General features: G+C 36.3%; 8 protein-coding genes and 5 pseudogenes across 9 annotated transcripts; 1 reads left to right on the forward strand and 12 right to left on the reverse strand.

Moving 5' to 3' along the window:
* Positions 1-12,260: 12,260 nt before the first annotated feature.
* LOC143542685 (glutamate dehydrogenase A-like) lies at positions 12,261-19,527 on the reverse strand (annotated as a pseudogene).
* Positions 14,201-17,680, reverse strand: LOC143542714 (receptor-like protein EIX2). The gene has a single exon (XM_077035244.1). It carries the CDS (start codon positions 17,483-17,485, stop codon positions 14,201-14,203), a length of 3,285 nt encoding a protein of 1,094 aa, XP_076891359.1. The 5' UTR covers positions 17,486-17,680.
* Positions 19,528-23,608: 4,081 nt separating the features above from the next.
* Positions 23,609-33,941, reverse strand: LOC143542686 (glutamate dehydrogenase 2-like; annotated as a pseudogene).
* A 4,001-nt stretch (positions 33,942-37,942) lies between these two features.
* LOC143542724 (receptor-like protein EIX2) lies at positions 37,943-42,913 on the reverse strand. Its single transcript, XM_077035250.1, has 2 exons — positions 39,380-42,913; positions 37,943-38,740 (listed from the first exon to the last, which is right to left on the reverse strand). The coding sequence occupies exons 1-2, from the start codon at positions 42,504-42,506 to the stop codon at positions 38,712-38,714; spliced, it is 3,156 nt and encodes a 1,051-aa protein (XP_076891365.1). The 5' UTR covers positions 42,507-42,913; the 3' UTR covers positions 37,943-38,711.
* A 534-nt stretch (positions 42,914-43,447) lies between these two features.
* On the reverse strand, positions 43,448-45,769 carry LOC143542687 (glutamate dehydrogenase A-like; annotated as a pseudogene).
* Positions 45,770-48,662: 2,893 nt separating this feature from the next.
* LOC143542723 (receptor-like protein EIX2) lies at positions 48,663-61,467 on the reverse strand (annotated as a pseudogene). Its single transcript, XR_013136943.1, has 3 exons — positions 60,797-61,467; positions 49,787-52,670; positions 48,663-48,702 (listed from the first exon to the last, which is right to left on the reverse strand). The product of XR_013136943.1 is annotated as a receptor-like protein EIX2 (transcript).
* Positions 61,468-63,410: 1,943 nt separating this feature from the next.
* Positions 63,411-68,314, reverse strand: LOC143542722 (receptor-like protein EIX2). The gene is made up of 2 exons (XM_077035249.1): positions 65,028-68,314; positions 63,411-63,991 (listed from the first exon to the last, which is right to left on the reverse strand). Exons 1-2 carry the CDS (start codon positions 68,260-68,262, stop codon positions 63,969-63,971), a joined length of 3,258 nt encoding a protein of 1,085 aa, XP_076891364.1. The 5' UTR covers positions 68,263-68,314; the 3' UTR covers positions 63,411-63,968.
* A 413-nt stretch (positions 68,315-68,727) lies between these two features.
* Positions 68,728-72,776, reverse strand: LOC143542726 (glutamate dehydrogenase A). The gene is made up of 9 exons (XM_077035252.1): positions 72,047-72,776; positions 71,837-71,950; positions 70,725-70,946; positions 70,569-70,643; positions 70,369-70,485; positions 70,015-70,265; positions 69,662-69,737; positions 69,503-69,589; positions 68,728-69,411 (listed from the first exon to the last, which is right to left on the reverse strand). Exons 1-9 carry the CDS (start codon positions 72,152-72,154, stop codon positions 69,226-69,228), a joined length of 1,236 nt encoding a protein of 411 aa, XP_076891367.1. The 5' UTR covers positions 72,155-72,776; the 3' UTR covers positions 68,728-69,225.
* Positions 72,777-78,095: 5,319 nt separating this feature from the next.
* Positions 78,096-81,826, forward strand: LOC143542704 (polyadenylate-binding protein 2-like). The gene is made up of 6 exons (XM_077035235.1): positions 78,096-78,381; positions 78,513-78,615; positions 80,138-80,211; positions 80,419-80,610; positions 80,694-80,824; positions 81,476-81,826. Exons 1-6 carry the CDS (start codon positions 78,250-78,252, stop codon positions 81,519-81,521), a joined length of 678 nt encoding a protein of 225 aa, XP_076891350.1. The 5' UTR covers positions 78,096-78,249; the 3' UTR covers positions 81,522-81,826.
* Positions 81,827-82,526: 700 nt separating this feature from the next.
* LOC143542688 (pectinesterase 2 pseudogene) lies at positions 82,527-84,247 on the reverse strand (annotated as a pseudogene).
* Positions 84,248-85,920: 1,673 nt separating this feature from the next.
* LOC143542705 (uncharacterized protein At1g28695-like) lies at positions 85,921-88,921 on the reverse strand. Its single transcript, XM_077035237.1, has 3 exons — positions 88,763-88,921; positions 88,282-88,653; positions 85,921-86,446 (listed from the first exon to the last, which is right to left on the reverse strand). Exons 1-3 carry the CDS (start codon positions 88,919-88,921, stop codon positions 85,943-85,945), a joined length of 1,035 nt encoding a protein of 344 aa, XP_076891352.1. The 3' UTR covers positions 85,921-85,942.
* Positions 88,922-103,592: 14,671 nt separating this feature from the next.
* Positions 103,593-108,109, reverse strand: LOC143542728 (translocase of chloroplast 34-like). Its single transcript, XM_077035254.1, has 8 exons — positions 108,013-108,109; positions 106,864-106,955; positions 106,670-106,777; positions 106,452-106,576; positions 105,727-105,991; positions 104,920-104,988; positions 104,681-104,842; positions 103,593-104,327 (listed from the first exon to the last, which is right to left on the reverse strand). Exons 2-8 carry the CDS (start codon positions 106,948-106,950, stop codon positions 104,253-104,255), a joined length of 891 nt encoding a protein of 296 aa, XP_076891369.1. The 5' UTR covers positions 106,951-106,955; positions 108,013-108,109; the 3' UTR covers positions 103,593-104,252.
* Positions 108,110-112,493: 4,384 nt separating this feature from the next.
* Positions 112,494-116,617, reverse strand: LOC143542727 (uncharacterized). The gene is made up of 8 exons (XM_077035253.1): positions 116,239-116,617; positions 114,885-115,032; positions 114,653-114,803; positions 114,436-114,561; positions 114,267-114,347; positions 113,961-114,153; positions 113,613-113,883; positions 112,494-112,956 (listed from the first exon to the last, which is right to left on the reverse strand). The coding sequence occupies exons 1-8, from the start codon at positions 116,434-116,436 to the stop codon at positions 112,679-112,681; spliced, it is 1,446 nt and encodes a 481-aa protein (XP_076891368.1). The 5' UTR covers positions 116,437-116,617; the 3' UTR covers positions 112,494-112,678.
* Between the last annotated feature and the right edge of the window lie 10,811 nt (positions 116,618-127,428).

The raw sequence follows: 127,428 nt of genomic DNA on the forward strand, positions 1-127,428 counted from the left end.
GTGTTGTTGTCACAAATGTAATAATCTTCATGCTTAATTGCCTTCTTGTTTTGTTTTATTATTGGATATATAAAAATTGTTTATATGTGTGGTTATAAAGGAAATTGTTTGTTCTCACTATGTTGGTGAAAGAAAAGATAAGGTTCCAGGATGCAGGCCAACTGCTTGATGAAATGCTTCGGCTGAAATTAATTCTATGTCTAGACAAGAGCCTCTAGGTATTCGCGCACCGGCAATTTTGATTTGGCCAACCTTTTTCCTATCAGTCATCACCTGTTAGTGTAGATGTTGGAAATTTTCATTTGGGTTTCCTAATTGACAAAAGTTTCAAATAATATATGGCCAAATGGGTAAAGGTAAGGGCAAGTTTTCTTATGAATATAACTGAAGTTTTCATCATTTTACACATTGGTGCAATTGTATTTTCAGCATATACATATTTTGAAGTGAAGAAAGTTATTATATCTTACATCCCTAAAGAAAAGGATAATTGATCATTACAAACAACAATAGAGAGTACTTGCTTTTACACTTTCAGTTAAACTTGACCCGCGAAGTTTATTTCCAATATTATCGGTTGGAGTAGCCATAGTGATGTTTCCTCTTAAATGGACCTAAACCTCCTTGTGAGACCTGCTAGCCAATGTGTAATTGTAGAGCAAACGTTAACACAGATAACTGCGATAAAATATATAGTTTATGTACACTAAGAAATATAGAGTTCATATTGTTGCAAATTTTATATTTTAGATACTTGGTATATCTTTTAATATTCCCCTACATTCATAAATGTGACATACAATACATGTTTTTGCGTCAACGAGTTGATAAAAGTATGCACATTTCATGAATTGTTTAGGAAAAAGTGTGTAAGATACATTTCTTTTGCTTCACATCTTAGAGAAAGATTATGTGAGTGGCAAGGGATCCTATGTGAAAGACAATAGTTAGAAGTAACTTCCGACAATGTAAGCCAAATGTTTTGGTTGGACATTCGTGCCTGCACATCACGGGCATGCACTGTCGTGCATCCTTGTGGCTGTTTGATTATAATACAAGTAGGAATTTATCATATAGATTGCCTCGTTATCTATAAACAATCTCAAGGTTTGTTCACCCGCCTATTTAGAACAAATTACAACCCAATTTCATAAATTATATTTATTTCAAACACATAAAGGAAACATATCTTATTCACCTTTGTTCTATTTTAGGCACTTCTTACCTCATTGCAAACTCTCTTTAAGCACAACCAAACCCAATAACAGGATATTAAGTAAAGAATAATTAAATAGCTACTTGTATAAAAAAGTGTTAAAATTATGTTTTCCACCTAAATAAATTCAACACGTAAAGACACCCTAATTTTTCAAATTAACTTATAATTAAATCGCACACACAAGCATATATACAAACACAAAGTTCAATTTAAAACACAAAACTAAAACTTCGATACAAAGTTTGTGTATGGTCAGATGTGTGTATGTGTATGTCTTTGTGAGCTCATATCAAAACATGCAAATTTAGGTGTGAAAAATTTATGCATATCTGACGGGGTAATAAATTTGGTGTAGCGGACATCATGGTGCGTGCGTGATCAGACATGTGTTTGGCGAGCGGAGAAATGTGTTGCGAAGTCTGCGAAAGATTATTTGAGTGTGGTTTGCTAACTTTCTTGGAAATATCATATATTGGTTAAAAAACGAGATTGAATAAAGTTACCTAAATGGCAGGCCATCGAAATGAAGCTAGGGCTTTATGCCTAAGGCCTCCAATTTCCATATATATATATATATATATATATATATATATATATATATATATATATACATTTGTAATTTAGGATTTGGATTAATGTGTGTGATTTGAGCGGCGTTTAAATTTAGTTAGGTATAAAAAGGTATTAGGAATTGCATTACTTACGTATTTATAAAATTGAGGACAACATTTTAATTTATTTGGAGTGAAAGCAAGTTAATTTTTTGCAACAAAACCTCGTTTTAGGCCAAAAGTGGTTGAGCTAGCCCTGCTAAATGAGAGATATCTATTTTACCTAAGTATATATAAATTTACCTCCAAATAAATCACGTATGTTAGATCTTTTTTTGCAAATAGATTGCCAGAACTCCATTATTAAAATTAAACAGTGGCCGCCTTAAAATTTTCATGTGCGTGGGAGTAGTTTTGATTGTCCAATATCTAACTCTCGATTTAATATTTTTTTTGTCCGGTTTGAGAACATGCAATTGAAGATACAAACAAGTACAAGGTAAATTACAAATCTGGAAATAAATAAAGTGACAAATAATAAAAAGCATAAAATAACTAAGATGTTTTTTCTCATATTAATAAAAATCAAATATTAGATTAAAATTTAGGTTGGCTAGTGGACTAGAAATGGTTAAGAATGGACATAAAGGTAATGCTGTCTTTTTAAACAAAACACAAAGAAATAGATGAAAATTTGGGCATGTATGTGTCGATAAAAAATGATTGGGTATAGCTCGAGTTTCTGTTCTATATAACATGGATCCGCCCTTATATAATTAAACATTTTTGAAAAGTTTTTTATAAATATTTAAATATGAAAAGTTGCTCGGGTTCTACTTAAAATCTTTAATTATGAACAAAAAGACATTTAAACCGTATATTTAATAGAAAAGGAATTTAATGGAAATGTAAAATTTAGGTCAAGACTTACGGATGAATAGGAGAAAGATGAAATTTTGAAGCTTCGACCATATTTCTTCAAGAAAATGATAATATGCAATTCTCCATCGTCTACTTATAAACAACGGGGCAAGGATGATCCAGAAACCAACAACCAATCCAGCGAGTGTAAGTATGACTTGGACCCAATCAATGCCAATAGCTTCAACATGTCCATCGGTAGTCCCTTCGGTATTGCCATTATTTTGTGATCACGCTGGAAAAGGATCCCCACAAAGTGCATTTCCAGTGTAACTTAACTCGCTGAATGTTTGAAGCTGAGGGCCTGTTGGAATTCTTCCTACAAGATTGTTGTAGGATAAGTTCAAGCAACCCAACAAAGTTAATAGTGACAGGCTCAAGGGAATATTTCCTTCAAGATGGTTCATAGACAGATCTAACGATTCAAGCGTTCCATTCTGACTAAATAGGTTGGGAATTCTTCCTGTTAGATCATTGTGTGACAGATTCAGGAATCGTAAACCCAAAAGTGTGACAAGTTCATTACGAAGATATGAAGAGAGCTGAGATGACATATTTCATCTGGGATTTTACCTTCAAGTTCGTTAGAGCGAAGACTTAAAACTCTCAGACTTGTGTTATTTCTGATGAACTTGTCACACTTAAAACGAATATCATAGACGATATATTTCAGGGAGTCAAATTGGAATTTTCTCTAATAATAATAATAATAATAATAATAATAATAATAATAATAATAATAATAATAATAATAATAAAAGCCTTTTGACAAGAATTAAAAGTTTTACTCAATGACCATATGTACACTTGTCGAATAACTTAAAACGAATTTATATTTACATAAAATGTTGAAACAGTAAAATAATATATAATACAACAATTTATATTTAAATAACTGCAACCACATATACTATTAATTTTCTTGACTTTATATGAGAAATTAGATGACACAATAATGCAATATGTAATTTGTACACCTATGAGATGTGTCAATATTAACCAATCATGACCCAATATGTAATTTTAGATGGACACGTATGAGATGTGTCAATATTAACCAATCATGATCATCAAAATTGAACATTAAATTTAGCACAGGTTCGTAATCTGTTTTTTAATATATATAATAATCTTTTGGTGTATCCCTTTAATCATTTGGACTAGAGATGATTGGGAAAAAAAATGATATTCATATACCAAAAAGGAATTAATAATCATTTTGGCTCGAGTACACTGACAAAATTCATAAGGACTATGAGTCTGCAGTGTTGTTATCACAAATGTAATAATCTTCAAGCTTAATTGCCTTCTTGTTTTGTTTTATTATTGGATATATAAAAATTGTTTATATGTGTGGTTATAAAGGAAATTGTTTGTTATAATTAGTATGTTGGTGAAAGAAAAGATAAGGTTTCAAGATGCACGCCAAATGCTCGATGTAATGCTTCAACCAAAAATGACTTGTATTTCACTCTGCCTTTTTATTTACTAGATAAGTGGATCTTTGGTAATTTATTTATAATGAAATTACTTCTATTTCACTATGCTTTTTTATTTACTAGATATATAAGTGGATCTTTGGTAATTTATTCATAATGAAACTTGTGGTTTGTAGATTCCTTTTGTGCAAAGCTTTGAAGTAAAAGCCATGAATCTTTTGTATGCGCGGTTATCTTGTGTAAATCTTTCATTTGTTTGGTGATCTATAAGCTGATTGGATTATAATCATCCAATGGGTTCGCGCGTGTCGGCACCAATGTCGTAACAGTGTTACGTGCATATCAACGCAGAGTTGCGCGTGTGCGTGCTCTAGACTGCAATGCCGCTTTTTGCGCTTACCGGCGTGGGGTTGCACGTCCCATATCAACCCATTCTGACCAGTTTGAACCCTAATACAAACCCATTCTAAGAAAAATCCAGCCATATCAACCCAAAGTTTTTTTCCCCTAAAAATGGCCTAATCAACCCAAGTTTGAGACGATGGGTAAAGATTATCATGCCTAATATTTTCAACACATCTATATTTTGGTTTGAGGGAGATGATTACGTTTCATGTTGATGTCATAATATATATGTATTGTTTCTTACATGCTAAGCAAATGGATAGAAAATCATATTACAAACATACCAATAGCATAAGTACTTTGTTTTACACTCCAATCAAACTTGATCACCAAAGTTTATTTCCGAGATTAGTTCCTCGAGGAGTCCAGGGTGCCTCTTATATAGTCCTGGAACTCTTTGTGAGACCTGTGAGCCAATGTATTAAAGCATTTACATTGGAACCTCTATGACCACATTTTAATATATATATAGAGAATAAAATAGAGAAAACAATTAAAACACCAATACATTGGATGTAGGAGGTTTCTTAAATTAAACAAAATTTAATATAAAAACGTGTTTTTTAGTTAAATTATAGAGATGGAGATGAAGTCTCCAATGTGAATGCTCTTACTTGTAGAACAAATGTTAACGCTATTAACTAGGGCAAACCAAAAAAATCATATACACTAAAAATTATAGAGTTCATTGTAGCGCTAAACTGCTTACATTTTCTTATTGCAAATTATATAATTCATATACATTTTTTATACTTCTCAATATTTATAAACTTGATTAAAATCTGCACATTTTCCAAATTTATATTTCTTTTTCTTCATATCCTAGAGAAAGATTATGTGATTTCCAAAGGATCCTCTAAGAATGACTATAGTTCAGATGTGTGTTGAAAATACATATGACATAACTGATACATGATGCAAAGTTTGTGTATGGTTGTGTGTTTGTGTGCTCTTAATTCTTAAATAAAGAATGCAACAGAAAAGTAAAATTCAGGTCAACACTTACGGATTCCTCCGAGAAAAATGAAATCTTGAAGCTTGAACCAGATTTCTTCAAGAAAACGATAATATGCAATTCTCCACCGCCTGCTTAAAAACAACGGGGCAAGAATGCTCCCACTACAAATAAAAAGCCATTTAATGGCATACAAAAAGTGTCACAAGAAACCAAAAAAGTGCCACTAAAGAACCTTGTTGGAATGAGTGGCACATAAAAAAAGTGCCACTAGAAGCGCTTTCATCATCTTCAACCTTCATGCAAGGTACCTAATAAGAAAAATTAAGACTTTTCAATATTTATAAGGACACTAACTTGTGTAACCGGCTTAATTATTAACCTAAAACCAAAAATAATACCTATTGAAATCAATCATATCAACAGTAGCCTTGTTTTGGGATGCAAACGAGCCAGCCTAGGGTTGTAAACGAGCCGAGTCACTCGCGAGCTACTCGAGATCGACTCATAAAAAAACTCGACCGGGCTGAGCTTAAACGAGCTTAGCATTTTTATAATATATAATAACTAACTAATATATATATATATATATATATATATATATAGTGAAATAGTACTAGATAATATGTTATACATATATATAAAACAAGTTTTTATACCTGCCGTTGTGCCGCCCAGGTGTGGTTATGCAATCAGGTTTACATGCAGCCGATTATCCCGACTCCAGATCTGAACGTCACTTTGCTACTTGTGTTGCATCTTCTGTTACCTCGGTAGCTAACGTGCCTTCATTATCTAAATAAAACGCACACATATATGTAAAACAATTAGATAACATTATAGAGTTGAACAAAAGTTTAAAAACACAAAACAATACATAATGTTATCTTGAGTTGTTGTGTTGTACATCCAGTGCTATTAGATTTTGGTGATAAAAAGTCAAAGTTACCCAAATTCAAGATCAACTAAATGAGGCATTTACCTTCAAACATAATGCATGGAGGTCACAGTCAATTTGAAGGCAAGTTTTGGGTCAAAAGTTTGTCGGATTATGGGTCAAAGTCTATAGTTTTGGTTACGGGTAAAAAGTTGTTTCGGTTCAATAGTAACTTTGTGAATACTGTTAAAAGTGCTTTTAAGTTTAAACTTTTGTTTAATGTCTCCGAGCTACAAAGAGCATAAAGGTCATCTATTTAACTTATAAATGACAAAAATAATGTTTGTCAAATACAATGCAAACTGCATCTTGACCTGGTTATGCTATTTTTGAAACCAAATTGTTGTATTTGATTTCTGAAAACTGCAATTAACGAAACAGACCTGACCAGCTAGTAACAATAAAATATTATAAAAAACTACAGTTATAATTACTTGAAGCCTGCATTCCGAGTATAACCGGTTTTGCATCATCAGAAGTATAGTCAGCACGCTATTCACTCTCTTGTCAAAAGAGAATTGTATCGACTCCACGGGCAATCCAAAGACACATATGTTGTTTAAAATTAGTTGATTTAAATACATTTAAAAAATTATTGAAAAAATGAGATAATATCGAGTCATTTCTCATCCTACATAGGACAAAACAATAATATTTAAATTTACTACAATCTATTAACTTGTTAGACTAAGAAACCTGAAACTAAACTACTCTTTGCATACAGAATTGGGGTTTAAGACAAAATGCTTACCCCAAGTCATAGTACACACATTGCCAGTAGCGCTAGGTTGATTAGCATGACATACTATAAGACTACAATCCACATGATCCATGATGTGAATGATACTATTGCGCTATTGTCACATGTCAAGCATGATATCTGCAAAAAAAAAGGTCAAAGCGTAGGTATTTCATCATATCAGCAGCGAAATATAAATTAACGATCAATCTACTTGATTAACTAATTCTTGTACAAAGATATAGAGGATTGAGGGTATATATGTGACTTCTCAGACTGCTACCTACAATTAGACTGCGAAATGTGCAGGATTGAGCGTTAGGGTTGTGCTTCTATTAACCGAAGTAATAATTAAATAATTGTAAAGAAAGAAATAAAACCTTGTGAACCTTCACTAGCCGTAGCATGAACTTGAATGTATCTTAAGGGTAGTGATGTAACAAAAATGTCAAAACCTATAACACAAATTCCATTTAAGTTAGCATAACCCCCAAAGACTCAACAAATTTGACTGCATATGAATAAGGGATCGATAGAAACTGAAACAATCGATAAAACCCTAACCTAAAACAACCGTCGCCTACTTCAGCCGATGAGAAGATTGAATAGCAGAGTTCTAAACATGCTACCAAAATGAAAGGAAAAATTAAGTTAAAACAAGAAAAAAAACAACAAGCACTACAAGCAACTTCTTTTTAAGTTATAGCACATTAGCAATGTAGTAAATTCGTTCACCATGGTTAGTCAACAATTTTTATCAACTTTTGCATTATTAGTGAGGTTAAAGAAAGAAATCACATTCATAAACGTGTATTGTCCTTAGAACTAACACAGATACATACACACACACATACATATATATATATATATATATTGAAAAACAAATATTCATTAACAAACAAATCATGTAATTAAGAAATCACAACCATAACCTACCAAATTACATAAGTAACTCCTGAAATTAAAGCCAAAATAACAAACAGTCAATCACTAAATACAATTATAAGTATAAAATTATAACCTAAATCCACTATTTTACACCTAAATCATCAACCATAATATTCAAAGCTAATCAGTCTAAAAGATAAAAGAATTAAAACACTTAGTAATGCAAAATAATACAGATTTAGTAAAACCTAACTGAAAATAACAGGAATCAGCAGCATCATACAGTTAATTAGCATCGAGATTGAATTAGAACTACCTAATCACACTATTTCAAGTCTCAGTTATCACTATGAATCATAATTTGCCTATAATAAACCTAAATTGGTGCTCAATTGAAAGCATAGATGGAACGAATTGACTAACCTTTCAATTTGTAGAGAGAGGCAACCATGAACGAACTAATCGGAGCTGAGGTGGACGAGGACAAGCAGAAACTAATCGGCGCTGTTGTGCACGGATTGACGAATAAACAGAAATTAGGATCCGAAATCAGCAATTGGCAGAAATTAAGACGAATTGAAGAAATCGAAAATCGCAGACCGAGCACGAACTGACGAAACTGTGGAGATGAAATCGCAAACCAGAGCACGAATTCGCGAGTAGGAATTCGTGAAATCATGGAGCTGATATTGAAATTGAAATTGCAAATTAAAACCTAATTTGTGGAGATGTTGCTAGATTAGGGTGTGTTAGGATTCCTGGGGAAAAAGTTTTTTCTTTTGTGACAAGTGATAAGGTAAAAAGGTATTACGGGTTTTTTATAAGGATTTTTTTAAAATGGTGTTTAGATTAACATAAGACAATAAGTTGTTTTTTAAAAAATGTGGTTTAACTTATTGATATAAAATGATTAAAAAGGACATTTTTAATGACTAAAAATGTCATTAAAAACGCGAGACACTAGATTTTTAGTGGCATACGCAAAGTGCTACAAAAATCATAAATTAGTGTCATTAAAACTAAATGCCACTAAAATGTGTTATAGGCAAAGATGGTATACGCAAAGTGCCACTAAAAACCTAAATTAGTGACACAAGAGCTAAATGTCATTAAAAACGTGTCACACTAGATTTTTAGTGGCATATGCAAAATGCCACTAAAATCATAAATTAGTGACATTAAAACTAGATGCCACTAAATATGTGTCATAAGCATAGATGGCATAAGCAAAGTGCCACTAAAAACCTAAATTAGTGGCACATGAGCTAAATGCCATTAAAAACGTATGACACTAGATTTTTAGTGGCATACGCAAAGACTTAGTTCTCGTAGATTACTGAGTCGTCCAATACTTTTAGGAAGACTTCCATGCAACTTGTTGTACGAAAGATGCAGAAATTCCAACGATGATAAGCCACCAATCGTATTTGGGATCGAACTTGAGAATCGATTGCTACTGAACCGTAATGCCTGCAATCGTGACAAATTTCCTATAGAATCCGGAATTGTCCTTGCTAATTGATTGAAAGAAAGATCAATCAGAAACAGATTTTTCAAAGAAATAGTTCACTGAGTTGTACAATACTTTCAGGAATGGCCCCTGTTAATTGATTAAAAGAAAGATCTATCTGGATCAGACTTTTCAGTTTTCCTAGTCTGTCAGGTAATTGACCAATCAGATCATAATTACCACTGAAATCTAATACTTCCAACTTAGGTGACTTGCATTCACAAAACCTTTCAAGAAGCTCCGACATATTTCCGAAAAGATTGTTCTCTCTCAGATCAAAGAAGTGAGGTTGCTTACTGCCGAAAACCAATCTGAAGCTTTTGTGAGGTTTATGAAACCCATATCCAGGTGTTGCAACCCTTTAAGATTCTTTAGCCATGCTAAGCTTTTAGATTTGGCATCATTTCCGTTTAGATCTAGGACATGCAATGTTGATAGATTTCCAAGTTGGTGAGGGATTTCCCCACCAAAGTACGAGCATGAGAGGTTAAGATATATAAGATTTTGGAAAGAACCGATGAATGTTGGAATCGAGCTATTAGGAAAATCGTTGCAGCTCAAGTCAAGGTATTTGAGTTGTAGCAGATTGATCAATGATGGACTTAAGGTACCTCCTAAACTATGTTTCATTGTTTCATCATAGGTGTCATAAGGTCCATACAATAAGTCAGGTCCACGAAGGTGAATCTCGTGTATGTGACCCGTGATGAGATATATGTGGTTTTAATTTTATTGTGGTGATGATGAATATTGGAAAGGGTGATGAGATATGAGATATGTGGGGGAAGGGTGATGAGATATATGTGGTTTTAATTTTATATGACTCTGTTTTGCAACCATAAAAATCTGCATATATTTGTCTATTTAAGAATTAAATGTAAACATGCCACATCAATGAAGACATTCTTCTTTCGTTACCAATTCACCACAAACAACTTTCTAACAACTAAAAAGGGGCCTTGTAGAGATACAAAAAATTCAACACTACTTATTATTCAAGCCTCCCATCCTCTTAACGCAGTAGAGCGAGCCACTCGACTGACACCCAATGTGAAGGCGCCCATCCGAAGGTTGCAATCATGTGTTCGACACATGCCTTTTATACTATTAAAAGCTTTTGTCAAGTAATTCTTCAACTCCTCATTTGTCACACCCTCAAAATCCACTAACGGAGTTTTACCGTCAGAGGGTGTGAACTAACAGGATCGGATTCATTAGTTATAATCAAACCATAAAACAAAGTTTCAAAACCATGAAAACGTTTACGAGTAATTAAATGCGGAAGCGTAAAACCATAGAAACCAATGCTGCGTCACGCAGGACGACTTAAAACCCAATGATAACAGTTTAAAATAAGTTTGCATAATTAAAAGTGTTTCAAGCAATGCATGATCCTAAACTGCGCGCCCGCCTCGGCTACCTGAGAATAACATACTAAAAGTGTCAACACAAGGTTGGTGAGTTCACAAGTTTATATAAAATAAAGCGTTTAGCGTTTGCGTTCAGCGTTTTGCGTTAAGCGTTTTGCGTTACAGCGTTTTGCGTTACCAATAGTGTTATGTCAATTATATATCTATAGGTAGCTAGCCTATAAAACAAGTATCACTAAGTGTTCGACACCGAAGCTGACTGTTTATCATTGCCTTGCCACCAAGTCATCCAGACCATGGTATGTGTTTAGCCAAGATTACACCCACTCGACCTCCAGTCGAGTTTAGCGTTGGGTGGGGTTTGTCAAACCCAGTAGTACTACTCAACAATGACTCGCTATTATCCAATATTAAACGGTTCGATGTGAATGAAGGACTTTAGTTAACGCGTTTGCCACTTAGTCTTTACAAGTGATATATAATCTATATTAACAAAATCTTAAATGCGTTTTCGGAGTATGTTATCTCCCCCAAGTGAAAAGCGTTTAAAAAGTTTAAAAGGGGAAAGTGAAACTCACTGTTTGCGAAGTATTCCCAAAATAATTCACCAAGATGCGCGTCACAGAAAAACTCTCTCTAGCGTTCTAAAACAACAAAGAGATTTTTCTAAGTGTCGGAATATTATCGAGTCTCTAGACCCGGCACATAATACCTATGCACACAACATGTTTCGTGTTTCGTTTGTGAATCGTGTGTGACTTTAACAAGTGTATTTGTGATACGTTACATGTGTAAGCAATTATTTACGTGTCATGTATTCATAATGTACATCACTAGCAATTACTCCCCGTAAGGGCAATTTGGTCAACACATAACAATTAACTAGCAATTATTCCCCACGAGGGCAATTTGGTCAAATCATGACAATCAATTAGCAATTATTCACCGCAAGGGTATTTTGGTCAAAACACGATAATAAATTAGCAATCACGTTGTTTCATGCAACTTTCACAAAACTCGGCAACTATTTTCTTAACGACAGAATTCTACTTGAAAAACTAGTCTATCCCACCGATCATAGCATCACAATTGATTTACCAAAAATCATCACAAAAGCATATATGTCTTAGGTTTCCAGAACATATTTTATTATATTTTTATTCCACATAGGTTTCTCACAATCATCAAATCATTACAGCAAACTCATAACAGTCAAATTCATGCGCAACAGAATGTTATTTGAAATTCCTGTTAAACGAAAAATCCAATAAATGCAAGACCACTTGGGTTAGGTTCCTAACTCAATAAGTCAACACTACTTATTATTTAAGCCTCCCATCCTCTTAACGCAGTAGAGCGAGCAACTCGACTGACACCCAATGTGAAGGCGCCCATCCGAAGGTTGCAATCATGTGTTCGACACATGCCTTTTATACTATTAAAAGCTTTTGTCAAGTAATTCTTCAACTCCTCATTCACCTTGTCGGTTCCACACAAACGCGGCCTCCATGTTCTAATATTCAAACACCAAAAATGAGAATTTGTATCGATACATATAAGCCAAAATGTGAAGTGTTTTTTTTATCAGATTAATACCTGAACCCACTCAAGGTAGCTAACAGTCACACCTCCAGCATTGATTATGACAGTACAAACCTGGCCACACCACACCAAACATAGCCATTCCCGTTCATTTTAGGCCGGGTCAGGTCTGTTATTCTTGTGTTTTTGGGCTGATTTGAACAAAGTTTGGCCTTTCTACAGATTACATTCTCACCAAAATCAGTAAAATCTGTCAACAATTGCAGCGAATATGAACAGAGATCAAAATGATAAAACAAGTCCAATTATACCACAGCCCAGTTAGAGTTAGTAGTTCGCTCAAACCAATCTTTCAACTTGGAATTTGTTTTTTAACACGATTGATTAACTCTATGAATATCTATGTCATTTTGAAATTATAAACTTGGTTTGGCATTTCTACATTGTTTTGAAATTATGCACGCCAACTGCTCGATAAAATGCCTGTGTGAATATATTTGGATCTTTAATCAATCCACTTGTTATGGTTCATCTTTTATATAACAAATGAAGTTTGGGAACACACACAATATTCAAAAGGTGAAAAGGAATGGTATATTATTAGGTTTGTTTGTTGATGAAAGAAGACTTAAGTTTGCAGATGCACACCAACTGCTCGATGAAATGCTTCAACTAAAATGACTTTATTTCACATGTTTATTTACAACTAAATGCTTTGTGGATTCCTTCTGTGCAAAGTTTAGAAGTATATGTCAAGAATCTTTTGTATTTGTGGCTATATTCTCTGCTTTGTGAACCGAATTGATTTTAATCACCAAATTGGTGTCAAGTCTTTGATATGTTTTGTAATCTATGAGCTGATTTGATTATAATCATCTAACGGTTACGCGTTTGATGTCTCCCTGCGTCCATGACACCGAGTTGCATGTGTAAAGGCTTCATATTGCGCTTCTGCACGCCCGATACTGCTTTACACACTTACTGGCGTGGGGTTGGGGCCCATATCAACCCATTCTAACCCGTTTGAAAAATAACACAAACTCATTATGACTCATTTGAAATATAACACCAATCGACCTATTTTATAGAAAGGGTTCTCTCATGAATCAACCCACACATCATCCATGTCAACTCAAAATGTTTTTTTAAATGACCCATATCAACCCATTTCATGTTGATGCCACAATATATATTTATTGTTTCTTACATCGTAAGCAAACGTATAGAAAATCATTACAAACATATCAATAGCATATATCCCAAGTACTTTGTTTTACACACTTTTTTCAAACTTGATCACCGAAGTTTGTTTCCAAGATTAGTTCCTGGAGGAGGGTCCCTCGATCTTATACGGACCTAGGTAGACCTCTTCGTGAGACCTGTATTTGAGCCACAGTATTAATTGTAGAACAAATGTTAACAAACACTAATAACTTGGATATTGACTCATTTTTAACAAAACTGTAATAATAATAATAATAATAATAATAATAATAATAATAGTAATAAGGTTTGTTCAATCACCCACCAATTTAGAACAAATGCTTACCCAATTTCAAATTCATGTAATTTCAAACACATCACTTTATGCAAAACATAACTCATTCAACTTTGGTCAACTTGCGGCACTTCTTACCTCGTTGGGAAACTCCCTTTATGAAAACCCAATCCCATTAACCAGTGTACTCATAAACAAAGAATGTAATAGAAAAGTAAAATTTAGGTCAACACTTACGTAGGAACAGGAGAAAGATGAAATCTTGAAGCTTGAACCAGATTTCTTCAAGAAAACAATAATATGCAATTCTCCATCTTCTGTTTATAAACAACGGGGCAAGGATGATCCAGAAGCCAGCAACCAATCCAACAAGTGTAAATATCACCAGGATCCAATCAATGCCATCAGCTTCACCAAGTCCATCAGTAATCCCTTCGGTACTGCCATTATTTTGTAAGCACGCTGGAAGAGGACCCCCACAAAGTGAGTTTCCAACGAAACTCAACGCGCCAAAAGTTTGAAACTGAGGGCCTGTTGGGATTCCACCTACAAGATTGTTGCACGATACGTTCAAGCAATTCAAAGAGGTTAACTGTGACAGGCTCGAAGGAATATTTCCTTCAAGATGGTTCATTGACAGATCTAACGATTCAAGCGTTTCATTCTGACTAAACAGGTTGGGAATTCGTCCTGTTAGATCATTGTGTGACAGATTAAAGAATCGTAAGCCCGAAAGTCTGACAAGTTCATCGGGAATTGACCCTGAAAACTTGTTATCAGAAAGGTCTAATGAAGTCACTTGATAAAGTATGGTGCTATATGTATAAGAATTTCCCTTTGTCACCAAGGATGCAGAAATTACTGTACTTTGGTACAGAACGATCGGATCGGAGGTCTCTCTTCCAGAAATGACAGAGAAGTTTGTAAAGCATGTCGGTAGGTTCCCAGAAAGATCATTATGCGCAAGATCCAAGATCTGAAGAGATCTGAGATGACATATTTCATCTGGGATTTTACCTTCAAGTTTGTTTGAACGGAGACTTAGAATCCTCAGACTTGTATTATTTCTCCCTATTGATGATGGTATTTCTCCCATCAATTCATTTTCTGCAAGCTTGATGACTACCAGGCTGGTGGAATTCAGTAACCATGGAGGTAAGTTACCATATAGCCTGTTCTCATCCATCTCCAGTGATTCTAAGTAAGAAATATTGCCTAGAGATGATGGGATTATACCTGAAAAGTGGTTTTTCTCTAGGTTCAGAATGATTAGACCACCAAAATTCTTCCAACAATCTGAGATGACACCTGACATGCTATTGTTTGCTAGATTAAGATATTCTAACCATCGCTGTTCTTGAATGCCAGAACATAAAAACTGCTCTAGAGATCCTGATAGTTTATTGTTAGAAAGATCCAGGAATCTTGCTGTACTGTAATTACCAGGTAACCTACCATGTAAACGGTTGTTACTCAGATCTACTATTGCAAAAGGTGTAAAAGAAATAGCATCTCCCAACTTTCCTTGAATGTTGTTGTGGGATATGTTCAAGTAGCCTAAAGTAGGGAATACAGTAGTCCAAAACCAATTAGGGAGGGTGTCTGAAATGTTTGCATTGGATACATCTAAATATTGTAAGTTTGTCATCAATTGAATCCATGAAGGAAATTGAGGGCCTAAACTGCAAGAACCTGCTCTCAAAGTTTGGAGTTTTAAAGGTGGAGTCCAGTTGTTAACATTTAGCTTAAATACCAATTTGTTATCCTCAACCAACAATGATGTTAAGGATGTTAGATTGATAAAGTGGTTTTTGGTCAAAATTCCTGTTAATGAATTGTTATCAAGACTTAGATATTGTAGATTACTGAGTCGTCCAATACTTTCAGGAAGACTTCCATTCAACTTGTTGTACGAAAGATCAAGTACTTTCAACGATGATAAGCCACCAATCGTGTTTGGGATCGAACCTGAGAACTGATTGTTACTGAACCATAATGCCTGCAATAGTGACAAACTTCCTATAGAATCCGGAATGGTCCCTGTTATTTGATTGAAAGAAATATCAATCTTAAACAGATTTTTCAAATTTCCCAGTCTTTCAGGTAGAATACCCGTAAACAAATTGTCATGAAGCTCTAGAGATGATAGTTCACTGAGTTGTACAATACTTTCAGGTAGAATGCCCGTTAATGAATTGCCAGAAAGATCAATCCTGATCAGACTTTTCAATTTCCCTAGTCTTTCTGGCAATTGACCAATCAGATCATAATTACCACCGAAATCTAATTCTTCCAACTTAGGTGACTCACATTCACAAAACCTTTCAAGAAGCTCCGACACATTACCAGAAAAAATATTCCCTCTCAGATAAAGGGTAGTGATGTTGCAAAGATTACTTAATGATTTCGGTATCTCCTCAACAATCCGATTATTAGATAAGTCAACATGTTCAATCAAAGACAAGTTCTGTAGGTTGCCTAGAATTGGTGAAGAAATATCACACCAACTAACATCAAGGTGACGAAGATCACTTAGGCTAGACAATCCATTTAGGAAAAATGAAGAATTCACAAAAGTGTTTGTTGAAAGAAAAAGAGCCCTTAAAGAAGGCATGCTATGGAAACCAGCATGAGTTCCGGGATTTACACCACTAATATGACACTCAGTAAGATCTAATAAAGATAAATTATGGAGGCTAAAAATCCACACAGGCAACATACTAGTGTCAAAGCTGTTTTCAGAAAGATCAAGGACAATAAGGGATGTAAAACTAACTGTTGTTGGATTACTAGGTAACTGATATAACCTACAATAAGAAAAATGAAGCTCTAGCAAAGAAGTGAGGTTGCTTACTGCCGAAAACCAATCTGAAGCTTTTGTGAGGTTTATGAAACCCATATCCAGGTGTTGCAACCCTTTAAGATTCTTTAGCCATGCTAAGCTTTTAGATTTGGCATCATTTCCGTTTAGATCTAGGACATGCAATGTTGATAGATTTCCAAGTTGGTGAGGGATTTCCCCACCAAAGTTCGAGCATGAGAGGTTAAGATATATAAGATTTTGGAAAAAACCGATGCATGCTGGTATCGAGCTGCTCCCGAAATCATTGCAGCTCAAGTCGAGGTGTCTGAGCTGTAACAGGTTGATCACTGATGGACTTATGGATCCTCCTAACATATGTTTCCTTGCTACTTCAAACTCATCATTGGTGTAATAAGGTACATTAACTAAGTCAGGTCCACGAAGGTGAATCTCGTGGACGTGACCAGTGATATTGTCGCAGACGACACCGGGCCAACTACAACAGTCTTTGCCTACCCAAGAAGATAGACGCTTTGCATGGTCAGTGAGATTGTTCTTGAGATTAATAAGAGCCAACCGTTCCGTGGGTATGCATGGAATTGTATCTGAGTTTTGATTACAAACACAGATGTTGCAAAGCGAAGAAACCAAGAGAAACCATAGGCAAGATGAGTAAAAACATACAGGAAGAAGTGTGAGAATCATCATTGTGGTGATGATGAATGGAAAGAATGATGAGATATTAAGATATGAGATATGTGGGGGGAAGGGTGATGAGATATATGAGGTTTTAATTTTTTTTTATTAGAAAACCATTTTATTAAATATAATTTTGTCCGTGGACTTGAAGACTTTTAACAAAAACATTGTTTGAAAATTACAAATTAAAATACCAAACATGAAAAGGTGAAATGCAAAATTCTTCACCTACATATGTGACTATGTCGGTGGAAGTCATGGCATTTCTCCACGTAACACATTAAATTGTTAGTTTACTTTATAATATTTCTTCATGTAACATGCTAAACCGTTGGTTTAATTGACATTCAATGAACAATGACATGTGGATTTATAGAAACTACATATTTTTTCTTCACGTAACGCGTTAAAAATATTATAATTAATATTTTATATTGTTCAATGTAAAATGCTAATTATTATATTTTTTACGTGTTATAAAGATCTTCTAAACAACTTCGAAAAAACAAACCAAGTTGAGAAGGTGAAGGAGCTCGTCGGTTAGCACATCCAGGTCCTTCCTCTAGCAGCCTCCAAAACGATGAGCTCCTTCGCCTTCTTCTCAACTATGGTTGTTTTTCAAATCTGTTTCGGATCACCTGATTTATTGGAATTTAAATTTCTTTTGAGTAAAGTCAAATTTGAATCTAACTCGATTTAGAATTAAAAAAACAACTTAATTTATATCTGGTTCGAATCTTATTGGTTTTTCAAGTCTATTTGAACATGGAATACCCTTCGACTTAACATCCGATGAGAACACACTAATGAAACTGATTTTCTTAAACATGAATAAATTAGCAACTTTTTTGAGTGCTTAAACAAATCCTTAACAACCAAATAGGGGCCTTGTAGAGATCGATTATAAAATCATCACTACTTATTATATGTAACCAGGCATGAATCTTGGAGTATAGTTTGTACACGATTAATATAAGCAAAGCAAGACTAGAAGCCTCCCATCCTCTTAAGACGGTAGAGCGCGCAACTCGATTGACACCCGATGTGAAGGCGCCCATCCGAAGGTTGCAATCATGCGCTCGACACATGTCTTTTATGCTATGAAAAGCTTTTGTCATGTATTTCTTCAACTCCTCATTCACCTTCTTGACTTTTATGTTTTGCAGTTACACCAACTGTTTTCTAGGCACATCTCTAAAATGTTTATATGTGACTTGAAATAAATCTATAAAAAAAGGTATTGAGTGGCGATTTTAAAAAAACAAAAATCAAAAAAAAAAAAAGAAAACAAAAAAACATGGCAATACCTGTTAAGAACACCACCTAGGGCGCATGATACAAGTACATCACATTCATGAACAAGTAATTCATCAGCATCCATGCCATCTCCACCATCAAAACTACTTAAGCTCCCATTTTTCTCTTTATGCCCAAGCAATGCAGGTATATCAATACCATTTGGGTTCTTTACGGCTCCTGTAACATCACTCACTGCAACGATCTTACCACCTTTTTCATGAATCAGCCTGGCCACCCAAGATCCCACATTGCCAAACCCCTAAAAAAAGTCAACACCACGACCGTCAAAGTGTCAAACCTTTAAAGCCAATTCCGGCAATTGTTTATCTGGTCAATACAATAAATCTTAGGAAATTGTCAAGCCTTTAAAGCCAATTGTCAAACCATACATGAATAGCAAAAGTCAAACAATTGATTGACTTTCCATGTTCGCCAAGTAGCACTTCTGTGGCATAAAAAACACCACGACCCGTTGCAGCCTCCCTCCCTAGTGATCCACCAAGATCCTAGCAATCAAGGGCATACTATAGTAATTCAAATAGTCCAATATAGTTATAAGAAACTCTATATTGATATCATAAATGCTTACTAACGGGCTTGCCGGTCACAATAGCCGGCGAGTAACCATGAAATTTCGAGTATTCATCCAAAATCCAAGCCATGGTCTGTCAATATAAATCAGACTTGTGTGTAACATACAAAATTCTCTAATATATTATATAAGAATCATAAATATGATCAACTTTACCCATTTTTTGTTGTGTCGAAAACCGAAAGTAAACTATTTCTAATTAAAACCCAACTAAACCGAACCATTACCAACGATTAGGTTCCGATATAGTTTATACTTTGATAAAAAAAACTTGAGTTTAAAATTTAAAATAAGAATTATAAATCTACATATACTTTCACTTCAAACTAAGCATCAACTAATACAATATTAAGAAAATCATACTATGAACAAATATAACTTTGGTCACATAAATAATAAACATTATTAAAATAAATAGAAGGCGAAATCATAATAGGAACAAAGACTATAAAAAACCATACTGGAAATTTGGCTAAATTAAAGTTGTAATACACGAGTTTGCTCGTATTTAAATAAAACTTTGGTTAACTATATTTTAACTATGTCTAATGTATATTATATCTAATACTAAATAAGTAAAGAATTAGCATTTCAATATGTATGTCCAGCTCCGGTTTCAACCGTGAAACCAAACTGGTGAACAGTCTCACAGTATCAAACAAAATAATAAACACCCAAAAATTTGTTACATGCTTATCAAAGTATGTGTTTCCAGTTTCTCGCTGTATCACGCGGACACTCTTCTGGTTTTTTATTACATATAAGACTTGCCAAAAAAATTTCTCATATTTAATGAACTATTTTTATTTATCAATTATATATTTTTCTCATATAACTTTCTTTGTATTCTTTATTTGTCGCCATGGACTAGATATGGGAGGTCTTTTTTTTTTCTTTATTTCAATAAAGCTTTCCTCAAATTTCGGGTTCCTTTTCCCGTAAACCGCTCAATCATCTATTTCCTATGCCCCACCTACCAACACTTTGAGTGAACGTGTCTTGCGTCCTACTTTAGATATTACGTACACCAACTGATACGACACGTTAAAGACTTTGACACAACATAATTTTTTATTAACTTCTACTTAAATAAATTATATAAATTGTAGTTTGTTTTGAAATTTTAATAAATAATTTATTATATAAATCCGAGTACGCATTTCCCGTTAACGCATGTTTATCTATACTAGTTAGCTGTCCGCACGATACAATGGGGTATGTATGCAAACATGGTATCGAACGCGTGACTGATGTTATTGTTTCAGTAAGTGTGTGACTTCACAACTGTACACGTGTAACCCGGCGATAATATGCTCGTAGTGTGACATTGAAAGCTTAATCGATGTTAGTAAGCACGTCACACAACGACTGTACACACGGAATTGGGCGTCGGTGCACATGTAACGCTACATTGAGCGTGTATTGACCCGCAATCTGTTCCGCGTGACACTGTTTTAACCCGAAATCCGTTATGACTTGACGCTTTCGACCTGAACCCTCCCGACCCAAACCAAGTTAACCTTTTTTGTATTGACCCATTCAACCATAACCTTTTAGACCCATGATCTGAACGGTTGAATCCGCCCTACTTGTTTGCTGGTCCGTAATGGTAATCAAGTAACGCATTAAAATTTTAAAATGAGAAAAGTATAGTAATGTCATACTCAAATTAAAGAGAATAAAATACTCATTGTTATGGTATGATGTTTTTAAAAATATATTAACGTGTGAAAAAGTAATAAACGTTTAAACGTCGTGGGGATAGTTGGTTTATAATAAGCCGTATATATGTTTTATTCTATAAATTAACAAAATGTGATTAAAGTTAAATGACTAAACTTATAATTATTTATTAATAAATTAAAATCAATCGTACATGATTTTGATAAAAGACAAAATTGCCCCTAAATTGTTATAATTTTATTCATTATAGTTTGTACTTAAAGCAACAAGATTGATACCTCTTAAAAATTAAGAGGTTTCTCAATACTACTTTATGACTAAATTAGTAGCGTAAATCTATACTATATATAATGCTCCACCCATGAGCAAATTAAGACACTTGATTTTAAGTAAATTACACTTTTTCAAACACATTGTACAACCTTAAATAGGGGTATAGTAGACATTCTAACACTAAATTATTTACAACAATGTCCCCTCAACTTTAATCAACATTTGAAAATTTAACTCAAATTCCCCCACGATTTTTAAACTGTCATAACTTATTCATACGTTAATATTTTTTTAAAAAAATTGCACCATAAAAACGAGTATTTAATTCTCTTTAATTTGAGTATGATATTGTCATAGTTTGTTTTCAGTTAAAAAAATAACATCTTACGTATAGTCGTTTGTGGTCCGGTTTTGATGGTTTTAAACTAAGCCGTGAGCCAAGCCGTTTTTTGACATCGAAAACTGAAACCAAATCGTCGAAAATTATAACCCAACAAAAACAAACGATTAACAATGGTTAGATTTCGGTTTCACTTGTACTTCGCTACTAAATTGAGTTTAAAATAAGAATTCTTAATCCACGGTTTTAAATGGAATGATGAGCACCCAAAAATCTCTTACGTGATTATTAAGGCATGTAGTTCCCGTTGCATCGCGCGGGTTCTCGTCTAGTTATGAAATATGTCCGTTAAAGAATTGTGTGGCCCGATTAGAAGCCTCTTGGTACCAAATTTCAAATCTTGGGCTTTATTGCAACCCACTACTATAGAGACTTTAACACAGATCCTGGTGGGCCCATCCAAAGGTTGATTTACCATTTTTTTAACGATCAATTCTGTTCAACTGACGGTCCACTAACCCATCCAATTATCTTTATTCCACCATCAAAAGTGAACACACCATCCGATGGAGCCGGCCTCTTCACGCCGCTAACCGTCGTCGTCCTGGTCTGCTCGGAGGTGACAGTCGTCTCAGCCTCCGGAGCAGTGGTCTTTTCACCACCTGGGTTCCCCGCCGCCTCCTCGCTCTCGGTCTCTGAATCAGACCTATGCACCGGATCGGCAGTGGAGGCAACCTTCGCCTTCCCCTTCCCGCCGGCAGCCTTCTTCTTCCGCACCTACGGAGGACCATCTGCGGATTCCTCATCGGAAGATGACAAGATTAGAGGAATTCCAGCAGAGGTTTCAGCATTGAGAGGTCGAGGGTTGAATAACGCCTTACCTGGCCGTGTGGCGCTCAGAATAGGGTGGCCTGGCGGGTAGACCTCCACAAACCGATCCCTCGTTTGCTCCAAGATGGGCAACTCGTTCTCATCGAGAGCACGAGTACCCATCCGAGCGGGACCATCACTCTCCCGCGGCTGCAGGAGAGACCGCAAGTCGTTCCCCTCTGAAATAAAAGAAAAACAGTTAGAAGACAAACCTATATAAACAAAGAAGACAGAGCATACCGTAAGAGACAGAGTTCAAACCGTATTCGAGGACGATGGGAACCTGTGACGCCTCCTTCCACACCCGGCTCATCCCAAGCATCACCATCCCAGACTCCGCAAAGCGGTACACCGGAGTCTGGATCCGAGAGATCTTGGCGAACAATTCCGCCTCCTGGTAGTTTGGGGCGTGAAGGGCGGGGAGTGCTCTCCCATTCTTAAACGTCATCACTATCGGGACGACGCGAGCGGAGATATAAAAAAACTCCCTCTTCCACGACCTAAGACTGCGCTCGGTTGCGCAGATCTTCAGACCCTTGATCCGATTGACCAAGGTATACCACCCCTGGATGCACCTCCAAGAATAGAAGGTCATCAGGCGGTCAACATGGGGCTCCACGCCCAGAATGAGGCACACCCACTCAAAGTGGCGGATCTTGGCGATCGCCATCGGGTGTACCTCCGTCAGATGCACACCGTGCCTCTCCAAGACACGGTATACAAACTTCGTCAATGGGAACCTGAGATTCCCATAAACGAAGAATGCAGCATACACCCCTATTTTGCCTTTGGGGGCATCGTACACCGTCTGGTGTGACTCCGGAAACTCAGGCTCGAACGGCTCGAGCATGAACTTCCGGACGATGTACTGAAAAAGCTCAGTGGGAAGAGCACACTGGCATTCGCCAGCAGTGCTCTTATCGTCTTTATCAGACGTAGACGTCGGGATCTCGACGTGCACGTCAGATTCCTCGGCAGCAGCTTCAAAATCGTGAGTAGAAGACATGTTTGGATGTGCAGAAAAACGATTTCAGAAGAATGCTAGACGGAATAGTGAGTATTCGCCGGAAATCGTTTAGAAGATGAAGAGAGAAGTGAAAGCAAGACTAGAAGCCTCCCATCCTCTTAAGACGGTAGAGCGCGCAACTCGATTGACACCCAATGTGAAGGCGCCCATCCGAAGGTTGCAATCATGCGCTCGACACATGTCTTTTATGCTATGAAAAGCTTTTGTCATGTATTTCTTCAACTCCTCATTCACCTTCTTGACTTTTATGTTTTGCAGTTACACCAACTGTTTTCTAGGCACATCTCTAAAATGTTTATATGTGACTTGAAATAAATCTTTAAAAAAAGGTATTGGGTGGCGATTTTAAAAAAACAAAAATCAAAAAAAAAAAAGAAAACAAAAAAACATGGCAATACCTGTTAAGAACACCACCTAGGGCGCATGATACAAGTACATCACATTCATGAACAAGTAATTCATCAGCATCCATGCCATCTCCACCATCAAAACTACTTAAGCTCCCATTTTTCTCTTTATGCCCAAGCAATGCAGGTATATCAATACCATTTGGGTTCTTTACGGCTCCTGTAACATCACTCACTACAACGATCTTACCACCTTTTTCATGAATCAGCCTGGCCATCTGAAGAAACACCAGTCGAACCCCGGGCAGATTACGGGTAACCTGGGGGTTAGGTAGATGTTTCCCACGAGGGGTTAGATCCAGCAAAGATGGTTCTTCTGATAACCTGCAAAACAGACACCGTGAGCTCGTCACTGAGAAGGGGGGGGGGGTTCCTCCTTGTGACCACCCTCCGGCGTGAGAATCAGACTAGATTACTCTTGAATATAAATGTATATTAAGAGATTGCTAGAGCAGATATCAGGTATGAGATATATGATATTAGATAAGATGAGATGATCATACCATTTGGGGTATTTATAGCCGAAGGTAGGTTTCCAAGGAGGTATGGCCGGCTGAATAGTGTTCCTGTTCTACCAACTGTGGTCTACGCACGTGCCATGCTGGTAGTTGGTGGGTAGGCAGCGGCTGACAGTGACCAGGCCTGCTGTGTACTATTCCTTTTCCACCAACTGGCTGCTATGCACGTGGTATGACAGGAGTTGGTGAGTAGGCAGCGGCTAATAGTGACACAGTACAGGAGCATGTTGCTCGCCATACTGTTATCAATGAGCTGTCGTATCTCTGGTCAGATCTTTTGCCCATACCTCGTCAGGTACAGTAAAAGATCCTCCAGTATACGGACTGGCTTATTTGGGCGGGAGTATTCCCCCTCCCGCCTCTATGCGGGATTGTTCCCGGCTTTGCTCATTCCTTCAGGTGACACTGAGTGATTGAGAGCTAAGTGCCTTGTGCGTGTAGCCTTGCTGCGCGGGTGGCCTTCCCTGATGGCTTGTATCCGCAGCTGCGGGAACAGGCAGAGTCCTTCGCCATTGGGAGGCATTTCCTGCGGGAACAGCTTGCGTACTGCGCGTAAGGATGTCACGTCTCTGAGCATGGTGGGTCCTGCGGATCCAGTTGGTTTCTGCGCAGACGTCCCTCATCAAGGTGAGTTGCGGGTCCAACTGGGCTCTGCTGGGACCTACCTCTTCAAGTCCCCCCAGTCCAATGTTCTTCTCATGAGTGTTTAATGAAGTGAGGTGAACTTTTGGACTTAAGCAAAGGGTTTTGAAAAGGATTATTTAAGGTTTTCCATGGGGATTCTTCCCGCGGAAGTCCTTGTCACTTGCAGAAAGTCCCGAGTTTCCTGCTTGATCGTTGGGTATGATGCGGGTAGGTCTGTAACCTCCTCGCAAGTCAGGAGCGTTGAGTCCCACTTGTGTGGATTCTCCATGAGGTTTTGGTAGTTTTGAACATAGTGATCAATTATGTTAAAACCACCAATTCCATCCTGGAGCTTCAAACAACGTAGTTCTCGATGTTCCCGCTATGCGGGGATGTTATTTCCGTTTCCGCAAGCATTGCCCAGAAGATCCTTCTTGGTTTCAATTCTCTGCGGAGCGCTAGGTATGTGAAGGGTTTTGCCTTAACACTGTACCCGCGCTCGTCTTACGGTTACTTTACTTCCAAGGTATTCCTGGCGTCCATTCCCTGCGGGTGCTAGGTATGTGAAGGGTTTTGCTTTGACACTGTACCCGCACCCGTCTTATAGTGACTTGGTTGCCAATGTATTCTTGGCTTCAATTCCCTGCGGGTGCTAGGTATGTGAAGGGTTTTGCCTTAACACTGTACCTGCGTTCGTCTTACGGTTACTTGGTTGCCAAGTTATTTTTGGCTTCAATTCCCTGCGGGTGCTAGGTATGTGAAGGGTTTTGCCTTAACACTGTACCCGCACCCGGCTTATAGTTACTTGGTTGCCAGGGTAAGGGGTATTTTCCCGCTTACTTTTGAATCTGAATTTTTGAAATTCGAAGGGTTGGTGAAAGGATAAGAACAGTCCAAACATCTGAAACGTCGTGCGACGGTTTCTTCTGACTGTGTCAGGACGTGCAGGAAGTTATGGTGACGTGACAGTACATGGTCATTCCAGTCGCTTTTTCGGGCGCGTGGGCGCGAGTTTTCGGGCGCGTGGCCGCGAAATTACTGGCACGCGTCCTTTCAACAGCTGTTGCCAGCTTGCTTTTTGCCACGTGTCATAGTTTCATTGCACCTTCGATTTCTCTCTCCTCCGCATTAAATTTATCGCATTAATTGCGATTAGTATATAAAGGGGAAGAGGGTCCTTTGTAATTCACACATTCACTTCTTCTCTTCATCTTTAAGGCGATTTCCGGCGAATACTCCTCTATTCAGTCGAGCATTCCCTTGAAATCGTTTTCTTCTTTCGTCTGCAGGATGTCTTCTCACGATGTTGAAGCTACAGCTGATGACAAGAGTACTGCTGGCGAGTGCCAGTGTTCTCTGCCTGTCGATCTGTACCAGTACGTCGTCAGGAAGTTCATGCTCGAGTCCCTCGAGCCTGAGTTTCCTGAACCCCACCAGACTGTGTACGATGCCCCCCGAGGCAAGATCGGGGTATATGCTGCATTCTTTGTTTATGGGAATCTTAGGTTTCCATTGACAAAGTTTGTGTACCGTGTCCTGGAGAGGCACGGTGTGCACCTGACCGAGGTGCACCCGATGGCGATTGCCAAGGTTCGGCACTTCGAGTGGGTGTGCCGGATTCTGGGCATTGAGCCCTATGTTGACCGCCTGATGACCTTCTACACTTGGAGGTGCATCCAGGGGTGGTATACGCTGACAACCCGGATTAGGGGTTTGAAGAGTTGCGCAACCGAGCGCAGTCTTCGCTCGTGGAAGCGGGAGTTCTTCTACATATCCACTCGCGCCATCCCCATTGCTATGAAGTTCAAGAATGGGCAAGCAATTCCGAGCCTTCACGCCACCAACTACCAGGAGGCGGAATGGTTCTCGAAGATATCCCAGGTCCAATCTCCGGTTTACCGGTTTTCGGAGTCCGGGATGGTGATGTTGGGGATGAGCCGGGTGTGGAAGGAGGCGGATGCGCAAAAAATCCCAATCGTCCTCGAATACGGTTCGAACTCTGTCCCCTACGGTATGCTCCGTTTCTTTTTGTTGATTTAGAATCCCTTCTAACTTCTTTACTGTTTATTTCAGAGGGGAACGACTTGCAGTCACTCCTGCACCCGCGGGAGGCTGACGGTCCCGCACGGATGGGTACTCGCGCTCTAGACGAGAACGAGTTGCCCATCCTAGAACAAACGGCGGATCGGTTTGTGGAGGTCTACCCGCTAGGTCACGAGATCTTGAGCGCCAGGCGGCCAGGTAAGGCGCTATTCAACCCTCGACCCCTCAATGTTGAAACCTCTGCCGGAATTCCTGTAATCTTGTCTTCTTCTGAGGAATCCGCAGATGGTCCTCCGTTGGTGCGGAAGAAGAAGGCTGCCGGCGGGAAGGGGAAAGAGAAGATGGCCTCCACTGCCGATCCAGTGGCTCTGTCTGACTCGGAGTCAGACAGCGAAGAAGTGGCGGGGAACCCCGGTGGTGACAAGACCACTGCTCCGGAGGCTACAACTGTTACCTCCGGAGAGCCCAAGATGACAACGGTGACCGGCGCGAAGAGGCCGGCTCCATCGGGTTCATCCCCGCCCGTTCGTACGTTTAAGCTCAAGAAAACCCGTAAGTACAAACATTCTTTTCTTTAAATTCATAGCTTTATCATTAACACTTATCTTCTTTGTGCAGGCGTGGATGTTGACGCATTCCAGGGTGGAGCGCAAAGTAGCACCGCACCGCCCATGACGGTAGGCTTGGGCAGCCTACCTGAGGCGACGACCCAGGCGGCTGAGCCTGCGCCTGCATCCGCTGGTTCAGTTGCTCACTCCGTTGAGCCGACTGTTCCAGCCGTGATGACGTCACCGCCGGCTGTGATTGCGATTTTTACAGCATCCTTTACCGAGCCGGCGGTTACTATTGCTGCGGATTCCGCGGCGGCGACCGCGGCGGGTGCTACCATGCCCCCGCCATCGGCAACGACGGCCGGTCCATCAGGTACGCATGGGGCTTCTCGCCAATCTTTGCCACCTTCCCATCTGCCTGACCTCTTGGATGGATTTCCTTTGGGTTCAGGTGATGGGTTCGGCGGCTATCGGCCTGTGATCGACCCTACAGGTGCGTAGGGTTTCTTTGGCCTTTTTTGTTATATTTTTATCTTCTTTTCCTAACTGCTTTGTGTTATTTTTTTTTTATTTTTTTTTTGCAGTGTCGGATTCCAATGAAGTGTATGTTCTACGATGGAACATTCGCCGAGGAACAACCCTTCGTACCCCTGTGGAGTGCGTGGAATGGGCTCGTCACGCTGCTCCCAGTGGTGCGTTGGGGGAAGCCATGGCTAGCTACCAGGAGGGTAGGCTAAGCAATGAGCTTCGGGTTCTCCTGGCCCGGATGCAGCCGCGCGTCGAGCTGCTTTGTCGTGAAAACGACAAGTTAAAAGCAGCTCGCGTTAAAGAAGTAGCTCAGGCGCAGGCTATCCGGGAGGAGAACCAAAAACTTACCGCAGTGGCTGCGGAGAAGGAGAAGGCCTTCAAGGCCCTCGAGGTTGAAGTTCAGGCTCGACTCGAGGCCCGTTCCAAGGCTGCCCAAGCTGTTAATGAACAGCTTCGGCTGGCTAAGGAGACTGCGAGGAACGCAACCGAGAGGGCCACCAAGGCTGAAGCTGTTGCTGAGCCTCTGCGCGTGGAGAATGAAGAGCTTAAAGCCAAATTAGAGGCTCTCCAGCAGGCTCATGATGCCTTGGTGATGGAAGACGCCAAAAAGCTCCAGGAGATCTTGGACCAGAGGGGGGTGCTTGACCATACTGAGCGGAAGCTAAAGGGCGTCGAAGAGGCTGCGGCTAAAGAAGTGTTGCTTGCCAACCTCAACAAGAGTGAAGCCGAACGCGCCCGTAACGAAGCTCAAGCTGCCCTCCAAGAAGCTCTGGTTGCCAAGGAATGGCTTCTTCGAGAAGCGTTGTCTCAGGTATGTTTTCATGTCTTTACGCTTTTCTTTGCAAATAGAAAAGGTTTTGACACTTGTATTTTTTCTTTGTAGGTTGTGCATCGGGTCTTCTCAGAGACTTCTTACGATGATGCTATGAGCGCAGCCCTCAACGCTTCTCATGAGGATGGGGAAAAGGCCGGCTTCCTGCTTGGTCTAGGGTTCGTTAAGAAAGGCATCCCGCCTTCCAACTTCCCTTTGTTTGATGTGGATACTGAAGCTGTTTATGACCAAGCAGTGAACCAGTATGCCGCCTTCCCGCATCCGGTGGTGGAGAAGGTGAACGAAGTCGCTGCTGCTGATGATGGACTTGCTATCCTTAGAGCTTTCCTTGAACCGCCACGCTCTACTGATGGAGCGGGTCCAAGTGGAAGTGGTCCTGAAGCTTGATTCTGAAGATCCCTTCCCACTGCTAGGATAGACTTAGCTTGTATAGATTTATTTTCTTGTAGGCGGGTAGTTACCCGGCCATTCTTGTAATATATCATTGTGAAATATAAATCTTTTTGCGGGTAAGACCGCTATTTTGTTCTTTGGATTCCTTGCTTTATAAACGTTATATGACTTGCATACTTTAGTTTAAATTAGCAATTTTCCAAGTGTTTAGAATAAGTTATCCTTTGAACGTGGTAGATAATAGGTTGAAGTTTTGCTTCCTCTTTCGTGATTGTGCGGGTAGGACCGTCACTTGCACTCAGTAGGATGGCTAAACTTTAACCTACATCTGACCTGCGTGTAGGTTTTCCTCATCCTTTTGTGAAATTTCTAAGTCTTTAGGATAAGTTAACCTTTGAACGTGGTAGATAATAGGTTGAAGTTTTGCTTCCTCTTTCGTGATTGTGCGGATAGGACCGTCACTTGCACTTAGTAGGATGGCTAAACTTTAACCTACATCTGACCTGCGTGTAGGTTTTCCTCATCCTTTTGTTAGAAACTAAGTTTTTTGATTAACCATTCGACGCGCGGTTGTCAATAGGTTTGGTTTCCTCTCACGATTTGTGCGGTTAGGACCGGCACTTTCATTTAGTGGGATAACCAATGTTTACCAATGACTGACCTGCGTGAAGGTTTGTCACATTTTGGGTTTGTGCGGGTAGGACCGCCTTCCCACGCAACGACTTCACGTAATGTGAATGCCGTCATCAGTGTTGAATAGTTTAACCGTTCGACGCACGGTTGTTGATAGGTTAGTGTTCAGTTTCCTCTATCATGATTCATGCGGATAGACCGGCACTTTCATTTAGTGGGATGGCTGAACTTTTCCCCTTCAACTGACCTGCGTGAAGGTTTTGTCGTTTATTGGGTTTATGCGGGTCTTGCCGCCTTCCCCACGCAACGACTTCACGTAATTATGCGGTGAAAACCGGCATATTAGTGTTCAAAGTTCATAACGTATAAATGTAAAATCATCAGCTTTGATGTTCTAAGGAGAATCATTTCCATTAGAAGTGGCTCTTGGCCTTTTCTTTACAAATTGGAATTGATTTACATGTAAACTGTGTAAATGAGCTCCCTTCCATGTTGTTGGGATGGGAGTGCCATCGAGCCGATACGCACCTGGTTCGGGATCTCGTTCTTTACACAGCATGTAGTCTCCACATTGAAGCTGGAATTTTTATTCGTTTTCCCCAGCTGGGGTTCTACACGCACCCGCCTGCTCAGCCTTCATTGCGCCACGAGGTGCGCGAGCGTCCCATCTCTGACAAATGCTTCGACCATGTCCTTTACGTCTATGCATTCTTCAGTGTTGTGGCCTTTTGTCTTGTGAAAGTCACAGTATTTGCTCCGATCAGCATCGTGACGATGTCGGATTATTGGAGGCTTTGGCCACGGGAGCTCCTCAGTGGCGAATATCTCGGTGACGCTTTTGGTGAGTGGCGTCCGTCTGGAGTTCCGGTGCGACTGTACATTATCCCTTCCGCCCAACCGATGTTGCAAGCCGGATGAGGTGTCAAAGTTTACCCTTGACTGCCAAATGCCTAGCTTCCGCTTTTTGTTTAGTCGGGCGTTGAGGACGTTGTCTTCTCTTGTTTTCTGGGTGTAGAGGTTTGTGTTCTGTGGGAGATCTCTACCCAGTTGCTTCTCCGTTTCCGCAAAGCGTTTCGCTGCTGTCATGATGGCATCCCATGTGGATGGCATGCCATCTTTACCTGTTAGGGTGCGGATGAGCTCTGGGTCGTGCGCGCCCTGGATGAAAGCAGCGCGAACAAGATCTTCGCTGATATTGCCCAGACTTAGCTTCTTTGAATTGAAGCGAGTGATGTAGTCTGGCAAAGATTCATCTTCCTCTCGGATGCATTTGAGGATTGTCCATTGCTCCTCTGTATACTTTCTTTGCTGACTAAAGTGTTGGCTAAACTTCTGCTGGAAGTCTGCCCAATCGTAGATGTGGTGGATCGGTAGACGATCAAACCACGCTCTGGCTGCTCCGACCAGTGTCATCTGGAACATGTAACACCACGTGGGTTCTGTCCAATTGCTGACGGTTGCCCCCGCTATGAACTTGTTCAAATGATCGTCTGGATCAGATATACCGTCATATGTGCCTATGTTAGACATCTGTTTGGCACTTTTTGGGGCAATTGCTTCCGCAATGTCCCTTGCAAATTTGGACGTTCCCGCATTTGCAACAGTTGGTCTAAATGTCTTGGAAAAGTCACGTGGACTTCCACCTGTGTTTTTTGGTTTGAAGGCTTCTCCAAAATGCCTTTTCGGTTGGGAAACCGTTTCTTTACGCTTCCCTTTCGCCTTATGGCGAGGGTTTGCGTCTCTATCGGATTCCTCCGAATCATCCGAGTATTCGAATTCATCAGCCTGTTGGACGGAACGCAAGCGTTCCTCCAACTCAGCTTGGAGTTCCTTCTGTCGTGCCTCCGCCCATGCCTTCACTTCATCGAGTGTTTGGCGGGGGAGTCTTGTTCGTTTCTCTAACTGGGTATCGGTGAACCCCAGTGAGCGATTGTTTACTGCACTTGCCCCAGCTTGCGTAAGTGGGGTAGTGTTCGTAAAATTTACTTCACTTGCCCCGGCTTGGGTAACCGGGGTAGTGTTTGTAAAAACTGTGTAACCGGTATTCTCCCCAGTAGCTGGGGTTGTGGTTACCGGAATTTCTTTAACCATCTTTCCAGAAGTTTGAAAAAACTGGAGAAAAATAAAGTTCTAGCTTTATGCACGGATGGCGCCAATGAAGAAACACCAGTCGAACCCCGGGCAGATTACGGGTAACCTGGGGGTTAGGTAGATGTTTCCCACGAGGGGTTAGATCCAGCAAAGATGGTTCTTCTGATAACCTGCAAAACAGACACCGTGAGCTCGTCACTGAGAAGGGGGGGGGGGGGTTCCTCCTTGTGACCACCCTCCGGCGTGAGAATCAGACTAGATTGCTCTTGAATATAAATGTATATTAAGAGATTGCTAGAGTAGATATCAGGTATGAGATATATGATATTAGATAAGATGAGATGATCATACCATTTGGGGTATTTATAGCCGAAGGTAGGTTTCCAAGGAGGTATGGCCGGCTGAATAGTGTTCCTGTTCTACCAACTGTGGTCTACGCACGTGCCATGCTGGTAGTTGGTGGGTAGGCAGCGGCTGACAGTGACCAGGCCTGCTGTGTACTATTCCTTTTCCACCAACTGGCGGCTATGCACGTGGTATGACAGGAGTTGGTGAGTAGGCAGCGGCTAATAGTGACACAGTACAGGAGCATGCTGCTCGCCATACTGTTATCAATGAGCTGTCGTATCTCTGGTCAGATCTTTTGCCCATACCTCGTCAGGTACAGTAAAAGATCCTCCAGTATACGGACTGGCTTATTTGGGCGGGAGTATTCCCCCTCCCGCCTCTGTGCGGGATTGTTCCCGGCTTTGCTCATTCCTTCAGGTGACACTGAGTGATTGAGAGCTAAGTGCCTTGTGCGTGTAGCCTTGCTGCGCGGGTGGCCTTCCCTGATGGCTTGTATCCGCAGCTGCGGGAACAGGCAGAGTCCTTCGCCATTGGGAGGCATTTCCTGCGGGAACAGCTTGCGTACTGCGCGTAAGGACGTCACGTCTCTGAGCATGGTGGGTCCTGCGGATCCAGTTGGTTTCTGCGCAGACGTCCCTCATCAAGGTGAGTCTTGCGGGTCCAACTGGGCTCTGCTGGGACCTACCTCTTCACCACCCAAGATCCCACATTGCCAAACCCCTAAAAAAAGTCAACACCACGACCGTCAAAGTGTTAAACCTTTAAAGCCAATTCCGGCAATTGTTTATCTGGTCAATACAATAGATCTTAGGCAATTGTCAAACCTTTAAAGCCAATTGTCAAACCATACCTGAATAGCAAAAGTCAAACCATCGATTGACTTCCCATGTTCTTCAAGTAACGCTTGTGGCATAAACAACACCACGGCCCGTTGCAGCCTCCCTTCCTAGTGATCCACCAAGATCCTAGCAATCAAATGACATTTTTTCGATCCCTTTCTACTTTTAACTTTGCAACATTAATATTTTCTCCCTTTCAACTTTGATAACAAAAACAAACTTTTAAAATTTCAATTTTGACCACAAAACTTTTTACTTAAAAAAAAACAATAAAATTAAATACACATCCGTAAGTTTTCATTTATCTTCAATGCGTGGGCAAAATGCTATAAATGCTAAATTTATTTGTGAGTTTAATGTATTTTTTAAATTTTAATGTAGTTTTTTTAATTTTATGTTTAATTATTTAAATGAATTATTATTTAAAAAAACAAATAAAATTAATAGTGACCGGGCGCCATTTGACGCATAATACATGGGGGTGGGGCATTATGACTACACATTATGGCTACACCATGTTTTTGTATAAAGCCATAACTCTGACTAGTGGATCACGGGCTTTATGACTACTCATGGTCTAATATTCTTGAAATGATAAACTAGACATGTCACACACATCGATTGTTATAGCGTATGTCGTTATTGTAACAAATCGAATCGACACCTACCGACTTCCGGTTGCAACCACATCCCCGCCGTAACGCACGAGAACAAATACTTAGTGGTGAATCTAGAAGTAAAATTCAAAGGTATCCCAAAATAAATTTGGCCCCTAAGAATGTCTATTTTTTGCTCAGTGGTAATTGAACACACAAAATAGAGAAAAAAAACAAACATTTTGCATCTCACAGTGAAAGTTGACGGTAACCCCAGACACCTTCTAGATCCACCCCTGCAAATACATGTTAATAATGAAAATGCACCCAGTTCTCTTCAATTCACCTTTGAGAGGAAACTCACTCTAGGTGAGAAAACTTTTGTTGAACCTAAAACCCTCTATCTTTGCTATATATAATACACCATTGATGGACAAATTAAGACGCTATCTTTATGTAATTTACAACATTTTATGCATGATGTACAACATTAACTAGGGACAAAAGTGTCATTGTAACATTAAATCTAACATGCATTTGCAATTCCCTCAAAATAATTACAAGTTTCATCCATTCAAATTACAACTTTGGTCCTTTGTCTTTTATTTATTTATTATTTTATTTTCACTTTTAACCCAATTACCCCTACGATTTTTAAACTATCATAACTTTTTCTTGCGTTATTATTTTTTAAAATAAATAGCATCATAAAAACGAGCATTTTATTATCTTTAATTTGAGTATGATATTGCTATAGTTTTTGAAGTAAAAAAAATTATGCAAAAGTGTTTGCGGTTTGCTTATGATGGCTTTAAATTAAATCATGAGCCAACTTTACCCATTTTTTGTTGTCGTCGAAAACCGAAAGTAAACTATTTCTAATTAAAACCCAACTAAACCGAACCATTACCAACGATTAGGTTCCGATATAGTTTATACTTTGATAAAAAAAACTTGAGTTTAAAATTTAAAATAAGAATTATAAATCTACATATACTTTCACTTCAAACTAAGTATCAACTAATACAATATTAAGAGAATCATACTATGAACAAATATAACTTTGGTCACATAAATAATAAATCTTATTAAAATAAATAGAAGGCGAAATCATAATAGGAACAAAGACTATAAAAAACCATACTGGAAATTTGGCTAAATTAAAGTTGTAATACACGAGTTTGCTCGTATTTAAATAAAACTTTGGTTAACTATATTTTAACTATGTCTAATATATATTATATCTAATATTAAATAAGTAAAGAATTAGCATTTCAAGATGTATGTCCAGCTCCGGTTTCAACCGTGAAACCAAACTGGTGAACAGTCTCACAGTATCAAACAAAATAATAAACACCCAAAAATTTGTTACATGCTTATCAAAGTATGTGTTTCCAGTTTCTCGCTGTATCACGCGGACACTCTTCTGGTTTTTTATTACATATAAGACTTGCCAAAAAAATTTCTCATATTTAATGAACTATTTTTATTTATCAATTATATATTTTTCTCATATAACTTTCTTTGTATTCTTTATTTGTCGCCATGGACTAGATATGGGAGGTCTTTTTTTTTTCTTTATTTCAATAAAGCTTTCCTCAAATTTCGGGTTCCTTTTCCCGTAAACCGCTCAATCATCTATTTCCTATGCCCCACCTACCAACACTTTGAGTGAACGTGTCTTGCGTCCTACTTTAGATATTACGTACACCAACTGATACGACACGTTAAAGACTTTGACACAACATAATTTTTTATTAACTTCTACTTAAATAAATTATATAAATTGTAGTTTGTTTTGAAATTTTAATAAATAATTTATTATATAAATCCGAGTACGCATTTCCCGTTAACGCATGTTTATCTATACTAGTTAGCTGTCCGCACGATACAATGGGGTATGTATGCAAACATGGTATCGAACGCGTGACTGATGTTATTGTTTCAGTAAGTGTGTGACTTCACAACTGTACACGTGTAACCCGGCGATAATATGCTCGTAGTGTGACATTGAAAGCTTAATCGATGTTAGTAAGCATGTCACACAACGACTGTACACACGGAATTGGGCGTCGGTGCACATGTAACGCTACATTGAGCGTGTCTTGACCCGCAATCTGTTCCGCGTGACACTGTTCTAACCCGAAATCCGTTATGACTTGACGCTTTCGACCTGAACCCTCCCGACCCAAACCAAGTTAACATTTTTTGTATTGACCCATTCAACCATAACCTTTTAGACCCATGATCTGAACGGTTGAATCCGCCCTACTTGTTTGCTGGTCCGTAATGGTAATCAAGTAACACATTAAAATTTTAAAATGAGAAAAGTATAGTAATGTCATACTCAAATTAAAGAGAATAAAATACTCATTGTTATGGTATGATGTTTTTAAAAATATATTAACGTGTGAAAAAGTAATAAACGTTTAAACGTCGTGGGGATAGTTGGTTTATAATAAGCCGTATATATGTTTTATTCTATAAATTAACAAAATGTGATTAAAGTTAAATGACTAAACTTATAATTATTTATTAATAAATTAAAATCAATCGTACATGATTTTGATAAAAGACAAAATTGCCCCTAAATTGTTATAATTTTATTCATTATAGTTTGTACTTAAAGCAACAAGTTTGATGCCTCTTAAAAATTAAGAGGTTTCTCAATACTACTTTATGACTAAATTAGTAGCGTAAATCTATACTATATATAATGCACCACCCATGAGCAAATTAAGACACTTGATTTTAAGTAAATTACATTTTTTCAAACACATTGTACAACCTTAAATAGGGGCATAGTAGACATTCTAACACTAAATTATTTACAACAATGTCCCCTCAACTTTAATCAACATTTGGAAATTTAACTCAAATTCCCCCACGATTTTTAAACGGTCATAACTTATTCATACGTTAATATTTTTTTAAAAAAATTGCACCATAAAAACGAGTATTTAATTCTCTTTAATTTGAGTATGATATTGTCATAGTTTGTTTTCAGTTAAAAAAATAACATCTTATGTATAGTCGTTTGTGGTCCGGTTTTGATGGTTTTAAACTAAGCCGTGAGCCAAACCGTTTTTTGACATCGAAAACTGAAACCAAATCGTCGAAAATTATAACCCAACAAAAACAAACGATTAACAATGGTTAGATTTCGGTTTTATTTGTACTTCGCTACTAAATTGAGTTTAAAATAAGAATTCTTAATCCACGGTTTTAAATGGAATGATGAGCACCCAAAAATCTCTTACGTGATTATTAAGGCATGTAGTTCCCGTTGCATCGCGCGGGCTCTCGTCTAGTTATGAAATATGTCCGTTAAAGAATTGTGTGGCCCAATTAGAAGCCTCTTGGTACCAAATTTCAAATCTTGGGCTTTATTGCAACCCACTACTATAGACTTTAACACAGATCCTGGTGGGCCATCCAAAGGTTGATTTACCATTTTTTTTAACGGTCAATTCAGTTCAACTGACGGTCCACTAACCCATCCAATTATCTTTATTCCACCATCAAGAGTGAACACACCAATAGATGAGAATTTAAGACCCGTGCATTGCGACAGAACCGTTAAAGAATAAAAAACACATACGTGAAAATGTTAACTGTGCACACATGTTGAGCCATGCGTTGCGCTGGAACCGTAAAAAAAATAAATAATAATAATAATAATAATAATAATAATAATAATAATAATAATAATAATAATAATCCTTTTGACAAGAATTCAAAGTTTATTTGAATCTAAAGGACAAAATTATTTTGATAATAATTGTAATCAGCAGCTTGGCTCGACTACGCAGACAAAATTCTAAAGGACTATGAATCTGCAGTGTGGTTGTCACAAATGTAATAATCTTTCATGCTTAATTGTCTTCTTGTTTTGTTTTATTATTGGATATATAAAATTGTTTATATGTGTGATGATAAAAGAAATGGTTTGTTATCAGTGTGCTGGTGAAAGAAAAATAAGGTTTCAAGATGCACGTCAGCTGCTTGATGTAAAACTTTAACCAAAATGACTTCTATTTCACTATGATTTTTTATTTACTAGATAAATGGATCTTTGGAAATTTATTTATAATGAAACTTGTGGTTTTTAGATTCCTTTTGTGCAAAGCTTTGAAGTAAAAGCCATGAATATTTTGTATGTGTGGTTATCTTGTGTAAACTTAATAGATTTTAATCACCTAGTTGGTGTTAAATCTTACATTTGTTTTGTGATCTATAAGCTGATTTGATTATAATCATCCAATGGGTTCGCATGTATCGCCACCGATGTCGTGTTACGTGTATATCGACACAGAGTTGCACGTGCACATGCTCTAGACTGCGATGCCGCTTTACGCACTTACCGGAGTGGGTTGCACTTCCCATATCTACCCATTCTGATCAGTTTGAAAATAATACAAACCCATTCTATAAGAAACATCCAGCCATATCAACCCAAAAGTTTTTTTTCCCAAAAAATGGCCTTATCAACCCAATTTAGAGATGATGGGTCAAGATTACCATGCCTAATATTTTCAACGCATCTATATTTTAGTTTGAGGGAGACCATTACATTTCATGTTGATGTCATAATATATATTTATTGTTTCTTACATACTAAGCAAATGGATAGAAAATCACATTACAAACATACCAATAGCATAAGTTCTTTGTTTTACACTTCCAATCAAACTTGATCACCAAAGTTTATTTCCAAGATTAGTTCCTCGAGGAGTCCAGGGTCCCTCTTATATAGTCCTGAAACTCTTTGTGAGACCTGTGAGCCAATGTATTAAAGCATTTACATTGGAACCTCTGTGACCACATTTTCTATATAATACAGAGAATAAAATAGAGAAAACAATTAAAACACCAATACATTGGATGTATGAGGTTTTATAAATTAAACAAAATGAAAAGAAAAACGTTTTTTTTAGTTAAGTTATAGATATGGAGATGAAGTCTCCAATATGAATGCTCTTACTTGTAGAAAAAATTTTAACACTGTTAACTAGGATCGACAAACCAAAAAATTTATATACACTAAAAATTATAGAGTTCATTGTAGCGCTAAACTGCTTACATTTTCTTATTGCAAATTATAGAATTCATATACATTTTTTATACTTCTCCATATTTATAAATGTAAATATTCTACACGTTATGTGTGAGCAACTTGATTAAATCTGCACATTTTCTAAATTTATATTTCTTTTTCTTCATATACTAGAAAAAGAATGACTATAGTTCAGATGTGTGTTGAAAACACATATGACATAACTGATATATGATGCAAAACACATATGACATAACTGATATATGATGCAAAGTTTCTGTATGGTCAGATGTGTGTTTGTGTGCTCTTAATTCTTAAATAAAGAATGCAATAGAAAGTAAAATTCAGGTCAACACTTACGGATTCCTCCGAGAAAGATGAAATCTTGAAGCTTGAACCAGATTTCTTCAAGAAAACGATAATATGCAATTCTCCACCGCCTGCTTAAAAACAACGGGGCAAGAATGCTCCAGAAACCAACAACCATTCCAACAAGTGCAGCTATCGCTAGGATCCAATCAATGCCATCAGATTCATCATGTCCGTCGGTAGTCCCTTTGCTATCACCCTTATTTTGTGAACATGCTGGAAGAGGATCCCCACAAAGTGCATTTCCAGTGTAACTCATCTCGCTGAATGTTTGAAGCTGAGGGCCTGTTGGGATTCCACCTACAAGATTGTTGTACGATACGTTCAAGTAATCCAAAGCAGTTAACTGTGACAAGCTCAAAGGGATACTTCCTTCAAGATGGTTCACCGACAGATCTAAAGCTTCAAGCTTTCCAGTGTGATTAAACAAGTTGGGAATTGTTCCTGTTAGATCATTGTGTGACAGATTCAGGTATCGTAAGCCCAAGAGTCTGACAAGTTCATCAGGAATTGACCCTGAAAACTGGTTATCAGAAAGGTCCAATGAAGTGACTAGATAAAGTGTGGTGCTATATGTATAAGAATTTCCCTTTGTCACCAACGATTCTGTAATTACTGTATATCGAAAAATCGGACTTGGGGTGTCACTTCCAGACATGACAGAAAAGTTTATAAAGCAAGTCGGTAGGTTCCCAGAAAGAACATTATGAGCAAGATCCAAGATCTGAAGAGAACTGAGATGGCGTATTTCATCTGGGATTTTACCTTCCAATTTGTTAGAACGAAGACTTAGAAGTCTCAGACTTGTATTATTTCTCCCTATTGATGATGGTATTTTGCCCACCAGATCATTTTCTCCAAGCTCGATGATTGACAGGCTGGTGGAATCCAGTAACCATCGAGGTAAGTTTCCAGATAGCCTGTTATCTTCCATTTCCAACGAACGTAGGGAAGAAATATTTCCAAGAGATGATGGGATTATACCTGAAAATTGATTTTTCTCTAGGTTCAAAATACCTAGATCACCAAAATTCATCCAACAATCTGAGATAACACCTGACATGTTATTGTTTGCTAGATTAAGAACTTGTAACAGCCGTGGTTCTTGGATGCCAGAACACAAGAACTGTTCTAGAGATCCTGAGAGATTATTGTTATAAACATACAGGCGGGACACTGTACTGAAACTACTAGGTAAGGTACCATGTAAATGGTTATTACTTAGATCTACTATTGCATCAGGTGAAAAAGAAATACCATCTCCCAACTTTCCTTGAATGTTGTTGTGGGATATATTCAAGTAATATACAGTAGAGAATATTGTCCAAAACCAATAGGGGATGGTGTCTGTTATGTTTGAATTGGATACATCTAAATATGTTAAGTCTGTTAGCAACTGAATCCATGAAGGAAACTGAGGGCCTAAACTGCAAGAGCCTGCTCTCAACAGTTCAAGTTTGAAAGGTGGAATCCAATTGTTAACATCTAGCTTAAACACCAACTTGGTATCCCCAACCGACAAAGATTTCAAGGCCGTTAGATGCACAAAGTGGTTTTCGGTCAAAATACCTGTTAATGAATTGTGATCAAGATATAGTTCTTGTAGATTATTGAGTTGTCCAATACTTTCAGGAAGACTTCCATTCAACTTGTTGTACGAAAGATCAAGTACTTTCAACGATGATAAGCCACCAATCGTGTTTGGGATCGAACCTGAGAACTGATTGTTACTGAACCATAATGCCTGCAATAGTGACAAACTTCCTATAGAATCCGGAATGGTCCCTGTTAATTGATTGTAAGCAAGATCAATCAGAGAAAGATTTTTCAAATTTCCTAATCTTTCAGGTAGAATACCCGTTAATGAATTGTTCTTAAGCTCTAGATATGATAGTTTTCTGAGTTGTCCAATACTTTTAGGAATGGCCCCTGTTAAATGATTAAAAGAAAGATCGATCCAGATCAGATTTTTCAAATTTCCTAGTCTTACTGGTAGTTGGCCAATCAGAAAATTATCTTGGAATTGTAATTCTTCCAACTTAGGTGACTCACATTCACAAAACCCTTCAAGAAGCTCCGACACATTGCCAGAAAAATTGTTAGATGACAGATCAAGGGTAATGATGTTGCAAGGATTACTTAATGATTTAGGTATCTCCTCAACAATCTGATTCTCAGATAAGTCAACATATTCAATCAAAGACAAGTTATGTAGGTTGCCTAGAATCGGTGAAGAAATATCACATGCACGAACATCAAGCATACGAAGATTAGTTAGACTAGACAATCCGTTCAGTAAGTATGAAGAATTCACAAAAGTGTTTCCTGAAAGATGAAGAGTCCTTAAAGAAGGAATGCTATGGAAACCACCATGAGTTCCCAGATTTACACCACTAATATGACACTCAGTAAGATCTAATAAAGCTAAATTATGGAGGCTAAAAATCCACACAGGCAACATACTAGTGTAAAAGCTGTTTTCAGAAAGATCAAGGACAATAAGGGATGTAAAACTAACTGTTGTTGGATTACTAGGTAACTGATATAAATGACACCAAGAAAAATGAAGCTCTTGCAAAGAAGTGAGGTTGCTGACTACTAGAAACCAATCTGAAGCTTTTGTGAGGTTTATGCCACCCATATCCAGGTGTTGCAACCCTTTAAGATTTTTTAGCCATGCTAAGCTTTTAGATTTTGCTTCAACATTTTCTTGAAGATCAAGGACATGCAACGTTAATAGATTTCCAAGTTGGTGAGGAACTTCCCCACTGAAGTTAGAGTATGAGAGGTTAAGATATATAAGATTTTGGAAAGAACCGATGAATGTTGGTATCGAGCTGCGCCTGAAATCATTCCAGCTCAAGTCGGGGTATCTGAGCTGTAACAGGTTGATCACTGATGGACTTATGGTTCCTCCTAACATTTGTTTCCTTGCTTCTTGAAACTCATAATTGTTGTGATAAAGTACTCTATCAAATAAGTCAGGTCCACGAAGGTGAATCTCATGGACGTGACCCGTGATATTGTCGCAGACCACACCTGACCAACTGCAACAGTCTTTGCCTACCCATGAAGATAGCCGGTTTGCATGGTCAGTGATATTTCTCCTGAGATCCATAAGAGCCAATCATTCGGTGGGTATGCATAGAGCAGGATCTGAGTTTTGATTACAAAAACAGATGTTGCAAAGTGACGAAACCAAGAGAAACCATAGGCAAGATGAGAGAAAACATGCAGGAAGAAGTGTAAGAGACTTCATTGTGGTGATGATGAATAATGGAAAGAGTGATAAGATATTATATGTGTGGGGGGAAGGATGAATATGAGATATGAGATATGTGGGGGGAAGGGTAATAAGATATATGTGGTTTTAAATTTCTTTTATTTGAAAACCATTTTATTAAAAATAATTTTGTCCATGGACTTGGAAGACTTTTAACAAAAACACTGTTTTAAAATTACAAGTTAAAATAACAAACATGAAAGGGTGCTTACACAATCCAAAAATCTAAGAAAAGGTGAAATGCAAAATGCTTCACCTAGATATATATAGCATAATCGATGTCAGCAAGAAATGAACTTAACAGAGAAACAATGATCATCACTATGTGACTTATATGTCGGTGGAAGTCGTGACCTTTCTCCATGTAACACGTTAAATTGTTAGTTTACTTTAAATTATTTCTTCATGTAACCTGGCTTATATTGGAATTGCAATTTCTTTGGAGTAAACTCAAACTCGAATCTAACACAAATTAGAATTAAAAAGCAACTTAATTCGTATGTGGTTCAAATCTTGGTTTTTCAAGTCTATTCGAAAATTGAATACCCTTCATATTAACATCCAATGAGCACATGATGATGAAATCGATTTTTTTAAACAATCAGCGTAAGAAATAACATGAACAAATTTGCAACTTTTTCGAGTGTTTAAAGAAATCCTTAACAAAAAAAGGAGCCTTGTAGAGATTATAAAATCATCACTACTTATTATATGTAACCAGAAATGAGTCTTGGAGTATAGTTTGTACACGATTAATATAAGCAAAGCAAGACTAGTTAAGCCTCCCATCCTCTTAAGACGATAGAGCGCGCAACTCGACTGACACCCAATGTGAAGGCGCCCATCCGAAGGTTGCAATCATGTGTTCGACACATGTCTTTTATGCTATGAAAAGCTTTTGTCATGTATTTCTTCAACTCCTCATTCACCTTCTCTTTGTTCCACATAAATGCTTTTGTCATGTCTTTTATATGTAAACGGTACCTCGTCTGCTTCAGGATCAGTAGGATGATTTGATGCTTCTATGATGAACTTGGCTTTAACATCTCTTGCATTTTCTCTTCAGTCGATGATTTAAAGAAAAATAAAACCAAATCTGAAAATGAAAATCATAGAACAGGCAAATCAAATATTAAAGAATTCGTATCCAATTTGAAGTCTGAAATCACCGGCATTAACGGTTAACCTTAAAAGTCAACTTATCCACTTTTAGAAAATGGAAATGTATCTGTTATTTTGACTTCAAATGTCAACATTAGAAGTTTTCATTTGACATCAGCCGTTTATCATAATAAATGTTTCCAAGATAAGACTTTTATGTTTTGCAGTTACACCAACTGTTACTAGGCACATTTCTAAAATGTTAATTTGTAACTTGAAATAAATCCATAAAAACAGGTATTGGATGGTAATTTAAAAAAAAAAATGGCAATACCAGTTGAGAACACCTCCTAAGCCACAAGGTATAAGTACATCACACTCATGAACAAGCAATTCATCAGCATCCATGCTATCTCCACCATCAAAACTACTTAAGCTCCCACTTTTCTCTTTATGCCCAAGCAATGCAGGTATATCAATACCATTTGGGTTCTTTACGGCTCCGGTAACATCACTCACTGCAATGATCTTACCACCTTTTTCATGAATCAGCCTAGCCACCCAAGATCCCACATTGCCAAACCCCTAAAAAGTCAGCTCGGTCAATACAATAAATGTTGGGAAATATAAAGCCAATTGCCAGATACCTGAATAGCAAAAGTCAAACCATTGATTGACTTCCCGAGATCACCAAGTAACGCTTCTGTGGCATAAACAACACCACGACCCGTTGCAGGCTTGCAGCCTCTCTTCCCAGTGATCCACCAAGATCCTATAATCAAGGAGATGGTATAATAATCGAGAGAGTCCAATATAGTTATTACATGCTCTATATCTATATCATAAATGCTTACTAATGGCTTTCCGGTCACAATAGCCGGCGAGTAACCATGGAATTTCGAGTACTCGTCCAAAATCCAAGCCATGTTCTGTCAATATAAATCAGACTTGTGTGTAACGTACAAAATTCTTTAATATATTACATAAGAAGAATCATAAATATGATCAACAGTACATACCTGGCCATTGGTACCCATATCAGGCGCCGGAATGTCGGTGTTTACTCCAATAAGATCATGAATCTTTTGGGTGAAGACACGGGTAAGTCGTTCAAGCTCACTCGTTGACAATTCCTTTGGTGAGCACCCGCTTCCACCCTTGGCTCCACCGCAAGGAACATTGACCACCGCAGTCTTCCATGTCATTAGTTGAGCCAAAGCATTCACCTCTCCATGTTCAACCTTGTAAAAACCAAAATACCAAACATATCGTGCAACTTTCAAGGCGTTTCGTTAATGTATCGATATAATTTCCCTATTGTGCACTCTAAAATAGGAAATCACAAACCAAAACTGCATTTCAATTGAAGACATTATTTACATGTATGCATTCGACTGGAACCGGTCGAATAAAACTTAAAACTCCAAAATTAACGATTTCTGTTTTGGTTTGAAATTTGGTTCAGTTCCGTGAGCACGGTTTAAATACTACTAAACAATAGTTCAATTCCAGTTTCGTTAACAAACTGCAACAAACCGAGATTTTAGAGCTTTTATAAAAATGACCAGCTTTCAAAAAAACCGATAAACATAACCGAACCAAAAAAAAAAAACATGACCATTTCCAGTCATTTTGGCCCGGTCTGGTTTGTTCTGTTCGTCAGTGCAGACTACAGACCCTAATAACACAACAATGTTGGACCAAAATCACTCAATCAACAAATTACATTCCAAATACACAAACTCTCACCAAAATCGATCAAAATCAGTAAAATCTGTCACCAATTACAGGTAATATAATCTCTAAACCCTAAATCTCCATAAATCAATTAATAATCAAACACATTCACACTCCACACACAAACACAACTCAAAACAATCACCAAAATCAGTCGAATCACCTCAGGATGATATCATCGGACCACGAGAGTTATCATGCTGCACTCTAAATCCAACAAACGACGTCAACGTCCTGTCATCCTTCGGAATCGGCGGTATGATTCAATCGAGATGTGTCACTGCTCGAGTACAACAACATCGAAGGTATGATTCAATCTCGTTCATTGGAGTCAAATTGTTGGTGGCGGTGGTGGTGAAGGTAGAAAGAAGATGGATTTTATTTTATGACAGTGAAAGTACGGGCCCATTCTCTCCCAAATCCCGTCATCCAATTAACAAAATTGCAGGTTGGGTGTTAACTGTTGTGGTGGTGGGATTTTATTTGGGAAAATTTTATAGAGAAAATGTGTTACCCTTAAATATTTTAATATTTCAAAAATAACCCACAAAATATGGAATGAGGCGACACATTAGGCTAAGTTCCGACTATATTTCTAAACCAGTTGTATTTTGATAAGTGTAAAATCTGAACAAATTTTTGAAAATTTTGAGGGACTCATCCATATTTTCTCACTAAATAATTATCATAAAAGCAGTCTTCGCGGACACTTTTTTAATGTTTCCTAACTTATCCGTCCAAATTCTAAAAACCTTGAAAAATGTTCTTCTAAAGTCCGTTTTCCAAGACGCATTTGTAACGAATTTGTACCAAGGAGATGATATTTTGGTTTTGTTCTTATAAGTTGAAATCTCGTCCACACTGACAAAATTTATTTATAAACCGTTCACACCGACAAAATTTAAGTTTAATCCGTACACACCGACATGTAATATAAGATGAATTAATTTTCCTTATTTTTCATGTTTGTATATAATATTCTTCATCTTCTTCCTCCTTTCTCCATTCATCCATTGTTAAGGTGGTATTATATATGGCCGATTGTGCCCGATACAATAGTTTCTCATGCAATCATGAACCAACTATACAGTCTATACATATAATAATATAACCTCTTTTTTTTGTAATTTACTAAGGTACTATGTACAGTATGGATGTGCCTCTAAAAGTATAACTTGAATTCCATCACACAATCATGTCACTAATTCATCTTCTAAATGTTTAATATCTAAATACCAAGTTATTGTCTTCAGTTGTAGACAATTAATAAGAATCTTTATATATATAAACTGCATTTGGCCATGCTCATAACCAAAAGTGTAAACGACATGGATCACAAAATACGGCTTCCAATAAAATGTCTAATTAAAATCTTAGCTCTAATAGACTAAACGTTGGTATTTATTGTAGTATTGTTGCTATTACTGTAATTTTATTGAAATCTGCGAGTTATTACCGTTCATTATTAATAGATGACCATGTTGGTTATCCATTTTACAACTTATTATATGTTGCCGGATTTTAGTAAAATATGTAATGTACATTTGTTGTATTGTTTATTGCATGAAAGGATTCAGTGAGAGGCTAGGATAATTGAAAGCAAGTCCGGTGATTCAATTGTTATGCATCCGGATTTTGGTAAAATATGGTTTGAACACATATTTTAAAACTGGCCTAACATGTCTCTGGTCCCGAACAGCTTACGAACACCCCTAGTGACAACCGAATTAAGAATTCACCACACCACCTGCGGGCGTATAGCTGTCAAATCAGCAGACCAACCAAAATGTGAATCTCTGGAACCAACATCAAAACTCAGAAGTGGTAGGATGTGAAATAAATAGATTGCAGCCTGATGGACTTAAAAAGCAATAGCCCAGTAAAGCCAAAGTAGCTTGTGGCCCAAATGAATTAGAATTACGTGGGTGGCTGATCCACATGAGTTTGCAAAATGACTCAAAAGAAGAAGTGAACGGGTTAATCAAAATGTCTTGCGGATCATAAGACGACCCGAACCTGGGTTTACATGGATCATAACTGTTTAACTGAGTTTTCCGATTAGAAACCCAATACGCCTCAAAAGTTGTAAGCGGTAATGAATATTCAGACAGCCGGCGATCACTGCTGCTACACACACCATCCATGCCATTGCTAGTCATCTGATCATCATGATCACGACAAGTCAATTGAGTAAAACAAAATATGTGATGAGCGCTATCTGACAGCGAGCATGTTTGGGATTGAGTTTGAAAACTACGTATTGGCTAATTGTTTTTTTTTTTCAAAATGTAGTAAGTTAAAAAGGTGTTTGTCAGTCACAAAAATCTTTCTTACTTTTTTGCTTTTGAAACGGTTAAAAAGTTGTTTCCTAAAAACCACAAATCATGACTTTTTAAAATGACTTTTTGAAAAAGTTAATAAGTCAATAAGCTTTTTTGAAACTCAATCCCAAACATGCTTAGCGTTTAGAAAAACGGTCTAGTAACGCTTTCCAAATGAAATAGTTACTTTCAAAGGAATCCAGTTATTCCAATAGCCGGTCAACGATAGTGGAAAACAAGGTACTTTTACAATAGTATCTCCTCAAATGCGAGAACATGTCCTTAATATGACAAAATCTCTTAGTTGCATTATAGTCATGTATGGGTAATAGCTTATGGAATAAACCGTTGGGTTTTGGGTTGGTAAATGTATTCAATTTAAAAAACAAGGCATCTTTTGAGTAAACACGGCTAACTCGCTTAATAAAAATGTCTTGTTCAATTTGACTAAAATAAACTAATTAACCCAAATAATGTGTTTAAAATTACAATTGCGAAAAAGTTAAAATATTTAATTTGTGTGGTCCACTCGACAATAGCCTATATCCCGCATACATAGCATCAGAAGCATACCAATATCATATATCCTGAGTACATAGCATTACAAACATACCAATAACATATATCTTGATCGAGTACATAGCATTACAAACATACCAATAACATATGTCTTGATCGAGTACATAGCATTACAAACATACCAACAACATATATCCTGAGGACTTAGCATTACAAACATATATATATATATATATATATATATATATCCCGAGTACATACTTATTTTTACACTTTCAATCACCAAAGTTTATTTCCAAGATTAGTTCCTGCAGAGGGTCCCTCTTATATGGGCCTAGGCCTCTTTGTCAGACCTGCGATAAGCCAATGTATCAATTGTTGCAAATTTTAATTTGTGCATACTTGTCGGTCAATATCTTTCTTGATACTTCTCTATATTCATAAACGTAACCTATTCTACACATTTGTGTGTAAACAACTTGATATAAATCTACACATTTTCTGAAATTGTTTAGGAAGAAATGTGTAAATTACATGTCTTTTGCTACACATCCTAGAGAAAGATTATGTGATTGCCCGGGTCTTACGAGTAAAACCCGGTTGTGTAAGACAAGAGTTTTGGTTGGACATTCATGTCCACACACGTGCGCATGCATATTATTGTGCATGCTCGTAGGTACCGTTTAATTATACTAGTGGGAGTTAATCATTTATATTGACTTTTTTATACAAAATTCAAGGTTTGTTCGATATCCCACCAATTTAAAACAAATTCTTACCCAATTTAAAAAATTATTATCATTTTAAACTCATCACTTTATGCAAAAATATCTCAAAAATGTTTGGTCTATGAGCACTTCTTACCTCGTTTCGAAAATCCATTTAAAAAGACCCAAACACGTGACGGGTAATTTTATATACAAATTATAAAATACAGTTATTTGTATAAAAGGTTTGAAAACTATGTTTTTACCAAATTAAAATCAACACATGAATCACATCATAATTTTCGAATAAATTCATTACTAAATCACACAAACAAACACATATTCGAATACGGTGATCAGTTTAGAACACAACTGAAACCTGGATGCAAAGTTTGTGTATGGTTAGATGTGTGTTTGTGCATGAACGTATCTGTTTGTGCTCGATCTTATGAAAAAAAAGGCAAACTGATGACGTGTGAGCTGTGATCAGTTTATACATCTCTCATGGGGAAATGAATTTGATGTGACAGAGAACATTGTTGTGAGAGAATTTGGGTCGTGTGTATACATAATCAGATATGTGTTTTGGCGAGCAGAGGAGTGTGTTGTGGTGTGAGGTGCACAAAAATAAATCATGTGTCCTTAATATTTTTGCAAAAAGATTAACTGGTACACGTAAATAACAAAAAAATCATATATAATAGAAATGTAAAATTAGGTCAAGACTTACGAAGGAATAGAAGAAAGATGAAATCTTGAAGCTTGAACCAGATTTCTTCAACAAAACGATAATATGCAATTCTCCATCGTCTGTTTATGAACAACAGGGCAAGGATGATCCAGAAACCAACAACCAATCCAATAAGTGTAACAATCACCAGGATCCAATCAATGCCGTCAGCTTCACCATGTCCATCAGTAATCCCTTCGGTACTGCCATTGTTTTGTAAGCACACTGGAAGAGGACCCCCACAAAGCGCGTTTCCAATGAAACTCAACTCGCCAAATGTTTGAAACTGAGGGCCTGTTGGGATTCCACCTACAAGATTGTTGTACGATACGTTCAAGCAATTCAAAGAGGTTAACTGTGACAGGCTCGAAGGAATATTTCCTTCAAGATAGTTCATTGACAGATCTAACGATTCAAGCGTCTCATTCTGACTAAACAGGTTGGGAATTCGTCCGGTTAGATTTTGTGTGACAGATTCAAGAATCGTAAGCCCGAAAGTCTGAGAAGTTCATCAGGAATTGACCCTGAAAACTTGTTATCAGAAAGGTCTAATGATGTCACCTGATAAAGTATGGTGCCATATGTATAAGTATTTCCCTTTGTCACCAACGATGCAGTAATTATTGTAGCTTGGTACAGATAGATCGGGCCGGAGGTCTCCCTTCCAGAAATGACAGAAAAGTTTGTAAAGCATGTCGGTAGGTTCCCAGAAAGATCATTATGCGCAAGATCCAAGATCTGAAGAGATCTGAGATGACATATTTCATCTGGGATTTTACCTTCAAGTTTGTTTGAATGGGGACTTAGAATCCTCAGACTTGTATTAGTTCTCCCTATTGATGATGGTATTTCTCCCATCAATTCATTTTCTGCAAGCTTGATGACTACCAGGCTGGTGGAATTCAGTAACCATGGAGGTAAGTTACCATATAGCCTGTTCTCATCCATCTCCAGTGATTCTAAGTAAGAAATATTGCCTAGAGATGATGGGATTATACCTGAAAAGCGGTTTTTCTCTAGGTTCAGAATGTTTAGACGACCAAAATTCTTCCAACAATCTGAGATGACACCTGACATTCTATTGTTTGCTAGATTAAGAAATTCTAACGGTTGCGGTTCTTGAATACCGGAGCACAAGAACTGTTCTAGAGATCCTGAGATTCTATTGTTAGAAAGATCCAGGAAATTTGTTGTACTGTAATTACAAGGTAGCCTACCATGTAAACGGTTGTTACTTAGATCTACTGTTGCAACATCAGGTGTAAAAGAAATAAAATCTCCCAACTTTCCTTGAATGTTGTTGTGGGAAATGTTCAAGTAATATACAGTAGAGAATATTGTCCAAAACCAATTGGGCATGGTGTCTGATATGTTTGCATTGGATACATCTAACTCTTGTAAATCTGTTTGCGATTGAATCCATGTAGGAAATTGAGGGCCTAAACTGCAAGAACCTACTATCAACGATTGGAGTTTGAAAGGTGGAATCCAATTGTTAAGCCTAAACACCAACTTGGTATCCCCAACCGACAAAGATTTCAAGGCCGTTAGATGCACAAAGTGGTTTTCGGTCAAAATACCTGTTAATGAATTGTGATCAAGATACAGAGAATATAGATTATTGAGTTGTCCAATACTTTCAGGAAGACTTCCATTCAACTTGTTGTACGAAAGATCAAGTACTTTCAACGATGATAAGCCACCAATCGTGTTTGGGATCGAACCTGAGAACTGATTGTTACTGAACCATAATGCCTGCAATAGTGACAAACTTCCTATAGAAACCGGAATGGTCCCTGTTAATTGATTGTAAGCAAGATCAATCAGAGACAGATTTTTCAAATTTCCTAATCTTTCAGGTAGAATACCCGTTAATGAATTGTTCTTAAGCTCTAGATATGATAGTTTACTGAGTTGTCCAATACTTTCAGGAATGGCCCCTGTTAAATGATTAAAAGAAAGATCGATCCAGATCAGATTTTTCAAATTTCCTAGTCTTACTGGTAGTTGGCCAATCAGAAAATTATCACGGAATTGTAATTCTTCCAACTTAGGTGACTCACATTCACAAAACCCTTCAAGAAGCTCCGACACATTGCCAGAAAAATTGTTAGATGACAGATCAAGGGTAATGATGTTGCAAGGATTACTTAATGATTTAGGTATCTCCTCAACAATCTGATTCTCAGATAAGTCAACATATTCAATCAAAGACAAGTTCTGTAGGTTGCCTAGAATCGGTGAAGAAATATCACAAAAACAAAGATCAAGCTGACGAAGATCACTTAGGCTAGACAATCCATTCAGGAAAAATGAAGAATTCACAAAAGTGTTTGTTGAAAGAAAAAGAGCCCTTAAAGAAGGCATGCTATGGAAACCACCATGAGTTCCGGGATTTACACCACTAATATAACACTCATTAAGATCTAATAAAGATAAATTATGGAGGCTAAAAATACACACAGGCAACATACTAGTGTAAAAGCTGTTTTCAGAAAGATCAAGGACAAAAAGGGATGTAAAACTAACTGTTGTTGGATTACTAGGTAACTGATATAACCTACAATAAGAAAAATGAAGCTCTAGCAAAGAAGTGAGGTTGCTGACTACCGGAAACCAATCTGAAGCTTTTGTGAGGTTGATGTCACCCATATTTAGGTGTTGCAACCGTTTAAGATTCTTTAGCCATGCTAAGCTTTTAGATTTGGCATCAAAATTTCCGTGAAGATCTAGGACATGCAATGTTGATAGATTTCCAAGTTGGTGAGGAATTTCCCCACTAAATCCCGATGATGAGAGGTTAAGATATATAAGATTTTGGAAAGAACCGATGAATGCTGGTATCGAGCTGTGCCTAAAATCGTTGCAGCTCAAGTCGAGGTATCTGAGCTGTAACAGGTTGATCACTGATGGACTTATGGATCCTCCTAACATTTGTTTCATTGCTTCTTCAAACTCATCATCGGTGTAAGAAGGTTCATTAAATAAGTCTGGTCCACGAAGGTGAATCTCGTGGACGTGACCCGTGATATTGTCGCAAACCACACCTGACCAACTGCAACAGTCTTTGCCTACCCACGAAGATAGACGATATGCATGGTTTGTGAGATTTTTCTTGAGATCAATAAGAGCCAGTCGTTCCGTGGGTATACATTGAACATGATCTGAGCTTTGATTACAAAAACAGAAGTTGCAAAGAGATGAAACCAAAAGAAACAATAGGCAAGATGAGAAAAAACATACAGGAAGAAGTGTAAGAGACTTCATTGTGGTGATGATGAATGCAAAGAGTGATGAGATATGAGATATGTGGGGGGAGGGCGATTAGATATATGTGGTTTTAAATTTCTTTTATTAGAAAACCATTTTATTCAATATATTTTTGTCCGTGGACTTGAAGACTTTTAACAAAAACAATGTTTGAAAATTACAAATTAAAAAATAACAAACATGAAAAGGTGAAATGCAAAATTATAATACTTTTAACAAGTTATAAAGATCTTGTAAACAACTTCGAAAAACAAACCTAGTTGAGAAGTTGAAGGAGCTCGTCGGTTAGCACATCCACTATGGCTGTTTTTCAAATCTATTTCGGATCACCTGGCTTATTGGACTTTAAATTTCTTATGGGTAAAGTCAAATTTGAATCTAACTCGATTTATTAGAATTAAAAAAGCAACTTAATTCATATCTGGTTCGAATCTTATTGGTTTTTCAAGTCTATTTGAACATGGAATACCTTCGACTTAACATCCGATGAGCACACAGATTAATATAACCAAAGCAAGATTATATAAGCCAAAACAGCTTTTTAACAGCCAAAAAGGGGCCTTGTAGAGATATAAAAAATCCAACAGTGCTTATTATATGTGACCAGACACAAATCTTTGAGTATAGATTGTACACAGATTAATATAACCAAAGCAAGATTATTTAGGCCTCCCATCCTCTTAAGACGGTGGAGCGCGCAACTCGACTAACTCCCAATGTGAAGGCGCCCATCCGAAGGTTGCAATCATGCGTTCGACACATGTCTTTTATGCTATGAAAAGCTTTTGTCATGTATTTCTTCAACTCCTCATTCACCTTCTCTTCGTTCCACATAAACGCCTGCATGTTCTGCAAATTCAAACACCAAATATGAGAATTTGTATCGATACATATACGTGAAAACCTAAATGATCGAAGTGTTTTCTAATCAAATTAATACCTGAACTCACTCAAAGTAGCTAACATTCACACCTCCAGCATTTGCATATATATCAGGAAGAATTATAACTCCTTTCTTTGACAGAATCTATAGAAATAAAACATATATAGAAGTAAATAATATATCTAATAAATTTGCATAATATATATGTAAACGGTACCTCGTCTGCTTCAGGATCAGTAGGGTGATTTGCTGCTTCCATGATGAATTTGGCTTTAACATCTCTTGCATTTTCTCTTCAGTCGACGATTTAAAGAAAAATAAAACCAAATCCGAATTAGAATAATGAAAATCATAGAAATGGCAAATCAAATATTAAAGATTTCATATCAAATTTGAAGTCTGAAATCACCGGTTTTAACCTTAAAAGTCAACTTATCCACTTTTAGAAAATGGAAATGTATCTGTTATTTTGACCTCAAATGTCGGCGTTTAATAAATGCTTCCAAGATAAGACTTTTATGTTTTGGTTACACCAAATGTTTCCAAAAAACATGGCAATACCTGTTAAGAACACCACCTAGGGCGCATGGTACAAGTACATCACATTCATGAACAAATAATTCATCAGCATCCATGCCATCTCCACCATCAAAACTACTTAAGCTCCCATTTTTCTCTTTATGCCCAAGCAATGCAGGTATATCAATACCATTTGGGTTCTTTATCGCTCCGGTAACATCACTCACTGCAACGATCTTACCACCCTTCTCATGAATCAGCCTAGCCACCCAAGATCCCACATTGCCAAACCCCTAAAAAAATAGTCACACCACAGCCGTCAAACCTTTACAGCCAATTCTGGAAATTGCCTGTCTGGTCAATACAATAAATGACAATTGTCAAACCATACCTGAATAGCAAAAGTTAAACCTTTGATTGACTTCCCATGTTCACTAAATTGTGTTTTAGATGCTGCAAACTTATATAAAATCTAGGAGTCATCATCATCATGATTACTAATAAGAGTGAACATATATACTAAAAAAGATACGATTCATACTTTCTCATTTCCAATAATACAATCCCTAAATCAACTGAGAATTAATCATCCTATTGTACACCGAAAAATAGGAAATCGACAACAGAAATTATGACCAAAATCAATTAATCAACAACATTAAGACCACATTTCAATTGCAGACATAATTTACAAGTATACAACCCAATCAAATAGAACTGAAATTTTAAAACTAATGAATCCTCCGTTTGTTTACAATTCGGCTCAGTCTGTGAGCACGGTTTGAAAAATACCAAAAAACAGTTCAATTCTGGTTTTGAACAAGCTGCACTGAATCCATGTTTGATAGCATGTGTCGGCTTTAAAAAAAACCTCGAAACATAACCGAACCAAACCAAACCACACCAAGCATAGCCATTCCCAGACATTTAGGCCCGTTCTGGTCCGGTCTGTTCTGTTTCGTGAGTGCAGACTACAGACCCAAACAAAACAACAATGAGGGGCCAAATCACTCAAACAACAAATTACATTCAACAGACACAAATTCTCACCAAAGTAAGTAAAATCTGTCACCAATTTCAGTAAATATAATCCAAAACATTAATCCTCTAAACCCTAAACCTCCATAACCACCACGCATCAATCAATAATCAAACACATAGAAACAAAGATCAAAATAATAACCAAAATCAGTAAACAAGGTTTTACGGCCTTGTTGATTGGAATCAAATTGATGGGGGATAAGTTACTTCTATTAAATGCTAAACTATTGCTATTTTTTTATAGGTTTTCTTTATTTTGTTACTTATTTTTAGATATTTTAAAGAAGGTAAAAAGTTATTTTGAGAATTCGTTAATGGACAAATATCAACAATTTATTGGCTTAAAATAAATGTTTTTATTTACTTATTCTAATTGTTTTCACTTAGATGGCCGATACAATAGTTTCTCCTGCAATCATGAACCAACTATACATATAATAATATAATTTTGTTTATAATTCATTGAGGTACTATTGTACAATATAGATGTGCCTCTAAAAGCATAACTTGAATTCCATCTCACAATCTTGTCACTAATTTCTGGATCAAAGAATACGGCTTCCAATAAAATGTCAAATTAAAGAGAAAATTTCCAAAATAGTCCAAAAGAGAAGAGAGAAATCCAAAATAGTCCAAAAGTTTGTAAAATTCCCATTTTAGTCCATCGAAATTCATCTTCGTCGACACATTTGAAATCATGCCAATAGATTTCGTTAACCAGTGAGGTAGTGACACGTGTAAAGGTGACGTGAAATTTTCCAATGAAATCTATCGCCCGTGAGTTTTTAAAAATCATCGAATTCCGCGTATTTATTAAATTCATCTCCTTGGATGCTTTTTAGGTGAATTTATCTCCTCCGATGAATTTCAAAAAAGTTTGAGTAAAACGATAATTTTCCAGTAAATTTAGTCTCCTCGGATAATTTTCAAAAAGGTTTAAAAAAATGATAATTTCCCAATGAATTTAATTTATCCCGCAACCAAGATTAACCCTTCTCCTACCATGTTTTTTTGTTAACTTTTGGTCAACATTGACTTTACCATTCCAAATTCTCCGATTCGCTCTATACATTGTTAATACTTAATATCTTTTACGCTTTCTCATGCATGATCAACATTATTTTCCAATCAAATCAAAATCAACCCAAAGCATGCATGATCCCAATCTGGTTATAAGTGGATGATCTGTGGTCAACAGTTGGTGATGAGGATTTTTGATTAACATGAATTAAAAACATATGTTGAAAATTAAATCTGATTTGTAGGCTTCCTTGATATATAGCATTCCCATTTTTATCATAACAACCATCACCTGTTAGGGTAAGGTAAATGTTGGAACTTGGAAATATTTATTAGCGCTTCCTACAATGGGAAGGTTTGATAGCAAGTTAAGAGTAAAACTAAAGCTTTCGTTATTTTATACTTGTTGCGGCGTGCAATAATATTTTCAGCATATTAATTGGAATGAAGAAATTAAGTTAACATATTTCAGGCTGATGTCATAATATATATTTTTTTACATCTTGCATCCGGGATATTAGCTAGTCATTACAAACATACAATAACGAGTACTTAGTTTTACACTTTCAATCAAACATGATCTATGAAGCTTATTACCAAGATTATTTCTTGCAGCACACTGATGTTTCCGCTTATCTGGACCTAAACCTCCTTGTGAGACCAGAGAGTCAATGTATAATTTATAGATCAAATGTTAATACAAATAACTTGATAAAGTATAAAGTTCACATAATAAATCACATACACTAAGTAATATAGAGTTCGTATTGTTGCACTAAAATCCTAAAAGATGTTCTACCAAAAACGTCTACACATTTTCATCAATTGTTTAAATAGTAAAAATTGTGTACATTACATTTCTTTTGCTTCACATTCTAGAGAGATTATATGAGTACTGACAAGGAATCCTTTGTGAAAGAGGTGTGGTTTAGAGCAAAACCCAGAATGTAAGCCCAATGTTTTGGTTACTTTCGTGGCCGAACGTCATGGGCTCGATCTCTTAGTTGTTGGATTAAAATACAAGTAGGAGTTTATCATGTATATTGACTCGTTATCTATAAACAATTTGAAGGCACCTGCCTATTTAGAATAAATTCACACCCAATTTCCCAAAGAGGAAATGTTCAGAATGTCCACTCTAATTACCAACACAAAGACCAATCTAAAAACCTTTCCGAGTGTCATTCTTCTGACCAAATTTCAGCCCACTAAAAACCTTCTGGGCCCAGGATCTCACTAACTCTGACAAGAAATCCCCACTGGACTGTCAAAAACTTTTAAACCAGGAGGCTACCGATTAATTTTTTTGAAATCTGAACGGCTACCCGATTTTATTGGCGGCTACCAGATTTTGTTGAAAAGTAAATAAAAAACTTATATATATTTTTTAAATTAAATCAATCAAACTAATAAAACTCAAAAAAAAAAAACATGGTACAGTGGACTAGACACGGTTAAGTATGAATATAAGGTATATTGCATTTTAAACAAAATACGAAGAACAGAAAGGGCATAAAAACAGTTGGTGGTGGGGTTGTTAAAAAAAATGAGTGCTGTCCAACTAAGTTCTGGTTGTATATGTTGCGCATTAAAAAAAAGGATTCATGGGTGATGAGTAATCAGAACCGTCAGATAAACCTAGATCCGCCCCTACATACTTAAACGTCAGTCTTGAATATATAAAAATAAACGTTTTTCAAACGCTTCTCCGATCTAATTCTTAAAAAAAAATGTATTAATGTAACTATAAAAGTAAAATTTAACTTACGGAGGAACTGAAGAAAGATGAAATCTTGAAGCTTGAACCAGATTTCTTTAAGAAAACGATAATATGCAATTCTCCATCTTCTGCTTATAAACAACGGACCAATCCAACAACTGTAAGTATCACTAGGATCCAATCAATGCCATTAGCTTCATCATGTCCATTGGTAGTCCCTTCCGTATTGCCATTATTTTGTGAGCATGCTGGAAGAGGATCCACACAAAGCGCATTTCCAGTAAAACTTGATTCATTGAATGTTTGAAGCTGACGACCTGTAGGGATTCTTCCCACAAGATTGTTGTACGATACGTTCAACCAACTTAAAGCAGTTAGCTGTGATAGGCTCAAAGGAATACTTCCTTCAAGATTATTCATAGACAGATCTAAAGATTCAAGCGTTCCATTTTGACTAAACGAGTTGGGAATTCTTCCTGTTAGATCATTGTGTGACAGATTCAGGAACCGTAAGCCCAAAAGTTGAACAAGTTCATCAGGAATTGGCCCTGATAAATTGTTATCAGAAAGGTCTAATAAAGTGACCAGATAAAGTGTGGTGCTATAGGCGTAAGTATATCCCTTCGTCACCAATGATGCAGTAATTATCGGGGTAATTGCTGGGATAAATAGCATAACAATTGGAGTTGAGGTCTCACTTCCAGACATGACAGAGAAGTTTGAAAAGCATGTAGGTAGCTTCCCATAAAGATCATTATGAGCAAGATCCAAGATTTGAAGAGTGCTGAGGTGACATATTTCATCTGGGATTTTACCTTCAAGTTTGTTAGAACGGAGACTTAGAACCCTCAGACTTGTATTATTAGTCCCTATTGATGATGGTATTCTTCCCATCAGTTCATTTTCCGCAAGCTCGATGACCACCAAGCTGGTGGAATTCAGTAACCATGGTGGTAAGTTACCGGATAGCATGTTATCATCCATATCTAGTGATTGTAAGGAAGTAAGATTTCCTAGAGATGATGGTATTATACCAGAAAACCGATTTTTCTTGAGGTACAGAGTGGTTAGATAAAGAAAATTCATCCAGCAATCTGAGATAACACCTGACATGTTATTGTTTGCTAGATTAAGAAATTGTAACAACGGCGGTTCTGAAAAGCTTGAACATAAGAACTGTTGTAGAGATCCTGAGAGATTATTGTTAGAAAGATCCAGAAAGTTCAGTGTACTACAATTACTAGGTAACGTACCGTGTAAATGGTTGTTACTTAGATCCAATACTGCTTCAGGTGCAAAAGAAATAACATCTCCCAACTTCCCTTGAATGCTGTTGTTGGATATGTTCAAGTAATATACACTTGGGAACGCAGTCCAAAACCAACTGGGAATGGTGTCTGATATGTTTGTGTGGGCTACATCTAATTGTGTTAAGTCTGTTTGTGACTGAATCCAAGAAGGAAATTGAGGGCCTAAACTGCAAGAACGTACTCTAAACTCTTTGAGTTTAAACGGCGGAATCCAGTTGTTAACATTTAGCTTAAACACCAACTTGTTCTCCTCAGCCCAAAAAAATTTCAAGGCCGTTAGATTGACAAAGTGGTTATTGGTCACAATACCCGTTAATGAATTGTCATGAAGATCTAGACTAGATAGTTTACTAAGTCGCCCAGTACTTTCTGGAATGGTCCCTGTTAAGTTATTGGAAGCAAGATTGATAGTGGCCAGATTGTTCAATTTTCCAAGCCTTTCAGGTAGTTGACCAATCAGATAATTATCACTGAAATCTAATTCTTCCAACTTAGGTGACTTGCATTCACATAATCTTTCAAGAAGCTCTGACACATTACCAGAAAATTTGTTCTCTCTCAGATTAAGGGTGGTGATGTTGCATAGATTACTTAATGATTTAGGTATCTCCTCTACAATCTGGTTGTGTGATAAGTCAACACGTTCAATAGATGACAAGTTCTGTAGATTGCCTAGAATCGGTGAAGAAATATCACAAAAACTAAGATCAAGCTGACGAAGATTACTTAGACTAGACAATCCATTCAGTAGGGATGTAGAATTCACAAAGGTGTTTAATGAAAGAAAAAGAGTCCTTAAAGATATCATGCTATGGAAACCACCATGAATACCAGGATTTACACCACTAATATGGCTATCGGTAAGATCTAATAAAGCTAAATTACGGAGGTTAAAAATCCATTCAGACAACACAGTGTCAAAGAGATTATACGAAAGATCTAGAGCAATAAGGGACGTAAAAGCACCTGTTGTTGGATTGCTAGGTAACAAATTTAACCCACACTCGGAAAAATGAAGCTCTAACAAAGAAGTGAGATTGCTGACTACCGGAAACCAATCTGAAGCGTTTCTGAGGTTGGTGCCACCCATATCTAGGTTTCGCAATCCTTTAAGATTCTTTAGCCATGCTAATTTTTCAGAATGTAGATTACTGGAACCATGAAGATCTAGGATGCGCAGTCTTGACAGATTTCCAAGTTGGTGAGGAATTTCGCCACCAAATTCAGACATTGAGAGGTTAAGATACATAAGATTTTGGAAAGAACCTATGAATGCTGGAATCAAGCCGTGGCCAAAATCGTTGCGGCTCAAGTCAAGGTATCGGAGTTGTAACAGGTTGATCACTGATGGACTTATGGTTCCTCCTAACCTTTTTTTTCTTGCTTCTTCAACTTCATCATGGGTGTAATAAGGTTCATCTATTATGACAGGTCCACGAAGGTGAATCTCATGGACGTGACCCGTGAAATTGTTACAGACCACACCGGACCAAGTGCAGCAGTCTTTGCCTACCCAAGATGATAGACGGTTTGCATGGTCAGTGAGATTGTTCTTGAGATCAATAAGAGCCAATCTTTCCGTGGGTATGCATTGAACTGGGTCTGAGTTTTGATTACAAACACAGATGTTGCAAAGTGAAGAAACCAAGAGAAACCATATGCAAGACGAGGAAAAACATAGAGGAAGAAGTGTGAGAGTTTTCATTGTGGTGATGAAGAATTCAGAGGGGTTCAGTTTCATTTTTTTGTTTCATAAGCTTTGATGAGATATATCTGGTTTTTGTTTTCTTTTTAACAAAAAAATAAAAACTTTTCACACTTCTTTCGTAAACTTCTCAATCATTTACTTGTTATGGCCCACCCATCAATACTGTACACCAACGTGTCTTTTGGTTTTGTGTATTATAATTATTATTATTATTATGGATTTAAGAGCCTGGGTGAGTTTAACTAAACTGGGCAGATTCAAATTCAAGCATCGGCTTCATTGTTTGACTTGTTTAATCCCTTCGTTTTCGAAATTAACTTTTATGTATCTTTTTTAATTGTGTTTATGTCATGGTTAGGTGTTATTTAAAAATTATTGTTTTATTCACATTGATGTAGTTGTTAAAATTTGCAACTGTAATATAATGAAATTATAAAAATGACAAGTTAAACGAGTCATGTCGTGTCAATACGCATAAATCCATGTTGTGTTCTTGTCTGTGTGTCAGACTCGACTTTTAAGTTCATAGTAAGTAGGATACATTAAACACCGATGATTAAAAAGTTACCATACCACTAAAAAAATGAATATAGAAAAGATATTCCAACAAGGTATAGTAAATTAACAATTTTTGTTTCGCTTGGTAGAATGTGTACTTATCTTCTTCTGTGGGTGACACGTTTTAAACACCAGACCATAAATCAAACAAGTTGTCTTATAGGTCGGGTTTCGACTCAAACTGGATTTAATAAACTAGGCAGCGACGTTATATATTATTTAATAAATAAAATAAGAAATATTATATAAATAAATTGTGGCTTTTTTTATCTTTAAAAAAAATTATTCAAAGTTCAAGGTTCTTTATGAAAAAATCTAAATAATTGAGTCAAAACTTTAAATCAATATGTCTTTTGGTTGTGTGTTTTGTTGACCACCACCATTCTAGACGTATGGATATTGCTCAAACAGATCTGTAAGTTAAGGCCGTCTGAGATGGGAGGCGCAGAAGTTGACCAACTAGACTGATTATCCTAAAGACTCAAAAATTTTTAAAAAGATTATTATATATATAGATGGAATGGTGTAAGGCCAAAGAATGTGGCTTATGATAAAAGGTGAAAATCGTAAATTATATATGTCTGATCAATCAGTCAGTTAAAGATAGCAAGAAAGAAATATGAATACGATACGGGAGCTTTGGTGCACAAATTTATCTTAAACGGGGAGAACTTCTAGAATATTTGTGTTTATCTATAAATAGGGAATATTTGTTTTACTTATGTAATTATGTGTGTGTTTTCATGGTGTAAATCACCCACCCAATGAGAGCTCACACTGGATGGGGTTCGGTTCGTTTATTATATTAACTATTATATTACAAATTACGAGATTCTTTATATTATCCATTTATCATTTATTCGATCGTATGATCGTATGAGTTCACCCGCCCGTCTCGATCAATTATCAAGAACAAATCCGTTTGTTTGATAGATCCGTATTATAGGACCTATTATATGGTATCAGAGCGGTAGAATCTTGTGATTCAACTTTGTTCTTGATATTTGGGTCTAATTCCGCGGTTACCCGGATGAGACATTAATTACTTGAAGTTAAGATCCGTTGAGGTTTTGGAAATAAAGTTTGAAAATAAACGTGCTTGACGTTTGTCTCGGATTCATGAATCCAGATTCACAGCCGTCTATCGTCAGATTTAGCTCGTTTATTGTTGTATGTTGAAAAGTAAAGGCCTTTATGGTAGGGATGTGCAACAGTTCATGTGACAATCGTCAAATTTTCTTCACGTTTTGTAATCTGTTATATTTTTTTTTTGTAACGTCTTTTCTTGTTAATGAAACAATTTTCTTTTCTGTCAAACTATTAGAATCCGTATATATTAATAAAGTTATAATAAAAAGTTTTAAAATTAAATAAAATGTTGTGATTTTAATTTGTTACTTTGAAAGTTTTGCTTTAAACATCAGTTCATCTCAAACTGTAAGGGCTACTTTTGCCAAATACCCAAACATCCTCCCACTTCTCCTTTCCTTCTATTTTTTTTTAAATGTGATCAATTAACAATTGCAGAGAATATGAACAGAGATCAAAATTACATACAAAGACAAGTCCAATTATATTATCAGGTTTGTTTGTTGATGAAAGAAGACTTAAGTTTGCAGATGCACACCAACTGCTCGATGAAATGCTTCAACTAAAATGACTTTATTTCACATGTTCTTTTATTAGATTAGTGGATCTTTGGTAATTTATTTATAATCAAACTTGTGTTTTGTGGATTCCTTTGAGCAAAGCTTAGAATTCTCTGTTGTGTAAACTGAATTGATTTTAGTCACCTAATTGGTGTCAAGTCTTTGATTTGTTTGTAATACATATGAGCTGATTTGATTATAATCATCTAATGGGTTACCCGTATACCGGCACATGTATGTGTTTGATGTCGCATTGTGTGCGTCCTGACACCGAGCTGCAAGTGTAAAGGCTTCATATTGCACTTCTGCATGCCCGATACCGCTTTACACGCTTACTGGCATGGGTTGGGCGTCCCATTTCATTATATATATTTATTGTTTCTTACATCGTAAGCAAATGTATAGAAAATCATTACAAACATTCATATAACATATATCCCAAGTACTTAGTTTTACACACTTTTTTCAAACTTGATCACCGAAGTTTATTTCCAATATTAGTTCCTAGGTAGACCTCTTTGTGAGACCTGCATGTGAGCCAAGTTATTAATTGTTGAACAAATGTTAACACTAAGACCATCCGTGGTGGAGAGTTATGGGTTTTTTTTTTTCAAGTTATACACAAAACGTCCGATAATGGCACCAAAATCAAAAAACAGCCGTTACTTTTACCTTTAAGAATTAAAGAAAACAAATAAACAAAGTTATTGAGGCTTTATGACTACACTTGTTTTTTGTAAAAAGTCATAACTCTGACTGGACGCCACGTGGTGCATAACACCTAGGGGTGGAGCTTTATGACTACTCATGATCTTAGACTATAGAAAGATTGTGTAATTGCCAAGGTCTCCTATGAGACAAACTATAATTGGGAGCAAAACCCGGTTGCGTAAGCTGAGAGTTTTGATTGGACATTCATGTTAATTAGCAGTTTAGAACAAATGCTAATATATATAATAAGGTTTGTTCAATCACCCACCAATTTAAAACAAACGCTTACCCAATTTCAAAATTAATTTAATTTTAGACACGTCACTTTATGCAAACATAACTCATTCAACTTTTTTTTGTCTACTTGCAGCACTTCTTACCTCGTTGCGAAACTCCATTTAAGAAGACCCAAACTCATTAACCGGTGTATAAACAATTTTGAAAACTATGTTTTCCACTAAATTAAATTCAGCACATCAATCACACCATATATTTCAAATAAACTCATGATTAAATCACACATAAAAACATTTATACGAACTTAAAAATTAGTTTTAAACACAACTGAAACCTGGATGCAAAGTTTGTGTATACGGTCAGATGTGTGCATATGTACGCTAACATATCTGTTCTGTTCATATAAAAATAATGCAAATCGATGTGTGAGTCAAGATCAATTTATACATCTCTCATTTGAAAATATTTGTGAGTCAATTTAATAAATGAGCAAAAATATTTATAACTAAAGGTGCTTGGATTTTATTTCAAACTATTTCATTAGCGAATATTTGTTTAACTCATACTCATAAACAAAGAACGTAATAGAAAAGTAAAATTTAAGTCAATACTTACGTAGGAATATGAGAAAGATGAAATTTTGAAGCTTGAACCAGGTTTCATCAAGAAAATGATAATATGCAATTCTCCATTGTCTGCTTATAAACAACGGGGCAAGGATGATCCAGAAGCCAGCAACCAATCCAACAAGTGTAAATATCACCAGGATCCAATCAACGCCGTCAGCTTCATCATCTCTTTTGGTAGTCACTTCTGTATCACCATTGTTTTGTAAACACGCTGGAAGAGGATCCCCACAAAGTTTGTTTCCTGTGTAAAATGATTCGTTGAAAGTTTGAAGCTGAGGACCTGTTGGGATTCTTCCTACAAGATTGTTGTAAGATACGTTCAAGTAATCCAAAGCAGTTAACTGTGACAGGCTCAGTGGAATATTTCCTTCAAGATGGTTCATTGACAGATCTAACGATTCAAGCTTTCCAGTTTTATTGAACGAGTTGGGAATTGAACCTGTTAGATCATTGTGTGACAGATTCAGGTATCGTAAGCCCAAGAGTCTAACAAGTTCATCAGGAATTGGCCCCGAAAACTTGTTATCAGAAAGGTCTAATGATGTCACTTGAAAGAGTATGGTGCTATATGTATAAGTATTTCCCTTTGTCACCAACGCGGCAGTAATTATTTGGATAGGTCCTAGGCCCAAATATACTGGTCCTAGGCCCGAGTATATTTTTTTTAGGATAGGTCCTATTACCAAATAATATTTATGTAGGCCAAGTCCTAGGCTCAAATCTAACTCGTGCTGAAGAGTCGAACTTAAGGCCTCACTTCCAGACATGACAGAGAAGTTTGTAAAGCATGTCGGTAGGTTCCCAGAAAGATCATTATGAGCAAGATCCAAGATCTGAAGAAAAGTGAGATGACATATTTCATCTGGGATTTTACCTTCAAGTTTGTTAGAACGGAGACTTAGAACTCTCAGACTTGTACTATTTCTTCCTATTGATGATGGAATTTTGCCCATTAGTTCATTTTCTGCAAGCTCGATGACTACCAGGCTGGTGGAATTCAGTAACCATGGAGGTAAGTTACCATATAGCCTGTTCTCATCCATCTCCAATGATCGTAAGGAAGAAATATTACCTAGAGATGATGGGATGATACCTGAAAAGCGGTTTTTCTCTAGGTTAAGAATGATTAGACCACCAAAATTCTTCCAGCAATCTGAGATGACACCTGACATGTTATTGTTTGCTAGATTAAGAAAATATAATTTCCGTGGCTTTTGAATGCCAAAACACAAGAACTGTTCTAGAGATCCTGAGATTCTATTGTTAGAAAGATCCAGGATATTTGTTGTACTATAATTAACATGTAGCCTACCATGTAAACGGTTGTTACTTAGATCTACTGTTGCATCAGGTGTAAAAGAATTAACATCTCCCAACTCTCCTTGAATGTTGTTGTGGGATATGTTCAAGTAATCTACATTAGGGAATGCGGTCCAAAACCAATTTGGGATGGTGTCTGAAATGTTTGTGTTGGATACATCTAGATGTGCTAAGTCTGTTTGTGACTGAATCCATGAAGGAAATTGAGGGCCTAAACTGCAAGAACCTGCTCTCAACGTTAGGAGTTTGAAAGGTGGAATCCAATTGTTAACATTTAGCTTAAACACCAACTTGGTATCCTCAACCGACAAATATATTAAGGACTTTAGATTGATAAAGTGGTTTTTGGTCAAAATGCCTGTTAATGAATTGTGATAAAGACTTAAAGTAACTAGATTACTGAGTCGTCCAATACTTTCAGGAAGACTTCCATTTAACTTGTTGTACGAAAGATCCAGTGAATTCAACGATGATAAGCCACCAATCGTATTTGGTATCAAACCTGAGAGTTGATTGTTACTGAACCGTAATATCTGCAATAGTGACAAACTTCCTATAGAAACCGGAATGGTCCCTGTTAATTGATTGGAAGAAAGATCAATCTCAATCAGATTTTCCAATTTACCTAGTCTTTCTGGTAATTGACCAAGCAGATCATAATTACCACTGAAATCTAATAATTCCATTTTGGGTGACTCACATTCACAAAACCTTTCAAGAAGCTCCGACACATTACCAGAAAATTTGTTCTCTCTCAGACAAAGGGTAGTGATGTTGCAAAGATTACTTAATGATTTAGGTATCTCCTCAACAATCCGATTATCAGATAAGTCAACATATTCAATAAAAGACAAGTTCTGTAGGTTGCCTAGAATCGGTGAAGAAATATCACACTTACTAACATCAAGCTGACGAAGATTACTTAGCTTAGACAATCCACTCAGTAAGGATGAAGAATTCATAAAAATGTTTGTTGCAAGAAAAAGAGTCCTTAAAGAAGGCATGCTATGGAAACCACCATGAATTCCAGCAAGTACACCACTTATATAGCAACCAGTCAGATCTAATAAAGTCAAATTACGGAGGCTGAAAATCCACCCAAGCAACATACTAGTGCCAAAGTAGTTATTTGAAAGATCAAGAACAATAAGGGATGTATAGCTAACTATTGTTGGATTACTAGGTAACTGATATAACCCACAGTCAGAAAAATGAAGCTCTTGCAAAGAAGTGAGGTTGCTGACTACCTGAAACCAATCTGAAGCCTTTGTGAGGTTGATGAACTGCATATCCAGGTGTTGCAACCCTTTAAGATTCTTTAGCCATGCTAAGCTTTTAGATTTGGCATCAATTCCTTGAAGATCTAGGACATGCAACGTTGATAGATTTCCAAGTTGGTGAGGAATTTCCCCACCGAAGTTCGAGTATGAGAGGTTAAGATATATAAGATTTTGGAAAGAACCGATGAATGCTGGAACTGTGCTGAACCCAAAATTGTTCTGGCTCAAGTCGAGGTGTCTGAGCTGTAATAGTTTGATCACTGATGGACTTATTGTTCCTCCTAAAATTTGTTTCGTTGCTTCTTGAGACCCATCATTGAAGTAATAAGGTCCATTAAATAAGTCAGGTCCACGAAGGCGAATCTCATGGACGTGACCGCTGATATTGTCGTAGACAACACCGGACCAACTACAACAGTCTTTGCCTACCCACGAAGATAGACGGTTTGCAGGGTCTGTGAGATTGCTCTTGAGATCAATAAGAGCCAATCTTTCCGTGGGTATGCATAGAACAGGATCTGAGCTTTGATTACAAAAACAGAAGTTGCAAAGAGATGAAACCAAGAGAAACAATAGGCAAGATGAGAAAAAACATGCAGGAAGAAGTGTGAGAGTCTTCATTGTGGTGATGATGAATAATGGAAAGAGTGATATGATATGATATATGTGGGGGGGAAGGATGAATAAGAGATATGAGATTTGGGGGGGGGGGGGGGGGGTGATGAGATATATGTGGTTTTAAATTTCTTTTACTAGAAAACCATTTTATTAAATATAATTTTTCCGTGGACTTGAAGACTTTTAACAAAAACAATGATCATGACTATCTCAGTGGAAGTCATGGCATTTCTCCATGTAACATGTTAAATTTGTAGTTACTTAACAATATTTATTTCTTCATGTAACATGCTAAACCCTTTGTTTATTTGATATTCAAAAAGAACAACTATCTAAATTAAATACCTTTGAACAATGTTATTCTGCATTTATTGAACAATGACATTTTGGATTTATAGAAACTATACACATATTTTCTTCACGTAACGCGTTAAAGATATTATAACTACTATTTGATATTGAATTCAAATAACTACTATTTGATATTGAATTCAATGTAAAACGCTAATTATAATATTTTTAACGTGTTATAAAGATCTTGTAAACAACTTCGAAAAACAAACCTAGTTGAGAAGGTGAAGGAGCTCGTCGGTTAGCACATCCACTATGGCTGTTATCCAAATCTGTTTCGGATCACCTGGCTTATTGGCGTTTAAATTTCTTCTGAGTAAAGTCAAATTTGAATCTAACTCGATTTAGAATTAAAAAAGCAACTTAATTCATATCTGGTTCGAATCTTATTGGTTTTTCAAGTCTATTTGAACATGGAATACCTTCGACTTAACATCGATGAGCACACAGATTAATATAACCAAAGCAAGATTATTTAAGCCAAAACAGCTTTTTAACAGCCAAAAAGGGGCCTTGTAGAGAGATAAAAAATTCAACAGTGCTTATTATATGTGACCAGACACAAATCTTCGAGTATAGGTTGTACACAGATTAATATAACCAAAGCAAGATTATTTAAGCCTCCCATCCTCTTAAGACGGTGGAGCGCGCAACTCGACTAACCCCCAATGTGAAGGCGCCCATCCGAAGGTTGCAATCATGCGTTCGACACATGTTTTTAATGCTATGAAAAGCTTTTGTCATGTATTTCTTCAACTCCTCATTCACCTTCTCTTCGTTCCACATAAACGCCTGCATGTTCTGCAAATTCAAACACCAAAAATGAGAATTTGTATCGATACATATACGAAAAGAACCAAAATGCTAAGTGTTTTTTTAATCAGATTAATACCTGAACCCACTCAAAGTAGCTAACAGTCACACCTCCAGCATTTGCATATATATCAGGAAGAATTATCACTCCTTTCTTTGACAGAATCTATAAAATATAGCATATATAGAAGTAAATAATATATCTAATAAATTTGCATAACTTATATGTAAACGGTACCTCGTCTGCTTCAGGATCAGTAGGGTGATTTGCTGCTTCTATGATGAACTTGGCTTTAACATCTCTTGCATTTTCTCTTCAGTCGACGATTTAAAGAAAATTAAATAAAACCAAATCCGAATTAGAATAATGAAAATCATAGAACTGGCAAATCAAATATTATGGAATTTGTATCAAATTTGTAGTCTGAAATCACCGATTTTAACCTTAAAAGTCAACTTATGCACTTTTTGAAAATGGAAATGTATCTGTTATTTTGACCTCAAATGTCGGCGTTTATCATAATAAATGTTTCCAAGATAAGACTTTTATGTTTTGGTTACACCAAATGTTTCCAAAAAACATGGCAATACCTGTTAAGAACACCACCTAGGGCGCATGGTACAAGTACATCACATTCATGAACAAGTAATTCATCAGCATCCATGCCATCTCCACCATCAAAACTACTTAAGCTCCCATTTTTCTCTTTATGCCCAAGAAATGCAGGTATATCAATACCATTTGGGTTCTTTATCGCTCCGGTAACATCACTCACTGCAACGATCTTACCACCCTTCTCATGAATCAGCCTAGCCACCCAAGATCCCACATTGCCAAACCCCTAAAAAAATAGTCAACACCACAGCCGAAAAAACTTTAAAGCCAATTCTGGAAATTGCCTATCTGGTCAATACAATATATCTTAGACAATTGTCAAACCATACCTGAATAGCAAAAGTCAAACCTTTGATTGACTTCCCATGTTCACTAAGTAATGCTTCTGTGGCATAAACAACACCACGACCCGTTGCAGCCTCTCTTCCCAGCGATCCACCAAGATCCTAGTAATCAAGGACATGCTATAATAATCCAAATAGTCCAATATATTTTTAACATGCTCTATATTGATATCATAAATGCTTACTAATGGCTTTCCGGTCACAATAGCCGGCGAGTAACCATGGAACTTCGAGTACTCGTCCAAAATCCAAGCCATGGTCTGTCAATATAAATAAAAATTACACAGAATTGTTTTGTTATATATAAGAATCATAAGATCAATAATCCTGACAGTACAAACCTGGTCATTGGTACCCATATCTGGCGCTGGAATGTCGGTATTCACTCCAATAAGATCATGAATCTTTTGTGTAAAGACACGGGTAAGTCGCTCAAGCTCACTCGTAGACAATTCCTTTGGTGAGCACCCAATTCCACCCTTGGCTCCACCGTAAGGAACATTGACCACCGCAGTCTTCCAAGTCATTAGTTGAGCCAAAGCATTCACCTCTCCATGTTCAACCTTGTAAAAACCAAAATACCAAACATATCATGCAACTTTCAAGGCGTTTCATTAATGTATCGATATAATTTTCCCTTTGAATATGGAATGAAAATCCAGGGTAAAATTGTGTTTTAGATGCCGCAAACTTATATAAAATCTACGAGTCATATCATCATGATTACTAATAAGAGTGAACATATATACTAAAAAAGATACGATTCATACTTTCTCATTTCCAATAATACAATCTCCAAATCAACTGAGAACTAATCATCTTATCATCCTATTGTACACTCAAAAATAGTAAATCGACAACAGAAATTCTCACCAAAATCAATTAATCAACAACATTAAGACCACAGACATAATTTACAGGTATACAACCCGATCAAATATAACTGAAACTTTAAAACTAATGAACCCACCGTTTGTTTACAATTCGGCTCAGTCCGTAAGCACGGTTTGAAAATACCAAAAAAACAGTTCAATTCCAGTTTTGAAACAAGCTGCACCGAATCCATGTTTGATAACATGTGTCGGCTTTTAAAAAAACCTCAAAGCATAACCGAACCAAACCAAACCAAACCACACCAAACATAGCCATTCCCGGTCATTTAGGCCCGTTCTGGCCAGTTCTGTTTTGTGAGTGCAGATTACAGACCCTAATAAAACAACAATGTGGGCCCAAAATCACTCAGATTAACAAATTACATTCCAAATACACAAATTCTCACCAAAATCAATCAAAATCAGTAAAATCTGTCACCAATTTCAGTAAACATAATCCAAAACATTAAAACTCTAAACCCTAAACCTCCATAACAATCATTAATCAATTAATAATCAAACACATTCACATTCCACACACAAACAGAGATCAAAATAATAACAAAATTCAGTAAAATCACCTCAGGATGATACCGAATCCCGCCTTTCATGGGACCACGAGAGTTATCATGCTGCACTCTAAATCCAACAAACGACGTCAACGTCCCGTCATCCTTCGGAATCGTACACTCCACCTGATCATTAATCCAATCCAAATCACAACACTCAATTATTAACATCAACAATCAATCAATCAACTACTGCTGCTACTAATTACAGGTCATACGTACCTTAACTTCACGATACGGGATCAACAAACTGGTTTCGACCTTAGAGTCCAAACTGAGAAGACGAGCAGCGTGACGGAAGTTACGGTTTGTTGCGGCCAGAGCATTCATTGTGAGTGTTTGGGAGTGAATAATAATAATAATAATAATGTGAAATGAAATGCGGTTATATATGAGAATTGAGAAGGTGTAGTAGGAATGGTTGGATTTGAACGCATATATATTCTGCGTGTGAATTTGAGTTGTCTAACTTCCCATTCCCATGAGGTGGTTATTTTTAGAAAATAATTATAGCTGTTTTCTTATTTATTTATTTTATTTTATTTTTTTTTTATTTTTATTTGGAATTGGTATGAGATGACTGGATTCGTGGCTGGTATGATAATCAAAGTAATTAATCGAGTATTCTTTTTATGTATTTATTTATTCTTTTTTAATGATATCAAATTTGAGTGTTTAGACTGGTATTAATTGGTTGAACTTTTTAATTTTATATAGGTTACGTAACGGATGTATGACATCTTTACTTTTGTATTTTAATAATGATTTGTATTTATGGTGCAAAAATGTAATTATTTATTTTTATAGAATACAATTGTAATTTTAGAGAATAAATATTGGAAAAATAATAATAATAAAGTTTGTTCGGGTTCAGTAGGTTGTGTTTGTGGCAATCTATATGCATCGCAACAAGAGCTAAGCCGCGCCTGAGTGGTTGGCTTGTTTTGCCTTGTTGGTTCTCTTTGATTCTATTATCGGATCGTTGATACGGTATATTAAGAAAAAAGAAATTAAACCAAGGCGGTTTGTAAAAGTTCAGGTTTAACGGGGTTTAGATCAGTTACAGTGTTAAATTAGGTCACAACTGATTTCAACCCTATGAGTCAGTTCGGTTCTAACATATTTCAATTTCTGAACCGGTTTATTTTCAACTCTACTTTAACGTGAAATGGTTTAGTGTGTGATTTAAAACGGTTCCTCAATAAAGATGACAATATGTATTTCTAGTGTCAATATAATGGTTTTGAAAACCAACTAATAAGTTGATTGCTACTCTTTAAAGTCTTTTACTGCCATTTATACGTGTGGAAAAGAGCAATTGGTGAAATAGTCAATATAAATTAAATATCCAATTCCTTTCATAGAAACATCCAAACGATTTACAATGAAACGGCAGGTAAGCGGGCAACAAGCTGTGCCGCAACGCCCTTTTGGATAGCAAACTCAATCCTACTAAAAACAAAGTTTCAAGTTGCAAGTAGTGGGTCGTTAAATCTATCGTGTAATCAGTAAAAAAACAAAAATAAGAGGAATTTCACTACTATTTAAATGCCAGATTAATATTGTATGAATGGTACAAAAAGATTAAATGAAGCTAAAATGGTTACGTACACAAGACACTTTATATCTTGAAATATAAAATATTTGATCGACTTTCTAGAAAACTAATCCTTAAGTTGTTAACTGAAGGAAGAACATGGAACCCACTCAAAAACTCAATATAAAATCATTATTCAATATTAGTCAAAATATAAATAATTTAATAAATTCCCTTACATGCATACTTATTCCATATCTTTCAAAGATAATATGCGTGCAAAGGTTTCATTCTTATCATGTGGTCATCATGGGGAATTTGAGTTGCACTTTTTTATAACACTTGTTAACCATGTGAGGTAACTCTTGATAGTTTAATAAGATAATATGCTTGTGCTACAAGAGTACAAGGCATAATAAATGATGCTTGGGATTGGACAACTATGTTATAGTGATCATTCAAAATTAAAAAGGTTAAGACCTTTCAGAAAAAAAGTTTATTCACAATTACCCTATACTATATCTCGACTTCTCGAATCGATGCTAGTATTCTCTGTCCTTGTCCCTCTCCCTCATCGTCTGATCTACATCATCGCTTCTATTGTAGCTATGCATTCTTCATATTCGTAACAATACCATTATTACTCTTTGTTTCGATGTGTGCAAAGATTTTAAAACATTTGTAAAAAAAATATATGTATAGTTTTATACACATCAAAAGTTCAACATATGCAAAGCTAGAAGTCTATGAAGGTTGTCAAACTGTTTATTATTTCATTCCCTCAATATGTGTACATATACAAGGTATAACAATAAATCAGGAAATATACAAGGAAAGAAATGGATGGATGAACTAGATCACGACAGTCTAAGTAGCATATTTATAATTTATATATTAACCACGCGCAAAGTGAACTTGAAACCGAACAAATCTTTCTCTATCTCGTATTGTTCTTGTCATATGTTTTATAAGAGTAGTGTTCAGTATGAGGGAGGGAGAGAGGCGGAGGTATGTAGAGTAATACAACAAGAATGGAACATTGATATCATAGAAGTGAGCATCTTTCGAGATACAACTCAATTCGAATGTTGATTATGTTCAAAAATTCAGGTTGAACTCCATGTATAAACTAGAAGACGTCATTTGTAATCGGCAAAACAATAATCGTATTGTGACACAACAACCCTAATCAGGCGCAGATGTTGGTTCGCGGGGAGGGGGGGGGGCTTCCTTATAAGCACTAAACTTTAAATTATTAGGATTGTTGCATTTAAAAATAAATTAATGCAGTTATTAAGCTTCCTTAAAATGATCTTTTGATTTTCTAAGTTTTTCCACATTAGACTAAACATTATATATTAGCAAACGAAGAAGTGTTTCAAAGTTCTTCTACTATTTACTATATTGTTCAAATGCTTACGTTATAAGAGTGATGCAACATACGCGTTTTTGTTTCAAACCATCAATTTATTTCTCCTCAATTGGCTATTGTCCGTTTTTATTTCATACCATTAGTTTATCACCTACTTTTCTCTTTATATACATTGTAATTAATGTGAGTGGGACCCATCTCAAGTGTTTGTTGTTGTTCTTGTTCACAAACTATTAGGTCACGTGTATTCATAAAGCTCCACTACTAGGCATTATGCGTCACGTGACGCCTAATCAAAGTTATGGTTTTTTACAAAAACAGGCTGTAGTCATAACTCTCCACCCCCAGGCATTATGCGCCACGTGACGCCCAGTCATTATTAATTTTATTTGTTTTTTAAATACTAAATCATTTAAATAAATTAACATAAAATTAAAAAATACATTAAACTTCCAAATAAAAAATACATTAAACTAAATCAAAAAAAAATACATCAAATTAAAAAAAAACATAAATAATACTAATAAAACTAAAACTCATTTATATTTTTCTAAAATTTCCGCTCGTCGAGTGGCTTTTAAAGATTGGACTATCGGGTTGTCTTTGGATAGCTCGTTTGATAAAACCTCGATGTCTTTGGCATTTCATTCCTTCTAAGTAGGTCGACGGCGTCCAAAATTACTTGAAGTCGTTGGGTTCCAAGTTCGTGTAAATTTTGGAGTCGAGAGTTCATTAATTTGAATTGGCTTTCCAATTCGGGATTCGAACCCGTTGCCGACGACGAAGCGACCCATTTCCCCTTTCCTTTGCCTTTGGTTCTTCTACCCCCCGGCCGAGGCATCTCGGTAGTATTCACGGCATCATTATCGCTTAAGTTGAAGTTTCGAGCGTCGTAACGGGGCGTGTCTGGATCAACCGAAGACGATGTTTTAGACTTTTTTTTTACGCGGACCACCTTCGGCTTCGGCATCCAACACCATGACCGATTTTGGGTGATGCCTCAATAGATCTTTCCAAATGCCAAAGTAGTTGAAGGTCCCGCCGACCTTATGTTGAAACTCAGTCAACGCGTTTTCCATGACTTCCGCGTCCGAGACACCGCTACTCCTAGTTCGATTAATCCGAGAGAAAACCGTATGGAAAGCCATGCATTTGGTGTTTATGTCGCCCCATTTCGACAGTAACGAATCTTTTTCTTGACGTGAGTTCCCGCCAAGGTTGTGAAACCTCTCTATAATTTTGTGCCAAAATACCCCCGTTTTTTAATAGTTCGCTAAAAAAATAAAAACATTACAAGTTTAATGTTTGTTATAAGAAATTTAAAAAAATATATATGTATTTTAAAAACCTACCGCATTTGGCATCTTCCGATATCTGGCACCAAGCACGAGCACATAGTACGCACTCGTCGATACTCCACGCTCTCACCGTCTTTTTAACCCGAGGTTCGCCGACGGGCTTCTTTGCGTGTTTTCTCGGACGTCCGCGTTGGCTCGAACCGCCTACGGTCTCCGGGACGGGTTGTGTCTCCGGCACGAACTCGACCTCAGGTTCGGTCTCCGGGACGGGTTGGGAACCCGAACCGGCAAAAATGTTTGCTGTTGTGTTTTGGAAACCGGGCACCGCATTCGGCATAGAGTTTTGTAAAAATGCAATGTACGCGGCCATTTCCGGGTCAATCATATGCGGGATGGGTACGGTTGGCGTCGGGGCGGTAGATTGGTTCGGTTGTGGATTTTGGTTGCCTTGACGGGCATATTGGCCGAAACCGAGAATATTTTGTTGTTGTTTGGAAACATTTTGGTAGAAATATTTGTGTAAAAGATATAAATTGGTATTGAAGTGGAAGAAATGTGTTAAAAAAATGAGTTTGGTTTGTTTATATATTATAAATATAATTAATATAATTTTTTTTTAAAAAGCCAACGGCTCTAAGACCCAACGGCTATTTTTTTTATTTGTGTGCCAATATGCGCGTTTTGTATACAACGCAACCCAAATCAAACTTCACATAACGCAGGGGGGCGGTGTACCCCCGAGTTTTCGTCTACAACGTTGGTGGCAACGTTGCCACTACGGGTGGTCTTAGGGGAAGTTGGTACCACTTCATTTTTTTATTATTTTTTTTGGGGAGGAGGGGGGGGGGTATTTTTTTTTGTAACCTTTACTCCATTCGTGAGGGTAGAGAGTACCATGTCTACCTTCTATCATAGACTATTGGTCTGCATCTTTGTCCATGTTGTAAGGCACTGAGAAAATTCTTAATTTTATTGTGAAAAGTAATTATGTTCCGGATTAATATTAATTTATTTTGATTATTTCACCCATTGCTCTCAAAGTTATTCACCTATTTCGCAAGTTTTGATCACTATGTTTATACATAAAAAAACTCAACTTTAAAGCTTGACATTGTTAGATAGGGAACCATCTTAAACCACACGAAACCATTTCACGTTGAATATGCATCTTAAGTATCGAATGTCCTCATATGTCAAAGGAGATAAGGTTTAAACGAACTTTAACTAGAGTCCATTTTAAACCACACGGAACCATTGATTCCAATAGTCAAAACTAGAAGTATTACACAAAATGAAGATTTAGGTAAAAACTTGCACATCGGATATGTGAATGGGATGCCAAAAAGATAATTAAATTCAAGACTAGACGAAATGTTATCGAATTTCCTTTGAAGTGAAAGAAAAACATATTTAATTATGTGACTCAACACAAGATATACAAACTAACTTATGAGCCCAACAAAAATGCCAAATCAAGGAATTCATAACCAAATTTTGAATCTAATTTTGCATCAAGCCTGACTTGTAAATTCGAAAACTAACAATTATATAAGAATTCGAATTCAGTTCAACTTATTTATTTTTTCAATTCAATTCTCGTATTTTAAGAGACTGAACTAATAAAACACAACTTGATAGATCAAAGATGTCTTATCATTACATTTATTAACGGTAATTTAATCCACTCTTAAAATACTATACTAATATCTACAACAGAACTTGAACCCTCAACTCATCTCAACTCACCTTATAACACATCAACATACTGTTGAGCCAAATATCATCTTATCTAGAGGTGTACAAACCGGGTATTTTTATAAATCAAAACCGGTTTCTGGTATTTGACCAGGTTTTGACTGAGTTTTATGTTTTTTCTTTCTGGTTTTGGGTAGGGTAGGGTTTTGACCGGGTCGTTTACGACTCCAAGGAGAAATCTTATACCAGGTCATATCCACTGGTTGAATGGAACAGGGCATTTTGTGCACCTCTAAATTCTTATCATTAGTTTTAACAGGTCAAATAAAAGTCTGCAGCCCAGCCCAGCCCAGCCCAGCCCAATCCCAGAACAAAATTCCAAAAACACCCCCAGGAAATAAAAAAACGACATTATAGCCCTTCACCATCACCATCATCTCATTTCTCAATCATCGATCAACCACTCTCTCACCACTAACATTCAAAACCCTAACATCAAACCACCAGATCGGACATTACTGCCATGGATCACACATCTGAGCAAGATCAAGAGCACGAAGTATACGGCGGAGACATTCCAGACGAAGGAGACATGGACGCCGATATCGAGATGTCCAGAAGCGAATTGGAAGGCGATGAAAACAATAACTCTAAGGTCTCTATATTATTATTATTTCAATTCCGGTGTTTTGATTTTTTTAAGCGATTGAATGCGTGTGTGTGAAGTGAGTTAAAGCCCTAATTTAATTTATATCATGTTTTTGTACCTTTATTGATTAAATTTAGGAATTGGAGGATATGAAGAAGAGATTGAAGGAGATTGAAGAGGAAGCCGGTGCGCTTCGAGAAATGCAGGCGAAAGTGGAGAAGGAGATGGGATCAGCTCAAGGTTATTGTGTTTAATTTTGATGTTTTTGTGTTAATTTTGATATACTTGCCCTAGAGGATGAGAATTATTATTGGCGGAGTGGTGGTAGTTTAGGTTTTAGTACTTTGTTATTGTTATTAACTATGATTTGATATGAAGTATGAGCTAGTGAATAAAATTTTTATAGTTATTGAAGTTGTGACACTGATATTAGGTTCAGTGTTGTAGAACTCGCGAGGCACTATTTGCTAGTCGGTTGGTGGGCTGCCAACTAGCGATTAATCAGGATTAGTCAGATTGGAATTTTTATATGTAATTGTCAGTTTTACACACACACATTTTTAAATGTAGTTTTTAGTTTTATATATACAAATACACATTTTTATATGTAATTTTCAGTTTTATAGATACACATTTTTATATTTAATTTACAGAGTCAGGCCGGAAATTGGATGGTGATTTGGTCTGACTAGGACTGATGTAGTTCGACTAGACTTGATTAGGGTGGATCTGGCCGATTAGCGACTAATTTGGCCGACTGGCTATAAATTAGTCAAATATTCAGTTGACCTCCGACTACCAACTAGTCGGCGATTTGTTCCGATCTTCCCAATCCTGATTAGGTTTAAAGAACAAGTGTTGTTCCGGGGTGTTTGAGCGCATTGTTAAGAGTCTTTATAATAGGGAAAAGCTTGCTTTAAGTCTTAATTAGCAGTGAGAAGCAACTATGTCATTTCTTCGTAGGCGTGGTTTGATCATGTAACGTGTAGGTAGACTGTTGGACATAATTTACATGAATAGTTTTGAGTTTGAATTCTTTTTTTGTGAAAGGTTTTATATTTGAACTATGTTTCTTACCAGTTGAACTCTTAGTAAGCGAAAACTGATGTAGCAGTTTTTTTTATATTATATATTAATATTTTGAGACTTCTAAAACTCTTATGGTTGTGATGAGGCTTGTTACCATGCTCTTCTCTTTAAATCTACAAGCGTAATGACATTGATAGCTGCAACTTTAGAGAACTGTGAATGTATAAGGTAATCAGAATTAAGCACTTGCTATGTTGGTCAATGCTATGGACTATGTATTTAACCAGTAGTTCTTTTTTGAGATCATAAAATTGAAGAAAACATTTTTACCAACAGTTGATATCACCTAACCATAGACAGATCCTGGAATTCACATTTTAATTTTAGCAGGAATGATAAGTTTAGCTAACAAGATGTGAGGCTTTGCATACATAGGTGCTTTTAAAATTCAGCTGATGGTAGAAAATTTTGAAATATGTTACTTGCTCATGCATTTTGCAGTATACCTTAGATAGTAATTTGAACTTTGAAGAATATACCTTAGATGCATTTTGCAATAGCCGTTGCTAATGACTAATGAAAAATTCATGAACAAGTAATGTTGCAAAATCTTTATTTTAGCAGTTACAACACAATTTTTGGCTTGCAATCAAGCTTTATATGAGCATGCTAAATTGTTAATTTATTATTTGTACTAACATAATGCTGTTCTTTTGATTATGGGCATGTCTAGATGATTCTTCTGGTGCTTCTGCAACTCTGGCTGAAAAAGAGGAGGCAGATGCCCGTTCCATATATGTTGGTAATGTGAGGTTCTATATCCTTTCACCTTATTTTATTTTAATGTACTTTCCACTTGACATAGTGCACTATAAACTAAGAACATTGTTGTGTTATTTTTTTTATATTTAGATTTTAATCAATAATTCTTTTGTTTTTTTTAAATTCGCTGCAAGATAGTTAAAGTCGTTCAATATCTTATATTGATATTAACATTGTCTGTATAAACTATAGGTGGATTATGCGTGTACACCTGAGGAGGTTCAGCAGCATTTTCAATCATGTGGAACCGTGAACAGGGTGACAATATTAACAGACAAATTTGGTCAGCCAAAAGGTTTTGCATATGTAGAATTCTTGGAACTCGAAGCTGTTCAGAATGCTGTCCTTTTGAACGAATCAGAGTTGCATGGCCGTCAACTCAAGGTCTTAACTTTATTACTATATTAGCTTTGCAGTATTATCAAATCCGGGCTTCAAATTTTTATAAATCGATTTGACTCGTTCAGGTTGCTGCTAAACGAACTAATGTTCCTGGGATGAAACAGTTTAGAGGGAGGCGGCCCAACCCATATTTTGGATTCCCTTCACGTAGGCCTTACATGGCTGGCCCACCAATGTACTCTCCTTATGGCTACGGGTGTGTATCTGAATCTATCCTCATTAGGCTCAAGCTCGGATCATTTTACTTACAGAGGGTGTAAACGAGCAGAGCCAAGTTTGACTAGGCTTGAGCTCAGCTCCAGCTTGTTTTATTTACAGAAAGCTCGAGCTTGTGCTTGGCTTGTTTCGAGCTTGGCTAGTTTATTATTTATTCTAAAGTTACAATTATTATTTATATAAGAATACAGTTATTTGTATCATATTTAATAAAATAATGATTATTAAATAAATATATATTAAATATGCATTAAATAAAAGTTATATAAATAAGAGGCACTTTTAGGTTTGTGAGCCGGCTCAAGCTCGATTAGTGAAGCTCTGGCTCTAGCTCTGGCTCATTTAATAAATAAATTTATTTATAGGCCCGAGCTTGTTTAAGCTTGGCTCGATTCGAGCTTTTGACTAGCCAATCTTGAGCAGCTCACGAGTGGCCTGGCTCGTTTACACTCCTAGCTGTGTAACATTGCAATTTCAACCCGTTTACTTAATACTTATGAGTGAGTCTATTTTGGTCAAAGTCCAAAAGGTCGAATTTTGTAATTCACAAAATCCTTTTAACTTATTATAACTTATTCAATATTGATATAATATGAATTTTGTAATCGGCTTGAATTTTGTTACTTTGCAGAAGGATTCCTAGAGCTAGGAGGCCAATGAGGTACCGGCCATATTAATCAAGCTATTCTGCTTGTGGCCGAAACCAGCAATGCTCGTATGAGGTCACACTAATACAATTTCTTTAGTCTTAGATCTTGTATCATTATGTACTATTGCTTCCATTTGCCAAATTCCTCAACCTTCTTCCCTAGATTTATTTTCAAAGATTGTATGCACTTTAACATGCTTTTGAACCCAGAATCCATAATCTTTCATAGTCCAAAAAACGAATTCTTGTGATCTTCAAATCATAATTAAACAACATTGTGATAAGAGAACAATGCAAACATAGTGTTTACTGCATGCCCTTTTTTTGGTGTTTTGGGATACAAAATTTTTGCGGTTATTGCTAACACTTAACACCAATAAGCTGTATATAACAAGACAAATAAACAAACAATATCATACAAATTTACAAATTAGCCTTTAAAGTATTTTGCATTAACACAATTACCGCTTAATGTACCCTTACTATGCCTAATCGTTTTTAAATTTTGTTGCACACATACTTTTCCCTAATATATATATCCCCTATTAAGTATGAGTTAAGGAAACAAGCCTATGTGTTTGTCCCCTTCTTATTCTTACATTTGCTTACAAATAAAAACAAAAAACAAATGTACATACATACATACACTCCCTCCTAAAGTGTATACGTATTTATATATTACATATACATTCTCTTGATCTTCAATGTTTGAGGTTGTTTTGGGGGAGGAAGAAGCCATTTAGAACCCTCAAGATAGGAAAGGCTAATAAACGTTTTAGCCTCTTCAAGTGTAAGCTTTTTTACATATGGTTCTCTCCCGTCCGTTACTGCACTTGGTCCTGTGTTACCAAATTCCGCGAAGTATATGTTCCTACAAAAGGATTAACGAGACGGTCGTTATTTTGCATAAAAAACACGAGTTAAATGAGATATTCTGAAAGATGCACAAGTTATACACGGGTCAAAATGAATTCAGGTCAATTGACCGAAAACCAGTTTTCTGACTCGTTTCCGTTCAACCAATTATGTGAACTTACGTTTCTGGCGAAGGCTGCCTATTAGAATCCCAGGCTTTAGGGTCAACGCTTTGACCGAAGTCCGTGTAAATAAACACCACCTTTGAAAACTTCTTCCATGCTCTACCTAAGAACCGCCCCTTTCCATTTCCCGTCAAACGACAATGCACGAAAACATACCCGGTTTCTGATTCAGCCATTTCACGTGCATGCGCGGTTATCCATGATGCCAATTCTCCCGTAATGCAATGCACTTCTCTGTTCTGCAAACCCAAAGGTATTTTTTTCTTATTTTTTTGTAAATAAGATGAAATAATATTAAGAAGTTGTTACATCACAACCACTTGCTTACCAGATAGATTTTCCATTACCAAAGATGAAATCAGCAGTGCCTTCAATGTAACAATCTTTAAAGAAATGGCGGCCACGATCATCGCAGAATGTATCTTGAAATCCGTAAAATCTGACATTGTAAAATGTAGCCATGTCCCCTCCTATCCTCATTGCTGCTGCTTGAGCTCCTTGCATTTTACCATCAGGTCTCGGGCTTGAATTCTGTATGTTCCAAACACATGACTTAAAAACAAAACACTTTATTCATGCATAGAGATGCATGCTATGTTAAACACTCGTGTTGGTGGCCGGTCAAAACAAATCCATATATTTTTTTTTCACTTTTAGCAAAAGAATTTGTTATACCAAAACAAATTCGGATAATCTCAGTAATAATTTAATTTAGGGGCGTGTATGAGTCGGTTTTGGGCTCAAGTTTACAGTTTTTGAAAGCTGTAAGGTTTTTACAGCTTTTAAAAACTGTTCGGTCTTGTGTCAGTTATTTTTGTTCACCATTTAGAATTGAAATTTTTGAGCCGAAAAAATACTGGCCCAAAATAATGGGTTTGAGTCTAAAATTTTTCATTAGCTTATGTGCCACGGTGGACATTAGGCCCGTTAGCATAAACTATATCGTCTGGTTTATTATTTGGGTTGAAACTGCCACCTTATACATGCATGAATGCCAATTTTCTTATTTGATGTACACTAATGTAAAATGCGGCTAACCGACCTTAATGTGCAAATTAGCAGCGACAAAATAATCACCATCGACGGTTAATGTCCCGCTTTCCACTGTGGTATACTTTGCAGCATTTCCATTAAAGACCAAGGTAGGCATATCTTTCGGGTCTCCTAAGAACGTAACGAACTTCTTACCCCTTTCCATCTTAATCTTCTCAGTGTATTCTCCGGGCCTGATAAACACTACAACTCGTTTCTCATTCTTTTCTGGAATGCTTGCTACTGCTTCTTCAATTGTCTTGAAATCTCCACCGCCCGTCTTCATGACCCTTATAACTTTTGGCTCGGCCTCTGCGGCCTCTAGGGCTGGTTCAAGAGTCCCTTTTCGGGCTTCTAAGGGTTTTACATTTTCGTCAAACCAACTTTGAACGCGGTCTGGCTCTTTTGGGATTGGTATGGTATCATCCGATACGATTGGGTGAAAAGATATCAAGAATGTGTTTAGAACAATGAGGAATATAAGTCTTACCATTTCACCTTTTTGTTTTGGTTGATATGTTGTTGGTATGTTTGGTAATGCAAATTGAAATAATATTTGTGTATATATATAGAGAGAAAGAGAGGATTTTGAAGGGTGACAAAGAGGTGATTTAGAGGAATTGATTCTCCTATGGGATTTATTATTGATCATACCATCCCATGTTTTTTGCTATTATCTCTCTCCATCACTGAAAAATAGAAATACGAGGTGGTCATTATTAATCCCTTTTGAGTTACAAATATATTTTTAATTTTTATTGATATAAACACATTTATGGGAACTAGGTGTGTTCTTTAAATGATTATTATTGTTAGCTAGTATTTGGTAATTAGTCAATCACAACCCCATCCTTGAAGAATTGGTTGATATACGAGTTCATTTGGGTCAACTATGGGTGTACATGATGTAGATGTAGTTTGGTTCGATTATTAAGCTCCACTGAAATTGAAATGTCGGTTTTAGGTTTGGTTTGGTTATTTTGGTCAAATTAGTTATAGGTTGGCCAATTTAGTTATAGGTCGGCGAATTTAGTTTTCTTCTCATCCCTAGGATAAACTAAAATTAGACAACGGGTTGCAACGAGACAAAATCATAAAACTTGTTAACTTGGTTTATATGGGTTTGCTCCACACGTTACGATTGTTTTCCATCACATATTGGTTGTCGTCAACATCACCATTGCCAAAGAAACTGACACCACTGCCACAACCATTGTCGACACTACCCTTAGTTGCCAGTGGCGAAGGATATTGAGGGCCAAGGGTGGCCCCGCCCCCCCTGTTTTTTTTTGCGCAACAGTAAATTTAGCCGTTTTTCGTCCGAAAATTATTATACGTAGTGTAAATTTACCCGTTTTTGACCAAAAATTTGAGCCTGGCCCCCCCTCGATGATGAATTTTTAAATACATTTTGAGTCCCTCCCCCCCACCCACCCCGGACATTCGTGTCCAAGCTTCGTCACTGTTTATTGCCTCAGCCATTGGCAACACACACCACCACTTGTCGTTACCATCACCTCCATCGCGGCGTCTTTGCCAACATCGTTTCTACCTCTACCAAGGCAACCTGCCACCACCGCCCGCAACACCACCTCTTTACCACTGCATGCCATACTCGCTTCTATTGACACCTTAACTGTTGCCATTGGTATCTCCACTTGGCGCTAGAAAAAATATATAGCAGATAAACCTATATCCATACCGTGTTTTTAAACGACACAAACAACTGAAAATACATTTTATTCTTAACGTGAAAACAGTGAGAACCAATTTGCTGTTATCATTAGGTTTATTTTTATAGGTGTTTGCTGTTATTGTTTGTTCGTATTTGCTAATTTTCGATTATGAGACGTTATAAGTATTTTTTGATTTATATTTTGTTGTTAATATTAGATTTTTTTCTTTTCCTATCATAAGTATTTGCTGGTATTTGTTGTTATTATCTTGTTCTTTATTTTGATTTTTTTGTTGTAATTTTTAGGTTTTTTTCTTTGTTATTATAAATCATTGTTTATGTAGATTGGTATTGTAGTTGGTATTTTTTCTTACGTTTCTCATTTTTTTTTTATAAATTAGTATTATTTCCTACGTTCTCATGTTAAGATTAAAATGTACATGAACCTTCCTCGTATATATATATATATATATATATATACAATCCCAAACACTTTTTCAATGGTTGGTTTGAAGCTTAAATATTTTTTATATGCTATCAAAACAGGTGCTAAAAGTTATCTATACACAAAACATTTTTTGTTTCACTCAACAAGTTTCTTCTAAGTTAATAAATCCTACACAAATTCTATAAGTGTGAAATTAAATTGACCAATCACTAACATGAAAAACCAAAAAAAACAAATCCTAAAGTGTCTAGACCTCATTGTTTCCATGACTCCATACAAGCAGAATGATTTGACCATTCAAATTGCAAAGTCTGATCAATAGGCAATGCCTTAAACCTCTTCCAATCATGCATAATCTTCTTCAAATCCTGCACTTTGGCTTTGATACTACGACAACAATTCGCATGAACCACTACGACCGCCCTAACATCCCTACTAGCTTCACAAAATCCACTGAAGTAAACTGTGTCCAAGAACCTAACATCAAGGTCCAACCTTTCAAAAGCACCTCTCCTCATAAGTTCAACAAGTACATCTTGTTCTTTCATCCCGGTTGAGCTGTCCTTTCTTGCGTACCATTCGTCGAACAAAGTTATTGTCTTGTTATTTGATTTGATCATGTAGAAACCCGTGTTGATCCTCTGGTCTCTTTCTGACCATTGGTCACCGGTGAACTCGTCGACACTGATCTCAAGATCTATGCTATCGTGTTGGTTTAGCCGTGGAAACGGATCTCTTAGCCATAATACATCTGTATCCTGTACGAATTAGCCAACTTAAATATGTAAATCAACAAATAAAACAAGATACGTTTTTATAATCTACTATTTTATGTCAATAGTTTGAATGTGACTATTTCCATATCTGGTACAAGTTTCTAGTTATTATATATAGACTACTTAACCAAATATTAAAGAAACCAAGATTAAATGGTAAGAATTATAATGATCCACAATTGATGCTTTATTCATAGTTACTTAAAAAGTTAAAAGGAGTTATCTATTCGCGAGTCACACTTTTAACTGATTATTACGATTTGAGCAATGTAACACTTACTTTCATTAGGGTGAGCAGAAAACCGAATTAACGAAAAAACCGAACCGAAGCATTAACCGACGGTTAATTTTTTAGTTTTTCGGAAAACCGATTTTTTGGTTTAGGTTCGGTTATCCATTTAAAAAAAAAACGAACCGAACCGATTAACCGAACCTATGTTTTCTACGTGTTTTTTTTAAGATGTTATGACCGGTAATAAAATACCAAAATAATCTACCATTGACGGTGATGAAGATAATGAAGATTGAGTCTAAACTTTGAAGATGAATAAGATAATGAATTTAGATTCGGGCCAAACTTTTAGTGTATTTTTGATTAAGAACTTTGTTGAATTTTAAACTCTAATACTCAAACAACTTTTTGTTTGGTCCACGTAACATGTCCTATTTTTGTATTTTGAATTCAATATATGAGGTACTCTACTTTTTTGATGTTTTTTTGAAATGTCTACTCACAATAAAAAAAACCGAAAATAATTGAAACCGAAAATAACTGAAAACTGAAAAACTGAATAACCGAAAACCGATCGTTTGGTATTCTAAAATAACCGATAGCTGCGGTTTCGGTTAGGATTTCACCCAATAACCGAACCGAACCGTGCTCACCCCTAACTTTCATGACCTCATTTTTAATTATTTTTTTTTCAACTTTCAAAGATGAACTATACAAAAGGAAAATTGTATCTAATAGTAATAAAGTTTTCCATGAATTGACATTTTAGTCCAATGACACAGGGTGATAGTTAAAGTTTGGGATCTTTGAGGTTTCAAGTTCGAAACTTGACTTAAGTGGGGTTTTCTCATGGATTTCCTCCTCGATGGTGTCCCTAGATGAGTGATGCCTGGAACGTCAAAATCATATGGACGATTGACATCACGTCTCAAGAATGCTCACTCTGGTATTGAGGTTAATTCCAAACTCTATTCAAATAAAAGTAATTGGGTTCTCGAAATTTGGTACAAAAATTACTTTAAAAAAAGGCAAATTGGATTTTAATAATCCTAACTTAATGCAATTGGCCAATAATAATCCAACTTTGAAAATAGCTGTCACTTGTCCCAACTTTCACACTATTTGTTTTCATTGGACCTTCGTTAAAAAAAACTTAACGACGTTAAGTTTTTTCCAAATTTCAAACTTATATTTTAGGGCCTTTGAAGTATTTCCAAATTGGATTTCAAACTTAAAACAAAGTCATTGAAGTATCATTAGATGTTCTAATCTCCTCTAAAGTTTGTTATAAATGTTAATTTAGTTTTTAAACTAAGTGATCTAAGTAATATATCTATTGATCTTGATTACTCTTTAATAATTGTTTCTTTGTTTTTCCAAGTGAAATTGAAAAGTACGAATCTTTTTTATTGTATAATTAGTGATTTTTTATTCACTTTATCTCATAATTAGTAAAATTGAGTTTAGAGGAACATTTGAGAAAATTAGTAACTATTGTGTGGATTTCACCCTAAAAACTATATCAACTATCAAACTATAAAAGTAATAATTAGGGATGTAATTAGCATGGATTAATGATTGTTACCGTGAATATGAAGTTGTATCCAAGCTTAAGAACTTCTCCAAGAAATAGTGTTCTTTCCCACATCATCTTGATGAAATCATCCGACATGTACATCTTCTCACCCACGAAATCAACGCCATCCATCTTCAGTCTGTAACAATGTAATCTACGAAACATGCATCGTTCATAAGCGGTTTGATCAACCGCAATGATCAAGAGATGATTAACAAGTGACCCAGTGTTTTCTCCCATCCAAAACCCATCCAAAAATATGTCAAGCATTGCTTTGTCTCCCTCAACATAGGCCTTATTCACCATTGTTAAAATCACCGTTTTAAATCGTGTTGCGGCTCCAGCCAACGCCTCTTCTAAACCGTCATAATGTCTAGGTGGCTGCAAACATTAATTAACCGATGGTTGTAAAACTTGGTTAAAAATAATGGAACATCAAATTTGAAAAATTGAATGAGGTAGGAATGAGGTTATACATATATAAGCCTACCATGACCAAAGTGGTTATACCCGAATTGAAATTGTAAGTCATTCGGGAAATTGATTCTGACCAAGCTCTATCAGATTCAAAAAAGATGACAGAAATTAGGGATACAATCACTAAGATGAACAGGACATGACGGAGTCTTGCCCTGGGTGGTTGATCCATTGTTTTCTTTTGATTTCACATCATAGCGCAAAAAGGCGGTGGTTGTGTGGGGTGTGATGGTGATGGAGGAGGAGGTGGTGGTTTCAGGCAAGATTATTGGCTAATGATGGATGATCATGAATTTGTGGGATTAATTTAGAAAGTGAAGATGAGTATTTAGTGGTAATGATAAGAGATAATGTTGGAGTGAATTTCATAATGTATGGGATTTTAATTTGGTTACTTTGGATGGAATTTTTGATGTTGTTTGCTATTTAAAGCGTAGTGGCATGCAATAACTATCTTAATAATATTTCTCTAATGGAATTGATATTATCAATTACTAAAATAAGAAAAATGAGTGGGTATTATTATAAACGAACAAGAAGAATATAATGGATAACTCTCAATATTATAATTATGAAAATATAACTCAAAAACCTTGATTTACAATCTATCTTCTCATCTGAATGACCTTAGCTTGGTAAACATATATTTATAGATTCACCTAAACTTAGTGAACAGGAAATAAATGTTTGCCAAGTTAGGATCAATGACGGATCAAGTTAGGATCATCGTGTTATTCATATAACGGCATATAACACGATGTTATGTACATAACTACGTTTTATTTGCCGCAAAAAAATGACGGATCAATAAAGGGCTTAAGTCATTGGGAAAGAAACATGAGAGGTATTTAAGCTCAAGTTTGAATCATGGATAAGTATTTGGGTTGGTTTTGGTTTAAAAAAGACATAACCCAGGCTTAAAGCCAACCCAATGGTAGGAACTTCAAGTGAATATTCTCCTAGTAAAGTGGTTCTCCTTTTAAATACGACGAGGTCCTTTTGCGAGGAAACTTGGGGAGCTGGCTTTGTGTGTAAGCCCCGCGTTTTTCTGATAAGTACACACAATGATTCGTCGTTTTTTTGACGATGGCAGAAAGATGTAGTTAGCTTGTTTAAATTGCTAAGATTGTTTAACCGATGAAGTTTTAAGAAATCCAATGGCCCGAATTTGTTCAAGTTTTAAATATTATGGACTGAGCTTGATTAATTACGTTTGCCTAAAATTCGCTCAAAAGAAAGGGTGATCGAGCTGTTAAGTTTTAGATTCTTAATCAAACCATGACGCGTGTGCTACATTTACTAGAATCCAATTCGAATATCATTCTTACCTACTTGACGAAAAAAAATAATCATAACTCGTCCAAAGATTTTGTGGCATGTGGTTGCCCTTTTGACAAATTTCCTAAATATCCAATCTCCCAAAAGGTTTGATGGACAACATTAATAGGAAAATAAATCACACCTGAATAATCATATTGATTTAGGGCAGTTTGATTAGGCTCCGAACTATAATGTCTTGCATGTCGACAAGTGCATAAATAAAAATCTTTGAACTTGTAGCGATATAGGAGGCGGATTTCCAAAAAAGTATGTATGATTTACATAAATGACAGAGTTAACAAAAATGTCAAGATTGCGTCAAATCTCACATGAGATGATACTTGAGACTATTATCGCTTTTCTTCAAATGAGGAATCTGGTTGTGGTATAGATAACTGCTAAGAAAGATAGTAATTATGATCAGGCAATGTCATTACTTACCTAGAGTGCTGAACTTTTACTTAATTAGTATCAACAAGATAAATTTTTAATCATGTTTATGTTCCATAGGCCAACAAACGAACTGGTCAGTCGAACTGAAGTCTATCTAGGTTTTATTGGTTTGAACAGCGCATCATATCAAAATATTAAATAGGCAGTCTGAAACTTCGCGTCCCTTAGATGATGCTGGTTCGATACCAGTAAATAGGAAACAATCAGATTATTTATGTAATGTTGCAATTTCTATGGTGAACAAGTAAACTTGCTTGTTTATCAGTTAAAGTGTTCGTTTAATTCGATCATCAAGTTTTCAATCCGTTAGAACTTATTTCATTCAATCAATTTTATTTGGAACGACATCTAGTTCTCTTTCTGGTTCGCTGGATCTCGGGTTGGATGATGCTACCATTCTATACATTATGTTGTTGTAGTATAGCTGTTTTCTTCTTTATTCCCAATAAGGACAAATGTTTATTCACATGAGATATATGAACTGGCACATGTATTGTCAAGTGCCAGGGGCATATGTTGTTGACACATGCCTTTGTGAGAACACATAAGGAGTCTGGCGACATCAAAACCTTGAGTCCTTGGTGAGGCTTTCACGTAGATTGTAGACTCGAACTTTAAACACTCGCTATATATATTTAAAAAAAAAAGTTTGCGAGCCCACCGCCGAATGGCGTGCTCACTGGTGATTTCTAGCAAAGTTAAGGCGCATTCTTCTAAGTGGAGAAGCAAACATATAGATCGAGCGTTTTTCTGATGTTATCCATAAAATTGTAGCAATGAATTCATCTTTGGAGCATTAAACTTCTTTCGATTTGTGGAAAATGGCATTTATACTGTTGTTATTTTTATTTATGGTTTAGTTCAAGATTAGCATATCTTGATATTCATTTACTCTCTAATAAAGCGGTGTCCATGAGATATTTAAAGGGATCTTGAATTCTTGATTCTGTTCATTAGAACTTTAATCCTTACTTAGTGATAGTGAAATATGTAAAGTTTGTGATATCACTAGAGCTTTAATATATAGTTGAATGAATTTTGTGTTATTTATGGTTATAAATTGTCTAGTAATTATAGTATAAACACATTATAACAAACAACCAAGAACTAGTTCCATTATCTTAATGAATTTCAAAGGTACTTTATTACTTAGTTCGAGTCGTTCTCGAATACATAAACTTGTTTATTAAGGCCGGGCACTACTTTATGAAGCTAATAAGGACCGGTTAATTAGCCATGAAACTTGACAACTTCTTGTTGTTGCAAATTGGGCACTCGGAAACTTTGTTATCACACTCAAAACAAAAACACATGTGTCCGCACGGGTTCCACACCATGGTTGCGGACAATGTTTTGCAGTTCCAGCATGTAACCGCCTTTCTTGGTGGACACCGGATGGTACCCTTGCCAGCAGCAACATTTTGCACCTTGCTTTCCCGTTCATTTTCCAACCGTTGGAAATGACTCTTCATCCTCTCGGCACACTCCTTCATCTGCTCTGCCTGTTTCAAAAACTGAAAACCTTTAGAAAAAAATGTCTAAGAGTGCGCGCATTTATAACCAAAAAGGACGGATGGATTGAGCGTGTTACGTGGGTGTCGGTGATTATGTACATCTCTTGAATGTAATGTGAAAAAGCGTCATCCACCGACTGCATTAGGTTCTGAATGGTACCGGTAGCATGGGTACTGGTCATGTTTTGTGGAGGAATATGGCAGCTATGTTCAGATGGAACATCTGATTCGTTTCCTGGACTGTTCGGATTAGTAGCATCTTGGTCTGCACACAAAATTTTTGAAACATGTTAGATGTTTATACACACACATATATATAAGCCGAAAGGATGTTAAAGAATAGATATGTAAACAACACTAAAAACGTACCTCTATTATTCATGATTCTATGCCTTCTTCTTAATCGTGCCATTACGCAAATGTAGATAGATAGATATGATGGTATTGGATGAAAAATTGGTGGTGGTGTAAGAGATTATATAGGCAGTTTATATAACAAAGTGGTGATGAAATAAACATGAAGAATGCCAGTAGGTTCATGGTGTGTGTATTCACGACTATCATTATACCAAGGTAAGCTTTTTCCTCAAATTCTGTATAGAAAGTATTAAGTTTTTATGTTTTTTTATGTTAGAAGTTAACAAAATAATTATAGTCCAAACCATGACACATGAAAAATGACTACAGGATGGGATTGATAATGAACAAGACAAAAAATTGAAGATTGTCTTTATGTTAATTACTCAAGATATTAACCCATATTAATTTCTCACACTATGTGGGTTCGGTTTGATATTGGGTAATAAATCAACGAGGAAGTGAAATGAATGAGAGAATGGAATAAATCATTATTTTGTATTGTTTGGTAGCCAAAAAAAGACGAAAGAATGAGATACAAATGTGGTGTTAGTGCTAATGGTGTCTTTTCTCATATAATAGAGGGTTCAAATTTTCTAGTGGACAATGCTGTAAATTAAGAAGTAGAATTACTAGTGTGTAACTTAGTCATTTTAAAAAACATAACTAAAAAAATATTTTTAAACTTTCATATACACTCATATGTTTAGAAACTAATAACGGATGTTCAGATTTATATAAGAGTCAGTGTCAAAAGTCCATAACAACGTGTATTTATAACACAAATGCGGTTATTTATTAACCAATAACCAAAATACGTTGGTTGAATTTCAAACGTTTAACACGCGTATAAAAGGGGCGCTTAAATTAAAAGATAGTAATGGTCGCTTGAGATTAGTAGAATCGATGACGAATCACTTGTTCTTTTTTTTACATGACGCCTTTCTTTTTTAAACAGATGTTTGACCTGATGAATCACATGTTCGTTTTTTGACATGACTAGGGGCGGATCTACTTCATAATCATGGGTATCATCCGTTACCCCTCAACTTTTCTTCGGCAGTGTAATTTTGTTCATTTTAGGTTAGTATTCGTATTTCGCTACCCCCGAAAAATATTAACTTACCCATGTTTGTTTAAAGCCCAACCAATTTAAAAGTTTGAATCAAATAAAAACCGAACAAAGTTTATAGCCCAAAGCAAATAAAACCGTTAACCTTTTTTCTTTAGTTTGAACGAAAAACATTAAACAAAATCAAGCTTAAACAGAAACAGACTCAACACAATCATCATTTTCTAATAGTTAAAATCAAATATAGCCCAAACAAAATGCCTAAAGCAAATAGAAACCATTAACCTTTTTTTTTTCTTTCATTTGATCGAGAAACATCAAAATATGCAGGCCCAACAGAATCATCATTTTAAGGTTGAAGTTCTTAATATGGTTTTGGATATGCAAATTCAAGAACTTGGAAATAGATTCAGTGAGGTCTTAACTGGTTTGTTAGAAAATATGTCTGGTTTAAATCTATGAGATTCGTTTTCCAAGTTTGACATATCTAATATTGTGGTATTTTCGGTTTTGTATCTGAATGGTTTTAGTAATGAAGAAAAGGGTGTATTTCGGGTGATCGTACGACCTTTTATCACACTTTAAAGGAAGATGATAAATTCGCAAAATTGGGTGGAATGTGTGGCCTTGCTCATGTAAGGATATAAACTGGAAAGCACGCTACTTTTCCTTTGGTTTGTCGAATATTGAAGCTAGTGTTGGTTTTACCGATTGCAATCTCAACCGATAAAATACATTTTTGTTCCGTTTACATTGGATGAAATACGGTAAAAAAAAAATCAAACTTTCCCTATAAGATTTATGTCTAGATCTGCCACTGGCATGACATGTTTATTTTTGAAATGGATGTTTGACCTGAAGAATCACATGTTTGTTTATTTAAAACAGTCATAAAATGTAAACCAAAAGGATTTCTAGAATGTTAGGCTGAGTATTATCACCAAGCTTTGTGTACATTATCATTTATGTTGTGTCTACATGAAGAAAAGACTTGATGACTTATGGTTGCTCATAAGGAAAATCATAATCCATGTTTATAATGTTTATAAGGTACTACTTTAAATATATAAATGAAGATGTTGCCTAATAGAATTGATATTATCAACTAAAATAAGAAAAATGAGTGGATATTATTAAAAAACACTAGCAAAGAGCTCAAGGGATGAATCGTACGAACACAAATGATAAGCAAACAAGAAGAATTTAGGGGATAACTCCCAATGTTATAATTAAGGAAATATAACTCAAAAACCTTGATTTACGATCTATATTCTCATAAGAATAACCCTAACTTGGTAAACATATATTTGTAGATTCACCTAAACTTAGTGATCAAGAAATAAACGTTTGCCAAGTTAGGATTATCATATAACGACACAATGTTATGTACATAACTACGTTTTATTTGCCGCAAAAAAATGACGGATCAATAAAGGGTTTAAGTCATTGGGAAAGAAGCATGAGAGGTATTTAAGCTCTAGTTTGAATCATATGGCTAAGTATTTGGGTTGGTTTAGGAAAGAGACATAACCCTGGCTTAAAGCAATGGTAGGAACTTCAAGTGAATATTCTCCTAGTAAAGTGGTTCTCCTTTTAAATACAACAAGGTCCTTTTGCAAGGAAACTTGGGGAGCTGGCTTTGTGTGTGAGCCCCGTGTTTTTCTGATACGTATGCACAATGGTTCTTCGTTTCTTTGACGATGGCAGAAAGATGTGGCTAGCTTGTTTAAATTGCTAAGATTGTTTAAACCATGAAGTTTTAAAAATCAAATAGGCCGAATTTGTTCAAGTTTGATCTTAATTCTTGTTCAATTGAACGCTTTATGAATCTGGGATACATTAGCAATATTATGGACCGGCCTTGATTAATTACGTTTGCCTAAAATTCGCTCAAAAGAAAGGGTGATCGAGCTGTTAAGTTTTAGATTCTTAATCAAACCATGACGCGTGTGCTACATTTACTAGAATCCAATTCGAATATTATTCTTACCTACTTGACGCAAAACATAATTATAACTCATCCAAAGATTTTGTGGCATGCGATTGCCCTTTTGACAAATTCCCGAAATATTCAATCTCCCAAAAGGTTTGATGGACAACATTAATGGGAAAAGAAATCAGACCTGAATAATCATACCGATTTGGGGCACTTTGATCAGAGCCTCCGAAACTATAATGTCTTGCATGTCGACACGTGCATAAATCAAAATCTTTAAACTTGTAGCGATACAGGATGCGGATTTCCAAAAGAGGATGTATGATGAATGCGTAAATGACAAAGTTAACAAAGATTTCAAGATTGCGTCAAATCTAACATGAGATGATACTCGATCAAGACTATTATCGCTTTTCTTCAAATGAGGAATCTCGTTGTGGTACAGATAATTGCTAAGAAAGATAGTAATTATGATCAAGGCAATGTCATTACTTACCTAGAGTACTGAACTTTTGCATAGTATCAACAAGATAAATCTTTTAATCATGTTTATTTTCCATAGGCCAACAAACGAACTGGTCAGTCGAATAGAAGTCTATCTAGTTTTTTTTTTTTTTTTGGTTTGAACGGCATCATATCAAAATATTATAGGCAAGTCTGAAACATCCTGTCCCTTAGATGATGGTGGTTCGATACCAGGCCAATAAATAGAAAACAATCAGATTGTTTATGTAATGTTGTAATTTCTATGGTGAACAATTGAACTTGTTTATCAGTTAAAGTGTTCATTCGATTCGATCATCAAGTTTTCAATCCGTTAGTACTTATTTCATTCAATCAATTTTATTTGGAACGACATCTAGTTCTCTTTCTGGTTCATGTTGTTCATTGGATCTTGGGTTGGATAATTCTAAACAGTTCATACTTTATGTTGTTGTAGTATAGTTGTTTTCTTCTTTATCATTCACATGAGATATATGAACCGGCACATGTATAGGGGGCATATGTTGTTGACACATGCCTTTGTGAAAACACATAATTAAGGAGTTTGGCAACACCAAAACCTTGAGTCCTTGACGAGGCTTTCACGTAGATTGTAGACTCGAACTTTACACAGTGACTATATTAGAACAAAAAAAGTAGTTTGAGAGCCCACAGCCGACTGGGGTGCTCATGATAAGGTTACTACGGGCCACTGGTGATTTCTTGCAAAGTTTAGGTGCATTCTTCTAAGTGGGAGAAGCAAACATATAGATCGAGCGTTTTTCTGATGTTTGAATTTATTCTTCATTACAATCCATAAAATTGTAGCTATGAGTTCATCTTAAACTCCTTAAGATATGTGGAAAATGCCATTTATACTATTGTTGTTTTTTTATTTATGGTTTAGTTCAAGATTAGCATATCTTGATATGCATTTATTTTCTAATAATTAAGTGGTGTCCATGAGATATTTAAAGGGTTCTTTATTTTGTTCATTAGAACTTTAATCCTTACTTAGTGATCGTGAAATAAGTAAAGTTTGTGATATCATTAGAGCTTTAATAGTTTAATTTTGTGTTATTTATGATTATAAATTGTCTAATAATAGTACCAAGAGAATTAATTCAGCATGAATCAAGATTGCATAAGAAGAATTTAAAGACTACAAACAATTAACCAAGAACTAGTTCCAATCTTACTAAATTTCAAGGGTACTTTATTACTGAGTTCGAGCCGATCTCAAATACAGAAACTTTTTTATTAAGGCCGGGCACTACTTTATGAAGCCGATGACTGGGTTAATTATTAGCCATGAAACTTGATAACTTCTTGTTGTTGCAAATTGGGCACTCAGAAACCTTGTTGTCACACTCATAACAAAAACACTTGTGTCCGCACGGGTTCCACACCATGGTTGCGGACAATGTTTTGCAGTTCCAGCATGTAACCGTCTTTGTTGGTAGACATCGGCTGCTACCCTCACCAGCATCAACATTTTGCACCCTACTGCTTTCCTGTTCATTTTCCAATCGTTGGAAATGACTCTTCAACCTCTCAGCACACTCCTTCATTTGCTCCTCCTGTATCAAAAACTGAAAACCTTTAGAAAAAAATATCTAAGAGTGCATCAACCAAAAAGGTCGGATGGACAGAGCGTGTTACGTGGGTGTCGGTGATTATGTACATCTCTTGAATGTAATGAGACACACTATCATCTACTGCCTGCATTAGGTTCTGAATGGTACCGGTAGCAGGGGTACTGGTCATGTTTTGTGGAGGAATATGGTAGCTATGTTCCGATGGAACATCTGATTCGTTTCCGGGACTGTTCGGATTAGTAGCATCTTGGTCTGCACACAAAATTTTTGAAACATGTTAGATGTTTATACACACATATATATATAAGCCGAAAGGATGTTAAAGAATAGATATGTAAACAACACTAAAAACGTACCTCTATTATTCATGATTCTATGCCTTCTTCTTAATCGTGCCATTACGCAAATGTAGATAGATATATATGATGGTATTGGATGAAAATTTGGGGTGGTGTAAGAGATTATATAAGCAGTTTATATATATATATAACAAAGTGGTGCTGAAATAAACATGATGAACATGAAATGAAGAATGCCAGTAGGTTCATGGTGTCAACCTTTTTCCTCAAATTCCGTATAGAAAGTATTAAGTTTTAAGTTTTTATGTCAGAAGAAAACAAATAGATGGTGTAATATAGTCCAAACCATGACACATGATAAATGACTACAGGATGGAATTGATAATGAACAAGACAAAAAATTGAAGATTATCTTTATGTTAATTACTCAAGATATTAACACATATTAATTTCTCATACTATGTGGGGTCTGTTTGGTATTGGGTAATAAATCGACGAGGGAGTGGAATGAGTGAGGGAATGGAATAAATAATTATTTTGTGTTGTTTGGTGGCAAAAAAAAAAAAAGACTGAAAGAATGAGATACAAATCTGGTGTCAGCTAATGGTGTCTTTTCTCATAAAATTGAGGGTTCAAATTTTCTAGTGGACAATGCCGTAATTTAGAAGTAGGATTGCTAGTGTGTAATTTATTCATTCTAAAAAAATAACTAAAATTTTAAATTTAAACTTTCATATACACTCTTAATTAGAAACTATAATAATGGATGTTCAGATTTATATAAAAGTTAGTGTCAAAAGTTCATAACAACAAAGTGCATTTATAACACCAATGCGGTTATTTATTAATCAATAACTGAAATACGTATGTTGGCTAAATTTCAAACGTTTAATACGTGTATAAAAGGGCACTTTAATTAAAGACGGTAATGATCGTTTGAGATTAGTAGAATCGATCATTTCCCTGATGAATCACGTGTTCGTTTTTTGACATGACGCCTTTCTTTTTGAAACAGATGTTTGACCTGATGAATCACGCGTTCGTTCTTTGGCATGACATGTTTCTTTTTGAAACGGATGTTTGACCTGATGAATCACTTGTTCGTTTATTTAAAAAGGTCATAAAATGTAAGCCAAAAGGATTTCTAGAATGTCAGGCTGAGTATCATCACCAAGCTTTGTGCGCATCATCATTTCTGTTGTGTCTACATGAAGAAAAGGATTCCTAGATGACTTATGGTTGCTCATAAGGAAAATCATAATCCGTGGTTATAAGGTACTACTTTAAATATATAAATGAAGATGTTGCCTAATAGAATTGATATTATCAACTAAAATAAGAAAAAAATGTGTGGATATTATTAGAAAACACTAGCAAATAGATCAAGGGTTGAATCGATACGGACACAAATGATAAGCAAACAAGAAGAATATATTGGATAATTCCCAATGTTATAATTAAGGAAATATAACTCAAAAACCTTGATTTACAATCTATATTCTCATATGAGTAACCCTAACTTGGTAAACATATATTTGTAGATTCATATAAACTTAGTGAACAAGAACTAAATGTTTGCCAAGTTAGGGTTATTCATATACCGACACAATGTTATGTACATAACTACGTTTTATTTTCCGGAAAAAGTATGACGAATCAATAAGGGTTTAAGTAATCGTGAAAATAAAATGAGAGGTGTTTCTGCTCAAGTTTGAATCACGGCTAAGTATTTGGGTTGGTTTTGGTTTAGGAAAGACATAACCCGGGCTTAAAGCTAACCCAATGGTAGGAACTTCAAGTGAATATTCTCCTAGTAAAGTGGTTCTCTGTTTAAATACAACAAGGTCCTTTTTCTGATAAGTATGCACAATGGTTCTTTGGTTGTTTAACGATGGCAGAAAGATGTAGTTAGCTGGTTTAGATTGCTAAGATTGTTTAACCCATGAAGTTTTAAAAAATTGAATGGGCCGAATTTGTTCTAGTTTGATCTTAATTCTTGTTCAATGGAGCGCATGATGAATCTGGGATACATTGGCAATATTATGGACCGGGCTTGATTAATTACGTTTGCCTAAAATTCGCTCAAAAGGAAGTGTGATCGAGCCGTTAAGTTTTAGATTCTTAATCAAACCATGACGCGTGTGCTACATTTACTAGAATCCAATTCAAATACTGTTCTTACCTACTTGACGTAAAAAACAATCATAACTCGTCCAAAGATTTTGTCGCATGCGGTTGCCCTTTTGACAAATTTCCGATATATCCAATCTCCCAAAAGGTTTGATGGACAACATTAATGGGAAAGGAAATCACACCTGAATAATCATATTGATTTAGGGCAGTTTGATTAGGCTCCGAAACTATAATGTCTTGTATGTCGACAAGTGCATAATTCAAAATCTTTGAACTTGTAGCGATATAGGGGGGCAGATTTCCAAAAAAGGATGTATGATTTGCATAAATGACAGAGTTTACAAAAATATCAAGATTGCCTCAAATCTACCATGACATGATACATGAGAGGCTATTATCGCTTTTCTTCAAATGAGGAATCTGGTTGTGGTATAAATAATTGCTAAGAAATATAGTAATTATGATCAAGGCAATGTCGTTACTTACCTAGAGTACTGAACTTTTGCTTAGTATCAACAATATAAATCTTTTAATCATGATTATGTCCCGTAGGCCAACAAACGAACTGACCAGTCGAACAGAAGTCTATCTAGGTTTTATTGGTTCGAACGGCATCATATCAAAATATTAAACAGGCAAGTCTGAAACGTCGAGTCCCTTAGATGATGCCGGTTCGATATCAATAAATAGGAAATAATCAGATTGTTTATGTAATGTTGGAGTTTCTATGATGAACAATGGAACCTACTTCTTTATCAGTTAAAGTGTTCGTTCGATCAATTCGATCATCAAGTTTTTAATCCGTTAGTACTTATTTCATTCAGTTTACTTTCATTCAATCAATTTTATATGGAACGGCATCTAGTATCCTTTCTGATTCGTTGGATCTCGGGTTGGATAATGTTAACATTCCATAATTTATGTTGTTGTAGTATAGTTGTTCTCTTCTTTATTCCCATTAAGGACAGATGTTTATTCGCATGAGATATATGAATCTGACACATGTATTGTCAAGTGCCAGAGGCATATGTTTTGGACACATGCCTTTGTGAAAACACATAAGGAGTTTGGCAACACCAAAACCTTGAGTCCTTGGCGAGGTTTTCACGTAGATAGTAGACTCGAACTTTAAACACTCACTATATTTATATAAAAAAAAGTTCGAGATCCCACCGCCGACTAGGATGCTCACGATAAGGTTACTACGGGCCACTGGTGATTTCTTGCAAAGTTTAGTTGCATTCTTCTAAGTGGGAGAAGCAAACATATAGATCGAGCGTTTTTCTGATGTTTAGATTTATTCTTCATTAAAATCCATATAATTGTAGCTATGAATTCATCTTTTGGAGCATTAAACTCCTTAAGATTTGTGGAAAATGCCATTTATACTATTGTTGTTTTTATTTATAGTTTAGTTCAAGATTAGCATATCTTGATATCCATTTACTATCTAATTAAGGGTTCTTGAGTTTATTCATTAGAACTTTAATCCTTACTTAGTGATCATGAAATAAGTAAAGTTTGTGATATCATTAGAGCTTTAATAGTTGAATTTTTGTGTTATTTATGGTTATAAATTGTCTAGTAATGGTACTAAACACATTATAACATTGAGTTAATTCAGCATGAATCAAGATTGCATTCGAAGAATTTAAAGACTACAAACAACCAAGAACTAGTTCCATGATATTACTGAATTTCAAAGGGTACTTTATTAATGAATTCAAGTCGATCTTAAATACAGAAACTTGTTTATTAAGGCCGGGCACTACTTTATGAAGCTAACAAGGACCAGTTAATTAACCATGAAACTAGATAACTTCTTGTTGTTGCAAATTGGGCACTCGGAAACCTTGTTGTCACACTCAAAACAAAAACACATGTGTCCGCACGGGTTCCACACCATAGTTGCGGACAATGTTTTGCAGTTCCAGCATGTAACCGCCTTTGTTGGTGGACATCGGCTGGTACCCTCGCCAGCATCAACATTTTGCACCTTGCTTTCCCGTTCATTTTCCAAACGCTGGAAATGACTCTTCATCCTCTCAGCACACTCCTTCATATGCTCCGCCTGCAGTGTCAAAAACTGAAAACCTTTAGGAAAAAAATGTCTAAAAAGTGCATTAACGAAAAAGGATGGATGAATAGAGCGTGTTACGTGGGTGTCGGTGATTATGTACATCTCTTGAATGTAATGTGAAAAGGCGTCATCCACCGACTGCATTAGGGTCTGAATAGTACTAGGGGTGCTGGTCATGTTTTGTGGAGGAAGATGGCAGCTATGTTCAGATGGAACATCCGAATCATTTCCGTGACCGTTCGGATTAGTAGCATCTTGGTCTACACACAAAACTTTTGAAACATGTTAGATGTTGATACACATATATACAAGCAGAAAGGATGTTAAAGAATAGATATATAATCAGCACTCAAAACGTACCTCTGTTATTCATGTTTCTATGCCTTCTTCTTAATCGTGCCATTACACATGTAGATATATTATATATGATGGTATTGGATGAAAATTTGGTGGTGGTGTAAGAGATTATATAGGCAGTTTATATAACAAAGTGGTGCTGAAATAAACATGAAGAATGCCAGTAGGTTCATGGTGTGTGTATTCACGACTATCATTATACCAAGGTAAGCTTTTTCCTCAAATTCCGAATAGAAATTATTAAGTTTGTAAGTTTTTATATGTCAGAAGAAAACAAAAAGATGGTGTAATTATAGTCCAAACCATGACACATGAAAAGTGACTACAGGATGGAATTGATAATGAACAAGACAAAAAAATTGAAGATTATCTTTATGTGAATTACTCAATATATTAACATGTATTAATTTCTCACACTATGTGGGGTCTGTTTGGTAGACGAGGGAGTGGAATGAGTGAGAAAATGGAATAAATCATTATTTTGTATTGTTTTGTGGCCAAAAAAAGACGAAATAATGGCATACAAATGTGGTGTCAGCTAATGGTGTCTTTTCTCACAAAATTGAGGGTTCGAATTTTCTAGCGGACAATGCCGTAATTTAGAAGTAGAATCACTAGTGTGTAATTTAGTCATTTTAAAAAAATAACTAAAAATTTATATTTAAAATTTCATTATCACTCATATTTGGAAACTATAATAATGAATGTTCAGATATATATAAAAGTTTAGTGTCAAAAGTCCATAACAACGTGCATTTATAATACAAATGTGGTTATTTATTACTCAATAACTGAAATACGTATAACACGTGTATAAAAGGGCGTTTAAATTAAAAGAGGGTAATGGCCGTTTGAGGTTAGTAGAATTGATCGTATCCATGATGAATCACGTGTTTGTTTTTTGACATGACGCCTTTCTTTTTGAAACGGATGTTTGACCTGATGAATCACATGTTCGTTTATTTAATACGGTCGTAAAATGTAAACCAAAAGGATTTCTAAAATGTTAGGCTGAGTATCATCTCCAAGTTTTGTGTACATCATCATTTATGTTGTGTCTACATGAAGAAAAGACTTGATGACTAATGGTTGCTCATAAGGAAAATCATAATCCATGTTTATAAGGTACTACTTTAGATATATCAATAAAGGTGTTGCCTATTATTCAATATCCAAGGAGGGTTCTTACAACATCTAACTAGCCTCTATAGACGGTCACATCAAATCACATCATATTCCAAACTTTTCTTATAAAGTCTCTTTTTCTTCCACAACATTAAAAAACCTTTTAGAATTGTTTAATTTAGGTAACATAAAACAAACTCTCGGCCATTCAAATGTTCGAAATAGCGAAAAAGGTTTTCAAAAAATGGTTCCGGCAACTATGACGTGGATGAAGACGACGATAAAAATCTAGATAATTTTATTAAAAAGACTAGTAGTTCTTCTGTTTGTATAACCTATTAGATACTTCTGTCTATCAATAATTGCATGCATGCATTGCACAGTGACTGTAAAGTCGTAGGCCGTTATCTCGGCAGCATTAAGTTTGAAAGGTTCGTTTCGTTTTCAACCGTAATAACCACCCTAAACATGATGACTAATAAGTAATAAGATCCTTTGTTTCTTTATAAACAAATGCTTGTTACACTTATTACTATTAAAACAAATATTTCACAAAAGCAACTAATTATAGCATTGGATACCTCAACCACTATTTTTCATAGTGAACAACTAAAGTTATGGCTTATAACCAAACATGTAACACCAGAAAATAACTGAATCGACAAAAACATCGACATTAACACCAAGTTACGATTTTCTACAAGAAAAAACCGCCACGAACAACCATCTCTACCTCACTGATCAAACCAGATTTACGTAAGGACCAAGCAACCGGTTCATTCCCAAGAAGATTTGGGTGCTTTAGCTATATCATCCTTGATCCATTTTTTAACTTGTGTAACAAATAAGAACTGCAAAAAGATTCGAAGATGTGCGATAATCACACCAGAGAAGTTAAAAACAAAAAATTAGTGTTCTATCTCTAACCGGTAAAAAAATGGTCAAATGTTCCCCCAAAAACGTAAAATTCAAATAATTAAACAGATATTAAATGAAATATTAAACAAAAGTTTGAAGTATATTCAATGAGTATGTCTAGATTAACTTATATGGCTAGATAAACATGATATTATGCAAGCTTATATGTGTATGTATCAAACTGTCCCATAACTTTTGTCATCATATTTGACACGCTAATTATTCATGAAACATTATAAGTTATATAAAGATGTCGGAAAAAGTCAACGCAAGTTCAATAGCTTACTTGGACTCCTAAGATGAAGGGAATAAGCCATTCCCCTCTTTCATTTGCATTTGGACCATCAATCGAATTCGGGTCAACCAGAATGCTTTGACTTTCATTTGTAGCCACTTTTGTGATGGTTTCCACTACGTTGGGAATCCAAGCAATCCCATTTGGAAGAATCTAATGTAACACAAAATTTAAAAATTAAAAAAAAAATTATATATAATATATAAGCATGATATTTGAGCAATACGGACCTTTTCTCTACCATCGTTAATAGTACACCGGCTACTGTTTTCAACCAAGACAGCCGGAAGCGCATGACCCTGCATAAAAACAGATGCACACAAGATCATGTTTTTTGTCTTAAATGTGAGCATCTTAATGAGAAAATTCAAGTTTTTTGACTTTTGCTATAGTCAACGATATTACGAAGCTGTTTACACAAATATCATGTGTCATATCCATATGATGAAACTAAAGAGAACACTATTCAAACCGGTCAACTCAGTCAAACAGGCCAACAGCCGGTCAAATGAATTGCCCAAACCGATCCAGCCTATTTGGGCCATTTTGGGTGGTCAACTTTTTGACCCTTTTGCAGCCATTAGGTCGAACAAGAGGTGTGCAAGAAACCAAAGAAACTTATTCGTAACCGAAAAAACCAAAATAACTGAACCCAAACAAAAACGAACAGTTTGGTTTATATGTTTTCCTAAAAATCAGATTTCAGTTAGATTTCAGTTTTCCATGTAATTAAAACCAAAAAACCGAACCAAAATATTTTAGGACCAAAGTTTCTACACAAAAATTTTCAAGCCTAAATGATAAAACCATAAAAAAAACAAAACCTAACCGAACCCAGACCGAAACCAGAAAAAATTGAGTTTGAGTCCAAAACCGACCCATTTGACCACCTAAGGTCAAACCTATAACTTTTCAACCACTGCTAAACCCCAAAATTTTATATTTCCAATAGTTCAGCGGCTTTTAGTCAAATGGAGAAACTACCAAATCTTATATACAAAAGCAATAATTTGACCGATTTCATCAAAAATTTATACCGGATTTTCACGTCTAATGAGCCGAGCTTCAGAGTCAACAACATTAATGAGAGCCTCTGATCTTCTTGCAAAAAGCTCATCATAACTAAGAAAATCTGGTGGTGTGAGCTGAGCATGTGTTAACACTACAATCCCTTTACGCCATATTTCTTTACCAAAACTCCTCGTTATTGCCTTAATAATTTGTTGGTCCAAATTGTCAACTCTATAGGAATCCAATCGGTCAACATATAACAAAACATCTATTGTTTTGTTCAAAAGAAACCTGCTTAGATAACCACAAATACAATATCACCAATCATTAAAGTAGCCCATTGGCATAAGGAAAGCTAAAGATTATAAATTAAGAAAAATAAAGAACGCCCTGTAAACGGGTCGGTTTGTGTTGAATTTATCTCAAACGGGTCAAACTTTCAGTAAAATGGGACAATCCCCAAATTTATATTTTTACGCATACAGCGGCTGTTTATTCAAGGGGAAAAAAAACTAAATTTTTACAATTTTGAATTTTTTACACATTGATATGTATTTAAAAAACAAAAAATAATATTTGCAACATACATAATGCAGAAGTTATAAGCTTCATAATTTATAAGCCAAACTAGTATTTAACATATTAAGAGAACTTTCAATATTTTTTTTCGTTAAAATATGCCATATGGCTTAACTTAAACTAGTTAAACTTATTTTATGTATACGAGTACAAGAACTCAACAATAATAGACCTTTTAATGAGTTCGAGGGCCTGATCATTAATAAATCCTCCTTCAATAATACCAGGTGTGTCGATGATGTTCAGTGTGATCCCTGACCGCTCACGAGAAACCATCACAGGTCGTGGAATATCGGACTGCAAAATATGATGAATAAGTCAAATAAAAAAACTTACAAAATTGAATGACACTTGAACATCATTATAAAACTATGAAGTTATAATATATACCTGAAATGCATTGACTGCAACTGCCCGTTCACCTAGAATAGAGTTCACAGTCGACGATTTCCCGACACCGCCCTTTCCCATTACAAGAATTGTCACACTGTTCTTCTCCTGTGATCATTAAACGATTATGAGTAAACGGATTTTAATTATGGTTTAATGATGATATAATAGAGCAATTAGGAGTTGACTTTGACCTTTTCCTTTAGTGTTCCAAGTAACTCAAGCAACTTGGTTTGGGTGGCAAGAGGAAACTGTTGAATCCCGCTCCATTCACGGTCCATTGAACCTGAAAAACACAAACTCAACTGAATTTGTACTCACGTGAATAAAATCATCATTCAGAGACAACTTAACATGTCACTTGAATAACATCATAATAAACAAGTTCTATCTATAATTCTATAAAACTTTTACTCATGAAAACAGAACTAAAATTCAGAAAATATATAACTTGCTATACAAATGACATGTTAAATAAGTAATTACATAATTTACATGAAAATTCCATCGAACAGAAGCAAATAAACTATAACTCAACAGAGTTTTTACTCGTGGTAACAGAACTAAATTTCAGGAGTATAATTAAAAAAAGTTTTAACCAAATAATTTGTTAAACAAGTAATTACTTGCAAATTCCATCAAACATAAGCAACTAAACCTATGTTGTCAAAAGCCCTTCGGGCGTGCGCCTAGGCTCTCGAGCGAGGCAAGTCGCCTTGCTGCCATCCAGATGATCAGACGACCTTTGAGCAAGATTCCAGCCAGATTTTAGTCAGATTCCAATGGCATTCCGGCCAAATGCTGAAAATTCTGGCAAACTTTTACAAATTCCAAGCAAACTGGTCTAAAACATCCAAAAATGACGCGTAACCATCCTAAACAAGCCTCTAACACGTCTAACCCCCCGCCCCAAAAAAAAATATCGTATGTTTATGCTATACGCTTTGTTTATCCCGGGCCCTCGCTTTTTCAGAGGCTCACCCTTTGCACCTTGAGCACGCTTTTGAAAGTATAATTCAACCAATTTTTTATTTTAAACAGAAATAAATTTCAAAACTTTATTAAAATTTCTCACCAAATAACTTGTAAACAAGTAATTACAAGCAAATTCCATCAAACATAAGCAATTCAATATAATTTTCACCCATTAAAAAATAGCTTAAATTCAGTAACATAATATTAATCAAACACCTCTCCAAATAACATGCTAAACAAATAATTGCATAATTGACTACTGATTTCAAATGGGTTTCTTCGACTGGTATGGTATTATCATCAAAACCCAATTTCAGTTCCATAAAACCAAAATTGATAAAAACAAGAACATGCGCTTTGAATCTTACCTTATGTTTAACCACAATTTGATATTTGGAGCTTCAAATTGTAAGAAATTGTAGCTGTTCTTGGGTTATCAATTATCATTATCAACACCAGGGTTTTAGTAGTTTAAAGAATTTGCATAAACGGTCTCTGGGTTTTATAAAGTAACAAGTCTAGTCTTTAAAGTTTGTATCTTTAAGAGCTTTAATACTTTTTTTTGTGAAGTTATGCAAGAAATTGTTAATTTATTTATTTTTATCATAGAATCGTTACCGGTACCTTTTTGGGAAGATACCGGTATAGTACTGTACCGTACCAATTTTAAAACCTCAAAGAGTCGTTACCAGACTATCAGCAGTACCTAATTTGGTACTGGTACCCACTACCATTTGTTCATCCCAAAATCAAAGTATTTATTTTATTTAAATGTTAAAAGTGTAATGTTATTCGTTCTACATGTGTAATATCATCTTACATGAATATTTTATGCTTTGCTTATTGTAAGGGATGGTAAGGTTCGGGTTTTGATAATCTCAGTCTCATAGTATGTTATCAAACTGTCTCATACTCAGTTATGTACTCGTGTTACTCTGTGTAAGGCCCCGAACCCGGTGACCCTACTTTAGCGTCGGATTTACTCATAAACACAGTTCTTCAAATCAGAGTTTATTAAAACTTTTCGCGGAATATAAAACATCAATCATTTGTTACAAAACATTAAATCTTTTCTTTGATACCATAACACAAAACTTTATATTTAAAACATCTTTACTTCTTTCTTCAGATGCCAGCCGTTCAATCCATGCCGTGTGTCATCCTCATGCTAACTCTATAATCAGCTCACCTGCGTGCATACTAAAAGTCAGCTACGCTGAGTGAGTTCTAGTTAATCGAACGCCATACAATACATACACATACACACATATATGTAGATACATATCCATACTTCACTAGTTACCCTTATGTTCTACATACATACTTGCTACCATACATACATACATATCTACAATCACTAACCTCAGTCTACCGAGAGTACGTTCATAGTTCACCGTCTATACCTGTACTCAAGGTCGTGAACACGTACAAGGTTCGCAGTCCTTACCTATGTTCACCATTTATGGTACGTACAAGGATCGCGGTCCTTCCCTATACCATAGTACATCCACAACACGTACAAGGTTCGCAGTCCTTCCCTATGTTGCAACCTAATTCATAGCACGTACGAGGTTCGCAGTCCTCCCCTATGCTACAAAATCAGCTCGTATAAGGTTCACAGTCCTTTCCTATGCTGAAATACATCCACAACACGTACAAGGTTCGCAGTCCTTCCCTATGTTGCAACCTAATTCATAGCACGTACGAGGTTCGCAGTCCTCCCCTATGCTACAAATACAGCACGTATAAGGTTCACAGTCCTTTCCTATGCTGACGCCTATCTACATTACGTATAAGGTTCGCAGTCCTTATCTACGTTTACATATATCATCTACTTCACGTATAAGGCTCGCAGTCCTTAACTACGCCATTACCAGCCGAGTCTATGTCCGACAGAAGCTAGAGGGATTTGCCATCCTAACTTACTATGTCGAACGTAGAACTCACATGCCATTCGTGTACCTATATACACATACTTACATTATAACATAAGAACACTCTAGGCATTCTTTACCTCATTCATTTAACAACCATACCCCTTGTCGTTACGTGCAATATCCGAAGATCGTTCACGCCCCGACAAGTATTCATTTGAAATATTCATACATCTTCGATATATAATATTCGTACCTTTATTTTTAACCTGACAGTACGCGCAATATCCGAAGATCGTTCGCGTACCGACAAACAATCATTCATATCTATCACACATATCACATATGACATACACTTATCACTTAGGATAAATGTATTAACAACACATCGAGTATGCACACAGCCCCGAAAACATAACAAGGAATGGGGCTAGAAACTCACCTGAACACGGTTACGTTCACCGTTAATCGTAATCCCTTTCTTCAGTTGTGCACGGCTGACTGTATAACAAGTATACGTATCAAACAACTATCACTACTCATATCATCTTTCCAGTCTTAACTACTACCCACAACGAACGGGGGTCCGGGGGCAGCGCCCCTGGCAGCGGGGTCTAGGGGCGGCAGCCCCTAGCAGGGTCCAAGGGGCAGAGCCCCTGGCTGGGGTCGAGCTGCCAGGTCAGCTTGAAAAAATTTTATTTCCATTAACTGTCTTAACACATTTTTCATTAGATTTTTAATTTATTTTCTAATCGAACTTGACTTTAGGCGAAGTTAACCCTCGGGCGAACTTAGCTCTAGGCGAAGTTAACCTTAGGCGAACTTAGCTTTAGGCGAAGTTACCAGCTAGGCGAACTTAGCTTTACAGCGAAGTTGCCATCAGGCGAACTTGGCTTCAGGCGAAGTTGTCATCAGGCGAACTTGGCCTCGGGCGAAGTTACCAGTTAGGCGAACTTAACTTTACAGCGAAGTTGCCATCAGGCGAACTTAGCTTGCAGGCGAAGTTCATCAGGCAAACTTAGCTTGCAGGCGAAGTTCATCGCTTTGAAGGCGAAGTTGCCCAGTTGCAGGCGAAGTTGTCCAGATCAACCGCTGTTCGGTTTCTGTCCAGCATTTTGAGCGATTTTAACACCCTTGCTATGGTTCAATATCACCCACTACGCTTCCCGACCATTTTCGGTCGCTTATACACTAAAAAGCTTGGATCTTTAAACTTCAAAGATCAAGAATCATACCTTTTTGAGCTTGTTTGGATCTCGTTTAACTTGTTAACACACTAATCGCTCTCTCTCTCTCTCTCTCTCGGATCTGCACGTTCCTCTCCTCGGCCCGGCGGCGGTGTAGATGGTGTGTGTGTTTTTGGAGTGTGTGTGTAGAAAGTAAGGAAATGAAGATATTTTTGGGTTTAGGGGATATTTATATCCCTGAAATCCCATGGACCTAAGGCCCATTCTCATTTAACCCGTCTCCATTAATCCAACACTAGCCCGACTCATACCAACTCCTACTCTATTATTTATTTCCTGACAACCCGAGTAAACTTTCCCTCTATTAGTAAGTAATATAATTAATATCACTTTGAAATTTCGGGATGTTACACTCTGTGCTCATCATGCAGGGCCGGCCCATGGGTGAGGCAGGGTAGTCGACGGCCACAGACCCGACACCCCGCTAGGCCCGAAAGTTTTTTATTTTTTAAATATATGTATTTTTATGAAAAAATGTATGTATAATCAATGCTTCTACACAATTGCATAAACACTAAATTGGTATAGTGGCAAAGAGGTATAACATTCAACCAAGAGGTTGTGGGTTCAAGTCTTAGTTGAGACATTTTTAAGTTTATTTTTTATGCAAAAGTTTTTTACATAACTCAAATCATAACCAAGTAAGCTCACTTAAAATTAAATTGTTTAAACTCAACAAAATGTTTCTTTTACTTAAGGCCCGAAGAAATTTTTGCCTTTGCCCAAAAAAATTTTCGCCTTCTCGGAGCCGGCCCTGTCATCATGCTTAGATGTTACGCCCAAAAAGTTAAGTTGAGCTATTAAATACTCAACTACTTTAACAAGTCTACAAAATATTTACATGCTAATCAAATGTTTTATGCAAAAGTTGCATATCAAATAATAACTAAAGAGTTTAGAAGATAGAGAGGTGTTACTACATAAACACAAGGATTATACTGGTTTGGATGGTTGTTAGCTAATTCACTTTATATCAAGAGGTGTTCTTAACTATCTTCATTGAATCAATATAGATCATCAGTATACAATCTTCTCACTGCTAAGATTGTTAGTGTTTGTATTAGATTTCTCAATAGATATGCATAATCACTTTCAAGTAACTGATCACCTCTTGCATTTCTCACTAATATAGGTTGTGATCAAATTTGCTCTTTTTTACTAAACCATTTACAAATACATAGAAGAGTTTAGCTGATAAAGATTACACTTTGTAGCACCAACACTCTTGTACACTTGAATATCTTGACCTTCATCTGTTTTCAATGATGAGATATATGAGTGGAAGATCGGTTAATATGATATATTAGTAAGTTTTCGGATTTCAATAGGTTGTTCAACTTGTAAGAATAGAGTTACTTTAAACATATGTGAGGCTTAAACTTTCTCCTTGACTAGACGTTCGATCCATAGTCTGACTGTGCGTCACTCGTGCCAAGTATGTGTACACCCTCATCATTTTATTTATCGTCACTCACGGGTAGCGAGAACGACAATATGAAAATAGAAGACCAATACGAATGTTGGTAAGAAAGACAAGATGAAACTGGAAGGCAAATACAGACGGGTGGTGGCTTGTGATCAGCATGTTTTAATAACCATACCAGTTACCGTCTTGTTGGAACGCTGGTCAAACCAGTTATCAGAATCCTGGCATCAGGCAAGTCTTTCATGATCAAGCAAATAAGAAAACAAGTACCAAGGGAATCACAAGATTATATAGCATTCATTTTTTACACTTCATTTCATCAATTAAAACATTTAAAAAAAAACATATTCCGGTATCATTTTACACAAACAAACAAACAAAAAACCAAAGTCATTAACATTTCTACCCGAAGAACAAATCTATTAATGATTACATCTATATCGTGTTTTGTTTCTACCCAACACAAGAAATCTTGCAGAACAAACCTTCAGTTAGACCATACATGAACAAGACCAAGCCTATTACCCGTGTAAATCTCGTTACGCTCTTCATCATAGAATAGGGCGGTAATGTCTTCAAGTGCTTCTGTAACAGAGCTCGTGATTCGAGAAGCTCGGATTCGTTTTCTTGATGCGCATTTGCAGCTGCTTTTGCTTTTGCTCGAGTTGCAACTGCAACTGCATTCATCCAAAGGAACACCATTTTTTGCCTTTATTTTAGCAAGGCATTTTCCAGTCAATATGTTGCTGATATTTATAGATCCTTCTGCATATTCAAGAAGCAGAATCACAACAAACAAATGATTCAAATTTACTGATCCCGACTGCATGTGTTCATATATTCATATATGCAGTCAGAAAACAACATACATAAAATGGGAGAAATTTATATATCCCACTAAAACTTGTTATCGGCTGTTCAAAAATATTAAAATTTGGTCATATATTAAATTGTATTTAATGAAATGGGTAAATATTAAGTATTTCAAATAGGTATATTTTAAATTAATTTGTTGTTTCGAGTAAATTTTTATAATATCGCATTTACCCAACAAAAAATCATAACATCAAATCTACCCATTCTTAAATTTATGACATTTATACCCTCCCGTTAAAAGTTGCATTAGGATATGAGAGTTTGGAGTGCAAGAAAAAAGAGAAACATACAATACCCTTATATTATATTGTGTTCAATGAGGTTGGTAAATATGAAATTTTAAGTATATTTTGTATGGGCATTACCATATGGTCCATATTACTGATAATATTTTTTTGTGAGTAAATATTATATCACAAGTCAACATGGTCAAAGGCACTGAACATTTTGACCCGGTACACTAGCTTAGATCCAATATTTCTAAAGGTCTGATGATTATATGGGATAATAAATGGTTTAAAAAAGAGATCGAATGGGCATTTTACCATGTCCTTCAGTTGGCGAATCGTCAGACTTGGGTTTGCAATATGAAATAATAAGATCTTGATCACTTGTGATGTATATGTTGTTCGTGTTGCAGTCGGAATGCCACAACAAATGATCTTCAAATGATGTCACGAGTTCCCCACGGAAATTCCAAACCGCTACTGTTCGGTTTCTAAACGTCAAGAATAACTGATTCTCATAGAGAAAGATGAACGCTGATGGTGTCATAAATTCTGTCCTGCTAACTTCAGTTAAGTCAGCATTGCGTACCTAAACGCAAAACAAGCTTTAATTTTTCATGGTACTTATAACATAATAATATAAACATAATAATGGAAATTACTTACATCAAGAATTTGAAGATTCTCGTTTTCTTGCTTGACAAGAAGCTTTTCATTGAACTGTTCAATGAAGTCAACTTTCTTGTTTCGATGAAGAAGATGATTAAACGATTTCAAAACGGTTCCGTCTTCAATTGAGAGAATCTTGAGAGGGACATGACTGCTAGCTTTGTTATATATCAACAACATGATTCCGGGGCTAATTTTTGTATTAAAAAAAAAGGAAACATCATGAAATTTAGCAATACAACAGATAGGAAGAATAAAACAAAACAAAACAAAACAAAAACAAATTGACCTGAACGAATTTACCTTATTTTGATCTCTTGTACATTTTTATCAGCTATGGAATACAACATCGTATAGTTTTTCAAATCAAACACCTTATAAATGCTGAAAAAATACAAAACAAGAAATCTGTGTTAATCCCATTAGCTAGAAGCCTAGAACTATACGACGGTTGATAAAGTCACAAACTTACCTATCTTGTGCTGAAAAAGTCAACACCTTTCCATTCACGTCATCAAATTCCACAAAACCAGGCCATTTCAAAGATTCTGACTCAAATAGAGCAAAACCAGCATCCGGTTGACCTCGCCGTATGTATCTGTCACAATTATAAACATGACACGTTTTCAACAACAAAGAAAAAACTAGATATATTTGAATTTAGAATATAAGAGTGAAATTTCACATACTCTATTCTTGTTGTTCTGCATTTCAAGGAACTAAAGCTGTCGGAAGCATAAACTGATACTGTAATGAGTGACTCATTGTTCTTGTTGTAAAACAAGCTTCTTATAACTTCATCGGGGCTAACGTTTAGAAAACATATTCTCTGGTTGGTGTCTGCATAAAATATATAACGTGTGAGAGCCCAAACATTAATAATATAGTTCAGAAACTGCAATTTTATAATAATAATAATACCTCTGCTGAATGCAGCACAAACTCCAGATTGTGCAAGAGCATATACTATATCGTGTGCTGCTACAATCTCAATGATTTTTGACCGTTTTTTAAGAAATGGTAATACCATAGAGCAATGCCCCTTTGGATCATGAGTATCATACTCCTCCTGATATCATTGTTTACCAGATAAGTTATAATAAGCTAGTGAATACAGAACAATATAACTAATTAACTACTGCAATGATAATCTTGATCTATGCTTCTTTAAATAAAGATGATTTAGTGCTTTCAACCTGTTTGACACTTTGACCTATTCCCTTTTCAGTTAAAGGTTCAGATTTAACACGTTTGAGATAAAACACAGCCCGCATCAACGCATTCAAAAGTATATGATTATATAGATGAAAGTCATAAAACTGTACCAACTCAAAATGCAAGAACATAATAAACTTTCATAAAGTAATAACTTTTATCAAGTACAACCTTAATTATCAGCCTACAAACATATATAAGCAAAAACTTTATCGTGTACTATTAGCCACCTTGGATTCTATCATTCATAAGCATAACTTTATTGTAGTAACGATACGAGCTTCACAAAAGATTTTTTTTTTAAGGCTATCATTTCCAACCTGAAATATACATCAACTATAATAATAACAATCATTTCCAAGCCAATTTAAACAAGAAAAATAACATTTACCAACTAGAATCACTCTTAAGTCACTATATCTTCAACAACGATCAGCAATTCAACATAACTCACAGCAACATATACTCTCATCATATAAAAACTAATTGTTTCAGGGTAATAATCTAACACTTATTAAGCCTACTATCTATATGAAACAACCTAAAAAGACTAAAATTTCCTTCACATGCTACTTTAAGAAAAAACTTATCATTTACACAGCAACATATAATGATAACAATCATCTTCCAAACCAAATTAAACAAGAAAAACAGCATTAACTAACTAGAGAATCACTCAACAATCATAACTCACAACAACATATACTCTCATCATATAAAAGCTAATTATTTTAGAGTATTAACTTAACACTTACTAATCCATACTAATCAACCCAAAAAAGACAAAACATTTACTTCACATAATCAACTTAAAAAAAAAAACCTAATTTCAAATTCAGTTCAATCAAACAACTTAAACATGAAATTAAATCTGCAATCGAATGTTTCTGAAGCAACATATACTCTCATCATCTAAAAGCTAATTGCTTTAGGGTATTAAGTATTAACTTAACACTTACTAATCCAAACACACCAACCGAAAAAGACTAAACATTTACTTCACACAATCAAATTAAAAAAATAAAACAAAACCCTAATTCCGAATTGAGTTCAATTAGACCTGCAATCGGATGTTTCTAAAGCGTTCCTGAGCCTCACACATTCTAAACCCTCGATCTCTCTTGGAACAAATCTCACGCCGTTGAAGCTTCTTGACGCTGTTCACAAACCCATCACCGCCTCCACGCCGCCGCTTCTTCGCCACCACTCGCCACCCGTTACACGGCCGTGGACTCGCCGTTATCCTCCTCCCGTCCATCTTCTTTTCTTTCTTCTCAGCAAATCAAAAGCTAGAGTTGGTGAATTAGAAATTAATAATCTGTGGTATACAAAAAAAACAAACCCTAGATTGGAAGATGAGAAGTAATTAAGTAAGGGTTTCGGATTGCTGGTGGGTCTGTGAAGTGAATTTGGGTGATGAAATGAAAGACCAAATTTGGAAAGTGAGATAAGAGGAATATTATTACATAGTATCCTCAAATTAAATTAACGTCTTAACCGTCAAAATCAAATACTATATCGTACACTAGGATGTAATTACACTATTTGACTTTTACGGTTAAAACGTTAATTTAATTTGTATTTGATAACAACTTGTATTATATATCCAATGTTTTATGAACAAACAAGGGGATCAACTTTAACAAAACTAAAGTGTGTTTTTATTATTATAAACTTAGTCTTGGGTGTTATAAACATCATTGAGACACACTCTATGTACATTTTTAATCGAAAAATGTTACAGGAGATATGTTAACTAATTATACGAGAGGTATGGTTTCATATGCCCCGAATGGCCAAGTGTGTATCGGATTTTTCGGATTGAAAAGTTTAGGACATTGTCTGAAATCCATGCGATATGAATTCAATTCATATTGGATTCAGATAAATCTGAATAATTGAATCAAAATGAATAACAACTTTTATTATTTTTCTATTTTGTTTATTTTTACTATTTTGGTTGCTAATATTTTACTTGTTAAATATTACAATACGCATACAAAACTAGAAAACACAAATTCGTCTTGATTATGTTTATAGATTCAAAAGAGAAGCTGAAAGAAACTAATAGATGTTTTGATTTTCATTTTCTAAACATTTTGTTCTACATTAGAGATTTAGGACTAAAATTCATTCAATTGTGAGTATACACTCAATCCAAAGCATTTCAACCTAGTAACCAAACAAATAGATAACAAGTTCCTGTTATCTCAATTTCTTATGCAATCGTGAAGCATGTGAAGGTGCTCTTTCGTGAATTAGGTTAAGGCAGTGAAGCTTATTCGGTGATGAGAACGAGTTGGACACAATTTTAAGTTTTAATTATAAGCATAATTGTTAGGGTCATTCCCCTACTAACATACATGTTATAATGTTATATGCTTGTTTAGGTTAAACAAGTATCTAAATAATTTGAATAACCTGAATTTTAAAACTTTATCCGAGCCAAATACTTGAACAAGTAATTTGGATTCGGTTAGAAATGAATATCCAAATAAGAATTCGGATTTCCTTTTTTTAACACCCTACACAAACCATCCAATAGCTTATTGACAACCTTATCAAACTTCAAAATCATCACCTCACAAGTTAGAACTCAAAAACTTAAAAAAATATGTGGAATGGGGCCTACAAAATGTAAATGTTCAAACCAGAAGAACCATCTATAAACATACAACGTCACAAAGGGTATACGCATAACTCACAAGAATACAATATAAAATATATAATATGTTAATTAATACACTGCGTTATACAACTCATCATATTGAAAAAATTAAATGTAGTAAAAAAAAAATTTATTCAATGCATCATATATTCAAAATTATAAAACAAAATAAATTATGTATTAAATAAAATATGAAAACGTTTAGGATGAAAGCATATTTACTGTAGCCTTTTCTTTATGTCAAAAACACCCATAAAACTACAATGAAGACACTAATTTCTTCATCTTTGTCGTTGGTTTTATATCTTTTTGTTTATGTGGGATTACTTGTAATTACGATTTTATCCTTATACTTTTTTGATACCTTATGGTTGAAGCCTCAAAGACTAAGAAAGAAGCTTGAGATGCAAGGAATTAGAGGGCCAAAACCGTCTTTTCCAAATGGGAATGTGGGTGAGATGCAGAAAATTCAGTGTGCTGCAATGGCCATGAGAGCTCCAAGGTTAAGGAATAGAGATTTTGTTGGTGATGATTATACTTGTCTTCTCTTCCCACACTTTGAACAATGGAGGAGACAATACGGTATGTTATATCTTGAATGCGAAACTAATTTTACATTGACAACCGTAAAAATTATTGCTATTGCTATACTTTTTTATTAAGTATAATTGTATAAGTCTTTATGTGGTTATTGCAGTTTCATGTGTAAATTAGTTTATGTTATACGCATCCACATAAATATATATGGGTGCTTTCAGTATAAAACCAAATTTAATTTGAAAACTTGAAAACCACTTGATTATTATTTTTTTTGTAACATAAAACCTATTGAAAATAGACTTATCAATGGTTTTATTTATATACGTCATTTTTAACGTATAAAATATGACATCACTTATTATTACATGCCTCTATTTTCAAAATCTAAATATCATTTCAAGAATATAAAATCAATCTTGTGAATCCAAATAGTGGCTAAATAAAAAAAATTGAGGAGAAATATATGTAGTTAACAAATACATACTTTGGTGATCTATATGATATTAAGTGTCATGAATTTTTAGAAAATGACAACATATTTATCTCGGATTTATTTTAAATAAATATCGAACTGAAGGCGTTTTTCTAAACAATTATTTACACAATTAAATAAATTGAATGCAAACATTTTAAGTGTAATAAAGTGTAAAACGCACACATTTAAATCGTTGGCCTCATTTAGAAAAAAGACTAAATTAATCTCAAGTTGTTAATATAAAATATATTTCTTGAGTACAAGTAATGGTTAAATAAAAAAATGAAGGAAGTATTTTAGCATAATAATAATAATAATAAACTTACACCCTTTATTCGTTAATTTTTTCCTGACCCGGCTTTTTTTTACCTAACCTATATTTTGCATCATTACTGAAAACTTGTCACACCCTCATTCTAGGCCTAGGAGTGTGAGTCATAGTTGATACCATATTTGTAGATAAATCAGAGTTGCGGGTTAGTGCGGAAGACTTTATAAAACATAAGGATCGATATCGTAAATATTTGCATTACAAAAGACGAGACGAAAGTCTCGATTTAGTATTTACTTGTTTATAAGTTTTACAAAAAGATTATATTTTAATATTTAAACAAAATTATCCGAGCCATCGGATTCTTGAGCTTCTTCGTCTTTCAAGTTCTACTCCTGATTACCTGCAAAATGTTATAAAATACGTCAGCAACGAATGCTGGTGAATATGCTGACGCTAAAAATATTTACTTTACCTAATTACCCCTCGAGACCACGTAAGCCTCGGCCCATCTTGGCTTAGGAATAATCAAGTTAAACAATCATCATAAACTCGAGTCTCTACACTAGGTCATCTCAGCAAAACACCGCAACGTTTCGACATACTTAGGTACCATAAATATACACAAGGTCATTCTCACTCGGACATACTTTGATCCGGCCCATCGTGGCTGGAGGTCGTGACCAGGCGTGGTGCGATGTGCCCACCGCATACCACATATGTAAGGATCCAGACAAACGTATACCACATCCTGAGGGCTAGGTTTATACTCTTATTTATAATGGTTTTAGAGACACGTAGCCTCATGTAAAGTTTTACACATAACACGTTTGTTTGTCTAAAAACAAGTTTGTAAAAGTGGGGCGTATTCACCTTTTTAATGGGATCGGCTTCCAACACCGTCCGTTAGTCTTTCCTTCGCTATCTCGCACCTATAGTACGAGTATAACATTCATTAGTCGGATACACGATCTGGCTTAAGACCTTTAGTCTTATTTATCTCGATGAACCTTTAGTTCAATATCTCTTTTTACTTTAAAACCTTTAGTTGAAAAGTAATATTTATAAACCTTTAGTTTATTCATAAAACCCGACGTTTCTTCTTCTTTAAGAAACGTATTCATTTCTTTATTATTTAAGTATACTCATTATACTTAAATAATATATTTTATAACAAATAATATTTATACACATATATACACTCATATATATATTTTATTTCTCTTTCTTTATTTTCTTTGTTATTTATTTCCTTGTTTATCGAGAATAACTTAGACTTGGTGTATTAAGCCTTTATAATATTTTATTATTATTTTGGTCGGGCATTATGCCTACCTTGATTGGCTTAGAAATACCCTCGGCACTTGGGCAGCACTTCGACGCCGCTCAATCAACACTCCTTTCTTGAAAACTCTTTCTTCTCACTTGGCACGCTTTTCGAGGCACCAACACTCTTTGGCACGCACTTCGAGAAAATTGTCGGGACGCCGGGGCAGCACCTCCTCTTTACTTGGAACGTTGTCGGAAAGTGGTACGTAAATCGAGATGTATGGCACGGAAAACGAGGTAACGAGGCACGTTTAACGAGGTGGATCAATGGCACGAACTTCGAGGTTTAGAGAGAGAGTAGTGAGAGAATATGTGTGTGAATTTAAGGTGTGAGAGGATCAATGCCGTGACCCCCTATTTATAGCCAAAATTTGATCCCGTCGCGGTACGCGACGGAACTTTGGCTTTGCCTGTCGCGTACCGCGACTAGGCTTGGCCAGTCACCACTAGACCTGCCACGTGTCGACACGTGGAAGGCGACGTTTCACGTGGCGGACGTGTTGCCACGTGGTGACATGTGGCAGCAGACGTTGCCACCGTGTGCCACGTGGCACACGTGTCAATCCTGTCACCGCGATGGGTGTCTTTCATTTTGGTCCCTGAAGTTTGGAAATTTGCAGAATTGGTCCCTTGACTTTGAAAATTGACATTTTTGGCCCGATATTTACGTGATGTTACATCCTCCCCACCTTGAAACAAATCTCGTCCTCAAGATTGCTTACAAGAATAAGTGGGGGTATTTCTTTCTCATTTCGGACTCGAGTTCCCAAGTATATTCGGGTCCTCGTGGGAATCCCATCTTACTTTCACGATTTTCATTGTTCGTCTTTTAAGTTTCTTAGTTTTCGAATCTTCGATTTGTATTGGTCTTTCAATGAATTTTAAGTTTTCGTTAATTTCAACATCTTTTAGGGGCATCGAAAGAGATTCGTCGGCTAGACATTTACGTAGATTCGAAATATGGAATGCGTCATGTATCCCTTGCATTTCCTCGGGTAGTCGCAAACGGTATGCGAGTGTTCCAATTCGTTCGAGTACCTCGAAAGGTCCAACGAATCGAGGACTTAACTTGCCTTTCTTGCCGAAGCGGACTACGCCCTTCCATGGCGAGACTTTCAAAAGAACTTTATCATCGACACTAAATTCTAACGGCTTACAACGGACATCGGCGTAACTCTTTTGGCGATCACGTGCCGTCTTAAGTCGTTCGCGGATTTGAAGAACTTTGTCGGTTGTTTCTTGGATTATTTCGGGTCCAGATAATTGATTATTTCCGGTTTTAGACCAACACACGGGCGTTCTACATTTTCGACCATATAACGCCTCGAATGGTGCGGTTTGAATACTCGTGTGATAGCTATTGTTATACGAAAATTCCATTAAGGGCAAGTGGTCATCCCAACTTCCTCCTAAGTCAATCACGCAAGCGCGGAGCATATCTTCCAACGTTTAGATAGTCCTTTCGCTTTGCCCATCAGTTTGCTGATGATAGGCAGTGCTAAGGTTAAGCTTTGTACCGAGTGCTTGTTGGAAGCTTTTCCCAAAGTGAGACGTAAAGCGACTGTCTCGATCAGAAATTATAGATAACGGTACTCCATGCAAAGCAACGATGTTGTTTACATAAATACGAGCTAATCTATCCATTGAGTACGACTCATTAATAGGAATGAAGTGAGCGGATTTGGTTAAACGATCCACAATTACCCATATAGCGTTATGTTGTCGAGTCGTCTTTGGGAGTTTGGTAATGAAATCCATGGTTATTAACTCCCACTTCCATACGGGAAGTTTGGGTTGCTGTAGTAATCCCGAAGGCTTTTGGTGTTCAGCCTTGATTTTCAGACAAGTTAAACATTTCGCAACATGCGAAGCGATGTCCTTTTTCATTCCATTCCACCAGTAGTCTGTCTTAAGGTTTTGGTACATTTTGTCACTACCGGGGTGCATCATGTATTTGGTTATATGGGCTTCGTTCATAATCTTTTCACGTAAGTTTCCAACGATTGGTACCCAAATCCGGTTTCCCATTCTTAGGATACCGTTGTCACTCTTAACTAACGAGTCAATGGTGCCATTACGTTTCTCATCGGAGATCTTGTTTTCATTGATCGCTTGAGTTTGAGCAGATTTAATTTGATCAATAAGATCGATTTGAAGTTCTAGCCTTAACGCTCGGACTCTCTTCGGCTTTTCGTGCTCTTTACGACTTAAGGCGTCGGCCACTACGTTGGCTTTACCCTCGTGATAAACGATCTCACAGTCGTAATCATTAAGAGTTTCCATCCAGCGTCGTTGGCGCATGTTAAGCTCTTTTTGCTCAAAGATGTGTTTTAAGCTTTTGTGATCGGTGTACACGATAAATCTTACTCCGTAGAGATAGTGCCTCCATATCTTAAGTGCAAAGATTATGGCGCCTAACTCTAGATCGTAAGTCGTGTAGTTCTTTTCGTGCACTTTGAGTTGACGAGAGGCGTAGGCGATTACCTTCTTTCGTTGCATTAGCACACATCCCAAACCGGAATGAGATGCATCACTAAAGACAACAAAATCTTCGGTACCTTCTGGCAAGGCCAGTATAGGAGCTTGGGTAAGCTTTTGTTTAAGTATATCGAACGCCTCTTGTTGCTTTGTTCCCCATTCATACTTGATATTCTTACGAGTCAATGAAGTTAGGGGAACAGCGATTCGAGAAAAGTTCTCGATGAACCTACGGTAGTAGCCGGCCAAATCCAAGAAACTTAGAATCTCGGTTGGCGACTTTGGGATCTCCCACTTAGAGATTGCTTCAATCTTAGCGGGGTCCACTTGAATACCGTTAATGTTTATGATATGACCAAGAAATTGTACCTCGTGCAACCAGAACTCGCATTTTGAGAACTTGGCGTATAACTTCTCGGTTCTAAGAATTTCAAGTAGGGTTCGAAGATGATTTTCATGATCGTCCTTAGACTTAGAGTAAATGAGTATGTCGTCAATGAAAACGATAACAAATTTATCCAAGTAAGGTTTACAAATTCGGTTCATCATGTCCATGAACGCAGCTGGCGCATTAGTAAGTCTGAATGGCATAACAGTGAACTCATAATGGCCATATCTTGATCGGAAATCCGTTTTCGGAATGTCTTCAGTTTGAACTTTGAGTTGGTGATAGCCGGAACGAAGATCGATTTTTGAAAAGTAGCTAGCACCTTGAAGTTGATCAAAAAGGTCGCCGATTCGAGGAAGTGGATATTGATTCTTGATTGTAATCTTGTTAAGAGCACGGTAATCGATACACATGCGCATGGATCCATCCTTCTTCTTGACGAATAATATCGGCGCTCCCCATGGTGATGAACTTGGTCGTATAAACCCTTTCTCGAGAAGTTCGTCCAATTTTTTCTTCAGTTCTTTAATCTCGGTTGGCGCGAGGCGATATGGAGCTTTAGCGATCGGAGCAGTACCAGGAATAAGATCGATCCTAAACTCTACTTCACGATCGGGAGGAATGCCGGGGAGTTCATCGGGAAATACATCGGCATAATCGGAAACAATAGGAACGTCTTTAATTTCTTTGGGTTTAGATTCCTCGGTGACGTAGGCCATGAATGCTAAGAATCCTTGATTTAAACATTTGTTAGCCCTTATCATGGAGATTAGGGTAACTTGGCCAGCGTCTTTATCCCCTTCAATTCGTATAGTTAGTTTATCCGGGGCTTGAAGTTCAACGGTCTTGCTATTGCAGAGGATATGAGCATGGTTGTCGGATAACCAATCCATACCCAATATAACATCAAAACCAGCAAGAGTCATGGGTAGCAATTGAATATGCAAAACATAACCAGCTAATAAGATTTTTCTGTTTTCTAAAGCTTCGGAGATTTTAATTGTTTCACCACTAGCGGTCTCGACGCTTAGAGTTTTATTAAGTTTGATTAAAGGTTCGTTTAATAGACTACAAAAGTTATAATCTATAAAACTTAAGTTGACACTTGAATCAAACAAGACTCTAGCATAAGCGTTGTTAACAAGGAACGTACCGGTGATAGTTTCCGGTGTGTTGGCCGCTTTCTTCGTATCGAGGACGAAAATTCTTGCATTGCCCTTCTTGGGCTCATTCTTCTGACCGCTACCACCCGCACCACCAGTCGCGGGCTTGTTTTTGGGGCACTCGAAACTAAGATGTCCCATCTCTTTGCAGTTATAGCAGGTCATCTTCTTCTTCCAACAATCGGCCGTAGCGTGGCCGGGTTTATGACATGACTCACAAAGACGTGGAGTTAAAAGGCATTTACCCCGATGATATTTCTTACAGATTTTGCATTGTGGGAGCCGGAGTTGAAGCCTGACCTTCGTTGGTCAACTCCCTTACCCTTGAAACGGGTATTCCCTTCCTTCTTGGAGTCTTGTGTCGTCACAACCTTCTTGTCTTCTTCCTTATTGCGGATCATTCCGCCCATCAAATACCCAGCCAACTCCATCGCGGAGTCAGCAGTTTGAGGCAAGTGCGACCTTACCATATCACGAATTTCTTGTGGCAAACCCCAAATATAACGCGTAACTTTGCTAGAGTCGGGTGTGACTAGCTGGGGTACCAAGCGACAATATTCATGAAATTTTGTATTATACTCACGAAGGTTTGTTCCGACAACCTTGTGAGCCAAGAACTTGGTTTGTATCTGGTCCGTCTCATGCATCAGACAGAACTTCGACATCAGTAACTCCTTAAACTCGTTCCAGGTCAAACTATACATTACTTCCCTTCCTCTACTCATCATCAGCGTGTTCCACCACTCTAGTGCCTCGCCTTTAAACATCAAGGTGGAGTATTGGATCTTTTCTTCGTTTGAACACTTGCTCGTAATCACAATCGTCTCCATCTCTTCGAGCCACCTCACCGTTGTGATGGCTCCCTTGTCGCCATGAAATTCTTTTGGCCCATAATACTTAAAATCTTTAAACGAGCATCCACTAATTTTAAGTTTCTTAAATTCTTTTCTAATGCCCTCACCGGAGTTTGACTCATGCTCGCTTTCTTCCTCATGTGAGTGTCGAGTACGGGGTTTAGAAACAGATTTTCGAGAAGGATTTTCAGATTGAGTATGTCTTGTTTATCTAGATCGGGATCTATTTTCAGATTCTTCCCGAACAGCTTTTCTGATCATTTGTTGAATTTGATTCATATATTTTTCGGGGATTGGTTCCTCTTTCTCGGGACCTTTCCCTTTTGCTTCTCGTCTTTTGGCTTCCTTTCGGGAAACCTCGCGATTATCGCTTTGTCTAGACATTCTTTTATCTTTTATTCTTTTTATCTGAAATTTAATAGATTTCTTTTCTTAATATACAAATTTATTTATTTCACATTCATATACATATCATAAACGATATGTATATTATTTTTTTACAACATATTTATATATCGTTTAAGCGATATATAAGGTCCTATCCTTATTACATATGGTACATACATCACACATATCATACAAACTATTTAACACATAAACTTCTTTCTTTTGAAAACACGCCACCATCATCATTCTTCTTAATCCTTCATGAACTTCACTACTTTCGTCAGTTTGTTGCACTTGCGAAGAAGCTTGTCTCCTATCTTCTTCTTTTTCTTCTCATCCACAGCAATCTTCTTCCTAAGGTCATCAGTTTCATGCAAGGCTCGATCCAAATGCTCCTCCTGGGACTGAGGTATGTCAGTCGGATACCCGTATCTTGGAGGCGGGTCACGATAACCCATCATCACAATGTCGTAGTGGTTCTTCGGATTAGGGTATGGAGTTGCAGTTTCATCAGAGGGAAAATTGAAGAATGCATTGGCTGCTTCATTTTGCTCACGGATTTCATTGGCCTGTTCTTCAAAGGATGGAATCTTGCCTTGGTATGGTGGGAAACTTGATGATGCCTTTTCCTTAAGTTCGTGGAGAAATTTCATATATGGATCGACAGATCCGTAGCTTGGGATTGAGTGTTGTTCTTTTTCCAGTGTCATCTCTTCATTTGGGTTGTCGGGAAATTCTTCTTCCTCAAGATCTGTCTCCTCCTCAGGTTCAGTTTCTTCCTCCGGTTCTTTTTCAAGTTCTTCTTCGGTCATTGCCGGCATGTGGATCTTCTCATATGGCATTGTAACTCTCATCTTGGGTTTGCTAGATGATCCTTCCTTGTTGATGCGGGAATTAGCAGTATCCGTAGTTGAAGTGCCGGTATGCCACCTTCGTTGGTCGGAATGAAATTGCATCCAGTCGGATGATGAAGAAGACTTTGGTTCCTCCTTAATTGGGATATTTGAGAGGAAAGCATACGTAGGATGAAGATTTGGCAAATATCCGGTCGGGTAGTGTTGTGGCTCTTCGGATTGTTGGTAAGTCGGGATCTCGGATGGTTGGTACATCGGTAGACTCGTTGGGTGATAACTTGAATGTCTCGGTGCTTGGTACACTTCATGTGGAGTGTTGTCTAGGTGGTAGATCAGACTTGGATTGGGGTTTTGGTTGTGTTCCTCGTTGAAAAATGATTCAAAGTAATCCTTACTCATGATTCCTTGTGGAAACTTATAATTCTTCCTTGCTCTTCTTATTTCATTATCATAGTACTTCATTAGATTCTCGTATGACATCTTTGACAAGGTGGTTTAGATTGAAGAGAGGGAAAGAAAAGGTTACCAACCAATCTTATCCCTATTCAAATGATCAATTAAATATTTCCTACGCTTGGATCGAAGCTTGGGTATTGTTTTATGATACCCAATTCGCTAAGATCGATGGCTCTGATACCAACCTGTCACACCCCCATTCTAGGCCTAGGAGTGTGAGTCATAGTTGGTACCATATTTGTAAATAAATCAGAGTTGCGTGTTAGTGCGGAAGACTTTATACAACATAAGGATCGATATCGTAAATATTTGCATTACAAAAGACGAGACGAAAGTCTCGATTTAGTATTTACTTGTTTATAAGTTTTACAAAAAGATTATATTTTA

This window comes from Bidens hawaiensis, unplaced genomic scaffold (genome assembly GCF_021521415.1).
Source record: "Bidens hawaiensis isolate Kalapana, Puna unplaced genomic scaffold, B.hawaiensis_p1.1 tig00012954_1, whole genome shotgun sequence".
In the NCBI taxonomy this organism is placed as follows: domain Eukaryota; kingdom Viridiplantae; phylum Streptophyta; class Magnoliopsida; order Asterales; family Asteraceae; genus Bidens; species Bidens hawaiensis.

Bases quoted from the DNA above. Each gene is read 5' to 3' on its own strand.
- LOC143542714 (XM_077035244.1), bottom strand. From the start codon at position 17,485: ATGATGATTCTCACACTTCTTCCTGTATGTTTTTACTCATCTTGCCTA.
- LOC143542724 (XM_077035250.1), bottom strand. From the start codon at position 42,506: ATGGATCTCAGGAGAAATATCACTGACCATGCAAACCGGCTATCTTCA. The intron at 38,741-39,379 runs GTAAGTGTTGAC...ATTGGCTCACAG, and splicing joins CATCTTTCTCGGAGGAATCC to GTCTCACAAAGAGTTTCAGG.
- LOC143542722 (XM_077035249.1), bottom strand. From the start codon at position 68,262: ATGAAGACTCTCACACTTCTTCCTGCATGTTTTTTCTCATCTTGCCTA. The intron at 63,992-65,027 runs GTAAGTATTGAC...GCTCACATGCAG, and splicing joins CATCTTTCTCATATTCCTAC to GTCTCACAAAGAGGTCTACC.
- LOC143542726 (XM_077035252.1), bottom strand. From the start codon at position 72,154: ATGAATGCTCTGGCCGCAACAAACCGTAACTTCCGTCACGCTGCTCGT. The intron at 71,951-72,046 runs GTACGTATGACC...ATTAATGATCAG, and splicing joins TCCCGTATCGTGAAGTTAAG to GTGGAGTGTACGATTCCGAA. The intron at 69,412-69,502 runs GTATTAATCTGA...TTGAATTTGCAG, and splicing joins GCTACTTTGAGTGGGTTCAG to AACATGCAGGCGTTTATGTG.
- LOC143542704 (XM_077035235.1), top strand. From the start codon at position 78,250: ATGGATCACACATCTGAGCAAGATCAAGAGCACGAAGTATACGGCGGA. The intron at 78,616-80,137 runs GTTATTGTGTTT...GGGCATGTCTAG, and splicing joins GGAGATGGGATCAGCTCAAG to ATGATTCTTCTGGTGCTTCT. The intron at 80,825-81,475 runs GTGTGTATCTGA...GTTACTTTGCAG, and splicing joins TACTCTCCTTATGGCTACGG to AAGGATTCCTAGAGCTAGGA.
- LOC143542705 (XM_077035237.1), bottom strand. From the start codon at position 88,921: ATGGATCAACCACCCAGGGCAAGACTCCGTCATGTCCTGTTCATCTTA. The intron at 88,654-88,762 runs GTAGGCTTATAT...TAATGTTTGCAG, and splicing joins GTATAACCACTTTGGTCATG to CCACCTAGACATTATGACGG. The intron at 86,447-88,281 runs GTAACAATCATT...TAATTCGTACAG, and splicing joins GATACAACTTCATATTCACG to GATACAGATGTATTATGGCT.
- LOC143542728 (XM_077035254.1), bottom strand. From the start codon at position 106,950: ATGGACCGTGAATGGAGCGGGATTCAACAGTTTCCTCTTGCCACCCAA. The intron at 106,778-106,863 runs GTCAAAGTCAAC...TAATGATCACAG, and splicing joins TTGGAACACTAAAGGAAAAG to GAGAAGAACAGTGTGACAAT. The intron at 104,843-104,919 runs GTCCGTATTGCT...GTGTTACATTAG, and splicing joins TTAACGATGGTAGAGAAAAG to ATTCTTCCAAATGGGATTGC.
- LOC143542727 (XM_077035253.1), bottom strand. From the start codon at position 116,436: ATGGACGGGAGGAGGATAACGGCGAGTCCACGGCCGTGTAACGGGTGG. The intron at 114,804-114,884 runs GTATTATTATTA...TATTTTATGCAG, and splicing joins TTGTGCTGCATTCAGCAGAG to ACACCAACCAGAGAATATGT. The intron at 113,884-113,960 runs GTAAGTAATTTC...TTTTGCGTTTAG, and splicing joins AGAATCTTCAAATTCTTGAT to GTACGCAATGCTGACTTAAC.